Consider the following 115,361-nt stretch of genomic DNA (forward strand, 5'->3'; position numbering starts at 1 on the left):
ATTTTCATTATTTCTGATAGAGTTGGGTGATGGATTGTGTATTAATTCTGTATTTCCGTTTAGCAGCTGCAGAGAGGAGCTACTTTACAAAAGCACAGGCAGTGCTGACAGCTTTGAACATGTTCAACCTCAACGTGTTAAAAAAAATTAAAAGTCTTCTAAATTTGACACACCACAATGATGAGTATTGGGCACAACACTGCCTAATTAGAAAAATGACAATGAGACTTTAAGTTCACCCCCAAAACAATCACCCAGCTCTATTTTACTACCAGGAAACAGAAAAAATTGACTTTTAGAGGTTCCACTGAATGTGTAATGTAATGTGTGACACTTTGGACCACAACATGCATGAAACAACGTACTTTCAGGGCCAGTCAATCAAAATGTCAAAGTCACATTCAAAGTACAAGTGTGTCCAAAATATCAATTATCTGACGCAGTACACAAATAATCCATGGAGTTAACGTTAGAGAATGGAAGAGGAGGACGGACATTTTGTTTGATGAGAATCCAGCCTGGCCTGGTCCTGGAAGCGAAACGACCTCTTAAAAAGGTCCCGATAGGATTTATCAAGACACACCAGCACAGACCACGACTATGACACTCGCCAATTTGACAGAATTTGCTTTAAAAGGATGTGGTGTGTGTGTGTGTGTGTGGTCACAACACTGAAAAAAATACAGTAAAAAGCACATTGCGATGAAGCTGTGTGGGGAATAAGTGCATGTGGCTATAGCGTTGGTTACGTGATATAAGTCACATGATCTAATAAATACACAACTTTTGTTCGTGTGTCTCTCTCACAAACACATACATACGCATCAAAGACTTAAAGGCACATTGCTAATGCAGTAGGACCTACACATGAGCTCTTATCGTCCATGTTGACACGCAACAAAACATAATATAACCCTTCGGGACCAACAGTACAACATTTGGTATTTCAGCACACGCATCCAATTATCTAAGGAAAAGAGTGTGTGTGTGAGATTATATATATATATATATTATATATATATTATACACACACAAACACACACATTGTGTTTTTTGTAGAAAAGCAAAAATTCTCCAAATTTGGCCATGTTGTTTTCCTTTCCAGAATGGCAGAGAAAACGTTCCAAAATTTTGGTTATGAAGTTTTGTTTTTTGTTTTTTTTTAATGCAAGCATTTTTGTTCCCCATTTGGCAGGGACCCATACACATGATGGTGATGTTGTTGTCCACTGAAAAGCAACGATCTCCAAAGGTTTTTCTGTGATTCATGAAAAACGATTACTAACAAAACGTTTTTGTGATTTAAAAAAGTATTTTTGCTATGAAACAAAAAAAAGTAGATGACTTTTCGCCAATTATTCATACTGATAATAGCAAAATGACAAGTGAAATATTGTAATTTCTTGACAAATTGAAAATAGTCAATAAAATTTTGTCACGATACAAGTTTTTCATTGGACGACAACACGCACACATACTACATGCATCGCCACAAATTTCCTTTCACAAACAAAATGCAATCAAACAAATTCATGATTAAAATAGTTTGTGGAAGGGGCTACAAATTTAAATTACCAACTTTGTAAATACGGTACCTAATTTTCACTGGACAGCAAACACTCATTTTTTTCTGAGCAGACTCACACACATTTCAATTTTGTTGTTGTCCACTGTAAAGCAATGCATCACCAAAAGTTTTACAAGTATCGTTATAAAAAAAAAAAGAAATTGGCAAAAAAGTCCAAGAAAAAAGTGTGTATAATTTTTGGGCACAAACAGGAAGTGTCATGCTTTTCATTGGACAGCAACACATAAGACTTCCAGCAGAGGGCGAAGCATCATGTACAAATGTTAGAAAAAGAAAAAAGCAGTCAGGGGGATTTATAAAAATGTTCTGGGACAGGGGAAACGTTCTGGGCTCAAGTGGGAGTTTTTGACCCCCGCCCATCCACTGACGACAGTACAGTTCTGTAAAGCAAGCACTCCTCCTGCGGCTTTTCTTTCAAGTACGAAGACAAGGGAGAAAGTGTGGGGTCCAACATGGACCAATACTTGAGGAGGAGGAAGGAGGGCAGGGGGGCACAGCTTGGATTAGCAGCAGCTGGGCCAATGAGAGCGTGTGTGTGTGTGTGTGTGTGTGGCCCCTTGCACAGCATTTCCGCAAAATTGCTGCATGACAAAAAAAAAAGCGTTTCCGTGATGAAAATTTAAAAATTTCAGCCTTCCTCTTGGAAGAGAGAGAAAAAAAAGATCAGAATATGGTGGGAAAAATCCCCAAAAGTAAAACCGCTACTTTTGAGTCTTTTCAGAAAATGTTATTTTTATCCAAAGCTTTTTCAAGCCCACAGAAATCAGCAGGCTGTGATGGGTAGTGTGAAAGGGGCTTGCGTGTGTGTGCGCGCGCACGAATGTCTATGTCGGGCTACCAGCCAATCAGGTTGGCCTTGGCCTTCTCTGTCAGCTTGCGTACGCGTCCCTTGGAAGAGGTTCCGAAGGTGATGGAGGAGTCCTCAAAGAGCAGTTGCCTCTGCTCCTCCTCCGAGTCATCCTCGACATACCAGGCTGAGCGTCGCCCCTGGTTACGGGTGCGCATCGAGCCCACCGCCTCATCCTCCTCCTCATCTTCCTCCTCCTGGTGATCCGCAGCCCCATCCCTCCGAGTGCCTCTTTGCGTCCGTGGCATGGACATAACGTCCTCGTGCGCTCTGCGGCTGCTCCTCCTCAGCGGCAAAGGCTCAGGTGTCTCCGAGGTGGTAGGAGGAGGCGGAGAAAGCGGAGGAGGAGTAGGGAGAGGTGGGGGCGGTGTCATCTCCTCAGTTCTGAGGGACCGTGGCCGGCCCCTCTTTCTCGGCGTGCCAGAGTCTGACGTGGCCGCTGTTGACGCGCCGCCCTCGTCGCCAGTGGATTGGTCAAGCTCATCATCAGGGGTGGGGCTGGCATGGTCGTCTTTGCTCCTCCTGCCTCGTTTCTTGCCCGGGGGTCGACCGCGCCTCCTGGAGGGGCTGGTCGGAGTCGCCGGGTCTGCTGGCGGGTCCGCTCGGGATTTGCGACCCCTCCTTCCCACTCCAGCCGTCATGTGACCGCCGTGGCCATTCAGGAGGGCTGTGCTCTGGGAGGGGAGGCTTTCAGGAGACCCTGGGAGGGCAAGTGACACAAAGAAAATCTAAATGTTTGGAGATGCTTTTCATTTGACAGCTGTCATAAAAAGACATTTTTTTTTTTTAAATACAAAGAAAATGGAATCACAAAGTTGAAATGTGATTTTTTTCCCCCCACTTATTTGGCTAAAATAAATATTTAAAAATGGAAGGAAAAAAAACTGATAATTTTGCTTGAAACAGGCTTTTGGGATATAACCAATTCCAAATGTAGATTTGGGGGGGGGGGGGGTGTGTGTGAAGATTCTCTCAAAAACATTACCTGATTCACGTCTTACAGGTGTCCTTGGTTTCCGCCGAGTGCTTCCGGTCACGCCACCTTCTCCAGCCGAAGACGGTGTCGTCCTCTCAGCTGCTGCAGGCGGCGTGGAAGCAGAGACATAATTGTGCGTTCTCAGCGAGCGGGTCGACTCTAGAATGGAGAAAGAGTATTAGCAACACACAAGTAAAGGTCATACATTTTTAAACGTTGTCTTTGTATATTGTTTTTTTCCCCCTCCAAAATCACTTTCAGAAAATGTATTAATTTACAAAAAGATTTATTTAATAATAGGTGTCTGATTTTGTGTACAAAAAAAATCATTAGGGAAAAAAAAAATCCGTTATTGTGCTTTCAACCACCTACATAAGACGTCATATGGTTAGACAGTATTTGCATGTAAAATTTTATCAATAAACACTTAAACAAAAACAAATGGTGTCGTGTGATCTGACCTGTGGCGCTGGAAATGTTCGTAGACGCTGAGGGGGGCGGCGAGTGTGCAATGTGTCTTGCGGCGCTGCGCGTGCGTCCCGCTGCTGGCGTGTCCATCTTCCCGTTAAGCAGCGGCGGCGTGTACTTTGGGGGGAGGTTCTGTCTCAAGGAGGGGGGCCGTGAGGGAGGTGGCGAAGGCTCACGCCTGCTGGTCACTCGGGACGAGACGCGCCTCTTCCTCTCTGGGCTACAAACAGAGGGTGGGTTATAAGACTTGTTTATTAAACTTCAGAATGACCAGATTTTGGAGTCATACCTGGAAGCCGCGCTGCTGGGAGGAGACTCGCTGCGGCGACGTCTCTTCACGTTGTGCCGCGTGGGTCGCTGGTCGGGGGTTGAATGTTGGGCATGGCGCTCGGCAGTCCGTCGGGTCAGCTTGTCCGTCAGGCCGTGGATGGCCTGGTAATCAGCAAGGATGGAGCTCATGTGCTCCTCGAAGAGTGCAGACAGCCTCAGACTCATGCTGTAGATCTGAACACACACAAAATTTCAGTTACTGAATGCTGTAGTTTGGAAAGAATTTGGTCCATGAAAAGAATACTGCCCCCCAAAAAAATATTTCGACTGACTTTTGCACAAATATGCACAAATCTAGGTGTGTGTGTGTGTGTTTGTATGCATGTGCATGCGTGCGCTTCTCTCACCCTGGACTTCTTACTGGGCGTGTACGCTTTGGAGTTGCTGAAGATGAGGCGCACATCCTTGCAGAGCTGGATGGGCGTCTGGTACTTGTCTGTAGTCAGCATGTTGAGGACAGTGCCAAAGTCCATTGGCGAGTCGACAATCTGGAGGTAATCCTGGCGCAGTAAAAGTGAATTAATGATGACTGAATAACCATACACACGATAGTTTAGACACTTGAGTAAGAATTTAACAGCTTTGGCCCGCATGAAAGAAAAAATACCCCCAACCCCAAAAAGACACTGGCTGTCGTGCGCATGCTTCACCTACAGAGGGTGCTAGAATACCTAATGCAAGACTACAAAATCTCTGGCCACAATCAAATCAAGTCATCAAGTCATCATCCCTGATCTAGCCATCATTTGATACACAAACTGACCTGCATGGCACGCCATCGCAAAATAAGGATAACTTCAAAATATCATGATATTGTATGTTAATCTGCAATTGCCAGTCCGCCTCATAGTTCATCAAGCAAAGCACGTTGTTCGTACCGGATACTCCTGCAGGTCTACGGGTTCTCGGAAGGGCTCGGAGTCCTCGCACTGGAAGATGAGGTCCAGTAGCTCCTTGCAGCGCCCTCGCCACGCTTGAGGGTCGTACGAAGGTGGTCGCGTGCGCAGTCGCTGCCGTGTTAGACGCCGCTCCTGCGAAGGACACAGTCATCATAAACAATGAGGGGGAAAAAAAAAACTAGCCCTTTCAGACATGATGGAGATCAGCGGTTTTGAAAGTTTTCAATGATGAAGTACCGCCTCAAGCAATACACACACACAAGCTCAACAAGAATTGTAGCTGAATGAATAAAAACATGTTTTAAAATAGTATTTTGATATACTTAAAAATGAAATCTACCCAAGCTGCTTCTTCTAATATCTTTGACTGTATTTCACATTGTACATGCATTTTATTTGACCTTCTGGTTTTGCGTGGAGGTTCCTGGCATACTGGTGTCCTCGTCTTCCTCATCCTCCTCCTTCAAGCAGAACACGCACATTAATCTTCGTCGACCAAATGTGTACTTCGCTCCCGTTTTGAGAAACGCACCTCGTCTTCAGAGTCCGAGAAGGTGGCCTTCTTCAGGGTTTTGTAGAGTGGCATTAGGTCTGTCACACTTTGGTCCCTGAGAATGGAAAACCAAATATTCATTCAGTTTTAAATGCATTTCATGCCACTTCGCTTGGGCATTATGAAATAAGAGAATTAAATACAAAATAACCATGAAATAATCAAATGTTCCTTTATATAGATATATCTATATAAAATGCCATTGATTCATTCAAACGCTTGGGGACACCTTACTCACTTGATGAACTGCAGCATGAGGTCGGAGACAAACTTGGCCGTGGTGACGATGAAGGAGCCCGGCTCGTTAAACGTCTGCGCGTTGTGCTCCACGTAACGAACTTCCCACATCAAAGACGACAGACGCCTGAAGCCAAAGTGCGAGCACACGCTGCAATCCACTGCGCTTCATCCTATCACACGCGCAAAGTCGCATTCCGATACCTGTAAAAGCGGTTGACCAGCCTTTGGCGTATGGTGCTGAGGTCTGTGACATAAGCCACCACCGTGCAGTAGGTGGGGTAGGCTTGAAGGTCCACCGGGAAAGCAAAAGGCGCCGCTATGTCTGAAAACAAACAAAATGGTTCGTGTTCAACTACCGTAACACAATCTTGTGCATGTGACACACCTCCAGGCTCGATTTACACTGCGTGAGTCATGTGACAACACCCAAAACACAAGGAATCGGGAGTCTTCAGATCAGAATAGGGCCTTCTGGAAGCGGTGTTTTACATGACACAGCTGCAATGAGGCAAGGCGGGACGATAATCAACGACGATGATGGGAGGATATCCTACCCAGGGTGCAGAGCTGGTCGATGGCGCTGATGATCCGCTCGCACTCGTCGGCGCGAGTGCGGCAGCCCCATTCGCCGTCCAACGGCACGTACAGGAGATCGCGATGCTCCTCCTCCGTGAGCGGAACACTTGTGCCCAATTCATCCGGGAAGGACGCTGAGGAAAAAAAAGAGACTTCGGAAAAGTGCGACTTACAAGATGCTTGCTGTGTTGTTACAAGGACTCACCCTCATCAGGAATGAGCTCCATATCCCAGGGACTCATCTTCTCCGTGTCGCCATTATCCCAGCTGGAACCAAAGATGAAGTGTTAGCAATAAGTTTTTACAATGATTAGTTTAAAAAATAGATTTTTCCAGAATATATCCCATTCCATTGCCCCGTTTTCGGTCAGTTGCTGTTTATCATACATCTGAGAATATAATGTCCTTTGAGCTCTGTTTAGTGTTTGTGTTTACCAGACATTGTAGCACAGAAACAGGCTGTCCGGGTACTGCAGCTGGAACGGCTCGTGACTCTCGATGGTGCCGAACCACCAGGCGTCGTCGATCACAGAGCGAAACCTATCACCTGCGCACAGGAGATCACGGCTGAAATGCCGCCGCTTCACGCTAACACACGCCGCTTCGTTGACACCTTACCAATACTCCACTGCCTCTTTCTGGCATTGTCAAACTGCTGCCGGAGCACCAGGAAGTCGATGACGTCCGGCATGTCGTGGTACCTGTGACCAAAAAGTAGCACATCATATGATTACGATTTTTTTAATTAATGGAGGAATTTGAAGTGCAGCTCGAGATCTTTACTTCATTGAGAAGGATCCTCCAGTCAGTTTGCCGGTGTCCGGGTCTAGGAAGGCCAACTTGAGGCAGCATAATGTGGGCAAGCCCACCTCATACTTAATCCCCACAATCTTCATCAGTTCCTGCTCCTGACCGCACAAGAACAGACAGCAAAGACCTTGTTTAAATTATCTGATGAGTAAAATCAATAATTGAGGTGACCTAAAAAGTAACCCCCTCCCCCTCATTTCAAAATAATACACAATCTGCGCGATTTGTAGCCCGCGAGTTAAATGTTATCAATGCATGATAAAATTAACTGTCAAATATATTTCTTTTATTGAGCAAAGTGTCGTGAACATTGATTGCATGTTTCAGAAACAATCTCTTGAACACAGCAATTGTTGCTTGCAAGGAATCGAAAATAACCCTGTGAGATACGCTGGTACTGTATATAAACATTATTATTATTATTTCAATCTATTCTTACCCGTAGCTCCATCTTGTGCCAAGGTTGCTTCTTAGGGTTGATGCTGTAAATCTTTTTTTGTTTGGCCATCTCCACGTATGCCTCGTGGCCCTGACGGAAGTAGTACAACTGCAGGCACAAACGCAAACATTACCCAACATGACAAAAGAAGCCGTCGAACAAATACCTCACCTTTCATAAACATTACTTGGGGATCATCGAAAGTTCACGTACCTCGTCTCCCATCTGTGGAATATAAGGACATCTTCTGGGAAGCAGGTCCGTGATCCAGGAAGAGGGAAGCCACTCCTCCAAAGTTAGCCCTTGCTCCTGAAGCTCTGCCCTCTGTCAGACAACATCATTTGTTTTCAAACAAATCAGACCCCCCCCCCCCTCCTTGATGCGGAGCATGTTTTCCTTTTAAGATGACCAACCTTCCTTTTCTCTTTTGGCGTCTTTTTCTTTGGTAGCGCGCCATCTTTGTCGGCTTTGTCCTTCTTGCGTTCTTTCTTGGGGTCACGCTTCTTGTCGCTGTCCTCTTCAGAGCTGCTGCTCTTCTTCTTCACCTTCACGCTTTTCTTGGGCGGCTCCAAGTTGATCCCCGCGTCAGCCGTCCAATCCGAGTAGTCGCTGGAGTAGTCGCTGTGCGGACAAGACAACAATGTCAGGATGCAGGCTGGCGTCTTCATGTGCATGTATGACAGTGCCCGCAGAGAGTCGCAATGATAAATGTCGCAAGCCTTGAAGTAGGGTTCACCCTGAGCATTCCGTTTGTACACAGACCCGCTGAGCAATGTAGCTGGGGTACGAGGAGAAATGCAGAAAATACCAGAATGGGACGAAAACATGTCATTTTAAGGCCACATCACCGAGCCATACCTCGAACTGCTGTGATCATCCGGCCATGGTTCTTTTTGCTCCTCTTCCTTCTCCTCCTCTGACGAGTGCCCATTGATCTGCCGCACCTCTGTCTCGCCCTGATAACCCAGACATATTTAGAGAGTTGACACAATCTGGATTTGCTCCGTTTGTTCGTCTTAATACGTTGCAGAGTTTTGGGATCTGGATTCTGCGTCGAAAAATAGTCAAAACAAAGTGACTCGAACTCTGTCACACAATCAGGACATCCTGAATTTAGCTCCGTGTCAGAAACATTAAACAACGAGAAGCTGAGCACGTCCATTGAAAAGTTTGGAAACTATCAAATTAAGTACACCCTGTAAAAGTTGTGGTGCATTTTACTGTTCATTCTGAAATTCCACCCAAAAGCCCCAACTTTACGGTTTCGGTTTGCAACAGATTTAAAACTCTAAAATTCTCATATGCGAACGACAAAAGTTGAACTAGGATGTTTTAAGATTGCTCCCCTTTTGTTGAAGGCGAAAAGGGTGCGTTTATTTGAGGGAGGCGGTTATTTGTCTTGGGTGGATGAAGCACTGGGTGACTAATTGGTACACGACCTCTACTTAAGGAAATCTGCTATGTTGCATAGATGTGCTCTACCTCGGAGTTGCTGTCGTCATCGTCAGCCACCTCGGCACTCTGGCGGCTCGTCTCCTCCACGGCTGCCCGGGTCTGGTAACCATGGTTACCCTGACTGCGCCTCCCCTCGTCAGACACGCTCTCTGAAGTTGGATGAACCTGCAAACCAGGAATTAGCAAAAGTGATGCCATCATGATTTGTAGACTTAAAAGTCTTACTCTGCTCTCCTTGGGCAGGGAGTGGATGGTGCGTCTCCGGCGTTCCGACTGGTAAATGTTGATCTCCTCCTCCCCTTTAGCCTCTCGCCAGTTCACCTGTTTCCTGCATTACCAAAACAGACAGACTGTAAGCACACAAAGGTATCCACGGTACAACAACAACGCGCACAGTAAAACCCGCTGAAGCTAAATAAAGTATGTTGCCGTTGCCGTGTTGCGCTGTTTGTTACCTGACGGAAGCGTCCTCCAGCTCAGGCACCAGCACCCGGCGGCTCCAGGCCACCAAGTCTCCCTCGGTGGCCATCTGGCTACGCGGGGCGTTGCTGTGCATCTGCCGCACACCCTCGATCTGCCCGCTGCGACGGAGGCCCACGTTGGGTGGCGAATGCACCTCTGTCGGAGAACTCACAGACCCTGAAGGATTTAAAAACAACCATGAATTTCTATATCTGATGGTTGTAAATGCGGTGTGTCAAGTTAATGTTTTGGAGCAATATTATAATTGGTATGCAGATCCCCGAGTCCCTGGACTGAATGCTTCTGATTTTCTATGAAAAAATGAATAATACAGCAAATGGATGAAGACTTAGCACTACAAAGCACGAATACCTCTGCTGACTCGGGAGCTTGCGGTAAGAGCAGCAGCGGCGCCAGGACCGGTAGCAGCAGGTGTCTCATTGGAGCCCCGCCTCTGGTCCTGTTCCTGTTGTAATCTCTGGATCATGGTATCCAGAGGACTGGAGCCATCCACCGCCTGCTCGCTGACCACTTGGTTTAAGCCTGGTAAATAAACCAAAAAAAAGAAACAAGAATGAATACACGGAATCTAACAGTGGAGTTTGTTTCATTCGCCCTGTACATTTTAATGATCTCTTAATTATGTGCAGTCAGTAAGTTGCTTCAAGTGACCTGTTAACTGACATTCAAGTGCGGTTGTTCCTCTAAATGCATCTCGTTAAGCACATTAAAAGGGGGATAATGTTCTTGTCTTGGCGAATGACTCCATCATATCTTTCAGTCTAACTGGACAGGCGTAGTCATTGACAACCGTGACAAACATACGACCAGATCACATCTGAAAATTTGACATATTAGCCCTGAAATATGAAAATGGTCAGCGGGCTGGATTAAAAAACAAAGTGGGCCATGCTTTGTCCAGCCCCCGCAGTAGACCTTTGACATTGTTGTTATGACAACAAACCAACACAAAAAGCGCGTCAACGACATTGCACTCGTACCCGAGGAGGTGACACCCATCTGCGGGATTAGCTGCTCGTCCCGGCAGCCCTCCCGGCCGGGGACCAGCCGCTGGTATCGGGGCGGATGGGGGTTGCCGTCCACGTCCACCAGGAAGGGGGGTGGCATGAGGTGAGGCGCCTGCTGGGTCTGCTCGTCCAGCACGTAGTTGTTGGCGTCGCGGATTAGCGGCCGGTAGTCGGTGTGGAAGAACATCTGGTCGGCGATCTTCGATATGGCAGATCAATGGAGTCAGGTGATGACGTCGTCATATGTGTGTGTATGCGTGACCTCACCATATCATACTTCCCGCTGGAGCCGAAGCCAAAGATCAGCAGGTGACCATGGGAGTCGGTGGCGGCAAAATGTTGCCCATCCGGACTACACTTGCAGTCAAACAACGCCCCGTGCCCTTGACCTTCGATCTAGGACCAAGGAGGTGACAAAAATACGACCATAGGTGACTTTGGGCAAGAGGGAGACTGGTTACAGTGGCGTCTGGATTTACGGGTGACCAGACGAACAAGTCTTTTGAGGTACGAACTGTTATTTGGGGGGGGGGGGGGGGGGGGGGGTTGCCTCGACTTTGAGAGTAAATATTCACGAGACAGGAGCACTCTGGTAGCAGTGAACTAATGTGTGGAGGTTTTATAACACTCAGCAACTAATATTTGAACTCACGCAGGCAGGTAATAAGGGCACTCATTATCCCTGCAAGGAATGACCAATAACGCGGCTTTCAAAGCAACGGCACCATCGTCAATTGTTGAAAACAAGTTAGAAACATTTTTTCTTGTGTTTTGGAGGAAGCTGGAAAATATTAATCATATTGCCATTCATATGCAAAGTGTTTTGAGTTACAAGCTTGGTCATGTAAATGAAATAAACTCATCTGGAGACACCGCTGTACATCTTAAATTCGTTTACTCTTACTTGAGTAGATTTTTTGACACTTTCTTTCAATATTTTACTGATCTTTGCATCAATTTCCGCCCAAAATGTGGAGGAGAATAGTTGCTGCAGCGACTCTTTGTTGTGTATCCATTTATTCATGCAGTCCAGACGCCTGACTCAAAGTGAAACATCTGCATCACATGTGTGGAGGACAAAACAAAAAGAAATGCAGATCTTTTTCCAGCGCCAGCTCACCATGTTGAAGTAGGATCGGATCTTGACGCCTCTGGCCAGGTCCCACACGATACAATTGCCGTCGTGCCCCGCCGAGAATAGGATTCGGGGATCGAAGGGGTGCGGCTCCAGTACAAACACCTCGTCCTCGTGACCCTGTACAAATGAACTGCCTGGATTGAGCTTAAACATTTCAACGACGCACCGCGTCCATAAAGGCGTTGTTCGCCCTGGAGCATTTTTTATGTATGTCAGGTACAATTTGACAACACTTTATGTAAATGAACAGAGTTGACTGTGTACAGAGAATTGTTAGGGCCCGGGTACTCCGGTTTCCTCCTACATTACAAAAAACATGCATGGCAGGTTAATGGAACACTCTATATGGTCTCTAGGTGTGAGTGTGAGTATGGATGGTTGTTCATCTAAGTGTGCCCTGCCATCGGCGGGCAACCAATTCAGGGTGTACTACCGCCTACTGCCCAAAGACGGCTGGGATGGGATCCAGCACGCCCCGTGGCCCTTGAGAGGTTAAGCGGATTAGAAAATGGATAGCTGTGTGTTAATGTACTTAAAATAGACATACATACCATCAGGACGTGAACCAGGTTCCCAGTGATGGAATTCCAGACCTTCAGAGTCAGGTTGTTGGCTGCTGTTATCACCGTGCTGTCGTGGCAATCCCACGCCACCATGGTGACCTTTAGCTTGGTCACCTTGTCTTCTAGTGGTGGTGGGTTGTACTTCCTACAAGAAAGGTCCCAGTAGAGATATTGAAAATCAATTATTCATCAGGCAAAGCTCAGAGGAAATTTGCTTGAAAGCAAAAAATTAATAATGGCTCATCTACGGAGTTTCGGCTGAATGATGCTTTGAGGGGCAAAAAAAAACAGGGGGCTGACAGAGTACTACATATACCCTGGTAATTTAGTCTGCATGTCCAGCAGGATGCTCCTCCAGCCTTGAGGCTGCAGCTGCCAGATGCGCGCCGTGCCGTCCCTGCTGCCACTCACAAACCTAAAAAAAACAAAACAAAACACAAGAATAATCACAGACACACACACACAATAATTCAGCAGCCAAACTAACACAAAAAGAGCTCCTCACGTTTAATGTTTATACAATTCATCTTCAGTATAACTCACTTGCTACACAAGGAGACACACAAACTTACCGATCGCTGCAGTGTGAGAACTGGATGCTGTCAACTTTGTCCTAGTTGACAAAAAAAACACAACGCATAATGAGTACTTCTTTCATTCATTCATCTTCCGAGCCGCTTGATCCTCACTAGGGTCGCGGGGGGTGCTGGAGCCTACCCCAGCTGTCTCCGGGCAGTAGGCGGGGGACACCCTGAATCGGTTGTCAGCCAATCGCAGGGCACACAGAAACGAACAACCATTCGCACTCACACTCACACCTAGGGACAATTTAGAGTGTTCAATCAGCCTGCCACGCATGTTTTTGGAATGTGGGAGGAAACCGGAGCACCCGGAGAAAACCCACGCAGGCCCGGGGGGAACATGCAAACTCCACACAGGGAGGCCAGAGCTGGAATCGAACCCGGTTCCTCTGCACTGTGAAGCCGACGTGCTAACCACTGGACTACCGGGCCGCCTGAGTACTTCTTATATTTATAAATTTACATCGACGGGAACCGATATACTTGCAAAACTTGAAACGTTCAATGATTTGGACTGACCGTATGCGACTCCAGTTCCGAGATCTTCTCCGGTTGTCCTGAGCCAAAGTAATACACTCTGATGATGTGATCCGTGCTTCCCGTAGCCAGAAACATTCCACCTGTGTGAAAAGAAATCCCTTTTCTGTTTGAGTTGATATTTTGAACTCACCTCATGGTGTAAAATGTTGAGACGGTGTCATCTGTAAACAATATTTTTGGATTAAACAGCTGTATTCACCTGCGCTGAAGGAGGAGCACATCATCTGGACACCCGGTCTGGAACGCTCAGTGAACTTACTTGGCCTCTGACTGGATGCAAGGAAAAAGATGATGTCAGTACCAGCAATGACAAAGGAGGGAAAAGTGCCATGCTTGGATTTTTTTTTTTTTTTTGCTTTGTCTAGGACTCTGTGTACTTTTCTTTGTTTTAAGAGTTTAATAAAGGATTGTACTCTGTGAGAAGTGCAACATAAACACAATTTACTTTCTTTATACATATACCTGTGTAAAGTCAAATTAATATATATTCACTAAAAATAAGAAAAGAAAAAGGTGGGAAGACGTTTGATTTTTTTTTACATTTCTTTTCTCGCGTTTTTAAACTTTACAAGGGGTCAATTTAACCTGCAACATAAGAGTGTTTTAATAAAAGCTGGTCCAGGAACAGATGAATTCATTTTAATCATAATGTCAAATGGCGCCCAAGTTTGGAGATTCCGCTGTAGTGTCCAGTCCATATGTTCATAATAAAGTTATTTCCGTACAATAAAGAAAATCTAAGTGCGCTCATTACAGTGGCAGCTGTGTCTCACCCGAACTTGAGTGTGCGTGCGTCCCACTGCCAGAAACAGATGGTGCCGTCAGCACCCGTGGAGGACAGGTAGCGCTTGGAGCCGCAACACAGAGGAGAAAACTGCAAACGCAAGCGGTTTATAATAAGTTGAAATAATAACTTCCAGCATAACCGTAAACTCGCGTTTATCTAGGGGAATAAGTTCAAGACCCACTCACAATAGGCGAAAGTCTGCGACAGAGACAAAAGTCCACTCGCATACTAGCAACATATGTGAAACGTCATAGACGGGCTAACAAAAATTAGCATAGCTATTCCTGTTATGGACGCTGTATTCTCATACAGTAGAAGGAGACTTTTCACCTGAAGAGAAGTGATAGAGGCGGCGTGGCCCTCCAGCACAGCTAGCGGGGCGCACGTCTGCAAGCACCACACGCGGATGGCCTTGTCGCAGGAGCCGGCGGCGATCATGGTGTTCTCGTAGCTCACCGCCATGTCGGAGATCTCGGCAGCGTGCCCACGCAACGTTGCCAGGAGACACCCGTTGTCCGTGCTCCATATCTTCACCAAGCAGTCATCGGAACCCTGAAGTTGGAGAAAGGAGTCCGCGCATCAGAATGACTTTAATGTAGGGCTGGTTTATATGACGTGCATTTCAAAGAAGTCACAATTATCCAGAGGAAGAAATTCCATTCAAAATACAAGGGTGGCAAAAGGTCATCAAGCGAGTATCTATTATTTTGTCACCCCCCCCCCCAAAAAAAAAACAATAGCAGCAGAGAAACAAAAAGAACCACAACACCACCAGGGTGCCAAATATTGGAGCAGTAAAGATCTGTTTATTTAGTGCCCTCAACAGCTTTTGAAACTGCAATCACAAAATTGGAGGTGGCAAAAAGTGGTACAAAACAGATGCGCTACTATGGTACTATTTAAATGGAAGGTAGATTATCACTATTTGTTTTAATATTACGATCTTGATTTGAATTCGATTAACTGCTTAGACGAGTGAGGATCTTTTGGAATTGCCCAAATGATGTCACCTATCTCAAAAATGTTCACTTGCACCTCAAGGCACCACTGCATTAAGCTTATCATTAGAGAGAAACAACAGCTTACAGCTGCCTTAATCGAACGCTCAACAAGGAAAAAATAATCAGCATGTCCGTCACAAGGTAAATATGATTATGAAAAGAGACTGCAAACTAGGGAGGGGCGGGGGTGAAGGAGACGGAGGATGAATGTTAATTCTGGCATTTATCCAGCAAGTGCCTCAGAGGAAACACTCTCACTCTCCAGTTGTGAGGAGGAAAAGCGGGAAAAAAAAAGAAAGGGGGAGGGGGGGGCGTTGAGAAACGGAACAAAGGAGGGGCCGCAACGGGAGAAGAAAAAGACGGCGAAGAGAGCCCAGGAAATGTACAAACGCAGAGACATAACGGAGGAGTCAATGTAGTACCCATGCATGCACCCCTGACCACCCCCCCCCCCCTTCCTCCTCCGCAGCCATTTTTAGACATTTTATGGCATGAAAGCTGCAAATGGAAGCAGATAGCATTAAATAAAGCTCAAATAAAGTAAGACAATCAGAAGACAACAATGCTGAAATACGAAAACCACAAGGGGTGGGGAGTTCACAATGACATTGACACACGTGCACACACACACACACACACACACACACACACACAAAAGTTGCATCTTTTGATGATGGACTCAACCTACCAGAAGAGAGACACCTGTCATTTTTTAAAGTACTAATGTCCTAAAAAAAATAAATGCTAAACAATTTTAACAATGGGACCGTAAATACTCAAGGCTACATAAGCTCACACTTACGGTGAATATGCGTCGTCCAGTCCTGTCGAAGGTAACGCAGTAGACTGAGGAAAGGTGTCCCAAAATTCTCTTATGCATCTTCATGTGCTGATACACTGCGGTGGGCACCAGCTGGCGCAGGCGGTAAGAACCGTTCAGGCGCCGGCCGTGGCTGGTCTCCACTGACACGAGTAAAAAGATGCACAATGTGAGAATGCAGAAACTAAACAAAAAAAGTCCCGCCCATAGCAGCTTCCAAAGCCTGCTTCAGAAAATTGTTTACACTCAAAACATGGTGGCAAACATATGGGTGCTAGTTTACTCAAGAGGCACAGTTTAGTCCGTTTAGTCAGAATTTATGTGTATTTACAGTTTCAAATAATACGCATCCATCTGTTTTTACAATCTAAGCTGGCGGCCATTTTGCCACTTGCTGTCGACTGAAACTGACCTCACAGTGCCAAAGGCCTCAGGCAACGACCGTCGCGGCTCACCTGTTTAATTATTTATTTTTTTTTAGGTTTGCTCATGTGACGTTCGCACTGTGATGTCATTTTTAGTCGACAGCAAGTGGCAAAACAGCCCTACCAATATGTATAAACCCGGCCATTTTTGCTTTGTAATTCATATTCCACAAAAGTAATATTAATCAAAATGCCAGGTTTAGACTACTAAACGTTCTTGTTTTGAATGGAACAAAATCACAAGTGTTATTTACCGATGTTAGCTGGGCTCCCATAGATGATAGGAGGCTCTGGTGGTCGTCCGCAGTGGAGCGCCGCCAGCGCCGAACCCTTCCACACCACATGCTTACAACCTGGGCGACACAAAAACAGATCAGACCTCATGTGCCCTTGCGTATAGAAATGCATTTCCACACACATCCTTACGCTAAATATCAAATCAACACTCAAACAAGCTCTCCATAAGTGTGCTTCGTCCAAGATATGTGCGTCGGCTCACTTTTGCTGGTCCGAAGGAGATTTTGTCGGCCGGCCCCCAGCAGGCTAGTGAGACCCGGCACACTGGCTGGGACATCGCGCTCCAGTAGAGGACACACCCTGGAGCACACGTGCAGCAGGTGCTCGGGACTGATGTGGCGGTACAGCTTCACCTATATGGTCATACAGATACACCGTCAGATGGGCAAGTTCATCAAAACACTTGGCAACATTCATCAATAAGCTGCATTTGCACATAAAAATGATTTAAAAAACATTTCTGAAGATGGAGATATGGGATGGAGCAATAAATAAAAGGTAACATGATAGCCAAAGGAGAAGAAATTAAGGTTCAAGCTTCTTGATTAACATTGTATCTAAAACAAACTATTCAGTGCCTGTGAGATTTTTAAAAAATTCCATCAAGTAGGAAAATGAAACATAGTTTCAAGGAATTTCAGGGATGTGTGGGAACCTGACAATTCTTCAAAAGGGAAGAAATAAGGAACACAAGATCATATTACATGGAACAAAGTCACTCTGTATCAAAAACAATAATTAATCAAATGTGTAACTTGTATTGCATCCAAAGCTATAATTAGCCATAAATCAAAAGGGGGCACTTGTGTGTAATGAATAAATGAACTAATGTGAATTACATTTACATTACTTCAAAAAATTTATTTTTCCTAAACCTTACAGAGTATTTGCACTGCTTTTGCAATAGAGTGGCATCGTATGTGTTTCGCAAGGATTCGGTACATTTTATTTTGAAATTCACAGATTTGGGTTGTATTACAGGGATTGTCAATGACCACTCATGACATGTTCACACATTCAAATACTGACATTCAACACACGGACACACAGACACACACACTATCCATTCTCTTATCAGTGCATGAGCAGCCTGAGAAACACACACACACACACACACACAATTAATGGCCACCCATAATTACATCCAACATTACTGCTGGTACAAGAAACGTGATTAGCATACCACAATCCACACGCGCAGATATTAACAATGTGCTCTGCACATAATGGCTCCCTGTACATAACTGCAAAAGAAGCAGTCTTCATAACTGTCATTATCCGCATGGCACATGAAAGCACAAGCACCGAAAAACCAAACATTCTCAAGATGGCTCGCCATTCACTGAAAAAAATTGACATCAACACGTGCAGCTGTACAACCCCTTCTCATGTAATAATGCAAAAATATCGGCCTTTGATTTAATTTAATGCATCTTAAATCATTACCCCTAATTAATAATGCTAATTAATTCCTATCTCGATCCTTGCAGTGTAAAACGCACAACACACTTGGGAAGCACAGCAACAACAAAATAGTATTAAGCAAGTTAATAACAAAGGTGACATCACGGAAATATTTTTTTTCTTAAAAATTAATAGCATTTGCAAGATTTAAGAGAAGCATTAGAGGCAGTCTTTGATTGACAAGCGGTGGGAGGGGCATGCAGAGAGAGCGAAAGTGAGGGAAGGGGAGAGAAGGAGAGAGCGGGAGAGACTACGTGTACTCACTCTGAAATATATTTTGTGATTCCATAAACATGAGAATTTCACGTCCTCTAATCCCCATTTATAAATGTATAACATCCACGTAAGTGAGCGGAATGCAAATATTCAAGTCAGAAAAATCACCCCAAATGCATATTAATGGTTTACAATATCCGATTAAATCAGATAATCCGATTAATAGCAAACTATGTACATTGCTGTTGGCAACCATAAGGGGTTTGGAGTATTCTCTCCACTTCATAAAACGCCATAAAGGCTTACTTATGCGCTTTTTAATTAGCATAATATGAGCATTAATTAAGTGCAATATTTGAACACATGCAGATGGATGACACTAATTTATCTGTGAGGATTTGGGGACCTGAGGGTTGCGGTCCGAGTACTGCTGTGTGAACAAATTAAAAGACGACAACGAGGATACATTCGTCTGCTTTTAAACTACTGCCGAGGTACCCTTGAGCAAGGCACTAATACCACCAGTAGATGACGTCAGCGCGAAAGGTTGCGGTTTCCCTCTGACATCTCTCCTTGCCTGCCTGCATATGTGTGATCCGACTCCAACGTGTGGTGTGCAACAGCGGTCAGAGTCCAATTTACCCCTAGAGGGATTCTAATGAGAATTAATACATTAAAAAAATAAGAGGTCAACATTACCCCTCATCTCCATGTCCAAAGTAAAGCCTCCAGCGGAAAAAAGTGTATCCAACAACACCTCTGTGTGTTTCTTCCTTCCTTCTGAGTGGCAGCTGCTAATCCGTATTCAATGCAAATATGCAATGATTTGTTAAAAAAAAGATTCAAATAATCCAGTTTGGAGCCGAAGAGGAGTTTTGTTTCAGTGTATGGAGCAGGCTAGAACTGAGCGAGAGTGAGAGACTGTGCTCCAGTCCAGTCCAGCCTGCCCGCCCGCTCCCACAACACTCGTGACGTAGCAACAATTCCACGCGCGTTCAAACTGCACTTTCCCCTTTTCCCTTGCTTGGGACACCACTTGGGTGAGGATGCCAGGTCCTGACTGACCTAAAAAGCCTCATCTTACCTTGATTATTGTTATTTAAAAAAAAACTGAAACAAAATACAGGTTTTAAAGTGTTTTGCTGTTCGCATGGGGAAAAATGCGGGAAATTCAATTCGTAAAGTTGCCGTGTTGAAACTTTCTCTCTGCAAAAGAGAGAAGCTCCCTTACCAAATTGTCATACGTCCCGGGGTGTTCCTGCCCGGTCCAGTCCAACCTCCTTGGCAGCAGCTACACACGAAGCAACACACGAAACATCGTTAAGTGTTATCATTAAAAGTGTTGTTTTTAAAACATGTCTAAGAGAAGCAAAAAGAGGCGACATTGCAGCGCCCGCGCATCTCTCCACTCCACATACCTCCTTATCCTCCACCTCCTTGATCAGCGTCTGAAAATGGATTAAAAAAAGACAACATGACGCCTCATGGCCGCCGTGATCGGTTTCAAACGAGTCCCCAAATTCTCAAACACCAACCTCGGCTGCTTCTTGGCACGGTCCGGCTTCGAGAAAGCGGGCGATTAGGAAGTAGAGCTCTGGTGTGGGTCGGAGGGAAGAGAGAAGAAGCACGGGGGAGCTGCGTTACAAGAGGGCTACCGATCGCGGGGAGGGAGAAGGGGGGACATATACGACAACCTCGGCCCGCTCCACGAGCTCCGCTACTCACCAGAAGTCAACTGCGCGATGTGTGGCCTGTCTGAAGCCATGTTTTCGGCGTGCTTCGGCGGGGGCAGCGCCGGAGACGGGCCGCTGGGTGTCGGTGGCTGCCCTGTAGCTGTCACTGTTTATCCACCAGGAAGAGGCTGCCTCCATTCAGGCGCTTGAAAACAGTCCCGGCTCGACTCAGCTCACAGTGCTCCTCCGCGCGGTGACGATTCTAGTGCCCCGCGGTGGGTTTTGTCGCCAAACACCGTCGTAAATACCTGGGACGCAAACCATGAGCAGACATGTGTTTGTATGAGGTGAAAATGTTGATTTTAGTGGTCGAGTTTTAATCTTACGTGGGTGTTTTTATCCAGATCCCCCTCCCCCCTTCAAAGGGGAAAATGCGAGCCCTCGGCGGAGGGATATCAGAGGTGTGTTTCACGCACAGGCTACTGTGGAGGGGAGCTTGTAATGGCAACCTACTTGAGGAAGCGAGAATTTGTTCGTTACTTGAAAGTGGTCGATACCTAACATCGAGACGACGTTTAACTCGTTAATAAGTAACGCTTGAGTATTAATCGAGCTGCGGATGGACACTTAAAATTTTTAGACGTAAAACATGGCTGCCGAATCTGCGCGAGAAGGCTAGCTAATCCCTAAAAGCCAACTTGACGTCGACGTTTGTTTGCTTAAGTGTTCGTTTCGTTTTGGTGTTATTCTAACAAAATGTTTCGCTCACACACCCTCGCCCTCCCCTGAAAGCCTGCTCGGCGCGGAAGAAGTCCATCTCTTTATCGCCGCCTGACACTAAAATGGGGGAAGGGTTGTTGTTGGCGGCAGAGGGGGCAACTACGTAGCCTGATGAAGGAAAATCTCGTGAGTTAGTGGAACAGCAGGGAAACATTGGAGTAACATTATGGTAATCATCACGAATCCACCGGAGGGACACTTAACTCCTGGTTTTCCTAAAGCAGCTTCAATTAATTAAGTGACTCAATACACAAATTAACAGTTGCCAGTATGTCTCATAGCTACCATTCAGTGTACATAATCACAGTAAGAATCACCGACGGCCTTGCTCAAGGGCACGTCAGCGCCCCCCTCATCATGTTCCATGCGTTGTAGGTCTTGACCCTGGAAGATCCCCAAACTAAGGCCAAGAACATTTGACAGGAAAATGAAAAGCCATCAAAATGCAAAGTTTGGTTGGAAACTTAAACCTGAGTACAAGGCAGAAAGAATTTTGAAAATCAACTCAGATGTTTAAAACGACACGACTTCAATATTTCTCAACGTTCTACTTGATTCTTTCAATTTGTCTCCTAATCAGGGAACCCCCTTCTCCGATTAGATGACAAGTTTCAGTTTAAATACATGCAGGTTCAAGAGTCAGATTTATTTGTGTGAGAAGAAACAGGGGAGCACCCACCTGAATTCATTTTCAGTGTTTGACAAATGAACACGTCTGAAAATACCAACCTGCAAATAAAGTGAAGCACCTTTATGGAAATGCCGAGACTTTGCATTTGGCAGTTACAGTGAAAATGATGACTCAGTCATCCCGGCAACCTCGAGCACAGAGGTCACCAACCTTTTTGAAGCTTAGCTTGACTTCCTGGGTACTGATTAATGCAAAGGGCTAGGGGTTCAATACACACTTATGAAATAACAAATTTGCCCAAATTGCCTTACTGTTATATTAATAATGAATTCATTGATGCAGAGACACTGATCATGTTAATTCTCAGTAGTTAGGAAATGGCTGAATATCAATATGTAACACCTCTACAAATCTCTGCCAATGTTTTTTTTTAACTGATACCATTTTTAAAATCTTCCCTGATATGAATAACTTGGTCCTTAGGTCTGTTTTAGAAATTAAATGTATGTGAATATTATGAAACTTATGCTGTGTTGTAAACAGCGGTGACCCTCGGAGCCACAGGGAGGCAGTCTCTCCTTTTGCTCACTGTCATGTATTGCCAAAGACAGCTATTGATGAATCCATGATCACCAGTTCACGACACAGTGCTCAAGTTTCACAGAAATCCACAAAGAAAGAATCATGCCGATTCCTGCGATTCAAAGAGTCTTCCATCGCTTAGCAGCTGACTAACAAAGAGTGCAAAATTCGCCAGAAATAATCCATCAGCATGGAATGATTCTTGATATCTTGTGCTTCTGAGACTTTGGCCATTATGAATGCTCTCTGGTTCACTCATACTTTGCGTTGCTGCTCCACCTGTTTTTTTCCCCTCGTAAGACTCACAGACCTCAATCAATCGTGGTCTCAACCACAGTTGACTTCACCTCTCTCTCGTTAGAAAGCCTACGAGCGGCCTACCTATCGTGCACGGGTATGAGTTCCATAGGCTCTGCGATTGCTGACCTTTCACTTGCTGATGCAGCACATTTTTGTATTTGTCTGTGCAAAGTGGCATCACACAAAAATATGTACAACTACACGTACACATGCAGGTGTGCAGGGCCCCGGTGCTCGAAAATGCCCTCAAAAAGCCACTCCAGAATGCACACAACGGCACACTGGCGTCTCCCAGTACATTTACAATCAAAATGTTTCAGTGGAAGATATTGAATTCAATGAATAGAGAATCCATTAGATCAAATCAATAATTAACTGTTTGCCGGTGTGAAGTTCTAAGGAACAAGTGTTACATAAGTTTTAAGTTTCTTGGGAAGTGAGACAAATTGCAGCTCCCTTTCTGGTGTACTCTGTCAGTGTTTTGAGGCGCTGGCACCAATTAATAACCTTTCTTTTCATGTCAATAATGAACCTTGATTTGAGATCCAAATGATTGGGGTTGCGAGCACATTCAACATAAATCAAGGCACCACATCACATATGTTCAGTTTACAGTTCAGTTTGCATTACAAATCGCATTTGTTTTTGTAATGTGATCAAGCAAATAAAAAGTTTGGATTTAACAAAAAAATTCAAATTGGGTAAATGTGCTGCATTGTGCACGTAGCCTAACAAATGGAGTCTTGCAGAAGAAAAACCAAGTGGTCAACTTTTTTCGTTCTTTTTTTTAATTTGAAAATACTCTCCCAACAGAATGAAGCCAATTGAGCACCGCACTACTGCTTATTGCTTTGTCACTCTGCTGCAGGACCAGGGAATTAGGGAGAGGGTGGTGTGGGGTTGGGGGTTGACTATAGGAGAGAGAAAAAGGTTGGGAAGTCAAACACAACAGACCCAGCATCGCGTCCAGCCTAGCACACACATATAAAAAGGAGCAATGGGCCATTCTGTAAAGGAAGAGCTGTAAAAATGCTGCAGGTGTTCTCAAAGGTGACCGCCACTTTCTCTAAAAAATACTCTTACCACTACTGAAATATGATTAAAGAAGGAGAGATCAGGATAAAGAACATAAGCAGCCGTCCAATCATAATTTTTTAAAAAAAGAGTTGTAAAGGTAGTGTTGGAAGTTAAGTAATGTGGACATAAAATGTGGATTTCAGGAAACGCTGGTTGTTTATCTCTAGCATTTATCACAAGTCTACAAAAATTCAGCGTGTTACAAAAAAATGTGTCTATAGGAAAAAAAGGGGAAAGAAATGGCGCCTGTTGTTTTCACGCTTTCTCCTCGGGGCCTTCTTCAACAGCCTCAGTTGCCTGCAGGGAAGAAAAACGGCAAGAATGAAGATTTGTTTTTTTTAATGTTAAAAATGTATTGTAACACAGTGGTCCCCAACCTTTCCTCCACCGCGGATCGGTTCAAATAAGTCCAGACCGGCAACCATTCATCGACCGAGAGAGGGGCGGCGGGGTTCAATGTTACAACAATCAACACCAATCTACTATTACACCCCCACCCACCAATATTGAATGACCTTTTTAGCCTTAGAAATGTGGGTAGCCACCAAGTATAACGCTCTCAAAAGCACTTACATTTGTCGGCGAATCGGTTTTCAAGGCTTCATCGACTTGCCACCACGTATTGTGAAGAGCGGGCTTGGTGGGTGGGAATCACCTGTCGCAATCAATCCATATTTCAAGTAGGTGTCCTGGGATTGGCTGTGAAATGCACCTTTCATTTTCTTCTTGGGCATCGGCTATTGTGTTGAATCCTCAACTGGGCCTTCCCCTCCCCCATTGTAAATAATCTTTCCGATATTGTTCATTTTTCTCCCCCCCTCCCTCCATCTCCTTCTGCAAGCTTTTGGGTTTAATATTATTGTTATATGACTGTGACAAATCAGGATCTTGATGAAAATCCAATCCGTTTTCCAAATAAAATATTTTCAGCCCCTGATAATAAATAAACCGGAAGGAATGTCAGTTTATTTTCTTTCACCTGTGTCGGGGACCACTGCTGCAACACACTGCAAATCACACAAACAATCACAAGATAGGAAATTCACACGGCAGTCCAACCTCTTCAGTCGTAGCATTTCGAATTTGACTACATCTATATAGGATGTAAGAAACTATTGCCACTCTGAAATCACTCTGCCTCCACCTCCCCTATTGTATACTCCGAAACAACTTCATGGTCCGCCAGCCCCCAGCAGCGCCATTGCGCCTGCAGCAGTCCATACACAATGAATGGGTTCTATGTTGTACTAAGTGCAGGGTGAAAAGGCTTTTTATTCTAAAGATGAAGCTATGAGTTAGTAGGGCACGTGCAAAGTTGGGTTAGCGTGACACTCTGGCATACCCTTCACTCTGACTGTCTCGGTCTGCCCTCGCACTGACACGGTAGAGGGAGCTGAGTTTCTGATGGATGACACACTAACAGATGGACGACACACAAGGATCTGCGTGTGCATGCATATGGTATGTATGATGTGTTGAAACACAAACACACAGTCAGTAATTCCTCCGTTTTTTTTTTTTTTTTTTTTTGTGTTATTTTTGGCTTATTTCAAACCTCGTTAGCCTTGGCGTCTCCGTTCTGGGCAGGGCCATCTTCCTTCTTGCCTTTGGCGGTGCCCTTCCGTGTCTTCGCCCCCTTTTCATCTGCTGCCTTCTGCTGAAGAAGTCATTCAAAGATACAATATTAGTTATCCATTCATTGATCAGTAATATGGGTCAAATGTTAAGGGAAGAGTTGGCTTCAGAGAAGCCTGTTAAGATTGGATATGTCATAATTTGTTTTAAGAAAAGTCTGCGTGTTTTATTTACCTTGATGACGACCTTCTTGGCTTTGGACTCAGGCTTTGGCAGAGGAGGCTTCTGTAAGACCAACAGAAGGTGGTTAGACTGAATCTGCCTGTTGGAGCTTTCTTGATATGGAGAGCCACCCGTCTGTCTTGTAATGCCGCTTTAAATTTGGTAGCAATTGAACAAAACTTGGGAGGACGTGTTCATCTTTAAAGGACAGGAAACCGGCATTTCTTTTCAGGCGTGACTTCCTGATATTCTTTTGTCTAGTCGACTTACTGTACTCGTGATCAACAAGCCTTTTAAAATTAACAATTCATGATGACCACTTAGAAAGAAAGGTCATTTCAATCTTACAGATTTGGTACATATTCACAATTAGTCAAGTTGTGTGGTGTGCTCTCTTAAGTGTGGGAAAAGTAGATTTGAAAGGGCTCCAACAATGAAACAGTTTACATGTACATCACATTGAACACTTACATGTACACCATTCAGAGGTCGACAGTATTCACTGGCGTCGGGCTGAAACCTTGTCGCAATTTGGTAAATATCAAATTTTTTTTCCACAATTCAATGGTATAGGTCAGTCTACATGTGGGTGTTATTTTTATAAATGATTGACCAATCATTCATTTGAAAATGGCTTGCTCTAATGTAAGTGTTTATTTTTGTAAGTACAGGAATTCTGCCAGGTGCCAGGGAATGTATGAACATAGAAAAACAGGCTGTGTGGTGAAGCAGCTATCTGGAAATCATTTATACAAAATAAAACAGTTCCCACAAATTTGGAAGGATACGATGGGCCAAAATTTGGTGAATTAAAATTTTTTTGGTGGTTGTAGTTTTACCAATTATTGATTAATTTCTATTGCACCACACTTGCCAAAAAAAGAAAAAGAAAAACATAGAAAAGACAAAACAAACACGTGCAAAACTTGGGAGACTGAAAAAGAATAGTGGTGAAGACAGTGAGGAGGAGAGAACCAAACTTACCGCTAATAACCTCTCGGACTTCCTGGTGGGCTAAGATGATCATTAAGAGAGTAAGAGACAGTGACAGAAAGAGAGAGAAAGACAAATCAGTTGAACTTCTGCAGTCTGTGTCTTTACCTGATCTGCTCACTTTGAGACTGCCTCTCATGATGAGCGAAAAATCAAACGAAAGCGCATGTGCGCGCGCGCACACACACACATAAACACACACACACACACACACACACACACAAGTTTACCTCTTGTTTGGTGACCTTGGAGCTGTCCTTGCGCTCGAGGTTTTCAGGAGACTGGTGGAGAGAGCACAGTGAGCACATCGGATCAGAACATTACATCTTTTATTCCGATGACACACACACACAGTGAATTAAAACAAATCTGCATCACACCTTGCGAGCACTAAGCAAGGAAAAAGTACAGCAGTAACCTGATGTACAAGGGGCCTAACTTACAACTTTTTCAGGTTATTGGGCAGCGCTTGGTAAAAAAAAATAAAAAAAATTTTTTTTGCTTTGCGTTGTGAGCCCAAATTTTCATTAAAAAAGAGCTTCTCATCCTCTGCAACTAAGTGAAAATTAAGAAGGTGTCAAACACAAGATTAAAACACTTGCAAGGAATGTTAGCATTTTATTGTTCTCCAGTTGAAGACGTTTTGAGGTGGAGAAGTGCTGTGGATGCCCCTGAGGTGGATACCCCCCCCCAACCTCCTCCAACTTGCACGTCACTGCCTCAAACTTTAGCAAAGTAAAACAACATGCATACACAAAGCCCATCACGTTATCAATCAATAGTGCACATTTTCCCTCAGTTGCAAGATGGTATTTACATGGCCAGAAATGAGCTGCCTCGAACATCACCGATTTACTCAGGCGGGCTGCTCTACGCGCATGCGTGACATCGCACACAAAGAGCGACGACGACGATCCACATAGTGTTGGTTTAGGATGGGCCCAAAGACCCCCCCCCCCCCCTCACCCTCATGTACATACACACAATGGTAGCATCCAGGTGGTACACGAGAATGTACAATGATGGCAAAATAGCCCTGAACGTTCTGAGTACATTTGTCTCGTGTTATTTGGAATTTTTCGACACATGACATGACGTGTTCTATTTTGGCCATTTTCCATTTGGCGCGTCCTCGTGACATTGTGCACGGAAAACACGGAAGCGGAGGCTATAAAAAACAACAACAAAATAACGGCGAAAGAAATTCCACACACAACACGTCTTCTAACTCGCAATGCACTTGTTCGGATGCATGGCGCTGTTTATACAGCGAAAATTGCGAAGCGGACGGGACCTCAATAGCAGCAGCGACACTCACCTTCCTTTTCGGCATGTTGCTCGTGAACGGAAAAGCACCAAAGAACGACGCTAAGCTTAAAGGTCAACGCTTGAAAAGTCCACACCGTGGGATAATTACAACTAGCGCGCAAAAGAGGATCGATATATAAAAAGCACCTTGGCTAATATGTTGATTATTATGCACTCCCCTAAAACTCTGTGCCTCGCGACGCCATTGGTCAGCACGCGCCAAATCTTTTCCCTTGCCGACTCCCTATTGGTCGTCACTGTCTCCATGTAAATAAGAGCGTCGAGGATGTTTTGATTGACAGCTGGCACTGACCGCATACGATTGGCTTGGCGGCCTGGATCGGACCCCGCCCACTGCTCCCTCAAGGCGAGCTATGACAGCCATGCCTAGCCGAATCTCGGCGGCTCTGGATCCTGTCGGAGCGTATTGTTCATTGGCCTGAAAAACATCAACAACAACAAAAAGGACCGGGAAGACTGACGCAATGCTAGGCGCGTTCCACGTCCATTGGGTGATGTGGAAGTTAGCAATCCTCATGGCATAATTCCACTAAAAAGCACGACAATCCATCATGCTTTTTAAAAATAAGTGCCGTTGTTTTTCAGTTAAGTTTGTTTGTATCACATCAATTTATGTGGACGACAAAATAAAGATGAAAATAAAAAGCCTATCACATGCAACCCACATTTTTTCATAGTTTACAATGACCATTAGACCGATGCATTCTCTTCGGAAATTTGGGGATATCAGAGGCCTTGATAACGATATTATTTGGTAAGGTGTAATATTCCACATATACATGTGTAGCGCATGTAATGTCTGAGTCAAATTTCATCCTGACAACATCCAGAACCGTTGGACCTAAACGCTCGACCTTTGTGTGCAACGTCACACAAGCAGAAGTGTGTAGGGAGTGCCACAAAATGACAAAGGACCTTTTTTTCCTGCAAACAAAACAAACCGGAAAAAAAATCCTTGTCATGAAGCGTGCGCGTGTTGAAAAGCACACCGTCAGCTGAATGAAACAATGAGGAGCACAAGTGTAATACATCAAGCTTGTGTAGAAATGTGTAGAATTTGCACGTATAGAGAACACTGCATCTCATGTTATTACCAGACAATGTTTGCCTTTTGTTTAAAATATCTTTGTGGAACTTTTTGGAGATGACCCGAGCATTGACGGCAGCCATGATGACAAAAAGATCGTTAAACTCTCTCAATTCAACAGGAATGCTGGCAAAGCTACAACAATCAATATCGAGAGAGATTGGTAAATATATTTCCTCAAATCATGGCTTCCGGTCAAACAGATGCCATGCTCCAGTCACATCAGTAAAGTAGCACACTACTTTCAATACATGCCTGTGTTCATCACTCAACACTCAAATAATTCCAGAGTCAAATTGTACATTTCATAAAACATTGAACCTCACAGGCGATGTTTGAAGAAACATTTGTTTGAACCATTGTTCGTAATGTGCATAAAAACAATCACACAAACTGTTATTACATCAGCGTTATGTGGAGTTGGGATCAATCTTTTTTTTTTTATCATGCATAAAGAGAACTTAACCACAAGAAACGAGTATCTAACTTGAACTATATCTCTCTCTCTCTCTCTCTTTATACACGTACTGTATATGCACACAAACAATTTTTAAAACCATACATAATTTCTGTCATCCTTTCCCTTCACGGTTGTGTGCAACTTAGTGTCGGTCTATGAGATAAAAACTCAACTAAACACGCCATTGAGTGCAATAAGCCTCGACTTGACACACTGAGACAGGCTTTGACTGCCATCAGGTGGACACTCACAGCACTGCGGGCTGAAGTTTTGCCATTGTGCAATTCTTCCTAGGCTAAAATTTACCAAGTATAAAAAAGAGCAACTGCACATTCCCCTCCATACCTTTGAGCAAGTTAAAAAAATGCATTTCTATAAACATTTTCAAAATCTTGTTCTTGCATTTTATGCCCTCTGTATTTTTGTCTTTATTTAGCTTTTAAATGTCTTATTTTGTTTGTCAATGCCACTTAACGTTGTATGAATGGTGTTCGAAATGCACGATATAAATAAAGCTGCCTTGAGTTTTCTGTCCGCATAATGTTTGAACCTTCTGCGCCCTCGCCCCTCCCGTCGCGCAGACCTTATGACGTCATAGACGCGGGGCACTTGTCCGTCACCGCGCACAGAGAGAACGCGCCATTCATTTACATCCATCCATCTGCTTATCCATGCATGCGTGCAGGGAAATCGTGCATTCGATTGAAGCATTGCGTTGTTGTCATGTCACCGTCTGAGCCGCGTTCGAATACAAATACACTCAACAAATACGTGAAGGCTGCCAAATAGGCGGGACTTCCTTTCCGGCCGTCAGCAGAGTTAGGCTGTTTTATCTCAGTGCGCACGCAGTGCAACGAGATCAGATAGCGAGGTAAGCCTTTTGGTGACACTGCTTTTTATGTCATGAACATGATGTGCTTTTTGACGATGTGCAGTTGCTGTTGCACCGTGGAAACGGTGCGAAAGGTCTAAAATGTCTGCAGCAAATTTAACCCGGCGGCGACTAAATCCGTGTCTTTTTTGCTTTGATGCACTCATGTTCGTCACCGAGTTATTGTCCGCTCGCGTCTGCACGCCAGACTCCTCCTCTAAGATCATATCTGCACATTTATTCACGTCTACTGTACCGTATTTTACTAATACCGGCGAACCCCCGTTTATCGCAGAAATGCGTATCAGGCCCGTCAGGTGTAGCGATAACATACATGGCAAATAATTGACATGATCGGTTTACCCATCACAGAGAAAATTAAAAACTGCACATATTACTTGCAGTGTTCTCCAAATAAGTGGCAAAGCATGCTTGCTTAATTTTTTTGTCATTTGAAGTTTATGTAAAGCGAACACATGAAACTAAAGCGAAATAAACACATTGTCTATTTAAACGTCAACATGTTCGATCAAACCACTTAATTTATTTCAGTGGAAGGCTAATAGCTTGAGGCTAACAGCTAACGATGTAAAAAACCTACTGTAGGTCTAATACAAATTTGTATATTATGGGAATTAATAACCTGTAAACATTTATTACACACACGTGGAGCAGCACACAGGCAGAACATTCAAAAATATTCAAACATGAATTCTCTCCTCTGTGGGAAGGACTATTATTGACACTTACAGTAGCCGGCGACCTTCTGCGCTCCTCCTCTTGCTCTTAATTACGCCGCATCTCTTCCACACGACCTGCGTGCTGGTGGGAAAAGCAAATTCCATTAATTAAGTTGAGTATAAATGTTACTAATAGTTATATAGCCGTCATCGAGGCTAAAAACACAAAAAGATGGTGGTCCAGTGTTAACATTTTGGCAGTGTTAGCTGGCATGCAAAAAAAAAAAGTCATTCACTGTTAATAATAACCCTGTCAAAAATAAAACACGGAAACATTCTAAGTTGAAATGTTAAGACGCATCGATACAGAATCAGACAGCTAGTAAAGACTTACCTTGTCTTCTGTGTTCGCAGGTTTCTACACATGATGCTGGGTCTTCTCCTGCGTGGCGGTCTGGGCCTTCTGGTCCTCTTGTGGTCCTTCATACCGCCGTTAGTTTCTCTCCGGGACTTGGCAGAGCGCCCCAAGCTGCTCCTGGTGTCCTTTGACGGCTTCCGCTGGGACTACGTGAACCGCGTTCCCACACCTAACTTCCACATCCTGATGGAGGAAGGCGTGACAGTGGAGCGGGTGGAGAACGTGTACATCACCAAGACCTTGCCCAACCACTACAGCCTGGTGACGGGCCTCTATGCCGAGACGCATGGCATTGTTGCGAACGACATGTTTGACCCGGTCCTCGACCGCTCCTTCTCCATGGACACAGACAGCCTCTACGAGTCCCAATGGTGGGAGCAAGCGGTACCCCTGTGGGTTACCATCCAGAACTCTGGCGGGCGAAGCGCCGCCGCTATGTGGCCCGGTTCCGACGTTAAGATCCATGGAATGTTCCCGACTCGCTACCTCCCATACAATGCCTCAGTCGGTTTTGAGACCCGGGTGGAGCACATAGTCAAATGGTTCTCTGCTCCTGAGCAGGAGGCTGTGGATTTCGGGGTCCTTTACTGGGAGGAACCGGATGACAGTGGACATGATTTTGGGCCCGAGAGTTCCCTAATGGACGCCGTCATCGCCGACGTGGATGAGAAACTCGGCTTCCTGTGCAACGAGCTGAAGAAGGCGGGCCTGTACGAGAGGGTCAACTTGGTGGTGACCAGCGACCACGGCATGACGCAGCTGTTCGCCGATAAGATCATTGAACTGGACCAGTATGTGAGCAGAGACCTGTACACCTGGGTAGACAAGAGTCCCGTGGTGGGAATACTGCCCAAAGAAGGTAACGCATGACACATTTACATTAAAAGTCACATTTCCATCTCATGCTTCTGGTTCTCTGTGATCCTGAAAGGTTCCAGTTATCGTTTGGACATGTAAGCCATTGCCATTCCCGACTAACTCTTGTAAAACTTAGCAGTGGCATTTTTTTTTTGCAGGGAAGCTCGATGAGGTATATGAGAAGTTGGCTGATGCCAACCCCTACATGGCGGTCCACCTTAAGGACGCCATCCCCGAACGTCTTCACTACCACCACAACGTCAGGATCATGCCCATCCTGTTGGAGGCTCGGGAGGGATGGACCATCGTACAGAACAGGAGCACACCGCTCATGCGTACGTCTCTGCACCTCCTACAAATTCTTTTGTTTGCACAGCTTTTCTCCCTTTGTTCTATTATTAGCGCTGCTGGAGGTTTTTTGTTCTTGTTTTTGAAACACTGAACCGAATCCCTCTTGATGTAATTAATGAAGAGCAGTAGGAGGATGTGTGGGCGTAAGCTTACTCTTTGTTTCCAAAAATTGGACATTTTTCATCAGGTTGGTTGTCAAGCAGAATTCCTCTCATCCCTTTGACAGTTTTTGGTACTGCCCAGGCACTAAAAATAGTACACCACAGTACCTGTAAATGGAAACGAGCCGACTTTAAAATAGCACTGCGTGAAACTGTAAAAAAAAAAATACCGCATTGAACGCATTGGTTCTTATGAATTTTGATGTTTTTGAAAACTTGTTTATTTTTCATAACATTGCTCCAGCCAAGTAGAGGGTAATCCAGTATCAAGATCGGTTTTGTGTTTATTTAGTTGCGGTCTCTCCCCAGTGGGAAATCACGGCTACGACAACACTCTGCGCAGCATGCAGCCCATCTTCTTGGCCCGTGGTCCGGCGTTCCGCCAGAACTACGTGAAGCCCACCATGCGCTCCGTGGACCTGTACCCTCTCATGTGCCACATCCTGGCCATCCCACCTTTGCCGAACAACGGCTCCTTCTCGAACGTTCGGGACCTGCTGCACCCAGAGCCAACAGTGTCTCCGCTCAGCTTCCCCACCCCTCCTGGGCTGGTGCGGCCTTCGTATTTCCCCGTGGTGGTGGGTTCCCTCCTGGGCTTGATGCTGGTCGTGGGCTTCCTGATGATGTTTGTGCAGCAGGTGACGCTCAAGCAGCTGCCCTCGCTCAAACATGCCAGCAGGGAGATGTCGCAGCCTTTACTGCAAGAGGACTTGCACCTGTAGTCGGACGCAAGCGGAAACGCTGGACTCGTATCCCCGTCCTGGAGGAGATCCGATTATGAGCAGGTGGGGATTCTGGTCCAGTGTGGATGCTTTTTGGTGGTAGGACTTTAAAACCTTTGAGCGAAGCTTTTAGTGGTTTTTCTTTGATTGTGAACCTGGTTTCAAAGGGCTGGAAAAATGTCTGGTTTCTCTAAAGTTTCCCGTCAATATCCATTGGAACTTAAACTGGGGACTTTTGGAGATAATCTATTCTTAATTGGAAACTTTCCATGAGGCTAATGAAATGCAATTATATCATCACAAATTGACATCAGCAAAAAAGTAGAAGCTGAATAGATTCAAAAATACATTTCCCCCAACTATATTTGAATTTCCAACCAACCCTTCAATTTGGTAGATTACTGGTTCGCCGGCTGTTATCTCAGTTGCAATCAGAGTCAGCCCTATTTTTTTTCGGTATAAATAGCACCAAACAGGTGGATGAAGTCGACTTAAAAATGTTCTGCCTTGTGAGGTACTTTTAAAGGGTAATATATACTTATGCAATCCTGTGACAGGGTTGTCAGTTTCCCTGCCCTTTTGCATCGAAAGCAGATTTTTACATCAGCAGATGTGACCTTTGGCATTATCTAATTACCCATTTGCATGATGTAGCGCTGCTGTGTGAAAACACACAGTCGCTTCATTGGCCTGCTTTTGCACGGATAAATCGGAGGTCTTCTGTTACAGTTCTGATGAGGCTATTTTGTGGGATCATTGTGTGATATCGACAAGTATTTTGAAGCTGAAAAAAGTTTCTGCTTTTATGCAAAAGGGACCAAAAAAACCTGAGGTATTGCAGCTCTTATTTCCATGTTCAACGCCCTTCTGGGCAATATGGAAAATACCGCCATAATTAATGAGGCTGGGATTCTGAAACAAAGCAAAGACTATGAGACAATCTCTCATCAAAATGGCGTGAGGGATGGCAACGTGCCCTGGAAATACGTTACCCTCCTACGGAAAGCTGTTTTTGCATTTAATTTCCTTGATATCTATTTTAAGGTCCATACACTAGTAGAGGGACTTACTAGTAGCACCCCCCCTCCCCCTACTCCTGCCTTCCATGAATGTATGACATTTCTGCACACTGGAGAACAGATATTAGGACAAGTACATGTTACTACTGAGGCTAAATGACACTTGTCACCTTAACCTGGATGTCAAGGATATTGAATAACTGCGGAAACGGCTATCCGTATCCTCCTGTGTTTGAATGTCACCTGGCAACCACTCAGACTTGCCAATCATCCAATTCCGAATCGCTTTCGTGTCCTAGAGCCTTTGCGTGTGGTCTGTTCTTTTGGATGTATTTCTATGTTGGTGCAATGTATAGTGCAGTTTTGCCATTGTGAGTATTTTCCTCTCTTTGGAGGTTTTATTTTTTTCCACCTCGTTGCTTTGGGCCAGAACTGTTCCTGCGATTTGCACTACATGACCGATAGGGGGCAGTAGTCAGGTTATGTATACTTTCCGATTCATGTTGTTGTGAAAAAAATAAGTAAATAAAAAGTTAGGTGCCTCTAGCCAAAAGCTTTTAAGTCAGTGTGGACACAAAGGTGTTAGCAAATTATTTAGTATTTCTGTGTCTATGGCTTTCAGATTAACAAGGTACCGAAGTCCCCCCAAAATGACACTGTGATGTATTGTTTTTCAATTTCTATGATACATTTTGAAAACGAAAGAGGAAAAAATGTCTCGCTGACAGATGAATGAAACGTGCAGACACGCACAAATTTGAATGATTTGCTCAAAGAACGATGGCTTGAGTTGCATTTGTAAAATGTAACAAATTGTGTCAAGACATGTACCGTATTTGCTATGTTGACGGAATTAAAACATCTTCTGAGTTAAAAGGACTTTCAAGCAAGTTGTCTTTTCCATGTTGATGACAAAGAATGAGATTTCTTCATTAAATTTATTCAAACGCATTAAAGGAAAATGCAAGGAAAAAATTTATGAAACAATGAAAGGATAAATTGTTTAATAATGCATTTTTACAAATGAAGGTACAGTATAAAAATACAAGGCAAATGTAAACAAAATAAAATACAATTTAGAACACTAAAATACAATGTTAAAAATACAATGAAAAATCAGAATGACAAAAGTTGATTCTGGTTTCACTTAGCACACGCAGGTACAGCATACTTAACATTAAGGACTGCGAGTGTTTAACAAGATACAAGATGTGAATTTAGAGTTTAGCGAGTAAAACTTGGAGTCATTTAGTTTGTGTGAGGAGTCGGAAGTGAAGCCTGCAGGCTTTGGTGGGGGGAGCACACTTTGTAAATGATCAGTGAGCTGCCAGGTTCAAAGGTCCTGCATAGGGAGTCGTCACTGGAATTTGCTCGATGAGGCATCGGCTGAGATTCAGTCTTCCAGGAGCCAGCCGCCGCCAGCGTCGCTTCTCTTTTCTCCACTCCTCAAAAGCACAGAACATCCATCAACCAGCATGGAAGTGACCGTGGATGATGTCATGGTGCACGTCTTGGACAAGGACGAGCACACCTCTCCCGACTACATGGACACCAGGGATGGAGACAAACGCAGCCGCTCGTCGTCGTCGTCGTCGTCCTCTTCCTCTCATGATGAAGAGGAGAAAGCCCAAGTGAAAGTGGAGGAGAAGACAAAAGAGGTGACGGAGATGAAGACTGTCGTCCAGGAGACCAAAGCAGAGATGGTGAGCGATGGATCCCGACGCTCTTCATCCTCCTCATCTTCGCCGGAGGAGGACAACGCTGAGGACGGGATGATGATGGCCTACAAGCACCACGAGTCCAACTCCAAGTTGGCCACGGAGGAACAGGCGGTGGACTACAGCATCAAAACGCTGGAAAACCTCACCCTGGACCAGAGCGCCCTCGCTCCAGTCGAGCCCGCGCATCCTGAGATCTCGCTCTTTGTCAAGGTAGGACAATGTCTGCAGCTCCCAAGTTTACAAGTTGAGGTTGCGTGTCCTTCCATTTCTTGATTCGCCAAATAGTCCAACTTGGACAGTCATCTTCATTCAGCTTCTAAATTGGTAAACTTCGATTCCTGAGTCAGCCAGTATCAGAGTTGCCTTTAAAAGTCGACATTTTTAAAACTTGGCACGCTGTCCAAAAGCTATTCAGGTCGCAAAATATTCATTTTTTCAGCTTGTATTTTGCAAACGGCATCTGTTTCGTGATGACATGAGCTAAGTCCTTTGCAGTGATGCTTCTGGGTGTGTCCTCACATTTCCAACACTGTGGAATGTGTTCCTTTTGTCTTATCTATAGCTGACACTTTAGATAAACGTCGGGCAGAGATCACCAAGGCAAAGCACCACGCCCAATTTTTACATATTTCTCCATACTTCCATAAAAGCAAGCATGTTAATATATGGAAAAAAACAGTATCATATGTAAAACAAACAAAACAGTTTCAAGGTTAAAGTGTTGTCATTTTATTGAGCTTGTTAAACTCATTAAAATTTAAGAAAAACATTGGCATTGCTCCAGAGTTACTTAAAAAAAATCTCTCTCTCTCTCTCTCTCTCTCAAATAGAAAAAAAAATTAAGTGCAATAATTATTTTACATTTCCATTATTTATTTAGTTCAAATGACTTTCTTTATCGGTCAGAAGAAGTCAAAGTGTTGGAGTTGTGTTACTGTTTGACAGGCCAGTGAATGATTAGCCTGAAAAGTCACTGATTTCAACCATCATCTTTAAAGACATCGTTTAATTGCTAAACCTTTGGAAATTATGAATATTTCCTCACTATTTTATTTGATCGCTTTTGGGAAGGTTAGGGGGACAAGAAATACCAGGACAAAACATATTTGAATTACCTTCCACAAAAAAGCTCACACCCACCAAAACCCTCTCTCATTCAAAACTCACACCCACCAAAACATTCAGACATATCAAAAAACTTTTCCGACACCCAAACTCACACAAAAACTCACAAAAACACCAAGGGGGAAAAAAGCCTCTCACACTTTTATAATCACATATTCATGTAAAATGATGCTAGTTTACTGATTATGTAATTTTGATACAAATTGATATTCATTTATTTATTTTTAAACAATTGTCAAACCTTGTATTTTCCCATGGTTTCATGCTCACTTTCTCCACCTGCTGCAATCTTTATTAAAAATGCAGCTCAGGCTCTGCCCATTTCCGACTCCCGCAACCCTCCCACCCCGTCGTCTCTCTGCAACAGAGCCCGACACCTGTTTGCACTCGGTGTCATTGAACGCTTTGCTGCATGCATTCCAGCTGCTTTACGAGACAAATCTGACCTCAGTCTGCATCCCCAAACACATCAGCTGACTTTAGGACCACTTTAGGACCACGTTGTTGCATAACTGGACTTTGACATTGGGGACTATGAGAGGAGTTTGAAGGTAGCATGTAGTGGTGTGATACATTCCGGTGTTTGGTATTGAAGAGGAAGAATGACAGATCCTGATAGGGAGCCTCAGATTGAACTTTTTGTCAAGGTAAGACTTAACCAAAACAAAAAAAAGTTGATTTTTGTGTGTCTAAAATACGTTTGTGTGTGTGTGTGGACGAGTAACACAATAACAGAGGTAACGTTACCAGGGGTGCTCAGTGATGTGCAGCTTCTCCTTCCGTTGTCCTCACCGGTGTTTGTTGTGCTGCTCGGCGCCCCCAGGGACTCGACGGGTGGGTGTGCGCGCACCTGCGGCAGGTGGCATAAAATTAGGAAACAAAAATAAAACATCCTCACGGGAATGCTGGTTAATTAAAAAAATACTAATTTTACAAGTCTACATTATGTCAAATATAAACTTTTCCATTGCAGATGTGGCCAAGTCGGACGGGCCTGATGACAAAACACATCCCAGTTTGGATGCGGGATATAAATTAATAATAAAAATGATGATCATGAAAATAAAGAAAGAAATGAAGAAACTATTCTTTTCATAATCAAATACATTTTTACAAATATGTAACTATGATATGAATGCATGCACATTTCTCACAAAATATTGCTTTTAAACCGTAATTCTGTTGGTTCTGTTTATGACTGCTAAATGCTCCGGTTAGTCTGAACTGGTCTGTCGCGTGCTGTGTATCGACCAGCAGGTCAGCAGCCTTTGAGTGTGTGTGTGTGCATGTGTGTGCGCGCGCGTGTGTGTGTTGCCCATGTTGACTGGCTGTCATTATTGTACATTGTATTTGTTGTGTTGTTTTTGTGTCGTGACAATGACACATGCTGGCGCTGCATTCAAGCAGACTCGGCAACTTTTTAGACAGACATCTGCTGTGTTCTGGTGTTTGCCTCTGTATGTCTGTGTGTGTGGAGACATGCATAATTCAGGTGGTGGGTTAGGTGGAAGCTCTCAAATGTGCGCTGAAACATGAGCTCATTTAAAATCAATAGGCAGCTTGCTGCGTAGGTATTTTTTGTTGAACAACTTTGTTCCCCGCCCGCCATGTCACAGTTCATAGCTTACGCCCCTTCTGCGCCACCATTTTTTAAGCAACCTATTTAATTGCATTTTACTGACACCATGAGAACAAGCATGAGGTAACAGTTTACATAGATGTTTTTTCCTTATTACCGATGGGTCTGGTATGCACCTCCCCCAATAAATGGGGCTTCAATATCATAAAAAATGTATAGAATTCTTTCTCCATAATAATGACGACTAAATGTTCTCAGGCGGGCAGCGATGGCGAGAGTATTGGCAACTGTCCTTTCTCGCAGCGTCTCTTCATGATCTTGTGGCTCAAAGGTGTCGTCTTCAACGTCACCACCGTGGACCTCAAGAGGTTAGCGATTGATGTCGCCGCCGCCAATGCTTCGCTATGTCGCAAATCACTTCTTATCCAATATATATTTGCCATATATCGCAAGGTTGTAGCGCTATTCAAATGCGATTATCAGTTATTCCCTATAATATGACACTGAAGCTTGCATCATTTGATTTGTTAGCATGAGAGAAATTTACTGTTTGTTTGTTGGCCTCCCTTAGGAAGCCGGCAGACCTTAACAATCTGGCGCCCGGCACCCACCCGCCATTCCTCACCTACAATGGAGATGTCAAGACGGACATCAACAAGATCGAGGAGTTCCTCGAGGCAATGCTGGCGCCACCCAAGTAAGCCACAGACATCATATACATTTCAGGTCAAAAGTAGTTGTACGGTTTTAGGGATTCCAGTTTATCAGAGGTTTTATGTGACTGCTAACAGTGGCGATGAATACCTTCTTTCAATTATCCTTGTTTCCTTCCAATCTTTGTTTATATGCCTTACTTTTGAAAAGTGCAGACTGACTTTTGGCCTGCCCTGTATACAATTATAATACTACTTCTTGTTCTTCTGCTTGTCACTGAGGTATCCCAAACTGGCAGCCAAGCATAGAGAGTCCAACACGGCGGGCAACGACATCTTCGCGAAGTTCTCAGCATTCATTAAGAACACCAAAATCGACGCCAACGATGGTGATGCAGCTTTGCAATTTTTTTTAATGTGCGAAATATGTTTAAAAAATATTTTTCAAAGGAATTTGTAATAATGCCTTTCATACAAATGCAGGAGTGAACAATTAATTACTTTTTCTGGGGGGGACAGTGCATATTTAAATAATTGAAGGTAGTTGTTTAATTTTAAAGAGGTTCTTTTTCATTCAAGTGTTAACAATTCTCTTCATTGTATATGTGAAAAAAAATCATACAAAAACATCAAATTGGGTGAAATGATAATATTCCTCACTAGAGGGCAGCAGACTCCACTGTTTGCTCTTTATTCAATACTTTGCTGCCACCTAGTGGACATCATCCGCACTCTGATCCATTGTTTTGCATGTTTCAGCCCTGGAGAAAGGTCTGACGCGGGCTATGCAGAAGCTGGACGAATACCTGAATAGTCCGCTGCCTGACGAGATCGACGCCAACAGTATGGAGGAAGAAAAGGTGTCCAGGAGAAGTTTTCTGGACGGAAACGAGCTGACGCTGGCCGATTGCAACCTCCTGCCCAAACTGCACATCGTCAAGGTAGAAGACCTGGGAGAGACCAAGACAGAGGAAAAATTAACCATAGTTTGACATATAGACTCGCACTCAACACTGACGGGACACTGCGGGCAACACGTGACCACTCCATACAGGAAATTCAAACATAGTTTCCGAGCCCCTTAAATAAAGCCCTTTAAGAGGTCAAGTGACTCCAAATTTTTGTTTTATTAAATGACATATTTTCCAGTATTTATGAATGGACAATGTCGGCCGGTATTTATGCAGTCTGTATTGCCTTCATTTAAAAAAAATCAGGGCTGATTTTGGTCATGTCACAAATCTCTACTGAACATGTTCTATTTTGATGTAGAGGTGGTTTGATTTTTTTATATCATGCAACTTAAGATTCTGTATTTTGGACAGGTGTGATATTGGTTTGGCTGTCGGGTGCGCATCTGATGTTGCTCACCGTGGTCCAAATTAGAGGGAACATTGGAGACAAGTTGGGTGAAATTGAAAACTTGTCCATTTGTGTCTTTCAGGTGGTGGCCAAGAAGTACCGTAACTACGACATCCCCTCGGACATGACGGGAATCTGGCGCTACTTGAAGAACGCCGCCGCCCGTGACGAGTTCAACAACACGTGCGCCGCAGAGTCCGAAATCGAGATGGCCTACAAGGACGTGGCCAAGAGGCTGGTCAAGTAGCTTCTTAGCTCCCAAAACCTTCCTTTTTATTCTTAGCCCTCCAGAGATTTATTAGTTATTATTAGTTTAAGGATGCTCAAACGCACTCTGATGTGACGGATGGTCCCGATCCTGCTGTCTGTATTTATTCCTCATGACACAAAGCCCCCTTTCACATGTGCTGCAAAGCTTTGACTCACAGGCGCGTCGAGGCGGTTAGATTTATTTATCCCCACGCCCGTGGACGTCTCGCCTGACGCCGATGTTTATTATTGAGCTCCCGCTGCGCCTCGTCTTCCCTCGGGATGGCGCGCCTACGAGCCATCAATGTCAATGTTCCTCTTGGTCGTCATTAAAGTCCACTTGTTTTGCCTCCTCGCGCTTTCTCTTCATTCCGACACGAAATCTTGAAATACACTGACAAATACGTTCCAGACTTATCCGTGGCCTGTGAAATAGACAGGCTTCATGTCAACATTTTGGGGCCTTCCATTTCTGTAATGATAAAGGCTGGCAGTGTTCTGGACATGATGCCATTTGTCAGCCTGACACGTCTTTACCACATGTCAGTTTTGAATCGACAACACTGTTCCAAGTGCTCACCATTTTATAAAGGCAAGAAACACGAAAGAATTCAAGAGTGACCTTGGAAAATGGCTGCCCTTTCTCCCCTTTTTGCTGTAAAAGCCATCAAGAACCTTCAAGGTCAAAGTGTTGTTAAATATTTGTTTGTCCAATTCATTAGTCGTTTAGTTTTTGCATGTAAAGCAATAGTTATTTTCTACAAAATGTATCGTTTAATATTTTTAGATGCCTGAAACGGATCAATTGGATTTACATAATTTCACATGGGATATATTGCCTTGGATTTCAGGCGATTCTGTTCCAGTCAAATTTTCTGAAATGGATTAACTAGATTTCATTGCAATTAAAGTGCTGAAGTTGAAAAAAAAAATCACCTTAACACAATTACAGCGTCATTAAAAAAGGAAGCAAGGTGGGAGACAAATGACCAAAGTTCTATTTACAACTCAAGCTTAAAAGGTTGACGATCTTCTGGGCCTCGAACAAGCTTCTAGCCCGTGCTGTGGTTTGGAACATTTAATGTGAAGGTCCAGCATTTTAATGCTGACTTTGCAAATAAAATCCCATCCTTTGGCATCCCGACTGATGGCTACAAATGAAGGAGGCTTTCATGCCAGAGCTCGAATGCCTTCCCGTCTCCGAAAAGCCGAGGAGCGCCGCCACGCGAGCCGTCTCCAGTTTTCTCTCACTTGAAGAAGCGCTCACCCAATTCTGCGCGGTGGTTCCGCGCTGCTAACTTGATGCCAGAGAAAACAAACGCGAGCAGGCCGCTTTTGCCTGGCGTTTCCACAGCGTAAAGAGTATCACGCGAGACTCGGTGCTTGCTAATTCGCTGTGTGGGATGAAACAAATACTCACAATACTTCAAGTAAGTAGATTTTTCAGGTGTCAGTACTTTACTTGAGTATTTATTTTTGGGACTTTTTATTTGCCCTTCGTACATTTGAAAACAAGGAGGTACTTGCTCGTCGTTAGTTTGTCAAAATAGGCCTTTTTACCATCTTTGTTAAAAAAAAAAAGGCACAGCAGTGGAGGTCTTGATTATTTTAGATTTTTTGGCCAGGAGAAAAAAGGCACAGCAGCAGAAAGGATCGTGAACCAAGGAACTTTGACAATGATCAGCCAAAAGATTCAGAGAAGCAAGATATCCCCTTCCTTGGCCTTGTTTAAGAGAAGAATTTGTTGTCAAAAATGATTAGTGATTCAAGTGTTGCGTCTTCTGCCAAAAGAAATAAAGAAAGAAAAGGGCTGCTGGCATTAATATTCTCCCTTTAATCTAATTTTTTTCCCACCAGTCATTGTTGACCACTTTCAGTCACTTATAAAAAAAAACCCCGCACACAATTCGCCCTAAAGGAAAACCTCAGTTATGGGGAACTTGTTCCCGACCCACGTGCATTTTTACCCCTCCTAGATGCTTTCAACTTGATAAACCACACTCCACACTTTCAAAAATCATTCCCCAGTGCCTGTTCTCACTCTGTACGGAGAAATACGACACCAAATAGAATCCGATACTGTACATTTAAACCAAAATATGTCATTTAGCCTCGCGAAAGTTTGCTTAACGTTACCCAATAACGCAAAACCAATTGGCAGAATCATGGAAATTAGCATGGGTAACTCTAAACATATATTGAGCAACAATGGGGTGTTGTATGTGTGTGTACACAAATAGCGCGTACAACAATACTCACAGGCATACATTTTTGACTACAAGTGAAGCTTTGTTGATGACCTCTGCCTCCTCTTCTTACTGCAGCACCTTTTCCAGTCGCGCTGAGTGCTGCTTGGCATGTTGTGGATCACTCTGGTGGTACACTGGAAGCATGCAAGTCTAAATTTGGACTTGCTATTTATTCTGTAAAAAAAAAGAAGAAAAAAACATCAACAATGAAGAATTACATGAATTTTCAAATGGTAGGGTTTGACTCTCCACGTTTGTTTGTTTCTTTTATGTTGAGTCACATTGAAGTGCAGTGCATCTCCATGTGTGGGCAGCAACAATCACACTTATCAGTCCATTATTCACTAACGCACAAAGGGTAGTTTGAGGATGGGGGGGCGACTTAGGGTGCTCCCTTTGTGTCCCCTGGCTGCGTGTGTGCGAGGCCTGTTCCGCATGAAGTCCTGGCACGCAGCTTCAGTCCGCCTCGTGTTGCGTACCCGCCTGGGCCTGACAGTTGGGATGATGTCTAATTCCAAACAGTGACGTGAACGCGGGGGCGCCGACAAAGGGGTCCTTTGTTCGCACACTTGGTCGCTGTCCATGGTCCTGACACTTTGAAATTTGACGCCATCGCTTTCACGATTGACTGCCTGATCAGATCTGGCAGATGTTATTACATGTGTGAAGTTGATTCAATAAGCACGCTTTTCTTTGTTTTCCCAGACCCCAAAAAAGCAGTTTGAGAGGGTGGGGAGGGGGGGGGGGGGCGCACGCTATAATATTGTACTATAAAAAAAACACAAAAATAATTAACACCAGGAAGCACTATATTACAATTATGGAGACACAAACCAAAAAACTATAACTTCTACTGTAAGTGACACAATAAACTGACAGTTTTCATATAGAGAATAAAGAATATACTTGTTTGCCCGAATAACGTTATTTGATCTGTCTATATGTGTTATTCCATCGTGTTCAAATAGCTATTGCTGTTAAAAATTGCGGCGATCGATCTAACCGTTAGCATCAGTCAATTGTCGAGTTTATCATCGCCGAGTTTATTTCCTCCTCCCACATTGCTTGACTGATTCAAAGCTTTAATTTCTGGCTTCTGCAAGGATTTGGGCGACTGCCTGGATGAACTATTCCTGACAGCTGATCATTTCTCGCATTGGGTCAGCAAAGAGAGGTCGGGTTGATCGGTTGGGTTCGGGTTCGGTGGCCAGATTAGTATTGGGGTGGGGCTGCGAGGTTGAAGGCGGTGGGGGGTCTGCACGCCGGGCGGGGCCGGGAATCGGGGACCGACTGAGATCTGGCATTCATTTAGCTAGCAGAGGCAAAAATGTGTTGGAGCGGCGCTAACTTAATAAGCACAACCTAGCCTGCCTTTTGGCTCCAGGGAAGGCGCCATGGGTGGGCAGCCCACCTCAACCAGGCCAGGCTCTCCAACGGCCACTAAGGGGCGCCAAAGTACACACTTGCTTTTGACGGAGTGGGGCCAATTTAAGATGCCTCAGACATGGTTTTTCCTGGCTCAAATTGAGACAGAGGTGGTACCATCCTGACCATGTGCCACAACATCTAGGAATGAGGAAGCTCGTTAGCTCCAGAGCTAACTGGTGTTGAGTGCATTGCATCATGGCATGAGGCGCCCACTGCGATATATTCCTGCCACTGAAGGTTTCAAGGATATATTTTTGTGGCTCAAGTGTATAGAGATGTGTAGTCACAAGAAATATTTGTGTTTGTTCATTGACATTTGAGAGGGGTGCGGTTGCAGCGACCGGAGCTTTAGAGAGAAGACAGAATGGCTGGATTTTGAAGCTTCATCATAAACTCAGATCTTTTTTTTTTTTTTTAATCATTCAAATTTGGCAGGGTTGTGAGAAACACTCTTCTCTGTGGCGTGTCAAGTTTACAGGACAGATTTATTTTTACGATGCAGGCACTTGTGGACTGAAAACAGCACAAGACTTTCAGTAAGCTCCGTGTGTACCTCTCACGAGTGAACTGATGCAAATGTCTTTGGGCGTCTGGCTTGTTTTAACTTAATCAATGTAATTGCACAACGCCGGGAATGTCAAACTGTAACCAGCGGGATTTTTTCCCCTTCCACAATAATTTAAATTCAGGGAAATCCCAAGAATGTTCTTGACATCAGAAAACACATGGATGGTGAAGTTTCAACCCCTCATAACCCCCCAAGACCCCCCCCCCCCCCCGCTTTTCTTCTTTTTTTCCGACTCATGTGAACAGTCAGATTGGCTCTATTATGTCTGGGAATAATGTAAAACAGCTTCCCAGCGTGTCCGTGTCTCTGCTCCCGTCTCTGGAACGCCACTTTGACGGCGGCTGGAGTCTGGATGAGCGACGCCTAACTAAGCCACTGCACGCCCCCCCCCCCCCCTCTCCCCGTCCCAAAAATTTGCCGCCATCGCCATCTTCCAAAGACAACTCGCGCTCAAAGCAACGATTCCATGGTGACACCACGCGGAAAAGGCGGAGTAACGACAGTACTTTGACAGACAGATGAAATAGTGAAAATATTTTATATTATATTAATGGTGGAAAATACACAGATACGACCGGATCACAAAATGCTAATTAATTTGTGGCCCGAATTAGGGATAGCATGAATATAAATAACGAACTAAAAGTTGGTGGATACGAATTAGTTGCTAATTTGTGCTCTCAACACACCAACTGATAGCCACAAAAAGACTAACTTCAGCAGTAGTCAGCCACGAACACTCCTAAAACACCAAAAAGTTTGACTTTAAAGTTTAAAATGATGGCTTGCCTTCATCTGGAAGCTCCGTATCATGTTTCCAAGATTCCAAGTCATTCCATCTACAGGTGTAGAAAATCCTCTACACCTGAGGCAATCAACAGCATCCTAAAGCTAAAGTTAACTAGCTGAGGAGATGCTCTCTTTGGTGTAATATTTTTTGACTAGCGTGACGGCGGTTTGATAGACAGAAGAGATGGGTTTCATTCAAACCGGAGTGCTAAACACGTAGCTTAAAGCTAGTTAACTGGCCAACGAACCACTAATGATCAAAGGAACCCACTTCCGGGTTCATCGTTTGACGGACCCGCTCCCCACCACACGACGCATGCGCACTCTCTACATAGCTCTCTTAAAGGGACACGACACAACAACCTTGAAATGATGAGGTTTTTGAGCTATTTCAGCTTTTCAGGCTGAAACAGCAGATATGTGATTGTGTGTAATGTTTGATTCCCTCTGCATGCCAACCTTTAATAATAAAGCACTCCCAAATGACTTATTATAATAGAGCTCAACAGATCTGATGGCGACTGTGCAAAATTGATGTCTGCATCTCATTTTGTGCCAATTGTATGTGACACGAAAGTTTATCGTAGCGCGAGTAGTGTAAAACACTGTCCATGATTGATGAATAGAAAAAAAAATCCTTCTTAAAATGCTGTGACTAATTTAAAAAAAAAAGCGAGTTAACTTCTCATTTCTCATAATTTAGTAGGAAGTCAGAAAAAAACTGAAGCCGACTAATTTCTTAATTTTAAAAAAAGTTTAAAAAATAACCTTTAAAAACTGCATTTTAAATATATTTAAAAATAATTAAATAGTAAATTTAGAATACAAAAAGGTTCTTTGTGAAAAGAAATGTGCTGGAAGTGAGGTCCCACTGGCCAAAATCAAAACATTAAAAAAGTTGTCACCCTAAAAATCGTGTTTGCTACTAATTCATTGGAGATTCACAGGACACATACATTCACAGGCGACTTTGGAAGATCAAGTGTGTGTCGTAAGTAAGATAATTGCCGACTGATCAGCCAATCAGGCAACAGGATGACATCACATGACTTTTGTATCCATCAATAAGTGCTTTTACTGATTCAAGATGGCATCAACATGACAAAGAAAAACAAGATTATTTAAGGAAACAACATGAGTGTCAAACACTCTGACCAACTTTCTCAAAGCCGTCACGTATCAAACAACAACAACAACAACAAATCTTCTGGTCCTGAGCTCTTTTATTGGAACTATGCTGATTGTCTGAATCTTGGCTGTCGGCGTAGCACTTGCTTCTTTGGGTACCGCCGTAGTTTCTCCATTTCTTAAATTACCAGCTTTTTGTTGTTGCCGTTTTGAAAAATGTAGTCATAAAGACGCAGCAAAAGTATTGGGATGAGTCAAGTTTCAAAAATACAATATTACATAAGTTATGGCTTCATAAGTTAAACAGGAAGCGGAACGCCCTGTAATATACACGTTTAAATAAGTCTCGCTGCTCAGTGCGTCTCTGTATTGTCGTATAGAAAAAACAAAGAAAATTCATGCCTAATGCGGAAAATAAAAAGCCTTGAAGAACCAATCAGAAGGAAGGACACGTAAAGGAAAAGGAAAACAATTACACTACCACATTGACATCGGAATCTTGCAAGACAACAATTGCATGTTTTAGGAAAAGTTTAAATATTTCAAGACATTTTTGAAAATGTAATTCAAGGGGGTGTGAATTGTATTTTTGAGAGAAAAAATATATTGTTGAGAAACGTTGTGCTTTTTAGAAATACTCATATTTGAGATTTTTTTTCATAATTTTAGAAGGTAAATGTAGAAAAGTTGTACTTTTAAAAAGATGTTCACTTGTTAAAAAAGTGTATATTTAAGAAAAAAGTTGCACATTTTCAAGAAGAAATGTTTCATCTTAGAGAAGACATTTTTCAGGAAAAACTGTTATAAAATTGAGGGAAAAAAGTCACAGATGTGCGAAAAAGAAAACATTCGTATATTTCAATCGAATATATCAAAATACACAATGCAAAAAAAATGGCATACTTCAAGTCAAAAAGTCATAGTTGAGATTTTTCCCCCCGCTGATGCAATGTCCTATTTTCAAGAAAAGTTTTATTATTTCAAGGTAAAAAGTTGCTGCTGACTTTTCTTCTCGCATTTATTTATTTGTTCATTTTTAAATGTCATTTATATCCGACTTCAATATGGTAGTGTAATTCAGATTATTTTGCTCTTTGGAGTTTGTGCCTGTTCCACGTTGGTCTGAAAAAGATTTTGAAAAAAAGTCTATTCGGAAGGATGTGCTGCTTATTGCCACTCCGAGCGCTTTGGTCCAAACATTCCAGGAAGACAAGTTTGCACAAGTCGAGACGAGCTGCTTTCAACAAAATAAAAATCCCTTTTTCAGTCAGGCATTCAGTAGGGCCTCCACACGGCCTCATCCATGCGTCCCCCCGTGTTGAGGACGGTGGGGGAGTTGCTGTGGCTCCCATCTCCCGCGTCCACGCCGCCGTCCGCCTGGCTGGGAAGGTTGGGGTTGACCAGCGAGGTCCCCGTGGAGGCGCTGGTGCAGGGCGGGGGGGCCACTCGCGAGGGTGAGCGCTCGCCGCCCCCGCCCGACACCATGGAGATCTGGTAGGACCCGGACGAGGCGCCGTAGTACAGGTAAGGGGTGCTGCTGGTCTGGAAGGGTCCGCTCTGGTTCTGTGTGGAGCCCGGGTAGGGCGGAGGAAGGTAGGTGTGGTAGTGGGGGCCCCCCAGCGACATGGCTGAGGTGACGGGCGGCGTGTAGGTGAAGGTGGCCGGGTAGTGCATGCGAGGACTGCTGAAACGACTCTCAGCCAAGGATGACAATCCCGGGAACTGGCGCTCAAACTGGCCCGGGAAGGGGCTCAGGTCCGAAGAACCTGAAGGAAAGACGACAACAACAACAAATGTTAGCGCCTTGAGACGAGGGGCAACCAGTTAAGTGTTTTTAATTGACGAAAATAGCTATTTTGGATAAAAATTGGGTCCCAATTACTTGGCGGGTATTGGCTATTTAAAAATCCGCCAAAATGGGCTTATTTTTGGTAATTAAAAAAAAAAACAACAAATAAACAAATCTTTTTTTTTTAAACATAAGAAAAAAAATAATGTTTAAAATCCATCCAAAATTAGTCGAATCAAGAGCTGGAGTCAGGTTCTCAAGGAGTGGGGATCTCATTTCTTCTTAACAAACAAGGCTTAACTTCTTATTGCACTTACAAGACTGTTAAAAGCGTTTAAATACTGCAAAGACTGCAGAAAATTCAGACCCCCCCTTTTTTTTCCTCTTACAATGATTTCCTTTGGGTGGAATAAAAATGTGACTAAAAATGCCTGTATTGTTTTATTCATCATCTGTCTCGCCGGCCGACGCTGACAAAGCGTTTGCATGTTTACGCATATTTACGTGTGTGAGTGTCTGTGTGTGTGCTGTATCTACACCCAGAAAAGTGTGTGTGTGTGTGTGTGTGTGTGTGTCTGTGTGTGTGTGTGTGTGTGTGTGTGTGTGTGTGTGTGTGTGTGTGTGTGTTGAATGTGGAGCAGCACATGTGGAAACACTTTATGCAAGAAACAGTTTCCATGAGATCCATAATGAGGCGGACCCCGGCTCTGATGTGGCTCCGACGTTCGCCTCCCGTCGGCTCCAGCGAGTGTGTGTGTAAGTGTGTGTGCTACATCCCCCAAAATAAAAACTACCCCCCCCCCTCCACCCTCCCTAAACCACTAACTGGCTGTGGTGAGCACGACGCTGGGTGTAGAGTTTATGGAGAATGGGAGGTCTACTCCGTACCCCCATGCCATACTTAGCCCTCCCCATACCTTCTTCCACAGCCCCCATTTGTCCCCCTCAGTGGTTTAGTTCAGCTACAGCAATTCATATCATAAATCACGAGGCGTCTTCCCTGTCCCCACGTCTGCTGCGAAAAAGATGGCGAAGAGGATGAGAACGAGGGGGTGGAGGCCTCGCAGAGAGAAACGGAGGGGCTCGGCGTGTTGACGTGCAAGTTAGCGTCACGTAGCATATGATGCTAATTAAAAGACTCCTCCGCCCCCATGATTTCCTCTTATTATTTTTGAAGGAATATGAGATTGTGTAACATGTTCAGGTCACATTCGTTTCTCGATTGCAGCTCTGATGTAGTATATTTACAGTATGAGATTTAACGTATGGACGCCTCTCATACATTACATATAATTAGATGATATGTAATATATCAAGACTGAAATGTGTTATTCATGTTCCAGGTTCCATATAGCTAACGCAACATATTTGCACCACATTTCATATCTTCTAATCTCTACCTTTAAAGCATTTATTTGAAGCACATGACACGAATGTTGTCAGCTGTGTGTCTGTAGCACATTTGTGCGGTCAGGTCGTAGTATTTCAAGGTGTCCACATGTCAATTGGGGTGTGTGTGAGGTCATGAATGAGTGTGTGGTTGTGAGAGTTGGTTGTGTGAGTGTAACAGGTTTTTTTTTTTGGTTTGTTTTTTGCTGAGTGTGAGGGTTTTTTTGTGGTGTGGGTGAGAGTTGCTTTGGCGTCTATAAGTTATGTTGTGATGAGTGTTTTTTTTTTAAATGTAGTATTTTTTTTCATTTGTGTGTTTGTTTTGAGGAGTGTGGGAGGGGAGGGGTAAGTGTGACAAGATTTTGTTGGGTGTGAGAGGTTTTGGGTGTGTATGACTGTGTGTTTTTTTTTTTTGTGACTGCAAGAGGTTAATGTTCTTTTGAGTCTACATGGCGCCTCATATGAACGGGAACAAAGCGTGCAAAATGAAAGCCGAGCAGGGGAAACTCCAAAGTCATCTAGGCCGACAAGGCAAGTTGACTGCATCTGAATGATGGCATTGAGTCAACAGGTGTTCAGACAGTAAACTTGTCTGGCGGCATGCTTCAAAAGGAGCGCTTCACTTTTATTTATTTTTGGGTGTATAAAATGTAAGCCGGAGACACACAAGCCAACTCATGCAATTTGGCACGATGCCTCGTGAGGGAGTGCAGAAGAGTAGCAAATCGCCGAGAATGACACTTTGATGGTGTTTTTATTTTTTTCCAGCTAGGCCTTTTGGGATCAAAGGATGATGGTCGCGCTGTTAACATCACTTTGAACACCTTTGCTAACTTCTGCTAGCTGGTCTATATTGTGTTCGCAAAAAAAATGGCGCAGTTTAATTTGCTTGAACATGCGGGCTTTTAAATACTGGCGGTTCATTGAACAACCTGGCAAGCGTCTGGGCACGTCGCTGATGGAGGGCAGGCCCGTCCCTCTGCTGGAGGAGAGCGGGGTGGTGGAGTGCACCGAGGGGGACGCCATGGGACTCAGGTACGACGGGTACGTCTGCTCGTACGACCACGGCGGCGACGACTGCGACTGACGCGGGTCTGATGGAGTGGAGAGGAGGAAACAGTCAGTGACGCGTGAACGTCTGACGGACTCGGTCTGAGTCCTTCAGAGTGTTTACTTTGCCGGAAAACAACTTCCTGTCTGTCGCAGTGGCGTGTCACTAAGCAGCAAAAGCAGGGGTGGGAAAACGTAGGCACTCGAGGGCCACATTTGATGTTATAAAGCGAACGCATGGGCCAAGTCATTAACATGTGCCTGTAAACGATGTACATTTTCAGAATAAAATAAACCACTCTCAGGTTTTGTTTTTGAATTATTATTTTGGGTTGAATGATTTCGAGAGATAGTTGTAATTGCCATCCCACCCCCTCCCCGATATCACGATTGCGATTTAGTGTGCGATTATTTTCTCAATTCCTACTAATTTAATCATGATTGCTTGAGCTTAATGCGATTTGAAAATTGCGTTCTACTGCAGTGCTACGTCGGCTTGAATTCTATTATTTCTTGAGCCCTATTTTTAAAAATTATATTCTACATGATGAATTGAATGAAAAAGTGATGGGAAAAAATGTATTTTTCCAAGTATTACCAGTGATCTGCGTCTGTCCCTGCGCCGTGAACGAGTTGGGCGCCGTGTTAAGCGCCGGTCGCTGGGCCTGGGCGGGCACCGCCACGCGGACCCTCATCCTCTCCAGCTCGCTCAGGCGATCCGAAAACAGGCCCGACTTTGGAGGGTCCTCCAGCTTCTGCCGATGCCCTGGGGACGCAGCGCAGTGCTTTGGTTACATTTTGAAAATATGCCATGTTCCAAAGACTTGGATGTCGAGACTTAATATGAGCTAATAGTGAAGGTAATGCAAGTTTCACACTGTATCTGAAACCATACTTTGTGACACTAACCCTAGTTTAAAACCCTACTTTGAAACTCTAACACGACTCTAAAATCCTACTTTGAAACTCTAATCCTCATTTAAAAGCGTATTTTGAAACGTTAACCCTAGTTTATACCTTAACCGAAGTTTGAAACCCAAACTGCCGTTTAAAACCATACTTTGAAACCCTAACCAGAGTTTATTTATTTTTTTTTTTACAGGAAGTGAACAGCAGTCCAAATGTCAGATAAACGTGAACTAGTCTTTAAGCTTGACAGAGAAACTTATTCCCCCCCCGCTCCCGAAATTCCCAGAAGAGTCAGTTTCAGTTGCGAGTGAATCTGAATCCTCCGACTGCGAGAGGAAGCCGTACGCTCATTAAGATGAGGCCTGTTCGTCAGGTAAACAGAGTTTCTCACGCCACGCCGCCATTATCCCTACAGGAGTCGCGCGCGCTGCCAAAAATATTCTCGCCGCGCTGTCTTCCTGCATTCCTCTGGCAAAATTTTGACACCCCTTTGTCACACTTGCACTCCTCAGAGGTGTGGCTTACTGTACCTAGCACACGCATTCGTTTCCATAATGGTCCATGTGCTCACTCGTCTGGCGTTTATTTCTAGACTCAGGTGTGGACACACTGGCAAGTACATTGATTTTGTGGTCGTTTGATGCTGCGCAGCTTTCAGACAGCGGCGGAATTCCCGCCGCGCTTTGGCACAACTCCATCTGGCTCGCTAACAATCGGCAGGATCACTCACAATCAAGATAAACCTGCTTACGGAGGGGACGACACCTAACCAGGTCGAGTTTGTTGGAAGGCAACATGGAGTTAAAAAAAAAAAAAACCTTCACAAAGGTTGCACCGGCTTGTTCTTACTCCTTGTGTTCTCGGACGTTGCTCAAACACCACCGTGGCAAAGCTCGGCTAAGCTAGGCTAGTTTACAGTGTAATCACCCTTTATCATGGGGTCAGGTCTGCTATAAGGTTCTTTTAAAAACATATTTCCTCAAATAGGAGCCTGCTTGAATAGGTACTCAGAATAATTGCTGTAAAAAATTAATAAAATAAATAACCAATTCTGTATTTTTCAAGCAAATCCATGTCGCTCGCCGTGTTTATGAAAGTTGCACAGATAATTAAGGCCTTTCATTTGGGAAGAAAAGTCCCAGACGTTAATTCAAACATCCCCGACCACGTCCCATCACCCCCCATCACATGTCTCACATTGTAGCCGCAGGGCTTGTTGTCTTCCCCACAAAGAGTTCCCCTGAATGATAAGAAGTTGCCTTTTAATAACAAAATCATTGCCATGTGACTGACTAACAAGAAATGGATTTATTCTGTTTGGACTTTTAAATCCCCCCCACACCAAGCGATATCCTTGACTCTTACGGTTTTTCATGTAGCGTGTCTATAACCGCTGGGTTCAGGATTGAGTGTCAGTACTGAACCACCTCTACTTGTCGGGTGGACTTGCACCTCCTTGAGCACAACTACATGCTTATCATGGCTTCTGCGGGGCTTAATTATTCCTTTTTCACTGCCAGAGACAAGCTCTTATATCAGCTGTTTTATCGGAACTTTATTCAGGCAGCTGAGCAATGAGCCCGGGGTGTTTCAAAAGAACCAGGAAAAAAAAAGGGGGGGGGGGGGCTGGACGATTTCACCCAACGGTGGGGAAAGTCCCCGACATTCCCATCATCACCATCAGCAGCAACAACGATGGCAAAAGTAGCCACACTGTACATGGCTACGAGTAAAGGTAGGGTTGTTTGCCGTGTCTTTCATGCTATTTAACAATGAAATAATAAATAGTATTTAAAATCTACTTATGCACAGGAAATAAGTGCCTGTACTTGCAGATTAGCGATAGCACCGTCCCTGCCACTTCCTTCCCCGGCCCAGCCCGCGGCCGGAAGTTAGGACAGATTCGCACCAGATGTGTGACCACTCGGCGGCCGCGTGCCAACGCTCGCACACAAGTCGTCGAAAGAAATTAGATCCAAAAGGAGTTATTATTCTAACTGAAGCTCTGTGGCGCGCCGCTCTAATCTGATCAAAAGAAAAGCAGGCAAGGACAATAAAGACGCTGCGTGATTAAAATTAATGGAGGTGGTTTTCCTTTCACGGACAAGGTGACCATTCGTGTCTGGGATATGTGGTGACAGCCAGGCGAGTTACGCTCCGCTGCCGGCGCTAGCTTAGCTTTGCTCAGTCTTGACAGTTGGGAAATCAACATGACTTTATCCAGAATTGAGCAAAATGTCAAACAGACTTGTGGGTTTCCTCTAAATTTATGCTAAGCTAGGCTAACATTATGTCACCCTGTCACTTCCGTTTAAAGCTCTTGTCTTAGCTTATCTCAGACTTGAGAGTTGGAAAAACAAGGCCCGAAAAACTTTGTCCAGACGCAAGGAAAATAAATTGAGAAACTTAATAAAACAGAAGACTGCAAAAGCTCTTAGTATAGCTTAGATACGTACTTCATTTAATCCGAGTTGGATAAAAAAATGCATTTGTGTGGAATCAAGCACAATACATTTTAAATAGAGACTTGTGGATTTTACCTTTATTTATGCTAAGACAAGCTAACATCGTCTCAACATCACTTAATAGTGAGTTATGATTTATTTCAAGTCCAAAATACCTCCTCTTCACACATGACTACAGTCTGCTGAATTAAAACTGTGAGAAAGAAAAACACTGGAGTGATCTCTTTCACTGGAATTCTTTTATGCATGTAGACAGCTGGGCTAGTTTTGCACTCTGCTTGAAGGCATTTGAGAACACAAAATGCCAAAGATAGCTGATCTTAGCATTTAGGAGCTACAAAAACAAGCCTAGCTTTGTCCATAATCAAGCAAAATAATGTCAAGTGGTAAGACTTGTGGGTTTGCACTTGATTTATGGGGTCTAACGTCACCTTACGGAAACATAAAACTCCAAATGCTATCTTAGCTTAGCATTGCTGAGCCTTTACAGTTGGAAAAACAGGCCCGGCTTTGTCAGGAATCAAGCAAAATAAATTTGAAGTGAGACTCAAGATGTGCTGGTTGAAACACGCCTCGCTGGTGTGATAAATGGATTAAAGAAGAAGCAAAGTCACTGTGGCACTAAACAAGGCAGTAAATCGTGGCGCTACCGTTTGACAGATTGAAATTATGTCAAATTATTAAATATGCATATCATGGGCAAGAAAAAAAAATCCCCAAATTTTTCTTCATAACCTTTCAGTCACTTTCAAGATTGTGCTTGATTGTCCCATGATGCAAAGCCATTTTTGGTCATAATATTTTTGCCTCTGTTTTTGTCACCACAATTCAGTTAGTTTAGTGGAACTTTTAATTCTTGGTACTATCATTCCTTTAGCTGACTGTGGCCATCAATCCTTTTTCTTTTTTCCTCACAGTTACACCACCATTTCAGTTCTATGGTTATCATCACATTTCACCATTGCCTTTTGCTGTATTGTTTTTGAGTCAGTTTGAGTAAGCATGTTTTGTGGCGCACTAAAGTCTCACTACACGTCTACGTGGATGCCAATCATCCATGAATCCAGTTCTATTTTAAATTCTGAGGCCTCACATCCACCGTTTTTATTTTTTTGACGTCATGAATAATTCCAGTGGATGACTTCCAGAGGAAAAAAGTGTGGAGTTCGGCTGGGCTGAAGGCAGGGTGACAGCCAGGCGCCCGTCCGCCGTGGGGGTCTGGTATCAGGGGGAGACGGATTGGAAGAAATGAGGGCAGATGATAAAACCAGAGATGGAGAGAGGAGAAAGGGGGAAAAAAGAGGAGGTGGGGCGGGAGAGGAAGAGGAAAAAAACGAGTGAAAAGGAGCCATGCTGACTGCAGTGGAACGCTGCCAGGCGTCTGTGTGGTCCGGCCAGGGAAGGGAAAACGCGCGCTCGCATGCACACACACACACACACACACACACACACACACACACGTACATTATACACTTATGTATATAGACGTCCAGGACAGCTCCGCCAGGCGATACTATGATTTCATGCAAAAACACATTAGAGATGATTCAGAACGGGAGAACAGCTTTCTATTTCTTTTCCTCACTTTTTCAGACGCCCGCTGAATGATTTTATGTTTAGTGTGACACATGCACAATCAGGCGCCCGCAGACACTCACATGCACTCACTCACTCATTCACACACATGCTCAGTCATCACTCACTCACTCATTCACTCACATGCACGCACTTGGCACATCTTGAAAAAACTTCACACAACTGACTGGCTGTCTCGAAAAAGCGTTTTACTTTCTTCCTTCTCAGTCTAAAATAATTATAATAATTACTAATTTTAGATGAAGCTAAAATTTTCCATGGATTGGCATTCATTCATCTCATGGTATCCAAGACAAAAACTTTACAATAGAAATTCAAAATGTGTCCCAAGATTGTCTAGTGTACAGTGTCAGTAGATTGTTGTTTACCAGATAAAATGTCAACAAAATCAGCTAAGACAATGATATTAATTAATAATAATGGTGATCGATCCGATTATTGAGCTCATGATGAGAGCCGTCCATAATGTTTTGACCCATTGCTCCGCATCAAAATATCGGTATCGTAAAATCTGCTTGTTAAACTCTTGTCTACTGTTTATATTATTGATGATATAAACAATCACTACCGATCTTTGGGAATGTCTATCAACAGCCAATTGGATTTAGCGTCCCGCAGGGCTCTGTTTTAAATTATCTGCTCTTTATGTTATGTTATGTTTTTTTTAATTATGTTTATTTTGATCAATATGTGCAGCATAAATGACATTCAAGTACAATGCAGCTAGCAACAATTACTAAACATTTGGCTTTGGCAAAAAAGTGAATTGCCACATGAAGATTTTGAGTCATGAATATTGTGAAACCCTGTTTTCCCCCCTCGCATATCAAATACTTGACAAAATGATGTGTTTTCTACTTTTCTAGGCCTTACCATTATCTGATCCAGGTTTTACTCTTTTGAAAATTAATTTAGAGGGGATTTTCTTTCTATCGAATCAAATACCGATCAGGGAAATAATTATGTAATAATTGTGTGAATTTTGGGGAGCACTACTCAAGAAAACACGGCTTTTTTTGGGTCATAAAATTGTCAACGAGTCATTACGACACGTTATAGAGACGAGTGGATTTTAATGCCTGGCTGTGTGTGCGTACTGTGTGTGTGTGTGTCTATGTGTGAGGTTAGTTCGTAACCACTAATATGGTCTGCAGGAACCGCTGCCTCCTCACCAGAGTTGTTAACACTCTGACCCCCACAAAACACAAGGCACACGCACGCTTAGCCACAAAGCTAACTTTGTGTGACACCACAATGTTTTGTGTCACCTCTCGTGTGAGTCTACCATCAATTTGATTGACTAACTGAATATCTGCCAAGAGGAAGTGTGTGCTTTTTGCTACTGTTGTGTTTCTGAGACACAAACACACACGAGCACACCTGGGCCTGAGCGTGACCACTCCCTGCCACCTATTAGCTGCAAATGACATTTAATGAGGCCCATTAGTTGCACTGTGCCAGCACTCTGCTAATGACACCATTAACATACAATCACACAGTCCGACATGTGTCCTGAGCCACTCACACACACACACGAGGGACGACAGGACTTCAGGCGTTAAGAGTGCTTTTGTGATGAAAGTCTGCCGACTCGTCGCGAATGACATCATCGATACTGTTTCGGTGTCGAACTGTAAATTTAAAAAAATCATCAAAAGGGAATCCTTTGCAGGAATGTACATTATTTCAAAATATCTGTATGGACATTTTATTGCCTGTTAAGGCCTTGTGTTTAGATTAATGGATTCAAAGCCTTTTAAGCCTTTTTAAGACTCCACTGGGACTCTGCAACCTGAACTAAACTCAACCCTTACGGTCTCGTTGAAATACTGATTGGGTGCCTTATTTTAATACCTTTCATCACTTTTATATACTACAAAGCTTTGTTAACATGAATTAGTTGCTGATGTGTCTCATCTGCTGGCCACCAAAGAACGACCAAAAAAAAAGTCATGTGACACGCAGCAGCAGATGCACAGGAAATGCTTTTGATCAAACAGCGAGCGAGCGAGCGAGCGTGCGTGTGACCGTGTGTGAGTGACTGTGTTCTTGGCAGAGCGAGCACCGTTCCTAGCGGCAGAAACGACGTCGCTTGCTAAAGCGAGCGTCTGCCGGCTCCGCTGTGTCCCGGTGCCACATGTGAGCCTTGTTTGTCACATCACTAATAATTTTTTTCGTCATTTTTCATGAGTTCCTCAAGGAGGAGGCAAACAGCTGCGTGCCAGACCAGCTGGCACTGACGGCTCAACGATAGTAAAGTGTCCCCCTCCCCAACCCCAACTTCCTGCTCAGTTCTTTTTATACAGCCTATTAAAAGGAGCTGATGCTAGCACTCTTGCTACCCGGTGTAGCTTCTCGGGAATATCCCACCTCATTGTCTTGGTGCTTAGTGTGGGGAAAACGCCTCTTTATCATGGTTCATTCATTGTTTAGCTCATGGTGAAGTCAACTTGAAGATACTTTTTTTTTTCATCCCTGATGTTGTGGCACGTGTATTGCATGTACTCACTCCTGGGTTCTCGTGGTCCGTCCACTGTAACCTTGATGGCTCGGTGGTAAGTGGCGACTTGCGGCGGGTTGGTGAACACAGTGATGGTCAGCGTGAAGCTTTTGCCTGCGGTGACATCAAACTGACGTCATCATCATGATTCCCAAAGTTGACACGCCATGCACTTAAGGGACAACGCGCCACATTCAACACAAACAGGGGGTGGGGAGGCTTTGGCGAGGTGTCATGGTGGACAACGGCGGCTTGTGTGAGAGGCTCTCGACTCCAAGAGACATGACGGCGTTATGTGTGCTCTTTCCGAGAAAGAGTGGGCTCTTTTAATTGGCACTTCCTCTCCCTAAACAGTGAACACCCTCTATGTCGCAGTTTAGCATTTCACTTTTAACTGCGGTTGCGGCGTTGCGCAACAATGGAGGCGCTACATCAACAGCCGTGAACAGGAAAGACCTGAAGCAACTACCAAATAAGAAACAAAATTGCGTGGCGGCCGCCTCCAAAGCCAATTGGTATCGCTCGACCGAATGTTAAATATCACGACGTGCTGCACGTCTCGTGTGTGTTCACCCTATGCAGGAGGGAGTGATTTCACTTTGCTTCGAGCAGAAAACGAGGAGGAGCGCTCGTCCTCCATCCTAAAAAAGTTTACACATCGCCAGTCAGTCTGGTGGACGACGGTGGTTGCGTTGACAGCTAAATGCTATCGTGGTTGACACTCGAACAGCTGTCAACAATTAAATCCAGCCGGTTAAGAAAGCTGGCGGTGTTGTATGCCCCTCGGTCCCATCCCACAACATATGTCGGTCCCGTGAGTGACATCATGCATTCAAAAGCAATAATTCCATATTAGTTTTTGCTTGATGATACATCTCCAAAGTGCAACTGAAGGAGCCATTTTCAACAATTTGCTCCACTTTATGGATGGAACATTTCAATTAAAGTATGTTTCCTGTTAAAGAAAGTGACTCAGTTGAATTTACAGAATACATGCACGTCACGGGGCATGATTAGGGTGGTGCCACCTCTTTCTCAATTTGAGCCAGGAAAAACCATGACATCTTTGCTAATTTTCCTGTCAGTGGCATTTTGCATGTTAAGTTAACATTTAGCTAGCAGTCTTTTGTTAAGCATGATAGTTTGATTGAACAATTTAGTGTCCAAGCACACAATGTTTAACTCTCTTGTTTTATATTCCAGTATTTCAGTAAACTTTCTCCCGAAATGACAAATGAACAAGTTGAAGCGAGCATGCTTGGCTTCTTTTTTGGAGTGTGCGAGGGGGTTCACTTTAATCCCAACTTTGTGCGTGGTAGTTTGTGCGTCAGCACCAGGAATGCTGTGAATCACAGGCATCGGGTCAGCAGCGCTATGAAGACTTGAAAAGGTATGCGTCATGTAACCATGGCGACAAGCAGCGCCGGGTATGGGACAGGAAACGGAGGCGGGCCGAGGGGGTTAAATGTGGCGACTCATCGAGGCAGCTGTCCACGCGTGGGCGTCTGCCGTGCCGACTGTAAACGTGAGTCCACATGCAACAGGTGTGCGCTGCGTTGGAATGGTGAAGTGGGCAAAGCCACTTTTCGGCATAGACGGGCTAGCGTAAATTAGCATAGATGTTTCGGAAATGGTCAAGCTTCAACAAACTGCTACTTTTTCAACGCAAAATCTGCGATATAACCGGAGCACCAACATTACAGCAGTTAACTTATTTTTACACTTGCACGACTGTTAAATTGAGCGCAGAATGAATTCACTCAACAGCAACCAACCCTATTTTTTATGGCCAGTGTGGGCACTAATACAAAATCGAAACTCGAGGAATCAAAACAGTATTGTGGAACCTGCCTTTTGAGCTTCCACTACCACGATCAACGGTATCCGCTTACACTACGCTACCTGCACTATCAATCGTGGCTGTCACGGCCCCGATGTGCCATCGACATCCTGCCTCGTCACCGGCGGCCGGGTATTCATTTCAGACACCTCGTAGTCTGATCTCTCGCCCTCGGGCTCCTATGTCACTTCCTATCGACAGATTCTGTGACAAGGGTTTCTGCGGCAACGGGCCAAACACTTTAATAACTTGGCCGCCTCTTGAAATCTCACCTCTTGATATTTTGAGAGAAAATTTATGACAGGTCCTTTGGTGGGGGGAGTGAATCGTGTTTATGAGCATGCTCGTTACCACCAACAAGGAAGTTGCATTTTCTTGGTTTTGTTTGTGGTTTGTTTGTTACATAACAACCAATGAAAACATTTATTATGTCGCGTCTGGAAGAAGTATGTCCATTCAAAAACAAGTCGACAAACTCCAATGACATTTGAAGCTGGGCAGGCAGTTCAATTAAAAGTTTATCGTTTTGCTGTTGTGAAAATTGGCTTCCTTGCATTTCACAACAAAGAAAGAAGAACCCAAACTGAAAGATAAAAGCAGAAACAACTTGCACGCTTTACTGCGCCAACTAACATGGTTGCCATCAATGTCAGTGATTTATATTATCAAGATTTTCCAACTTTAATCGCCATTTTAGCCCCAAAAATACATGTTTTCTTTTTTTACAGTGTTGGCAAATGTCTTTTAAGCACATGCGTGCAATTGAGACTTGAAACACTTTCACATCGACTCTAAATGACTACAAGCTGCTTAAATGCTATCATTTCTCACAGAGGATAAAGAATATATGCCGGGCTGTGTTTTATATTGTCTGTCTACATGTCTCGATTCAACATTTACAGTGTATTATTATTATTATTATTATTATTAACTACTTCCTGTTTCTTCTTCTTTGTGTATTCTGAAAAAAAAATTGGATACATACAGAAGGGGCGTACATCGATTCCAATTAGGATTGTGTGCAAGCAGTGGCTTTGAGTCAGACATGCACTGGGAATGGGAGAGATCGTTATGTGGTTGCCACGTAAGCGAAGGAGACCACTAATCCTCACCACCTAAGAGCGTGTGTGTGTTCACATTGTAAGTGTGTGTGTGTGTGTGTGAGTGTGCACGTGTCTTCACCTCGTCCACTTCGGCCGACGAAGCGCAGGTCGTTGAAACGCGCCACCTGGTTCTTCATCACGCCCGAGGCGTTGCGCAGTTCGGCCGAGTAGTTCTCGTCGTTGCCTGCCATCACTGTCACCACCGTGCCGTCCGTTATGTCCCCAAGCGCCACCACCTGAGGGTGAAGGCACAAGCTGACTCAAATTTATAAATATAAAAATATAGCAAGAACAAGAGGCAGAGAAGGCCCCCCAACTTAAGTCCAATCATAGAAAAAGAAGATTGTCTGTTTTACAGTAAACTTGAAGTGGGAGTGACAAAGCTCAAAGAAAGCATGTGTTGCCTCTTATCGGGAAAACTTTGTTAGCAAGAAATTAAGAACAAGCGCTCTCTTTTACTAAATCAAAATATATTCTGTTGTGGGGGTTTTTTGTTTTCTATAAAGCATGTGGTGGAAGTGAAGTTTTTATGTAGTCTCTTACTATGATAATTCTTCTTTTTTATGTATTTATTTATTTTAATTTATTTTACGAACGTAAGAATGAGGTCATCTTTTTAAGTCCTCCTTCCCCTTTCACTTCATCTGTAAGGCTGAAACGCAGGCTTTCAGCATCCTGACAGTCAATGTAGCCCCAGTTAAACAATAAAAAAAATTAAATCCATTAACTTTTCATTTTTGTACATTTTTTTCCCATGCAATCAATTAAGCAAATAAAATATCAGTGGAACCGGCGTAAAAACATTTCACCCTATGAATTTACCTTGAGTGCAGACCTCCACCAAAGCAACGCTAATCCCCCGCAAGCCTCTCTGGAATATTTGCTGACAAATGAATTCAACTGAATTATTAAAACTGAAACATGGCTTTTAATCTTTTGATCCACATCCGCAACAAACGCCACGTGCTTGAAGGACACAAAATATGGCAACTTGCCAACTCCGTGTCAAAAGTAATTACAGAGCCCATCTCAGAACGCACATCAAAACGCCTTCAAAGTTCTTTTAATTTCATAACAGCAAGAAAAAGCCTCACTCAGATTCTCGTTAAGATTCCTGGAAGGCGATAACAACAACAACAACAAAAGGATTCGGCAGCTTCTTTTACTACCCAGACAGCAAGAGGTGCTTGTTCCAAAAAAAAAAGAGAAAAAGAAAAAAAATAAAACGAAAGAAGAAAGTAAGAAAAAAAAGAATTATGAAAAACTGTGTTTGTTTTCCAGCCAAGCAACACATTTCAACACACTGAGAGCGTTTGATCCATCTGCCATATATCCGAAAAGGGTTTTGCATATAAAAAAATCACAGCAGCACAAAGTTTAAAATGTATTTCTAATTAAAAATAACACAGCAGTTATTTTCTTAACGTCCCACCCACGTAAGTAATGCTTGAAATAACATTTTTGGCGTGGTCTACAGCATTGTGCCAAGTTGGCAAGAAGCGTTACTGTTATCATTTATAAATCTGCAGTAATATTACGCGAGTGACATCTTACTGAGACACCCCCCTGCCCCCAAAAAATACTACTGTATTAAAGTAACAAAACAAGTATGTGTCCTTGGGTGGTTTGAAATGTGTTCAATCAGGTACAATGATTATCCACAATATCCAATTCAAATGATGTTAACTTCATCTTACCTTGAAAGCGACCGGCAGAGTCTTGTTACATCGCCAGTGCGACGGCAGTACGGAACACAAAAAGTTGGGGCTGTCGGTGCGCACCAACTCGGCCGGATGGTCGGCAATGATCTCGGCCATGCTGCGGTTCTCGTGGGCGCGCAGTCTGGGCACCACCGCCGCCGCCGCCGCGTCCGCCTGCCCACCGGGGCCACCTCCTCCTCCTCCTCCGCCTCCTCCGCCGCCACCGCCGCCGCCACCACCTCCTCCTCCGCCGGCACCCGGTGAGCTCACGTCCGTCATCTTGCCCGCGAGCGGCTGCAGGCTGCTGGACGGCGGGCTGAACCTCCGGCTGGCGCTCGGGTCTACGGGGATGCGCATCACAAACAACGGGGTGGGTTTAAATGAAGCAATTCAATCGCCTCCGAAGGGAAATCAAAAAGAAAAGTTGAGGGGGGAAAAAAGGCCGCGATCCTTCCTCGGTAGCACCGCGAGTAGGAAAACCTCCTTTCAGGCGGACAGGAGGAGGAAAACCACGCGTGGGGAGTGTGAGAAAAAGGAGGAGGAGGAGGGTGGTGGCGGTGGTGGTGATCGTGGTGGTGAGGGTGGTGGTCTCTGTGGCTTCTTAAAAAGTCGGTGCGCCACCACGCATGTGCGGCTATAAATAACTTCAAATGGAAGTCCACGCGTGGGGGGCTTAAAAAATATGTCGGGGCAGCTTTCCAGGTGCGTCACAAACCAACTTGAATGAATTGCCGGGTGTGATTCATGGAGTAAAACAACTTAAAATGAAATTCTTCATTCCAAATATTGCAAAACAAGAAAAAATGTTGCATATAATTTGAAAAGTAATTTGTTCTTTAAACTGCGCGAGTTTTTTTCTTTGCCGTGTGCGGCTTTTCTTTCCTCCAAGTGATTCTGGTACATGCAAGCGTTGCGTTCACGGAGAGCGTCCTCTGAGCACTTTCACAACGTGACGACAGTGCGCGTGTTGCGTTCAGGGAGTGCAGCCGAACGTGTGTTTTGCTTTGACTGAGCGATTCGAGCCTGTTGCGTTCACCGAGTGTGTGTGTGTGTGTGTGTGTGTAAGAGTCTCCAGTGTACACGAGTGTGTGTTGTTCACAGAGGAACTCAAATGTGCGTGTTGCGTTCAAGGACTATCTGATCGCGTGTGGCGCGTTTAAAGCGCGTAACTGGTCTATTAAAGATATCCAAGAATTTAAAAACTCCTGGGCATATCTTTATTCATTCCGTATACAAAACGCATTAAAAAAAGTCTCACTTACGAGAAAGGATTTAAGCAGGGATTTACTCATTTTAAAAAGTAACATTTATGGAGGTATCTTCGTAGGAGGTCATTTTAACAGGTGGGAAAAATATTTAATCCCCCCCCCCAAAAAAAAAATCCCTAAAAACGTAGTTGCTCTTGTAATAAAAACACTAAAAGAAAAAAAAAACAACAAATAAAAGCATCAATTTTCTAATCCGTTTTTCCTCACAAGGGTCGCGGGTGTGCTGGAGCCTCTTCTAGCTCTTTAATTTAGGCAGTAGGCGAGGCAAACCCTGGACTGGTTGCCAGCCAATCACAGGGCACACAGACAAACAACCATTCACCCTCACAATCACACCTCGGGACAATTTAGAGTGCCCAAATCAACCTGTCATGCATGCTTTTGGAACGTGGGAAGAAACCGGAGTACCCAGAGAAAACCCACACAGGCACGGGAAGAAGATACAAACTCCACACAGGAAAGCCCGAATCAAACCCTGCACTGTGAGGCCAACGTGCTCACCATTTGACCGTGCCACCCACAATAAATTTAAGCTCCATGGTTCTGAACAAAAAATAAATAAATCCAAAAATATGTAGATTAATATTATTCTTGTACGCAAGTACTTTTTATTATGATAGCCATAAAAACTATGTTTAAAAAACACTTTAAAAAAGCGCAGTCAGTGCTCAAATGTAATCTATATATTACACAGTGTAATACATTGTGTGTGGGTGTGTGTCTACTGTAGAGGGCATCATTGACCCTCTGTGAGGCTCTTATTCATTCTCCCCAATTTGCCCAACCCCCTGATTAGGCATCAGTCTCCAGTCAGTCTCCTGGCCGCCACATCACACACCCAAACGAATGTGTGTGCCTGTGTCTGTGTGCGTTATGCCACTGCTGCTTTTCCACTGCACTCAAGAAACTTTTATTGCATGCTAGCGCTTTGATTCCTTTCAAAATGAGAGCTGCACATCAGGCATCGTCAAGGTGGAATAAGATTTGAAAGCCTTTCATTGCTCGTTATTTAAAACACCTACAACTCCGAACTCCGTTTTCCATGCGGGCACGTAACCCACCGCCAATAATCAGAGACATATAAAACTATTTTTGCAAAATAATTTCACTGCTCCCATACCTATTAAGACAGACTTTGAAAAGTATTCATCTCTCATTGTGACATAAAACATTTTCAGGGAAACAAAAACAAGGCTAGACGGCATAATACTCCAAATAAGAGGCACAGCGTGCTTGCTTCAAGCTCTCATCCTTATAGCTGGCGAAATGCAATTTCTCAATGCCGCTCCGAGCACTCGCCTTTCTCGTGCCAAATAGTTGTTTGGTAGCAGCAAAGAAGTGAGCCCCTCTGCACGGTTTTATAATCCCTGGGAATATTGGAATTCCGCCACCGAGCTTTCAGTGAGGTCTGCGTACTGTTGTGATATCACTCCTCTCCCATAAACGTTTCTGTCCTGATTCCAACTTGGAGTAGATTCAAACCACAACCACGGCCATACGCCTAAGTCAGTAGCATCGACAGCTAACTGGGATTTAGAGATAACAGTATGCAATTATAATACTGTATTGACGTACATGCTTGATAGCAATCCCATAATTATGAAGTTAGCATTTTAAGGTACCACTGTATTGTGGTACAAATGCTAAAAACATGACTGAAAAACAGAAGCCTGGACAGTTTTTTTTTTGTTTGTTTGTTTTTTAAATTCCGGCGTCATCAGTGGTGCATTTTTCAAAACCCTTAATTACAGCTTCTTGGAGAAGCCCGCCCACCAGGCTTTCGGCTAGCAGGGAGATGTTTACACGTTGGAGAAGATGCCTGCCAGGCCGCATGGTCCGTGATGCGACCTAAGCGGGATAAAAAAAGCGAAGGCCGTTGCCGGAGCAAGGCTGGCATCGGAGATGGCTTGACCTGCTCGAGGACAACAAATGATGAGGGCAGGTAATCTGACCCTGGGTGACCTCATAGCGGTGCGCTTCACAGCTAAGGCCATAATTAATGTTTGTCACGTAATCCGTGACATCAGACAAAGGGGCCCCAGAATTCCACTCAATCTCTTCAGAGAGTACTGCGAACACCCCGTTTGCAGATGAAAAGCTGATCTATCGAGAACATGAAGATTTTAATTTTTTTAAATCTATTTATTTTTAAAAATTGGTTTACGTAGGGTTGTGCATCTGCCCAGTAAAAAGTGAGTCAATACTCAATGCATAGGGTGTAATTCGATTCAAGGATGGTACATTTGAAAGAGCAACGAGTCGATTCGGTTCTACTCAGGGTAGACTCTGATTTGACATGCCAAAATAAAATTAAAAAAAAAAAGATCTTGAGGTATCTTGTTGTCAGGGAACTATGTTAAAGTGATTTGAGCAGATGAGTTAAAAGACAAGCTGTGCTTTGCTGCCATCTTGTGGCCTAGATAAACAATTACAAACCTTTTTGGGGGCTATTAATATCACCATCAAAGGAAACTCCGGTAGCTTAATGCTAACATATAACATCATCATCATCATCATCTTCCGAGCCGCTTGATCCTCACTAGGGTCGCGGGGGGTGCTGGAGCCTATCCCAGCTGTCTTCGGGCAGTAGGCGGGGGACACCCTGAATCGGTTGCCAGCCAATCGCAAGGCACACAGAAACGAACAACCATTCGCACTCACACATACATCGTGAATTATAAATCTTCAACCAAATGGCAGTTTCACATCCATGGAACAGCAACAATTACAAACTAGACATGTTGTCTCTCCGCTCTGTGGCACTATTACCGTTATTATTTTTGAACAGGGGTAAAAGGACGGAGACGGCAATGCCGAGTGGGCGGCTTCTCGCTGGTTGCAGCGAGGAAACGAAAGGACGCAAAAGGTGGCGAGGGAGGTTGTCGAGGAGGCGATGGGCGTATGAGGACAATTTCCTTTGGGCTCCTACCGCTCTGACTGTCTGCCGCCTAGCGCCTTCACGGAGGTCCCTAATTGACATCACTTGTCTGCAAAAAAAAAAAAAAAGGCACTCGTGAGGAACTTCTGTGGGCCGGCAGAGAAAATAAAGCGTCGAGACCCGAGACGGTTAATACGCTCCCAAGGACACATGTGAGGGGGCGACACGTTTCCGCCGACACGTACAACAAAGTGGGAACCAACCAAGGTCACAAAATATCTTGGTTACAGTACTTGTGTAGACTTTCAGTATTTTTACTTCACCTGCGCTTTTATTTTTCCACCAACCCTAACGAGTATATACAGTAGGTTCCATCCACATTTACAACTGACCCATGTTTTTGTTTTAAAAGCACTCAAATGTGGCCCTCGTGATCAAAACTCGTGGGCTGCAGCAGACCTCTAACAAAAGCATGCTGAAACATGGGACAGGCCAGTTTTGATCTTGTGGTCTGTTCACAATGGGAACAGCCACTAATACGTTTTGAGTGTTTCTGTTCGGGTCGGGTTTATTGATGGGGTGCCATTGTCTGGGTTGGCGGCCAAAAACATGCCAGGAAAAGAAAAGAAAAAAGACGGGATTTCAAGTTTTCCGCTTTTACATGCAACCAAATATCTTAACAGGCTTGAGGCGTTTTGGCTCGTGCGGCTCTCTATGCAGCCTTTGTGTCACTCGCGATACTATTATTAGCCCTTCACTTCAGTTCAGCCACGCCAGCCATCAAACTCTGCCCGGAGCCGCCGCACTGCTGGGCCAGAGTGTCTCCAAGGTTGTCTGCTTTTCCCTTCCATCACTCAATCAGAACCGATCGTGCTACGGCGAAGGCCCATTTATTGCGGGGCGTACGTTCAAGACCCATTAGATTTGTGAATGATTGCAAAAGAGAGATTGAAAGTCACTATATAAACACCATTTTTGGGGGAGGCTATCATATAACATCATTTTTGAGGAAATGAAAAGACCATGTTGCAGGCACAGTTCTTCAAATAAGAGGCACAGCATGTTTGCTTCAAGCTGCCGTTCGCTTCTCAAGAGCATGAATCGGCGATCTTATTGGCGCAGGACATCGATCGAGCCACGCCACCAACAGCGAGTAATTGAACCACCCCCACCCCCACAACCATCCCCCAAAAAATTGGCTACAATTGCCTATAGATGGCCACAAGATGGCTGTAAAGCACTACTTTTGTCTCAATCTCCTGAAGTCATTCAAGATGCCAAAAGATGCTGCATGCTGTAGTTGAATTGGTTTGTCTCAAGCATAAAAACTGAATATGCAGCACAATTTTGTACTAGACATGAATCCAGAAGGAACGATTGCTAAAAAATCTACGATGTCGCAGAGCGGGTGTGGGGCGCACGAACCATTTAGCATGATGTAGTGGGGGTTCAACGTGCCACATTAATCAAACGTTGAGCCCGCCTTCCTCCTCCTCGAGGGGAAATGCGCCGTATCGAGCAGCGCAACGGGAACCCTGGTAAGAAGCGTTGTTCTTGGACGGCGAGCTTCCAAAGGTGCTAAAGACAATACAGACGCTCGTTCCGGGACAACATTCTGCTTGACCACACCCCCTCCCACCACACACCCTTCGCTCCTCTGTGCATTTCGACCGGCTCCGCTTCCGCTTCACGCGCGAGTATCCAAATATTTGGAGTACATCAGCAAAGACACGCTGTTCTCATGTTATCCGAACCAATGTTTCATTGGGCGAGGTAAAACTAACAGCGGATTTATCGGCCGGCGTTTCTCCTCTGTCCATTCCGGCGCCATTCTGTCACCGGCGGGGATGATTGATGCGACGGCGGGTGATTAATGAGACCCGGGGCGAGGGGGATATGGCGACCGTGGGGGACGACAAGCGGCGCTGGCCGGCTAGCTAACGGTTAGCGCATCCGCTTCCAGGTCGAGAGAACCTAGCGAAGGCCAGAATAGAAAGAATCAATACATTCATCATAATTATTATTATTCGTGGTAGGTAAGGTTTTTATTCAAGGGTTCTCGAGTGACTTTGAGAAGGAGGCCGTAAAAGCGGGAATACATTCCCATTGAGGTCTTCTTTTTTTCGATAAAGACGGACTGGGACGTGCTACTGCAAATAGGATCCTTGAGGGTTGATGCAACAAGAGCTTCAACGCTACATTAAAAATAAATTTTGCGAATCTGAATTTTTCACCAAAAAAGATTTGAGAGTTTTCGAAGCGGGATGAGAAATGGCTCGAGCCATTGCAGAATATTTTAATGTTTGTCTTCATTTGAACGGCAATCACTTAAAAAAAAAAATCACTGGCAGAGGGAGAAGGCCTGTCAAGAAGCATCACAATCCAAATCAGATAAACAGGAAATAATAGGAAGAGATTTTTGAGGCTTTGGATCTTCCGATGACATTCCGGCCGAGCGCCATTCCGCAATGCTGAACTCTTGCAACCCAGACCGGCAGACTCCCGATGGTTTTCACGCTACCGCTCGACTATATGAAGAATTTCGGTCTGGACCAAGTGTGAAAATGGCCCCCAAAGCCACGTTTTCCACCAAGCGGTCCAGTTCGGTTTGCCAAGGTTCATTTGGGTAAATCCTGAACCCGATCCTGGATTACATTTGCACTGAAGGGCGGCGAATAGCATCTTTAGCGTCATCTCCTTATACATCGTTCTCACAACAGTGAAGCAAGATTGAGGAGTAACAAAGAAGTTAAACATGACACGGGGCCGTGCCGCATGAAATTCTGGGAAAACGTCTTGGAGTGAGCGAGTTAATTACATCAGGCGGCGAAAAAGTAGCGCTACGGCGCTTGGTGTCTTTTCTCATAACATTCCCGTCGGCTGTGCTCCGACGCCAGCGAGTCCCAGCGGGAACATTATCGTCAAACTTTGTGCCTCTCAAACATTTCACGCTGTTGTATGATGGCAGCGGCTTCGGCGGGATGCGGTCGCGAACTGACACTAAAATTGCGCGCGTGAAATACGACCGACTTTAAATCTCCCCGAGTTGGATTTCTTTATAGCCTCGTAGATCACGCGTAAAATCTCGGGAGAATGGGGATAAAAAATAAAAAAAAGGGTTCCCCGGTATGGTCGTTACTCACGGACAGACAATTAAAGCATCCATTTTGTCTTTTGAACAATGCCAGTCAAATGCTTGACTTGCTGCCAAAGAGACTTTCAGGCGACAAGCAAACAAAAGAAAAGGAGCAGTCAGCGTACAGTCAATGCCGAATAAAGATTGAAATGTTGACATTTTTCCTTTTTGTGAAGTGTTTTATTGGACCTCTTCTTTTCTTTTATTTTTTTAAAACACTTTCTTTGCAGATTTTGCTCTTAACTTATTCTTTTAGACCCTTTTTTATGTATCTTCTACATGTACAGGAGATTCATTTTACCATTCCAAAAAAATTCAAATATTTTTCACAATGCAATTCTCACTTATTCTGTCACGTTTTTTTTTACATATTTAACATTTTGTGACTTTTTTTTGGTTTGCTTTTAAAATAATTTCAGATTTTTCATTAATTGCTGCTTGACATTTGCATAGTTTCTTTAAAACAACATTTTCTTATGTAATTCTGTGACTTTTTTTTATTTTTTGGGATTGATGAATTAATTTCAACATTTACTTTATTTTTTAACATGCATTAAAATTTTTCTAATTGTTTTATTGTATCCATCCATCTATTTTCTAATCCACTAATCCTCATGAGGGTTGCAGTTTTTTTTATTGTATTTAATATACATGTTTTTGTTTATTATTCATATGGATTTTTTTTTTACTTTTCACTCCCAAATATAAATAAAATAAAATATCTTTTTTCATTTTTTTCCCCAATTGACATTCAAACATCCTTTTACTGCATTAGCACCGTTATTGATACTTTTATTATTAAAACATGACGTAATGCATACATTTCTGATGAACCGCAACCACGGACGAGCGTACATTTGTCTATTCGACAGAGATCTTCTGACGGCTATTTTGTAGTGGAAATGTGGTCAGAAGGAAGAAGGTATCCATCATTCTGTAAGCCAGAGGATGTTCTTTTCTCCCCAAAAACAATCACAGAAAATTACAGCTTATCGCTGCCAGAAGCTGTCTTTAAAAAAAAAAAAATGAAACCCACAGTCAGCTCTTTCCTCTCGCTATGCACCCACTGAAAACAACATTAGGTACCCGATACATGGCACGGGAAAAAAAAAAAAACATTTGACTTATTTTTCGAATAATACGTTTTTCATTAAAAATCCGGTCACTGCTTGACTTTGATGTTTTATTTTATTTTTGGGAGGGATGCTTTGGAGTTGGGTTTTTTTTCATAATAAAGAAAATTGATGACCTCTCCCTCTGTAGGTGGGAGGTGGGAAATGGTGAATATGAATTTAAGACCTCATGAACCTGAAGCATTATTCTAATGGTTGTTATTATTATCAAGGCCAAATCTTTCAAAATGAAGACCTCTCCTTTCGTACAGGGACCATAAGGAGTGGTTATTTATCTTAGTGTTGTATTCAAATGTTCAGGAATATTTTTGATGTATAGCAGACACGATTTTAAATGCCACTTCAATAACATTGAAGACCTGCCCCCCCGCTTCTGTAAATTTTAAAGTGATATATGCGGGTCATTATTTTGAGTACCGTATGAAATTCAGCATTTTGGAGAGCGAGCAAATTTAACGAGGCAAAATGAATCTTTTCAAATGCCACGTTCATAAAATTCAAAACCTCTCATTCGGTGAACATGACCGATGAGGGAGGAACGCCTGTGTTGCATTTTAAGATTTTTTTTTCCAACATAAGATTTTTTTTTCAACATCCACATCAGCCCTGCCTGTTTTTTTTTTCTGATGGAAAAAGGTCAGAAATAAGCAAGAATCTCTATTTGCATCAGATGTGTCAGCAAAAAAAAATAAATAAATTGCTTTTCTTTTTTGTTTGTAACGAGACAGAAAGCGCCGCAGACAACAAATGTGACAGAAAAGCAGGACGGGGGCGGAGGAGGCACCTCGTTTAACTTTGAATCGGTGGAGTCGCTCGACGTGGCATCTTCAAATTCCATCAAAAGCGTCTGTCACTCTGATCAACTATTCCCGCCTCCTCCACCTTTTGCACGTTCAGCATCAAGAGTGGAGAGGGGAGGGGGGGGGGGGGGAGACAGACCTACTTCCTGTCAGGAACGGCGCAACAGTTTGAGGGAGCGAATAAAAAAGACCAGACAGACAAAGCCGACTTCAGACGACTGTAGCGACGGCGAACAGCGACGATGTCAGAAAAAGCGAAAGGCGGAAATGCGGCAAAGCGGCAAGAAAGTATGTCTGATGTTTGTCGAGTTGCCCCGCGAGCAGTAAAAAAAAAAAACCCCGCCAAAAACTTCAACAACATTTTACTCACGCAAACTTTGACAACATTTGACAGCATTTAAACACCGGACGGATTGATTCAAACGCACGATGTAATCGTGCCTGCTGGTTTTTTAGAAATGTGCTGATATTGTGGATTTGTTAAATACGAAAAGAATTTTGCAGCGAACGCAGAAGATACAGTTTTCAAACGTAACCGTTGGTTTCCGTCTTCTTATGCTAGTAAAATTGAGCTCCAACTTCCGATGAAACAGGGCGCCGAGGATGATGACGCAATTAAAAAACATAAAATGTCCTCATAAATGCCAACAATCTACCCCCCCCCCCTCTCATGATCCGCGGTTGACAAAAATTTTTGGAACACTTCTCGCTAAGACCGCAGGACCAAATGCGCTAATCAGCGCGCTAACGATCTTCTCGATGTGAACATTGAAAAGCGATTTGGGATACTTGGAAGAATGTCACAGCATCCAAATATTGAAACGGTCCAACCTCCTGCAGGGTGTGAACATGATTTGTAATTTGTGAAATGTTTGAAAATGTTTCACCGCCAGCTGTCATCGTGTGCAAATTTATGAGATTTTTTTTTTTAAAGATGATCCAAAAAACATGTTGCTGATGTAGTTTTGTGTAAACACGTTTTTTTAAAAATTATCATCAAATGGAACGATTAGGCTCATAAAAGGTTAAAGAGCATTTTAGCTTCATCCTGAAATCTTATCGGAGAGCCGAGTAGCCATCACGTTTTGGATTTTCTTTCTCTTCCGGGAGGGAAGTCGATAACAATCGGAGTGCGTTTGCAAAAACCGCCACGCCGCCCACCAGTCAATATGAGCCGCATGTTCTGTTCTCACTACAAAGGCTTCACTTCCACCTGCGCGCACAATCGCGCACTCCCTTTTGGCTCCACAATGTGGTCCACATTCGAGTTAATTACGCACGTGAGCGTGTGCCACAGGTGGTACGCCGCCCGGCTTCGTTTGTCTTCAGCCTCCCACCCCCCAACCCCACACGATGGCGTGGGTTGAGGAGGAGGAGGAGGGTGGAGGGAGGAACAGGGGCAGCGGGGCCAAACGCTCGCCCCCACGTTGCCAGATGGGAGGTGTTTAAAAAAAAAAAAAAAAAAAAAAAAACAAGAAGTCTGCATGTGGTCGTTCTCACTTACGCAACAAAAAACCGTCACGCGGAAATTGGAAATAATCCATATCGGGCACCACAAGTTGCAGTCATGCACTTGTATTCGTTGCGCGGGCCTCGTTTTAAGTGTAAAAATAAGATAAGTGGGTTTTAGGACAAATGCATGCACATTTTTAAGTGGCGCCGCAGATGAGGCTCACGTTTTGAGATCCCTTCTCGTGTCAAAAAAAAGTCAAAGACAATACGCGCCATAAAACGGAATTTTTGATGGTTAAGCGATAAGACTTTGGACAATGCTGACATCTTGCTTGAATTGCTTGAATTGCTTTAATTGCCGTCGCTATTTCGAACAATAAAACCGTGCACATGGTGACTCTGCAGTTTTACTGCCGCGTACCAAACAAAGCCATTCTTAACGGCCAAACAGGTGTAAAAACTTGTCAGCTGCTATTCAGCGATTGAAGTAAATACATCATTTTTAATTTTTAAAATTAAATTAAAAAAAAAATTAAAATAAATTTTCAACCTCAGCCCCAACACTGCAAACACGATAAAACTTTGCGTGTTGCGAACGTCCTCTCGTCGGAGTGCGCCAACAACTCCAACTGGCATTCCGAACCATGTAAAAAACGTTATATTCTTACGTTAAAAAAAACAACAACAAAACGCTTCTTCGTAACAACAAACGCGATAAAACAATCATGGTGGCCGTAAGAACAATGTATATGCTTGACTCTGGAGTTTAACTGCAGGCGGAAGGGCAAAGTGGCCACACAGCCCTAAAAAGGAAAAGGAGTGGGCGTCGCCATACGGGGGTGCGTTTGATCCGTTAGCGTGCGTTGCGGGCCGGGTGGGTAATTTGAGCAAAATGTGTTATTAAAGACACCCGATGCCCTCGGCTGCACGTCCGCAATTGTTCGCATACACACACACACACACACACACCTTTCTCTTCTTTTCTTCCTCTTCTGAGTTATCCCCACAACCCCTCCCCATCCCACCGAGTGGCATCTGCTCAACACTAGCCGGCCCTCATGGTATGCAGATGCAAAGGCGCAGAGATGGGGGCGGTTTAAAAAAGAAAAAGAAAAAAAAGAAAAGGGGAGCGTGGAGGTGGGGGGTGGGGTGGATTGCTTCCAGGTGGCAGTTTGAGTGAGAGCATTAATCAAGCGCACAGATCTTCCTGTCATAGACACATTAAGCGCACATGCATGTTTACTACTACGACACCTGCGCAACGACTGCCGGCCTTGGCAAGCATGTGTTTTCGTACAGCGAGCCCCCCCCCCCACCCTCCATATGCACCGGAATGGGTCTGCAGAAAAGTGGTATCCAACATTCCCATTTGATCATTTCTACTGTTGATCAATTTTGCAAAACGCGACTGAGGTCATTACTTTGGTGAACCAGCCAAGGCTTTTGACAAGCTCGCGTACAACTTGTCGTCTTGGCGCGAGTCGTCAGAACTGGCCGGGAAACACATACTTCCTCTTTTTCGCAACAGGACAAGTTCAAATGCAGAATAAACCCCCAAAATACTTTGACATCACGTTCTGAACAAGTTGCTCCGCTGGTCACCAGAAGTGCAAGTTCAGTTTGTACCGAAGACAATCCAAGACGAAAGCCATCCCGAGTCATGACTTTTATTTGAACGAGGCACGGGCAAACCCCCGCGTTAGCGACGACTCGGCATATTCGTGAGCGGATTTCAAAGACTCCAATCCATGTTTTCGGCTCCGACGCCTCCTGCGTTTCCTCAGCGAAAGAGTGGAAATTACCTCCGAACACGGTTAACATCCCACCTATGTCGCTCCTTTCATGACCCGCCGCTAAGTAAGTTTACATCGGAGGGGATGCCGCATTCCTGCCAGACTAAACCAACACGGTGGAAGGCTGACCTCTTCCCTCCCTCGCGGCGTGAAACAGGTAAGGCCTTGTGCGTCACCGCTCTCGTTCACATCATTACGGCTCGAAAACAAACATCCACGAGGCCGCGCGCGCTTTTATACGCCTTCGTCGAAAGGGGCGGAGGGGGCGCGTAGGGAGTCTTGGAACTTGTGTAAAAGTGTAAGACGGTTTTTCAAACAATTCACTGTTGGGACTCTTGATGCTTCACAGCTTGGTTCTACTTCTATAAATGATTTTGGACCACTTACGTCTTCTTTTTTAAATTTTTTTTTTTTTGCATAAGTGCGTGTCACTTGCAACCGACGTTTACTGTCAAACGTGTCAAAACGACACTGAGGGGCAAGCAACTCGAAATTCGGACTCGCCTGGGTGATCGAAAAAGAAAAATAGATCAAACACAACTCACTTAAAAATCAGTCACCCAAAAATGGCCCAAGTCAACTACGAAATGTTTCGTCATGTTTCGAACACCCGGATGGTCTCTCCACTCCCCAAAAGTGCAAATCCAATGTAAAGTGGTTACTCACAATCCAGCGGGCACCATTTGCAATAACTAAACTGAAGGGAGGGCGGGAGGGCCCCCCCCACCCCCCCCGATTGACACACCTGATGCTAAATGAGGCAAGTCCAGATGATAGGAAAGCAGCGGATGCGTCTTTGATTTATGAACTTGATTAGAAATGAGGTGAGGAATGATCACGACTTTGTTGGCTGTGTTGACATTTTGATACAACAGTAAGCAATAAAGCTGAATTATTCTTATTTTATTTATTTTTTGCTGCTCAGAGGTACAGTTGTGATCTGTATCATGGCTCCTTGTATCTCTCCAACAAACCCCCAAAATTTGAATGAAAAAGGTCGCAAAGTAAAATGAGGCTCTTTTCTCATTGACAACGAGGCGCTCTAAAACCCTGGTCCACATGTCGGCTTGTCAAGTCAGACTTTCCCCCGTTCTTTTTGCCCTCTTGGCGCTTTTCCCTTTCACACATGCATGCACTTAAGGCTGGACAACGAAACATCCGAAGGGAAGGTGCGTTTTTGGGGTGCACGCATTGCTAGTTAGCTAGCTGCGTGTCGCCGGATAAGGAACAACATCATTTGAGGCATGCCCTGGCAATCAGGAAAACAGTTTCACGCTATATCGCCTCAATTAAATACTACATAGTTCTCCGTCTTTGTAAGTTCCCTGTTAAAAAAAAAACAACGTTTATTTAGCAACTCATCTCCGAATCTTTGGTCTTGAATGACCACTTGCATTTCGTGACAAGATCTGGAAACACGGCTGTGGAGTCGGAGTGCTTTGAGCGAAAAAGCTTCTTTAAAAGACTTCCTTGTCTCTTCACATCAAAAGCAGCTGACACAGAACCATCTAAGACCTAAACTGCGGCTCTTACAGGAATCACGCGTTTATATTCAAGCATGAAAACGACACCAGGCCGCTAATTACCGCACCTTGACAATCACCAATTAAAACGACAACACACAAAGCCGTTATTTGTCCCCGCCGCCGAAAACAGTATCACGCAGACATGCCCCCGATTAGCCCGCGGGAATTACACGGGGATCATAATGTGCGTGGCTAAGAGGCGCTAATAGCTCGTGGGACTGGCAAACACACGTGAGCTATTTTGGGGACTTAAATAACACGTTGGCGGGGCCCAAGAGGGCCTCCATTGAGGACGAGTCAGAGCACAGTAGCTGCCACTGAAGCTCTGCTGCGTTCCAAATTACCGCTCAATGAACGCGTCTCTGCTGGCGCTTTAAGATGTGACAGGTTTGCGCTTCGCGTGAAGCGTCGCTGGAGCGCTTTGTCAATATCAGATGCATCTTCAGGTCCGTGAAGTCTTTGCCCCCCCCTCACTACCAAGACCATTTGTAACACGAGCACTCAGAGGAAAAACTCTGAACAGAGACGTCAATTTTTATGACTCAAGTTAAATGTTTTTCTTTTCGTTCAAGTTGTGTGCTTGCCTTACGAATAAGGACAAAGATTGTAAACTAGTACATGGCCCTTAAGCTGGATATCAAATGCTATCCTTGATCTAACCTTTGGAAAATCATTTGAGCCTTTATTTGATTTCACCGATATCCATCCGCGTAAAATGAAAATAAATGTCAAACCATGGAGACGCGTGTTCACAACTAAAAATGGCCAAGTACATAAAATGAGCCGTGGGCGTGTCTGCCGAATTCACCAAAGCCACGCCTTGTTGAATTTCTCAACTGTCAATCAAATAACAGTTGTACGACCTGGAAAAACTTTGTTCAGCATCATGCTTGAACGACAAAAATAGATCGGCTGAAAGCCTCTGGTGCCTTCACTATACTGTATACCACCCGGTCAGCGAGGGGCTTTTCCACGCTGTGACAACGAGGCGCTCTAAGGTGGCCACGCCAGCACCAAGCTCGTGTCATGTTGACTTTAAAAAAAATAAATAAATAAAATTATTTAATTTAAAAATGTAAAAAAATTATACCTCACTCTCCTGCCTTTCTCTCCATTACAAACACATACCCAAAGCGAACAACAAAGCGCTCTAACAGCAGCCACACCAGCAGACTAACCGAAGGCTGGATTTGCAGGTTACAAATACGCCATTTCGCAGCTAACCTGTATGTAGGCCATCAAGTTCTTATGAGCCCAAGTGCGTCGGTGGGCCACATTTTAGCTAAGGCCAGGGAAAAAAATAAAATAAAAATGAGACATCAAAAAGGATTTTCATACATGAGTTCTACGGCGACATTTCGGCAACAGACGCCATCTCATTTGAGTTTTCCACCTTTATGTATTTGCAAAGCTTTTCTTTTTTGATCCTGTTGACCGAGCGGCGTCCACGCGATGATCACTGCCCCGCGACTTTTAATGATCTATTTGCAATTACGTTTTTAACAGGGCCTGTATGTGCTCACCAGACAGGAGCTGGCGCTCGAGTGGCTGCCACACGAGTCGAAGACTTTTCTGTCGCCTCCGCCAAGCCAAAAAATGTATTTTGGGCAATTAAATACAAACGCAACGCCAAGACAAATCTTCATGGTGATGGGAATATTTCGCTAGCGTCGTCTTTCTAGCGGGAATGCGGCGGCAGTCCAAATTAAAAGTGTCCGTGACGGCAGCAATGTGGCGCTAGGGCAAACAAAACAAAGATTCTTGCAACTTGCGTTCTGGGCAAAAAAAAGAAAAAGAAAAAAAGAAGAAGAAACTGACGCCACCACACACACACACAGACATGCATACACACACACACGTACAAAACTCCCCCCCCCCCCCCAAAAAACTAGTCCACCAGGAACAAGTTGAGAAAACATCGCGGACGTCTCGAATCTCACACACGGGATTTAAGTTGACTGATGATGGAAAAGATGATTAATCCTTAGTGCTCTCAAAATACACATAGCAATTTACATGTCCAACGTGAGCAAAATCCGGGCTTCTCAAACTGGGGTTCGCGAGCCATTCCTTGAGGCCCGCAAAATTATTCATCATATGGAAATATGGCCACTTGCCGGACAATAAAACCAACATACTTAAAGCACTTAACTCCTCCCTGCCGAACTGTGGACCAATGAAAAGTTGCGAAAATATGACTACTTCCCCTCGTTAAATTTTGGTGTGAATATTTTATTAATAATAACTATATTATAATACAATAATAATAATGGTAAGCTGCAACCTGATAACCAAATAAACTGTCCACTGTGGCAACCGCCGTCGCTGAAAGGGTGAATATTGAAGCCATGCTGAAAAAAATAGAACTTCACTCTCCGCCGAAAGTAGCCTCGTCATTGTTTTTCGTGACATTACGATTTTTTTCGAAAACTTTTCAAATCCACCCGGCATGTACGGGTTACGCAGTAGTAACTGGTATTCGGATTGTTGATTCGGATTATTATTTGATCTTTTTGGTTTTGGAACACCTATCCCAGTCTCCCCCCCCCCCGTGATACATAATACTTGTTTTGATTTTGAAATTACAAACACAGTCCGATACTCCGGTGGTCCCGGGGACATTTTGCGGCGCCGCTGACAGATTTACGAGCCAGATGATCGTAAAACGGCGCCGGAGGTGACATCAATCAACGGGACGCCGTGAGAATCGATAGACGATGGCCTGAATCGCACTCCTCGCCGCCTCCACCCCCCACACCCCCCCCCCTTTCGCACCTGAGCATCATCCTGCTTTCAATTTCCTGCCGCATTCGCTCCCCCACCCCCCCTCCCCACGCGGGTGAGAGGTTAACGCGGTAATAGGCGGCGGTGATTGGTGGAAGACGCTGGAGCGCATTAAGAAGCCGACGCTGCTTCTGTGGAGAGGCCCCCGCAAGCAGATGTGAGACTTCTGACAAAACATCTTGGAGATATTTGATTTGGACTCGACCGCTCGGGATACGGAGCGGGCTCGAGAGACGCCGGCTCGTAAATGTTTGTTTAAAATTTGAGCGCTCGTGTACTATTTATTTGCCCGATTGAGCCGGTCGTCCCGAGACAGCGGGCGCAATGCTAACAGGCCACAACAACAACAACAACACAAGAGAACTGAAAATTCTGAAGATACCGTTCAGCTATCTTTCCAAATTCACTTTGAAATGAGACGACGAGCCAACTATTTTCATAACAATGCTTTTGCACGCGATACACGACGCCGTCATGATGCCAAAAAGGCCCGAACGACGACAAAATTGTTGTTTGCAGTACGTCCCAACCTTGTAACCTCGTGCCGGGTTTTGAGGTGACTTTCCGTGCCGTTTACAACATCTTTGCTTGATGCGAGGCTTCTCTCGCGTCTCCACCCAAAAATGCAAAAAGCACATCACAGAAAAAATAAAATACATTAAATTAAAAATCCACCAATACGTTAGAGTGCACACAGGTCTGAAAATCATTCGGCTACTGTTTAAAGCTCGCACTGATTCTTTCCAAATTGAAGCCCGGGACTTTCCATGAATTTCCACTATGTTGAAGTTTCACGTTGAGCTCGTCGTCATCACGCGGAAAGACCACAACAAGAAAAAAAAAAGGGAGCATGAATTACAGAGACGACTAAAAATCACGATGGGACGCGAAGAGAGCGATCTTTTGAACTGAAGCTCGTCGTCTTCTGATGTATTTCCACAACACTTTATGTTATATAACAAACCACCGCGATGCAAAAAGACCGGCACAACAACAACAAAAACATTAAGCACATGAGCGCTATTTCTTACACATAAAATTAACACCTTTGGGTTTCTTATGTGTATCTTATACCTTAAGTACCTTGTACTTTATTTACAACATGAACTAACTTTTGTCTTTGTCTTTAAATCATTCTATTTTTCACAGCAGTATTGCAATCTCCACGGCACAGTTTTAAGGTTTAGCTTTGCATCTGCGAGAATGATCACAAAAAGTTCCCATGTGAGTCAATTATTATTTTATTTATTTTATTTTTTTAAACACAAAGGTTTGTGTTTGATTAAAGATGCAGATTAGAGCCAAAAAAATAAATTAATTAAAAATAAAGTTTCCTTCGCAATGCATGTTGCCAAAATGTGGCTCCCAAAACTCCAGCTATGTCTTGGGGGGGGGAAAAAAAAAGTTAAAAGAAAAAAAAAATGTAAAAAGTGACATTCTTTCACGGTAGAAACTTCTAACGCAGGTCGACCGTTCAATCTGTCCACCTCAGATAATATAATCACTTTGTCCGCATCGGGTGTTGCATAATGTTCGAATGCGTTTTTTTTTTTTTTCATTTACTGCTGTGGTTGCAGTTGCCACAATGAGGCACCTGAAATTTCAACTTTGCTGCCCCGAAATTCAGATCATCCTTAAAATTGAGAAGCTTTGCTTGGGGATTGTACAGGGATAAAAGCGAATGCTTGTCATTGGGCTCATTTGCATATCTCACAGTGATTTTTTGTTTTTTGGGGGGCAAAGTGTAAAAAAAAAAAGTCCTTCGGCTGTGTTCAATTTGATATACAAGAGTAAACAAAACAAACCAGAAAAAAAGGTGTTAAAATAGGAATATGGTATTTTTTTTCTCATGCCAAAATGTGGTTCCTGAAACTCCGGCTTTTGTCGCCGAAAAAGGATCCCTGCTCTGCGATGAAATGAAGACTCCCAAGAGGAAGATCAAAAAGGCGGGCTGACCGCATTTAGAGCAAATTAAATGCAGCTAAATCAGAAGGTGGCAATTCTTTTACGCTTTTGCGGTTACATGACTCGCCAAAATTAAAAAAACAAGCGATAAACTCACTGCAGACGTCACGGTGGCTCAAATTTGGTACCTGAAATTTGTCGCTTCCCCTCCACCCCACATCTGAAGCTTGAAATTTTTTTTTGGGGGGGGGGGGGGGGAAATGATGTGTGCAAACGAAAGACAGGTTGAATGCGGTTGAGCGAGGTTCCTGTCGATGATCATCCAGGATGCTTGACTCCCTCGCATCCACAACACCTGACCTGACCCCCCCCCCCCCCCCCCCCCCCCCCCGGCCAAGCGCGTAAGGAATCAAAGCGCTACTCACCCCAGAAGAAGTTCTGCTGGCATGGTGTGACGGTGCTGAAGAGGCTGTTGGACGCCATGCCGGGACCGGCTCTCGCTCCTCGGCGGTTTCTGTGAACCTTGACACGTCCTAAACCGTGTCACCGGTGGTGGGGGGGGAGGAGGAGGAGGTGGGTGAAAAAATACATTTGGGAAGCCGCGAGACATTGCGTTTACGTATCAACTATTCCGATGACCACAAGCATGAAGCCGGCGATGTTTTTTTTTTTTTTATGGAGGAGGGAAATGAAAAAAAATATATAGATCAGATGTTGCGGCGTACTTACTCCTTTAGCGCCCGTCCTTGTGACTGGTGCTGCTGGCCCGCGACCATTAACCATTGACGTTCCGGCCACGCCGAGCCCCGAGCCGCGCGTCTGTGGTTCTGTGGTTGTTTTGGAGGAGCACCTCGCGCAAAAACCCCAAAACGGCACCAGCGGCTTTAAAAACTGCTTTTCCTGCCCTCCACACGCCGTCACTGGAGAGCCTCGCTCACGTGCCCCCGCGACGTCACCGCGGTGGTGGGCCGGACCCTCATTGTGGTTTCCCTCTCTCCGCCCTTCACTCCTTCTTCCTCCTCCTCCTCCTCAGCTGCGCTTGCAGGCTCCGGTCTCCAGCGCAAGCATCTCCCCCATGTGTCAGGAGGCTCCACTCCCGCTTTCTCCCCCTCCAAAGCTGCTCTCTGACATCCGAGGAGACTGCATACAGAAGCAGTGAGAGTTGGCGTAGAAAAAAAAAAACTTGTTTGCAGAGGGGCGTGTGCGACGTGAGGAGCGGCTTCCCATCCGAGGGGTTGAAGCCGCCGCTCTGTTGCGTCGGTGACCGCAAAGGTTCCGCCATGTGCGTTTTGAGCCGGAAGGCGCGCAAGGGAATGCGTGGAATGAAGATGAGAAAGTCGCTTCGTCACCGACTTGGCGGTGACTCCGCAGAAGAAGCCAAAGGAGGGGGGGGGGGATTTAATCCCAGCGGCAATATAAACAGTAACTTGGCATAAAAATCAAAAAAAAGTTTTGAAATGATGTACAAAAAGTACACTAACTACAATGTTAGCTTGGGCTGTGCTATATGCCCCCCCCTCACATCAATATCCATCCATCCGTCCATTTTCCGAGCCGCTGCAAGATATTACATTCATTCATTCATTCATCTTCCGAGCCGCTTGATCCTCACTAGGGTCGCGGGGGGTGCTGGAGCCTATCCCAGCTGTCTTCGGGCAGTAGGCGGGGGACACCCTGAATCGGTTGCCAGCCAATCGCAGGGCACACAGAAACGAACAACCATTCGCACTCACACTCACACCTAGGGACAATTTAGAGTGTTCAATCAGCCTGCCACGCATGTTTTTGGAATGTGGAAAGAAACCGGAGCACCCGGAGAAAACCCACGCAGGCCCTGGGAGAACATGCAAACTCCACACAGGGAGGCCGGAGCTGGAATCGAAACCGGTACCTCTGCACTGTGAAGCCGACGTGCTAACCACTGGGCTACCGGGCCGCCAAGATATTACATAAGACGCCAATTCTCTTGTTCCATGCATAAAAAACTCACATTGCAGACATGATGCCATGGCAAACCCCAAATGATTTCGGCGAAAATGAATTCGCCTCGCTGCCCCAATACTTTTGGCGAGCGAATGTACACACCGATCCTATTTTACACCGATCCGCTGCAGGTATCGGGTTTTATGATGAGGTTTGCTCCATTGTCAGGTATTTAAATCCCCTGCTTAAATCAATAAAGTCCGTATTTATGAGCTATGAAATCTTATATGGTTATTTGTGTAATTGATGTCGGAGGGGCCCAATTAGTCATGATTAAACACGTTTTAATAGCCTCCGCGTGTGTGTTTTAGGACAATAAAGAATAATGACGTTAAATCTGAGACGCCCCGGCGGTTCCTCACGTCCTCGCCACTTACCGTTATTCTGCGCAGTGAAGAATTTACTTTGGCGCTGGGCACTCGGTAAATATTTGCCGTCTAAAACAAGAACATGCCTCCCGGGTCACAGCGCCGGCTCGGGATTGGCCGTCGCCATGCGGCTGTTGGCGGCAGGCAAACACGCCCCGGGCATCGGCGAGACGCGCGCCGGCTATTTCCACTCTGAGATTTAATGCGTGGTGTCAGCCGTGGCGTTTACCTTTCCCGCTAAAAATATCTCCGCTGTATTTTCTGGATATTTGGAAACGTTAGCCTTTCGAATAACAACTTTTAGCGCCGCGCGCCAACGGGATCGGATGCCCCGCTGTCAGAAGCGTTAAAGGCGCGAGACGAACGAGCGGCGGCATATTACCGGCAATCTGACGGCGGTGTAATTTGGACATCACGACTCAGCCTAAAAGACCGAATGAAAAATAAATCAAAAAAAGCCGACCGGTGTGGCAGGAAACATCCTGAGTGGCACACGCGAAGCTGTTCGTATTGAGCTGGTTTCATTTCAGATGCAGCGGTGCCTTGAGATTGAGTTTTAATTTGTTCCCTGACCACGCTTGAAATTTCAATTGATTTAATGTACACAAGGCCAAATAGCACTACCTAACATTGAAATTTAGCAAAACATACACAAAAGACATACATTAAACACAAAAAATAATTCAGCAAACAACGTCTCCTTCTGGTGTGCCCATCTTGGGCACCTGGGGGGCAAAATAAGTCAGACGAATATAACGTTCACCGAGTTGTCTCAACTCCTCTCAGCTCCTCAGTACGGCACTTATATAAAATGCTACGCTGAGGATGCAGAATATGACTGAGTACTGTGATATTGTCTGCAACATAGAGGCTATTTAGCGTTAGCGTCAAGCTATGTGTTTTTGTTTTAAAAGGTGGAATTTTCTTTGTATAGTTTCGTCCGACAGTAAACTTCAACAAACAATAAACAGCTCGAAGCGAGCATGCTTGACCTCTTATTTGGAGAATCCCCATTTCTTAAAAGCCGGAGAGTGAGAACAGGCACTCAGGAATTCTTTAAACTGATAATTTTCATATGATTGTGCTTTAATAAGTTTGAATGCGTTTAAAAGGTGTGCCCAAACTATAAAGCACATGATAGATGGTTTCATTGACATATACCGTACAGTATATTTGAAAAAATATCTATATTTATATACTTTGCCACAGCCTTGTTTGGATTTGGGGCTCACTGACCTCCATTCTGCCAGATCTGATCCGAGGCGGGGTATGCATGCAATAATCAGGCTTCTGCTTTTGTTTTTTGGGCTGCCGAGGCAAAAAAACATGAAGACGAACGTCCTTGATTGGAGGGGATTTGGAACAATTACTTCGTAAGAGGAGCCGAGCGAGTCACGCAAGAGCGCATTTGCGACGACGTCTGCAGTCCATGCGAGACCCGCTGTTTTCGCGGATTTAACGTCTCGAAAGCGCACTGTTGCTGGATGTAAACAGGGCATGCTATTGAAGGGGATGGGCGGGGGGGGCGGGAGGAGGGGGGGGGGGTGCGTCATGGGAGTCGTGCTGTGTCGAGACAATTCCCGACAGCTGTGTTCACGTGAAAGGCTGGAATACGATACGGAATATAATATTTAATTCATAAGATTTTCTCCTCCGGTGGCCGAATACGCCAAAGACTCCAGTTGAAGATGAAGAGCTTGGACGCGCCGTGAGCTCTGGTCAGGGTTCTGAAAGGCCCGCCCTGCCCCTCTGCCACTCAGGACCACACATGCGCGCACCTTCAATGTTATCTCAAGCCCTCACAGAAACATAATAGAGGTTTCACGTGTAGCTGAAAATTACACGCGCTCGCTACGGTTTCCTTCCTTCCTTCAGCTTGGAAAGAGGTTGTTTTCATTTTTGGGGAAAAAGTGTGAGTGGATAATGACACCCAACGTGGGAGCGAGGGCTGGGCGATACGACCTCAAAACAAAATCGGCCATCTTTTTCACAAAGATCTCATGTCCTGATTTCATCGATGTTTCCCTTTGATACATTTCTCAACTGTTCTGCTTTTAGTTATACCTTTTTAAAAAAATATATATTATTTTTTTACATATAGTGATGCCTTGTGATTTTTTTTTAAACTTCACGAATTTAAAGCACATGCAGGAATGATTCTCCACCTTGGAACTATGACAACTGGACTCACGATTATTAATAACCTGGTCCGGTGGCATTTCGTCAAGCTGATTTTATTGGAAGCAAATAAGGTATGGAAAAGTTCATTAGAAAAAAAAAAAATCAAGCAGATGAAGAAATGTAATTTGCAAGGACCAAAGTAAATTTTTTGCAGGGTTCGGATATGCCATGGGAAATTTTGACATTTTTGTGTTTTTTTTCTCAGTGGTCTTTTTTTTTGTGGTGTCTGGAGAACTGTTTTTGGAGTCACAAGGAAAATAAAGAAGAGGGAAATGTTTCGTATCGAATGGCGCAAGCGCAACCTAAACACGCATATGAAATTAAAGTTTTTATGAAGAAGAAAAAAAAAAAGAGGGCGGGGGTCAGATCATCAGATCATTGGCAAAGACGGCCGACCGCTGAATTCTTGTTCGACCCTTCATCGCTCATTTTAATCACGCTGCAGCATAAACACTCAGTGGCAGTTCAAAGGCACATGCTGACACACAAGCGGTGCATTCTGCGTGTTTGCTGACAAGTTGCTTTAAGCGGATTGATATAGAGCGTATATCCGTCTACAACCGGGACTCGGTGAGAATAACCGGTACACAGAATGGATAGACACTGTCAAAGACTTTGCCTATGTCCACAAACGGGCTATTTCTCTTGTTTACAAATCTTTTTAGTGCACACTTCTCCTTCGCTAAATAATCCATCCACCTCATAGCAGTAGCATATTGAGATACTGATTAGACAGCATGATAATTGCACAGACGTGCCTCTGGCTGCACATAATAAAAAGCTACTTGCTTATCACCTCGTGTAGCCCAACACATCTACATCCTGGAATTTATTAGGTGTGTAAAGTTGCTGGATATTGACAAAAACTGGTCGGCGCCATCTTCGAAACCGTTCCAGAAGCATTCCAAACATACACACTGAGTAACAGGATGACACGAGAGACTATATATGTCGTATTGTTGGATCTGCAGCATCTGATAGGGTTGACCACAGTATTCTGTTGGCTCATTTGCAGCACCAGGTGGACATTAGCGGAAGTGATTTAGAGTGGTTCGGATCCTATTTGCGAGAAAATACTTTTTTTTGTGTCAGCCTTGGTTGCGTTTGAGCACCGCCCTACCCCACTATGGTACGGTGTTCCACAGGGCTCAATTTTGGGGCTCCTGCAGTTTTCATTGCATTTTCTGGCCCTGGGTTCCATCTTAAGAAAGCAAGTTCTTTCCTTTTCACTGCTATGCGGATGTCATGTCAGTTCTATTCCCACTGAGCAAAAAGGACACATTCTCAACCGAAGCTCATACCAGGGATCACATAACTCCAATTCTGCCCAAACCGCCATAAAAGCCATGAAAAATTTCTGTCATATCGTGCAGGATATCTGCAAAAGACAAACACGTGCAAGGTGCGAATGATGCATCGCGATCCACCGTGAGAAAACTGTCCTCTGTATCCTCTGGTAACTCTGTTATTGTGCGGTGAAGCGCTTCACAGATGGGTTGGTCCAGTTTAAGCATCCCTTAAGTGCAAAGTCAGCACACATAATAACACGTCCTCGTCGCGATGATGCAAGGCCAGCGCAAGTCACATGACGACCAGCGTCATAAACAGAAATGTGTCACCGGGAAAGTGTGAGGACAACGCAGAAGGACCGTGACTCATTCAGCGTAGGGCACGCACAGGCAACCGCCGTGATCTTACACATAAGCGACCCATTATGTTGCCGTCTGTTTATTTGCCACAGAGAATAAAGCAGGCCTGATGGCAGCAAGCGTCTCCCGTTGGAGAAGCGAGCCAGTACGAGGGTGGCCCGTGTGGCAGCGACAATGGCGCAAACAAAAGCCTCCGCTGTCTTCTTTTTGTGACGGATAATTGTCCGCCTCACATGATTTCACAATGCCGTGACTCGATGCCCGGCCCTTCTAAAGCTGAATTTAGGACATTGTGGACAAGAGGCTGCTTTTCTTCTTCAATGTGGTTGAAAAAAAATGGGGGGAAGATACAAGCAGTGATGGATGACAAAAGGCAGAGAGTGAAAAAAGGATAGCTTGCCAATGAGCAAATTATGGCCTACGTTGTCCTTTGATTATCATTTAAAAATAAAAAATAAAAAGCTTGCCTTCCATCTTCAATGTTTGGTTGAAAATGTGATCCAAAAGTTACACCAACCCTCTACAAAATGTTCATTTTCAAATTCCTGGAACGAAAATGGAATAAAAATGACATGAGGCATCGCTCTCGTATTCCCGTTCCATTATCCAGTCCCACGGTGGAATACGACGAAGCACAGTAGCGACGGCCTATAAATGTAATTAAGTGGTGTTAATTTAATTATAAGCGACAAAATGCGTCTCCGGTGATATCCTAATCGAATTACCAGCCATAAAGATCCCAAGCCCATCAATCAAAATGCTTTATGACTTTCCGCTATCCACGAACGCTAATTGACGAGCGCCGATCCATTCAGACCGGTCCTAAATGTGGAAAGTGTGAGTCACCGCAGAGAAATAAAACAAGGATGTTTGCTGCTTGTGGTGGCAACGCATTCAAAACAAAAAAAATCATTCATCCATCAAAACTTTGGGTTGCCAGATGCATTCAAAGCACCCTTCTTTTTTTTACGTCAAGAGGGGCTGGCCACACGGGAAAAAGGCAACCAAAAAAAAAAAAAAAATACGTGACACACAGACACAATCCTGCCTGACGAGACAACTTCCCGAAGATGGAAAACTGCCGTGATGGTTTTTTAAAATTTATTTATTTTATGTCACCAGGGATGGAGAATCCGAGCCATTTCAACAGGATGAGGTGACCAAGATGAGCATGCCAAATCTGTCGCACATTTTCGCCAAACAAAAACAACCGCGTTTGTTACGGTTCGTGTTAGGATGGGTTCGGGGTGACGGCATTTATAACGCTACCACGCGGGGAAAATTGCCTAGTTGACTTTTTCACCCACATTTGGCGCGGTTGCCATTTAAAAACAACACAGACGAAAGAAAAAGGATGACTGTGGTGGCTAAAAAGCTAACGTAGATCAACTAATGTTCATTTTCCAAACTTGACCAATCTCTATCTTAGGGGTCAATTTTGTATTTTTGTTCTGACCCTAAAATGTATTCACGAAAAATCAGCATTTTAAAAATTTATCTTTCTGGTTCGGTTTATTGTCACGTTTTCTTTTTTTTTTTTTAACTTTTAGTTGCCAAGAAAAGATGGCACGACGCGATGCTTCGCATACCCCGGATGCCGCGCCATTATCGTACAGCTCGCGGTTTTACTGGATGCGCGTTTCGTGAACTGCGAGCGCTCTCCACACATTCCAGCCCGGATGAAATGTCGGAATGTGAGGCACGATGCTAATTTGAAGACGGAATAAATCTATAAATCTGACTGTGTTTCTCTGCCCCGCGGACACGCAGCCACGATAATTACGGGTTGACTTTACAGACGTTCAGACGTCTCTCATCAGCGAAGCTAATAGCATAAGCAGCAGGCGGCTACGTGCTTACTCACCGTCTCGCGGTTACGGGGTGAGCGGAGGTAAGCTACAACGCTGATATCATTAGAAGTGGCCGCGGCTCCAATTTCAAGTTGTTAAGACAGAGACTGGCCGTGTGGTTAAAAGTCATTAACTGTTTATCTGTTTAGGAGTCTCGGCCTCGGGATGGATCCATTATTCATGAGCCACCAAATCAGACGGGATTTAAGATGCGTGTGTTGGGCCAGCACTTTTTTTTTTGCTTCCAAAATAGTCAAGTCAAGTCAACAGTATTTATAGAGCACTTTCGAACAGCCATCGCTGCATACACAATAAACAGTAAGACGAATCGGTACAGACTATAACCTGTGGCGAAGAGCGAAAAACCGTGTGCAAATTGACGCCTCCCCTTAGAAACTAGTCGAGAAACTGACTGATTAACGGACGAAGATATGAAAACAGGGAAAGGCAACTGGCGGTCTGAAAGAAACGTTTTTATTTTCTTTCTTTTTTTTTTTTTTTACGAATCAATCAATTAAGAATCTTTCTATGCAGGACAAAGACAACATTTTGGTTTCATCTTGGTTTCCTGTTCAGCAGTTTTTGTGCCATCTTTGAATGCGAGCCCTCTGCACTGGGAGGGGAAAACAAATTTACCGTATAATATAAAAAAAAAAATCACATAGATTAGAGCAGGTATTTTACAGGTATGTATGTATTTTGTCCAGATTTTAAGATGCAATTTATGTCCTAAACCTGTTTAGGAAATGCACCGCTGATGAAAAAATAATTGTCCTATTACCTTCCCTTCAAATAAAACAAAATAAGTATTAAGTGTAGTACCAAGCGTTTCCTTTATCATGCCATTGAAGCCAATGACAAAACTACTAAATAGAAGCAAAACATCCGTCCATTTTCTTCTATTTCTCCAGGGTCAAGTCACAGGAACAGCAGCTTCCAACAGCGGTCCACAACAAAAACAAACGTCTGCAACTTGTTGAGACAATTTTGCAATGTTTACACTCGCTCTGTTACATAATGCTCGACGCCTCAATGTCCAAATGGGAGCAATAAAAGATGGCTTTCATTAGTGGCCGGCGCACCGTATTGGGTCGTGCTTTTCAAAACATGCTAGCGCGTTGCGCACAAGCAACGTGCGCAAACACACACACACACACAGTGCAGTGTGAGAGCGGGAAGCCGATGCTAGATTGCCGAAAGGGAGAGTGGCTCTTTTCCAGGCTAGGCCACTTTGGGAGTCACTCCACACACGCACACACACACACACACACATACACACAATCTCACACACAGGCGGCCGGCCGGCTTTCCAGTTGTCAGTGTGACGGGGTTACCTCTGGGGCCCGGGCTGCATAAACACACCCATGACCCAAGACAAACTTTCACAATTCCGCCAGGTGTGCAAACAGCGGGCTGCGAAAAAATACCTTAAAAAAAAAAAAAAGGTCTGACCGTGCAAAAACAATACAAGTGCCTCTGATGAACGCGCGCGAACGCAAACTGACAGTGTGAGAGGCAGCGGGAGCGATGTGGAGAGGAAGGAAGCCGGATCGGCGAGGTCCCGCACGTACGGAGGGGGCGGGCTTTGAAAAGGTACTCCGCAGGGCACTTCACCGGGACAGCACACGTTCTCAAAAGCCGAAGGGGTCTGCGATGGCCCCGGCAGTAAAGCGCACACTCGAGTTGACTTGAGAGCCCCCCCGCGGTGACCTTTTCAAATTGTGCCGGTCCGTCGGTTTAGGTTGGCTGCGATATAGCCTTTCAGAGCAAGCCAAAGACGACCTGTGAACACCCAGTACCTGATTTACTAAGATCCCACAAAACAGGCGTTAGACACAGATTGCACACTGCTGCTGTTGGGCACGTGCCCATCACGAAAACAGTTGTTCTGGACCAACCAGGCTTTCTGCGTTTGCTTCAAGATGCAAAATCAGCCACCGCAATTTCATCAGTCTCATTGCATTTTTTGTTGTTGTTGTTTTTTGATGGCTGGCACCATCATCTCATCTCAATCTTTCAAAAACCCGAGGGGTGTCTAAGCAAGTCCCTTTGCTCTCGGTGGCAGTGATGAATCACCGTAACATTGTACAGCGCCGTTCTGGGCACCTCGATCAGATACGGTCGCGCATCTCGCTTTGCCACGTCTCTATCCAAAACTGAACAGTTTGTGAATGTCAGCGTGAAGATGACCAGATTAAAACCATTGCACGCACAATCAAGTTTTTGTACGCACAAGCCTTCCGTGAATCAGGCGCCAAGTGAGCCTGAAAAACTCTTGGATGGTGCTGACGGACATGGACAACCCTGGCGGCTGTGCGCCTGTTCCTGATTAGTCAGACGTGCCGATGAGTCTCTGCTTTCATGGCCCTCGCGTCTCTTTCATCGGCCAGCAAAGTCATCGCACGAGCTGCTGAAGTGATAGCACGTTATTCTTAACGGGGCCTCCCCCCGCACCCCCACACACACACCTTGGCAGCACACCAGCATTCGAGGAGGCGGGCATCAATCGTTGCGCATCTCGGGATTAGCGATAGTTTACATCGCAGCTGTTGTGACGGTAAACTGCATTGAGAAATGAAGGCGTTTGGCAGAAAGTCGTGAGTCATGATTGCCAAGCGCCAGCGATCTGTGATCATCCGTCTTTTTCTTTTCCCTCCGGCCGAGAGGAAACATCTTGTGGATTTCCCCAGGAGCTGTTTGCCTTTTGTCAAATTGTTGCTATTAGCGCCACGCTGTAAAGTCAAACCTGTCAGAGCGTCTGACAGTAATTAATGGCGACTTTACAGACTGGGGGGGGTGTGGGGGGGGGGGTAGCTTCTCTGAGAAAGTCAGAGGTGGGACTTTGGTTGAAAGCGGCATTTCTGGCGGCCCGCTATTCTGCCGATGGAGATTTAGCATAGCTTATTAAAATATGAAACAGCAGGAGTGGAAAGCGTGATACGGAGAATGAAGATGAGGAGAGAGCTAGAGAGAGGCTGCCTACTCCCCCGAAAAAGAACAAAACAAAAAAAGTTGGAACTTTGCTCGCCAATCTGGTGGTTGTATGATTCCATTAGCTGCTAAATGCTACCTTTGTTGACAGTTGAACAGCTGTAAACTAGTCAGTATCCTCACTCACCGTCCCCCGAGCACGCTCCTTTTTAAGATCGATCGCTGCCCGTTTTGAAAGCTGGCCCGGTTATAGACTTCTCAGTCTCACAGACCGCAATGATATTGTCCCGTATTGTTTTTATTTAACCGCGCTGTGACAGTATTTTTAACTTAGACGTGCCGCCACTTCATGTGACGTCGTAAGTATATTCTCGATGTTGATTGGCTGTTTACGACGCCATAAAAAAATGAGCGAGGAAGCAAAACGCTCAGCTCACATTGCTTCTGACCACAGCATTATCGTCCTTGATTTCACATTTTTTACGGCCTCTAGGTGTTTTTCATTCAAATACTTGCAGTCGTTTGGACTTTAAGACCTTGGCGGCTTAAATTAGTATTGCTTAAGTTGCAACAAAGTAGCAAAATTCTTCAGCTTAGCACACACTTGCAAAAACTCTCTTGTTGTATGTTCCAGTCGCACACCAAATACGACGTACATTCGTTATTCTGTCTCGGACGGAGGAGTAAACGTACTTGGCGTTGCAAATGTGACGCTCGCCTTGTCAAAGCGGACATTCTGTTGTGCTTTTATTTTCAGTCGGCAAATGAGCGGAGACCGAGGTAACCATCATTTGCTTCCTGGCGTAACTTAAGAAGAGCCCTCTGGAAACATCTGCAGTCTCTAAAAAGGACAACGCTTACTCCAGGACCATTTCATCAAAGGTGGAGACACACAAGAAAAATAAACCAAGGCAAATATTATTTCTGGCTCTGTGATGCTTTGACGTTAACGGTGATGTATGACCTGCGACGTATATGCTTTAATAAATGCCTCTCAAAATGCGGCAGAGGATCCCAGGAAGAAAACCGATTTTTTTTAAATATTCGATGTTTCTGCGCACTGGTTTTGATGAATGAAAATGAATGTTTTGGGAAACAGTCATAACTCTACTCGAAACTGTATTTATGGATTTAAAATTTCAGTCAGCTCCCCACAGGGTCCTTTGCAAATCCTCCAAGCGTTTGAAATGTTCCTTTATGGGCGCTAATTGCTCTCCGGAAGCTTCCGCCATCCTCTTTTAACACTTTCATGTCCTTGTCGTGAATGGCGGCATCTGATCGTCTCCGCAACGTCGCGTCGGCTGGCCTTGATCTCTGGCGAGAAGACCACCAAACTTGCGCAAGTTTTTTAGGCGCCCCCAGCCCCCGCTCTCTTGCTCCCTCGCCGCCGCGTCCATTAAATCATCTCGCCCCGCTTCCATCTCAATATAGCCGTGTATTTTTGAACTAAGACAAATATTTGACTTATGCATACTGTAGGTGCAGGGCGGCTGGGCTGTGGCCAAAAACACCATTATCAAAACGCCCGTGAAAGGGGAACATTCATTGGGGGGGGGGGGGGGGGGGGGGGGGCGCACATGCGGCATTTATTTGGTAGCTTCTGATAAGCTACAACTAAACTCAAAAACAACAGCTGCAAATCGTAAGTACAGTGTGTAATTTCATTATTTGCCCTTTTCTGTATCGCATAACTACTGTAAACTATTTGCTGAAATATGCGCCAATCCGCATATTTTTTTCCCCCAGTCTTTCTGCCACTTAAAGGGAAACGCAACCCGAGAGGTCAAAACTTTTATTCTATTTTAAACGTGCCTATCTTCTTTACCAGAGTTCAGATTTTTTTTTGGGGCGGGGGGCGGGTACCGTAGCCTGACAGAGTCCTGGTCTTTGATCCAAATAGTGATACTTAAAAGCCACAGAGGTCACTCGGCCTCATAGCTTGTTTGTAATTCCTCTTTTTTTTTCTAGGTTTTGGCGCATGATCAAGATGACGGAGAAAATAAAATGTCGTGCATGGTAATACCTTTTTTTTTCTTTTTCGCCAAGCTAGCTAAATGCCACGCAAGAACCATCAAATATTATACGGCGCACATTTCCGGCTCACATGACCCAACCACCGTTGCCTTGGTCTCTCTTTCATTGATATATTTCACCACATGTAATAAAATCCCAATCTTGTAACGTTCAGCGTCCTGTATGGCTCATATAAAAAAAATTTTTTAAAATTCGGTGGATCGTTTGTGTTTCTACAGGACCTGGACGAGGTGTCAAAGGTTTGCTGCACATCGGCTGGCACGGCTCATACAGCATTTTGATGTTTTTGTACCTCTCCGCCTCGCCCCGCTTTTGTTCGTCTCTTCCTGTTTTGTGTTCTCCCGCAAGAAAATTAATGCGGCAGACATATGGTCACCATCCGCGTGTGGATTTCGGCGTAATGGAGGAGGGACACTGTTGGCGAATTACCATCTTTTGATCTGACGCGAAAACCCTCGCATGGGTTTATTTCTCCGCATCCTCGGCGAAATGCGGAGCGACCTCAATTCTGGAAGTCATTTTGGTTCTCGGGGGTCGGGGGGCGGGGGGGGGGGGGCGGGGGGGTTAAGCCTCGGCGTAAACCCATTGTCTTTGCGGACGCTAGGGAAAGGAGCGCAGGCTTCTGTGCTGGCAGCTTCTTCGCCACTTGGGCTTGTTAACACTGCCGGCCCAAAATCCAATTTTCAATCTCCCTGCCTTGAAACCGTCTTGATTTCATGAAGTCTTGAAGAGCAACGATCCCGATCTAAGCGCTTGACAAAATGACAGCGCAGATGTCGGCGCTTCGACTTCAGAGTTGATTGATACTTGACACTTCAGAGACTCCTTGTGGTTGCCTGATGACTTTCCTCGCTGGTACCAAATGAAGAACAGAACTCGGCAAAACAAAGTCGTGCTTGTGCATGACAGTGCACCATCTTAGGCCACAAAAATATTCCTCCGCATCATGGGGCTGCTATGGGCATTAAAGGAGAGAAACCTGTGTGTGTGTGTGTGTGTGTGTGTGCGTGTGTACAACAACCTCCTCATACTTCAAATTCAACAAATGACTACTTTCAGTTCTTTACAACCTATAAAATGTCACAAAACACTGCTGTGTATCATAATTTGGAGCAGTGCATTTTCACCAAAACTATTTTGGGAGATTTTTGAAACTAAAAAAACTGAGTATGATTAGAAGGCTAATTCGCCAACAGATTATGACTTGAAAATTGTGCTCAGGGCTGTTTGCTGTACATATTTTCAGGTATAGGCTCTAAATGGTCATTAAAAATAAAAATAATAATAATAATAATTTTAAAAGAGGCACTTTGACCTGCAAGCGTAACGCCACCCTTTTTGCACGGACTGCTTCGAACACTCCGTCAATGCTCCCCGCCGAGGAAACGTCTGGCCTGTTGGGTGACGTCCCAAAATGGCCTCCGGGTTTCCAACTTCCACCCCCCCTCCCCCTCCCCCACATTTCAAATATTACTCAGCGGCAATTAGGGCGCCACTCGACAAGGCGACGACCTACGCACATCCACAGCGCCGGGGCGTCTGCAGATTGACTAATGTTGCGCTTTAGTAAGCAGGCGCAATTACAGCCTGTGAACTTGGCGGCACTGGCGACCGTGGCGCACGTACGGCAGCCCCCCCCCCCCCCCTGGCTCGGGATTGTCACCGGGGCCGTCTGGAGACACCTCGGCGGTAATTAGAGTAAGACCCCGCGAAGAATATCCATCAGGTTGCCGCTCCAGTGACTTGCGAAGCCCCCCCCCCCCCCTCCCCATCACCCTTCCTCGAAGCGACATACTCGCCAGTGTACGTCGCACACCTCAACGCCGCCTACACACACGTGGAAGCAGTCAGCGGACAGCCAGCTCGGCCCGGTCTTAAAGTCAAGACGCGGAGGGGCTTTGAATGGATGATCTGTTTACGGAGCAGAAGAAAGGCAGACTATCGGGTTGCCAGATCTGGAACGCATTGATGTCAACGACGCCGGTTTGTCAGATGAAACTGCCAAACGTTTTGATACGCAGCAGATGACTCGCAGGAGCGATACAAGCTCTTTGACAACTGACAAGGAGAAGGCAGATCCGGGAGGGGGATCCTTTTCGAGTCCAGATTCAAAGAGTATTGTCATATGAACAACGGGGAATTTCCCGATGCGCGATGAGATTCTTACTTTGTCGGCCCGCGACGATGCCCAAATCATGTAAGACGTGAAAAAGATAAAAAGATAAATTGTTTGCACGGATATGTTCCAGAACCACCCAGGATAGATGATCACCAATCAGCTCACGCGACATTCTTCGAGATCGTATCTTGCATTAATGTGGTCTCGCCTCCACCAGGGAGACTTTTATTGAGTGAGAGAATTGACAGTTTATTGGTGTTTTTTTTTTAAGCTGGAGGATGCAAGTCAATTGCTCTTATTCTTAAATGTCGGCGGGCAAAACCTGCCCAATTCAAACTGCACTAATATATGAACTACCAGAGGGTTCTGTCACTACACAAATGGGAAATAACCTGGCCTATTTAAAGATCAAATGTGAGGTCATTACAGAAAATCCCAAGTGAGAATATTTGATGTCATCAATCAAGTATTTAAAATGCTTTCAATACATTTTAAATTTTAATTACATCGATTTTGTTTACCTGTCCACACAGCTTAACTCAAGAGTCCTGAGGAAAAAAAATATGGGATGGTCATCTAAGTTATGAACTCAACAAAAGCATCCAGCAGAGCAATTGCAATTTAATTTTCCCCATCCTGCCATCTCCATACAACTTGGGGACATTCCTGCTTTTTACAACACAAGGGGCGGCAGCAACGTTTCCCAAGAAATGGGCGGCAGCTGCCTGCTGACTATTTGCCCTCTTTTTTTTTTTCAATCAAACAGAAGTAACATTTTATTTTTAAAGGGTGTTTGTGTGCGCGCAACGACAATTGCAGACCGTATCCTGTTTTTGAAGGCCCGGGTGGTGCCTTTATGGCACGTCGGGCAGGTTTCGTCATATATTAAGGCAGAGGGACACTTAAATGCTACCTGATGTTAGCGCCACTGGGATTTTTTTTCTTCTCCTTCTCTCTTGAGGCGTGCCTCAGAGAGAGTGCACAACAATTTTTCCATTTACTGCGGTCGCAAGATAGCGCTCTGCCGCTGTTATATTGGTTTGGAATGTACCGTTCTATTTCGGAGCGAGACCGCTCGGTGGGTTGTGGGCCACGATGGTCACTGGCCCACTCGCGAGGGAGGCTGACGATTGGCTCGGGAGCGATGCCTCGAACGCCGGGAGGGACATTTTTGAGGCCAATGTGTCAACATTTCGACAAGGCGGAGAAAGAACTATGAGCAACAAGCGGAATCCACCGCTGTGTTTTCCTTCAAAAATTCGAGCGAACGCATTTTTATGTTGGGAATGCCCAAGTTTAAATTTGAAAACGATTAGGCGGTCAAACAATGCTAAACGCTAACCATGAGTTCTTAAAATTCCTTTCAAACGACAGCTCTGATTTCCAAGATTTTTGGGGGAATTATTTTTTTTGTCGGGGGGGGGGCATATTATCCTCCATAGCTTGTGTTCAAAGAGTCCTTGTTCTGCGTCGTTCATCGCTAGTAATTGCAGAGCCCGACGCCGTCGTTGAAATTGCGCCGCAAAATTGTCAGAAGCGTCACTCTAAAGAGCGCAGCAAAAATAAGCAGCGTTTCGCCGCGTAAATGTAACAACGCCGCGGCGGCACCGCGTTTATTTTCCCAGACGGCCTCGGCCAGGGGAATCTCAGAATTAACTGACAGACTTGAAAATATTTACGGAAAGGCCGACGTAGCAAAGTGAACATGAGGGTGAAGGTGGCGGCATCGGAAAGCCTCCCTCGTCGACGATAGTCGGCCTTCTTGAATGCTCAACAGCTGTCCGCCGACATCAAATACAGACTCCCCGGTTCCTGAAAAATTCTTCCTCGCCGCTGAATTTTCGCCACGAATAACGCGACAATGATCTGCATCGCACAAGTTTGCGTTGATAAAAATTCCATAAGGGAATACCAACACGATCATTTTCACTGATACTAGTCACCGATACTATTCCACCATAAGGCTTGGAAGCATGAGAGCGGTGGGATCGAATCATCGAAGCAGGCACGAATTCAGAAACTCATTTCAATGACAAAAGATTTCAGACAAGTGGATTTTGTTTGCGGATTTGAGCAATTTTTTTACGACATTTTTTCCACCAGCAAAGCAGCCTATCATACAGTGTCCTGAACCCTAAAAAAAAGCCCTTTTTCTGAAATAAAGACACTTCGTAGGCAGATTTGTGCAAATTTCGGGTTCAATGTCAGTTTTTAATTCTCATCTATTTTTCATAAAGCCCGCCACACAGACAACAAGCTGAAAACGACTTCTTTGGTACTGATTACTGACAAATTCTACAAGTTAGATTAGCACCGCAATAGTCCAAAGAGATGACGCGGACGCGGTTGCAACAAAGTTAGAACGTCAACTACGGCTGATTTATTGGAAGTGGAAGGGTTTAATATGAGACACATGGTTTCAATAGATAGCGATTTGGAAGCCATGTAAAAAGTGACTTACACAGGAGCCAGTCAAGGGAAGGAAAATGATAAAAGACAGACACAGCGGCAGGCCGGACGGTCCAGCTGATGACGCTCTCATAAAATTTTACGGATCACGACACCGAAGATTAGTAATATGTTGACGATTTTGATGGACAGTATTTCTGCTTCACTTTTTCTCAGATGAGTTAATGATACACCCACTGTTGTGCGTAACTTAAGTTTGTCCCTTGCAGAACACGGTAGTCCCCCCGCCCCCACACCGAATGTGCAACTGTCGTTTGCAGGTTGATGATTATCATCCGATGCTAATCTTCTTTAGCTCGACTATCCTGTTTCACATTATATGTTAGCATTAAGCTAACGGACTTTTGTCGTTTCATTCTTTTAAGTGCCAATAAGGGATGACTTGATTATTGATGCTAATTTTCTGTAGCTCGAACAGTACCAAATCCCTCTGTCAGTATTTTTACCACTTTTCGCGATGGCGTATTAAGGAGTTTCCTTTGCTCTGCTCTCTTTTACTGGCCTGTTCCAAGAGATCAAAAGGAGGGTTAAGTAGGCAGAGTGGGAGGCCCGACGCACCGTTTCCTCTTGAGTGTGGACGACCGTGTAGGCCAAGCATTGGGCGAGACTATGGCGGGAACTTTTTCCTCTCATTTTTTTTTTTTGCACCGCCAAGTGTCCGACTGATCAGCGGCCAGTCGGCTCGCTTTTAAAGACAGTTGTCTCTGTCGCTTCCTGAGCCGGACCAAAACCTTTTGTGACTAAACAAATGACCCAACTGAGGCAAATTACAGATTTTTTTTCCCCCTCCTCTCCTCATTTGCCCGTATAAGTTGCTTTTTGGGGGTATGACATATGCCTTCGTGTTAGGAACAGCAACTGAATGTGGAAGTTGTAAAATTGCACTCCCAGACTTGTCTTGGATGGTTGAGGCATTTATGCTTTTTTTTTTTTCCCGGGCGATAATATTAAGGATGACGTGTCAAACGAGCAGCAGGCAGCCTTTGAGCTGGACTCTTACATCTGCTCTTACATCTGCTCTTATATCTATATTCATTCCAGGTCCTGCTAACACATAGAGGATGGAACACAGTGCAGAAATTTCATTGCTCAGCTAAACATATACTGTAATATTCAGGGAGGTGCAAAAAAAAAAAAATCATCCCACCAATCGACACACTCCGCCCTGCAGGTATCCTAACACGGCTGTAAACTTTGACTTGATCATGCGTGTTGTTCCGCCTTGTGAAAACGTTTTGGAAAATGTGTGTGTGTGTGTGTGTGTGAGCTTCCACACATGCAGGGACCGTTTCATGTCGGTTTTCTCCTAAGCTTTCTTTGTAATTGCCATGCATCCGCTACCTCTTGTGTTGCAGTCTTTAGGCAACTTCAAATGCAACTAAAATGTCTTGATTCTTTTTTTTTTCAAAGATGGGGGGGAGTAGTAAGCAGGAGACTTTCTTTCATTTCTTATTTCCTCTCTCTCTCTCTCTCTCTCTGTGGTCTTTCATCCTTGTCGTGTGGTCTTTACTGCGACCGCATCGCTAAGCCGCGTATATTGCAGCCATCTAAATGGCGTGACGCGCAATTCAACATGTGATGTCACTTAGTGGAATTAACAGTCTATTTATTTCCAGTGTTGGGAAGCAACAAAGTACACATAGTCTGTTACAGTACTCAAGCAAAGAGTTTTGTTTTGTTTTTTACACACACACACACACACATACCTGTACTTATATTGTGAATATTTTTGCCACCTGAGCTTATTCCTGAAGAGCCAAACATGCAAAAAAGAAGGAAAAAAAGCAACATTCTCTGGAACTCTGTTAAAAACGAATGACCATATTTGGGTTACTGAAATTCCAAAACGGCACATGTGGGTTGTGTGCGACAATAAAGGCAAGTTGTGCGGCGCATCGTATAAGTATGTGTGAGTATCATGAAGCCTTAAGCGTTGTACACATTGGAAGCATTTAACCACCGTTTTCACAAGAGTAGAAAAAGAATAAATACCTTGTGCATCGGAAGCACTTTTTTTGTTTTTTGTCATTTGGCTTGACATTCCAAGCCTTGTAAAAATAGCCAAAAAGACAAAAACACAGGCACAGCCCGGAATAAAAACAAGCGTGCACACATTTACAGGAAGAGTGACAAAGCAGAAGGGGGGGAAAAAAAAGGAAAACAAGTGGGCAAAAGCACTTGGAGGGTGAGGGGGAATAAAACAGCCTCCATTATTATCAAGGGTGGAGATTTGCCACAAGCGCATGACTCATCCGATAGTCACTTTATTCCAACCATCCCAACGTATTTAGATCAATAATAAACAGTGGGCAGCGCCCGCAGAAATAAACAGGACGAAACAATTTACGGTCTACCAATAAAGGCTGATAAAATTTCCGACGTTTTTTTTTCTCACCATTTTAAATTGTCTGCTTTAGATATATAATATATATATATATATATATATATATTAGTATATATACTGTATAAATAGCAGTGCTAGCAATACTAAGTTAGCATTAGCATTTTAGAAAGCCAACGTTAGCCAATTCTGCTACCGTGGCAGTATCATTTATTCGTAATGGAGTCTTGCAATAACTGTATATGGAGGTGGTTATTCCACCACAGGTTCAGCAACGCTCCTGAGGGCTTGAGGGTGTCCCCATGAGTAAGCCCACAAGTACATGGCAAATGATTGACACCTCGTCAGTGACGCGCCTTCCATCCCTTTTTTTTTTTTTTTTTTTTTAAATGATCGGGTGCAGTGGTTTCCCGAAAATCCCATTAGACGTTCAAGTGGGGGCTTCAAAAGGTTCTTACCATGTACTATTTCCAGTCTGTCAGTGACTGAAACGTCTATCAAGCATAATAAAAAATGACCCATTATTTTTGAGACTAGAAGGAAACAAAGTAATTCATCGTGAATGTGAGTCCCACTGAGGCAGCTTTTCACCCAGCCTGCTTAGGAAGGCCGTGTTGCTTGTACAGTTAATTAAAAAAAAAAAAGTTTTATGATGGCCACAGAGAAGCACAATGTGTTTTACAGGAAGTGTGTTGGCGCGTGTGAAAAAGCAGTGATAAAGAGGCGGGGGGCGGGGGGGAGGGGGTGATACCTGAGCGGGTGGGGTTAGAGGTCATGAACCCGACACGTGTAGCTACTTGACCCTGAAAGTGAAGAAGAGAGGGTGGGTCACAGAAAGCAGCGCTTTATTGTTGTGGTTTATGAGCTGCTCGAGCCAGAGCTGTTAGAAGCTCCTAAATCACATGCGGAGCTCACTTTTCCCAGCTGACATCTTAACCCGCCAACACCTCATCAATAATCATTTAAGAAAAGAAAAAGAAAATCAACAACAACAGTAAGTGTCTTCAAAAGCAATGAAAGCTATTAGCTTGGACTGAACGCGAAATAAATATCGTCATTTTGTCATGGCAGACTATTTATGCTGATTACAAGGGCTGTAACTTTTTTTTTTGAACATCAATGGTTTGTCTCAGTGAGGCGAACAAGTACAACCGTAACATTGAAATTCTCGAGGACACCTCAAAGGGGTTGAATTCAAAGTAGCTCCTGCACAATACTGGTAGCCGTGACCTCCGCCAGCCAGACGTCTTTGTTAAGCATACTTCTACTTTGTGGCCCATATGATATTAAGCTTTTAATAACCGAATAATGTAGCGGTCCTCAAACGGAAGGGTGTTCCCCATTGTTGAATCGTCAACACGGCAGAGAGTGTCAAAGGAGAGAGCCCTGTTATGAAGATGATGATGATGATGATGATGATAACCTCAAATGAATCCTACGCTCTCCAGCACAGTTTATTAGTTCAGGCCAGGGGCCACTTGTAGCCTCGCCGAGTGGACGCTAATTGTACGCGCGCTCCTTAAGGGCCGACCGCAGCAATAATAGACGGAATTACGCCATAAATTCCCTCCAGATGTGCACTCACGCCGGGGGCCTCCCCCCGGCCCCCTCACCCCTCCTACCCCATCCTCTCCAATTTGACGCTTCGCACACCCGCCATCTGCGCACACAGTTCAACGCCGCACACACATTGTGGCTTTCATGAAGTGTTTGCATTGTCAGATTGTTTCCATACCGGGGTGTTAGCATGCTGTGTTTCCTCACCGCTGCTGCAATTACAAGCGGTATTAGCTGATGAGTGTTTTGTTAACCTCCTAATAAGATGTCCTCCCGCCTACGCTGAGCTCACAGAGACGCCATTCAATAATAAGCAAGCCCCCTTTCAAGAAGAGCAAGAAGTACCTAGACGTCGGACAAGCGTTGACAGCATTTGAAGATCCGCTTTCACTCAGTGACCCCGTGAAATTGACACAGTCGCATTTACAGGGAAAAAAAATGTTCTACTTCAAACAGACGCTACTTCAACACCCACGGAGGAGCCACGAAGACGGTACAAACGGAGCGCGCGGTCATCGTCACAGGTCTTATATTCTTAGCCGCTCTGTGAGAAGGTAGAGTTTTGGGGGGGTTTAGTTGGGGAGCTTCTCTGCCTCTTCTTGTCAGCGCGGGGGTGATGTGCGTGACCCTGAACAAAAGGCAGAGGCAGCCAGAATGGGGCGGGGGGTATAAGCCTCTATTTCTGGAGGACGAGGAAGAGCGAAGAGGAAAAGCGTGGTCAGACTTAATTATTATGTATGCTGCAGCAGAAACGTCAGCCGGGGACTTTTTCTGCTGCTTGCTCACAAAATGTTTCTGACGCCCAGTTGCTGCGTACTTCAACTTTGTTTCGTGCCAATGTTTAGGTCAAGCGGAGCTTGAGAAACTTGTACAGGCGTAACTAGCTATACTTGTCTAAACGGAGTCTAGCGGTTAGCAATTAACGCGTCAGTCGTTTGTTTTACTTTGTCGTTTTGGACGTAAACCAATTTACGCCTTACCGATTACATTTTTTTGGGGCGAACATCAGTTCAATTTCGTCTTGTAACTCCATTTACTTGTGCGCCTATGAATTGAAAAGCCGGCGACCCGTCTACCTTTAGCGTTCTCGACGATGTGTTAGCATTTAGCTTAGCCGGACTTTGATCAAGTTTTGCGGTTTCCTGAAATACACGCTGGGATTTTTGTCGAGTTTTACTGTAAACTTTAACTGGGGAGTAGCTATAAACACTCTCACACCTTTGTTGCCGTTGTGAAAGCGTTGTATAAATAAAGATGAGACAAGTTGAAATTGGCCGCCGCTGTCCAGTGGTCGAATGAATGCCTGAAGCTCACTCATATGGATTTTTATTTATTTTTGCTCACAAGACGGACCAAAATAATTACTGGGCTAGTAATTCAAACTACCAAGACTCAGAAGTTGGGGTCCACTGTATCGGCATCCATGCAATTACAGTAACTTTTTCCACCACCATGTGGTATTACAAAGGAAGAATCACCAGTAAAGGGTTGACAAGCTGAAGTTTCACACCTCTTGTTGTGGTGGTGTCACGCGGCGATATTGAGTTTGCCAGGTGAGAAGCTGGCCTGACTAATCAGTAGCGGCAGAGTAATTTGCCCGCAGACATGTTCCAGAGCCTGACTTCACCGGCATTTTTCTCAACCTGCTGCTGCTGCTGCCCCAGGTGGCTCAGACACTTGAATGACCCCCTTTACCTGATCCCAACAACGAGGGAAAAGAGGGGGGTAAAAAAAACAAAACAAAAAAAAAAAAAAGACATAAAACAGGACGAGCAAAGTAGACTGTGTCGGGTCCAGGTGCGTATGTTTGGTTAAATTCTGGTTGCCTTTTCATCACCCTGCGTGTTTTATCAAACCCCTGAGTCTTGTTTGTTCTGTTCTTGCTGTTCGACGGTGAGTGTGTGTGGGGGGGGGGGGGGGGGGGGGCATTGCAGCGGTAAATTATCCTGAGCAGCAGTTGATGTGGAGAAGCTTTGCACAGTTCGGGAGTGACTGCTTAGGTTAAATCAACAAAAGCACCCCAAAGATTTTTTTTTTTAAACCTGGAGAACCCAAGAACGCTTTTCTTCTTGAAATTCATCATTCTTGAAAATGATGAATTTTACATGAAATGACTGCTGTATGTTCACTGAACACCCAAATATATGTTTGTTTTTTTCAAATATTTATGCTTTAATCCTAATTTAGGATTAGGGCTAAATTTGAGCCTTTGGGATTTAAGGGGAGCATTTCAGTAGCAGAATTTATAGGGGCCAAATTTGACCCCTGTGGGTAGCCTCCGCTTGGTATTGTGCGCTGCGACAGGTATGCCACCGCAAACGACTGATGTACTTTCACCGACAGTCAAAGGTCAAATCTGAGAACACGCGCAGAATTAACCGAACCGGATTTGCTGCAGCTCGACATACACTCACTGTCATCTAAAAATGGTTTCATTCATATGCGGCAGTGTGGCGGACCCAAACGCGAACCAGGCTGGAGTTAGGTCGGAACCGTACGGAGATTCGCATTCAAATCAGTTTGGAATGTTTGTCTAACGAAGGGGTTAACATGAAGTGGAGTTGGATCAAAACGGACAAACGCACTCTTTGTAAGAAGAAGCTGCCAGTTCTTGCCCACCTCCCCTGCCGCACGTCTTTGAGCCGTACAAGGCTACGTTTTTTTTTTAAAACACGACGGCGGGATCTAATTCAATCATCCGCCGCACTCATCATCCTCTCCAAGCTACACACGACTGGGATATTCACCGCCCGGGCTGCCGAGGGGAGCAAATTAATTCACAGCCATGGCGACCGGCGTAGAACACGATGACATTTCAAGGAAGGAATTACTTTTAGCCGCACGGCATGAAAAAGATTCAAATCGGATACATCTGGGTTTCGAACGAGGCTTTGAGACTGTTCGCCCTGACGAGATTAATTATAGATTAAGATTAATAACTCAATTAATTATACACATACCTGGCAACGCTAGCCTTGTTTTTATTTACTATGTGGGAATGGTGTTAAATTTGGCACCCCCTGTGGCCTCCTGGGTGGTCGCGGCAAGTGCCAAAGATGGACGCAAAGTGGAGAGTAGGATCGGTTCCAGTGTCTCCTCATTACAGGGTGACCGTTCATCCAGCGAGACTGCGGTAGCCCAATGTCCAGACGCCACCGGAGCAAACTCACCTTTGGCCCGTTCGCGTCTCACTCGGCCACGCAACCAGACGGCTTTAAAGCCGCAGTGACATCACATCAGCAAACGGCGCCTCGCATTAGTCGGGTTTTGTATCAACATTTCTTCTTCTTCAAAAAAAAAGTCACCCTAAGTCGACTTGTTCTATTTGCACAGTTGTCTCCCAGAACAGTTCCTGTATTTGTTCGCACATGTGAGCGCTCATTCTTCGTCTTCGCAGCATCGCAAGGCCTCAGAGTGCTAGGCCGGCCCTCATCTGGCAGCCATTACCTGCACACATGCTCCCGTCTGAAGGTTGATCCCCGGGGTTAAACAAATCCAGGCGACGAAGCGCAGTCCGCAAGGAATCGCCCCTGTCGTATAAGAACCGAGGTACGGGATGGCGTTGCAGCCAATCCACCGACCCATTTGTTTTGGGGACATACCATCATCGTTTTTTTTTTCATTTTTTGGCATTAATAATACAGTGACGCCCGGCTATCTCGAGGTTTTTGGTCATTGTTTTCTCTTGGTTTATAGAGTATACAGGCAAGCCCGAATTTAGAGTTGCGCATCTTCGCGGGAGTACCACGTTGTGCCGTCTTTTCCTTTTTGGGCAGCACCGAGGTCCTACTAAAACACATATAGCGCGATTAGCAGCAAGAAGAAGCAGAGAAGGTCTCCAACTAACATTGTAGCCCCACCCCGCCCAACAGTAACACCAACAATGGTTGTTGCCACAGAAAATATCCCTGCGACACTTTTGATACACTCCGTTTGTACCGTACGTGTTGCTAATCCGTGTTTGTCAAAGCAGCGGCTGTAGCATCTATGCTAACTTTCCTATCGTATGCTAGCTTAAGTTAGTGGACTAAGTTGGTGGACTTAAAGTTTAATCAGACAGAATTTGATGGTTTGGTTTGACAGTCAGATATTTAAATAGACACAATTTGATTCCCTTTTGTGAGAACAGGCGCGAAGGACTACTAAAAAAACTACTAAAAAAGTGATTGTTAGAAAGTTTCAATGTGATTAAGGCATGTGGACAAGCTGAAGCGGATTTTCAGCTTTTCTTTTCCCTTCCTTCCTTTTCCCATCGAGGGAGTCATCTCGCTGGAAATTTCTCATTCAGCGACGTTCCAAATTTAACAGTACCAGGCGCGTTGTCTCCGAGCCGAATGTGGAATTTGGTTATTACGTGCGGCATTACACTTCCAAGCGGCATTCGGGGGGCATGAGGTGAGGCATGAAGGCCTCTCAGCGGGGACGGCGCGGAACCGGCAAACGGTGGTGAGCTCACGGGGTCGGATTGATTTCTGATCCGGAGCAAACAGGCCAGGATTCTGCTTATGTTTATTAGATTTCCTGTTTCTTACATCATCATACGTCAATTGAATCTGACAGGGTAATTATCATTTCATCCCAAATTGATCGCAATCCATAACGGGAGGCTACACACACAGACACAAGAGTCGGTCGGGGGGAGTTTGGGAGCACTTGGCGATGGTTCAGTCATCTGTAAGACGTATCGAGAGAAGCGAAGGAAGGGGAGACGCTTGGAGATTGCGTTGCGGGTGTTCCCTTGATGTCCCCCTGACAGGATCCAGATTGGGAGTTGCATGGCGTCGGCGCGTTGTACTTTTTTTTTTATTTTTATTTTTTTCTTCCGTCTGGCTCCATCGGGTTTTTCCTGGCCTGCAACGGGCCCCGGGTTCCGAGACGCGGCGGCGGCCCGTGCTTGTGGAGCCAGCCTGCCCGTTTGAGTGAGAATAACAAACGCTTGAAAAATAAAAGAAAAAGAGAGGAGCAGCAGCGACGGCGTCGGCGGCAGCACAATCCTGCTATTGTTCGTGCGAGCGCAACCACGGCCTCTCGACGTTTTACTGGCGGCTATAAAAGAGAGAGCAAGTCGGCTGCCAGACTGACAGATATGCTCGAACAAAAAGTGCTGGACGGTTCCGTATCGTCAATTTCAACTTGTGTTACTTGGCACCGGCTGGGTCATTCATCGCGTTGAATGTACTGTAGCGAGTTCAAGGTTGCTTGTGATGGCATGGCGCGCCGCACGGTCAACGAGCTGGCAGGCGGATGTGCGCCGGACGCGGGATTTTGAATCCCCGGGCCCCCCCACGTATGCAAAGGCAACGCTACATGAGGCGTTCACGGACAAAACAATATTTAGACTTGTCAGCGAGAAATAAAGTTGCCAGTTATATTCGGGAGACGGCCTAAATATACTCTGAAAGGTCTTATTTATGATGTGAAGTGTAGAGTCGAGCAGCAGGGGGGGCGGGTTGTAATGCACCTCGGCATAGACGTGAGATTAAAACCGGTGGGTTCAGAAGTGATGAATAAAATGGAGTGGGGTGGGGGGATTGTCAATTAATGACCAGGGAATCATTAGACTCGTTCCTTTGCATTTATACATGTTTTTTTCGCTGCGGCTTTGTTCAGATGCGGAAGGGGGGGGGGGGGGGAAATAGTGATTTCGATGTTGCAAAAGGCCAAAGCAGTTGCGTCGTTTCCGAATTTCGTGAACCACCTCTGGTTGGATGTTAGAATTGGAGGCACGGGGGGAAAAAAAATGAGGAGTACGTTTTTCCTGAACTTCTCTCTGCATACTGTCTCATTTGTCTTCATTTCTTACAACCCGTCAGGATATTAGAAATTTAGACGACACTCTACTTCTGTTGCTTTTCTCTTCATTTCGAGCAGTTTGCGGCACACGCACGCGCACACCTCCTTGCTTAATCAGTTGCGTTTTAAGTGTTCGCCCGCTCGCTTTTCCTGCGCGGCGAAAGAAAAACGTCTGGTCGTGGGTGGCTTCGCTGGGTCACTGAGCCCACAGAGTGGAGCATTTCATACGAAAGGGCCCACTTAATTCTGAGCCATACATGGCATTAGCTGATTTACATGCGGACAGCTATCATTCTGTGCGCGGCGCTGACAGTGATAAATGAGGTGTTTTACCTAATAGGTAATAAAAACAAATTACAGGCCTTAAGAGAAAGGATGTCCTTCATTTGGTTCTGTTTTCTGTCTCTGCGAGCGAAAGCGCCAGATTGTTTCCATACGATGGCGCGGCCTCATTTGTTAAAACTGCAGACGTGCATTCAGAGCGTCGCGTTTGCCGGCCGGCCGTCGCGCGCCAAAGTGGGGTGGATTTATTTCAAAGACGAATGATAGGAACAAGTGAAATGCATTCACGGTTAGTATGGCTTCGGCATCATCGCATGTTAAGAAATTATGCTTGAAGAAAAATGGAAAAGTGACTTATTTTCCGCATGGTTGTATTTAGCGAGCTTTAGCACAAGCGGATTTAAAATATGAAGCAAAGAGATCATATTAAAAAATAAAAAATAGTCCACTGTGAACATAACTACAAAGCACACACAAATAATATGTCTCCCTACCACCCAGCTCTTTTTTAAGTAAATAAAATCTTTATTTGCAGCTCTCGACTTGACAACAGCAAAAAAAATCGCCATAGCAACTGCTCCCATCAGGCCAAGAAAAACATCTCTCACAATTATTAGGCCATTCATTCCGGCAGGCACTTAAATGGCGGGACTTTTTCAACCAAGAAATGGCCCCGAAATGCAATTCGTGAAAGCATAAAAAGGTTCCGCTAAAGTTCATTTGGGGATTCGCATCCCGACACAGAAGGTAAAATGATAAATGACAGTGCAGCATGACGACTGGTGGCCTATATCTTTTTTTTTTGGTTTGTTTTAAGAAACTATGAACCAAAAGGGGTACTTAGTGTGTGAGGGCTTGTTATTCTTAACCGGTTGGGACCCTCATGGTCCCACGGTGCAGGTCGTAGGGTTAGCACGCCACACGCTGAGGTTTCTTCAGCCAGGCGTGAAAAGTCTTCCCCTTCTGGAGCAAGCCTGACAGAAGACAAGCCCGCCTCTATTCGCCCTTGCAGCTACATCCACGAGGATGAGGCGGCCGCATCCATCCATGCAGTTCTTTTTTTTTTTTCTCCTTACCCCATCACATAAAAGAGCCAAACTTCCTGCCTGAACTCATGCAGGTGCGAATACATTAGCACGCTCAAGCTGTGTCTAAATTCACAAGGCCGGGTCCTCTCAGGGCCAAATTCATCCGCCACATGATGTAGTTTACGGCACGACTCGTCCGCACGCGTCAAATCTGGCCTTCGTTTCCATGGCGACGTGCAAAGGCCGCACACTTTTTTTGCTCTCCTTTTCTTCTACGTCACTCTTTTACGATGTTGACTTGTTCATGAACGCTAATAACGCGGCGGTACGTTCAGTTAAGTCCCTCCTCGACCTTATTCTGGCTGCTAATTGGTAGTGGTTTTTTTTTGCAGAGGATAAAGAATATATGCATGTGAGTATTATAAAATCAGGCGTTTATATGTTTCGTTCCATTGATTAAGTGGTAATAACGACGCAGCTGTGACTGCTAACCATTAGCCTGTCAATGGTCTTTTCCATAGCACGTTAGCATTAAGCTAGCATACTTCGAAAGCCACTCCTTGTGGAAATTCAAAATTTCGGCCAAATTTGGAAGAAACGTTTAGGAGACACATTTCAAACCAGTGTAATGCGAATGATCAATTTATTTGATATGCGAGTGAAGCGAGTTCAATACCGTACCAAAAACTTTGAGCATCTCAAAATGGACAGAGTTCCAGAGTTAAGTTCACCCTATTTACATGATTCTAAAACTTCCCATGTGTGTCATAAATTGAGCCATAAAAATCATGTTTGAGGTGTCAATCATGATTTTTTTTTCTGCTTCGCCAAAATGAGTGGATAGTTGTCATGGTGTGGGACGGGGGTCATTTGAAGTGTCTAATCGGCAGAAACGGCATCAAGGGTTTAGAGCGCGGTCTTGGAACAGGCCTCAGACACGAGGTGACAATCAACCGCCGAAACTTGGGAAAAGTCTTGGATGGGGAAGGAAAAAAAAAAGAAGTCAGGCTGAGGAACGCGTGTAAGGGGGGAAGAATTTGGAACACGGCATGTGCGCTGAGTGACGGGAGAACGGCTTCAAGCAGTGTTTAGAAACACCAGTCGGCCAGTCTATTGCTTCGGAGCCGGGGTGTCTGCTAGGGCGAAGCGCCCCCCCCCCCCCCTCTCTATTCCACCAACCTCCCGCCCACCCAAACACTGTAAGCAGGATGGTACATGCAACCTCACTACGCAGCCTCGCTCTCTGGAAACACATGGAATTCTAAACAGCATCAACTTTTCTTGACTTGATTATATTGAGCCTTTCCAAGCTCTGACATTAAAAAGAAAAGAGAGACGGCGCAGGGGGAAAAAAAATAGGGGGGTGGGGGGGAACCTTAGAAGCTAATTGCTGCGGGTCTGGCGCGCACATTGGGCATTGTGTTGATTCGAGACGCTGCAGTAATGCCGGAGCCTGAGAGAGAGAGCGGGAGGGTGAAGGGGGGGGGGGCTACGGGTAGGGGAGAGGAGGGTGGGTGACATCTCCCGTGCGTTTGCGGTGGGCTCACAGCTCCACACGGGCTGCATGCGAAGCCGCTAATTAAAAGCAAGCGATCCGTAACTGTCTGGCTCACCAGGCCGTACTCATCCATGTGGCCCCCATTGGCTGGTCTAGCCCACCATCGACCCACTGCAGACTGTTGGCGTCTGCTTGGGAGTTATTTCAAGACCAAAACAAAAAAACAAAAAAAATTATCATTCCCTGAGGCTACACTGGCAGTATTACAGCACATTTATTAGATTACATTAAATTTTTCTAATGTTTCAATGTTCTGTTCTGGGTTTTCCAAACCTTCTTTGTTTTTTTTTTTAATCTTAGCATGACCTAAATATTCAACATTTTGCTACGGTTAAGTCATATTGATACAATATTAACGTGACGATAAATCTGACGTAAAACACGAGCCGTACAGGTTTACGATGGGGAATTTTTTTTTGCAGATTCCAGTTGAAGTTTTGGGTGAATTTGACACTCACAACCAAAATTATGAAACTTATTACAAATCAAAATGTCCAACAAAGGCATTTGATTTTGTTTGAAAGAAAGCTAGCTAATGGGGCCATGGACATTAGCATCGATGCTATGGTAGTTATAACTTTATAACTAAGTTATAGCTAGTCATGATGTCGCATCACTGCCCCTCAAAGGTCAGTCCGGGTACTACACCCAGTCACGTCCTATCACACGACACTTATCCGTCTTTATTTTCAGACATCTTAGTTTAGTACAACCTCAAGTGCAACGTACAGTAAGAACAATAAGCTCAAAAACGGGACATTTTCCTGACGTGATCTGAGAATCGTCAGTCCAAGGGTCATCGAAAGATCATCCACCGCGCCGTAATAACATGACTTTCACTCGGAGCTTTCTGCCCCCCCCCCCCCCCCCCCAGCCTCTTGTCGAGTCAACGCCAGGCCAAAAAGGATGGGCAATTTTGTACATTCATGCGGGTTTTCCGAGACCCCTCATCAAACTCCCAAACAAATACTCTCATGATGTAATGCGCTGGAGAAACGTGGGCAAACAACACCGCTCGGCGAGCGCTGCGCCAGGGGCAATTACCAACAGTTTACGGCCGGGGCAAAGGCTTTAAATATTTACCGACCTTAGGAAAACAGTCAGGGGATTATTCTGCGTTGTCAAAGACGCATATACTTTCCATATTTTCCATAAAGTCCTGCTCTGGGGATCAGAGATTCAAATCTCTTTGTAGAGAGATTCAACATGGACTCGGGGTCTTCCCGTCGGAAGATGCGATTAGTGCCGCGAGATAAAGAACCCAGACATGTGAAGCGTCTTTCAAATAAATAAAATGCGGCTGTTGCTGTTGGATTGCCGGCCCTGTTTCAATTAAAGCGGAGGCGGCGGTGGTCTGTGTCTCTCGCGAAAGGCTTCGTGCTTCCACGGGTACGTTTTAATTGCTGAGAGGGGGGGGGGGGAAAACGCACTTTTTTTCATCATCTTGACCTCCCACGACGCTTCACTCAAAAAAATATATATATTTTTTTTCCCCCCTGACTTCCCATACCTTCCATGCGATTGTTTCTCCAACAATGAAATCAGGATGGTTGGCATCGCCGCATTGGTGCCGCCACGGCCCAGCCAATTTCCATCGCAGCGGAATGATTTGTGATCTGTCGTTGACAACACCATCGCCTTTAATGCAGTGGGTAATATTATCTTGAGAGCTTGCTCAAAATCAAAAACACCTCAGTCGGAAAACTAAACAAAAAAAAAAAAGAAAACCCTTTGACCCCCCCCCCCCCCCCCCCCGATATTCGTCATTCAATTAAGTGGCTGGCGTGCGTTTGGTCTTACGTAAGCAATTGCATTACGCCTCTAAGATTTCAAACCCGGAATTCATCCAGCGTGTCGGCTATAAAAGCACAAAGCGCTGACACCCAGATGAACATTTTGTGTCAGCATAAACTCTGCGAAAAAGCGCGCACGCTCGCTTTCGAAGGCGTCTTATCCTAAGGCATCGCCATCAATCGTTCCCAGTTGGAGTTCCTAATTTCCTTCTCACTTGTGCGCTGCGCCGCGTGAAAGCTTTAAAGTCGCATCCTTCCCGGATGAGATCATACCTTGAGCTATTTTCCAGAATACCTTATTGTCTCCGTCTTGTTATTTGCGCTCAACAGCGCTCATAAACAACGCGGGCCTGCGACAATAGCGAGCGCTTCCGCCTTTTAGCTTTCCCGCTCTGGCAGATGGTTCCAGTTTACGCGTTGCCACCCGCCGCTAATATGAAAGCCGCTTTGAATCGATCTCGCGTCTCAAAAAGGAGGACGACAGCACCCCAGACAGGCAGTTTGCAAACCGGAGAAAGGATTTTTCTCGGCCGTATTTATTTGAAAGAAGCGGAGGGAAGGAGCGTGACTAAAACCATCGTGGACCCCTCCGCGGCACTTTGAGAACCGTCAAAGTCCAGTCGCTCGGCACTCCGTGACTGGCGCTGATGGAGCAACGCCGATTGTGGACTACGAGCTAATGGACAGGAGCAACAGGAGCTAATGACTTTAATGGATCTTTTTACAGCAAAATCATGGACGCTAACATCTGCCAGATGTTCCGAGAGCCCACTGCAAAGTACAAGGAGAAGGCGAAGCACGCTAGCAAAAAAGCTGCTAAAAGCTAAATGGAACGACGTAATAGAAGAAAAACACCGCAGCGCAAATACATCTACTCGATTACGGCTACACACACCCAAAACGCATTATTTGATCATGTTACAACGGGGCACGGTGACTCGGCGTTTAGATTTTTAGGCTGGATTTACATTGCAGGTGCCAGTGTCCAATTATGACCTCATGTCTAGGTCCATTTTTTTTTGGACACCATTTCCATGTAAAGTTCAAGGACATGTATCCAATATGATGAGCACGTAAAACAACTTGCATGCCGGATGGCCAAGTTGTTCGCCATCTGGGAGGTAGGGAGGGGGGGGGGGGGGGGGGTGACCCTGAACCGGTTGCCACTCAATCGCAGGGCACACAGAGCCAAACAAATTTGGCGCTTAGAATCACACCAAGGGATGATTTCGATTGCTCCGTTACTCTGCCATTGCATGTTTTCGG

At 44.7% G+C, this 115,361-nt stretch overlaps 5 protein-coding genes and 1 long non-coding RNA gene across 13 annotated transcripts; 2 read left to right on the plus strand and 4 right to left on the minus strand.

The window, feature by feature from the left end:
* Positions 1 to 293: 293 nt before the first annotated feature.
* Positions 294 to 23,120, minus strand: phip (pleckstrin homology domain interacting protein). Its single transcript, XM_052053459.1, has 41 exons — positions 20,563 to 23,120; positions 20,229 to 20,484; positions 20,039 to 20,097; positions 19,922 to 19,951; positions 19,735 to 19,794; positions 17,026 to 17,176; positions 16,781 to 16,879; positions 16,084 to 16,244; positions 14,611 to 14,832; positions 14,267 to 14,367; positions 13,693 to 13,763; positions 13,473 to 13,573; positions 12,945 to 12,985; positions 12,689 to 12,787; positions 12,361 to 12,517; positions 11,792 to 11,926; positions 10,939 to 11,067; positions 10,645 to 10,870; positions 10,016 to 10,186; positions 9,637 to 9,820; positions 9,407 to 9,509; positions 9,209 to 9,346; positions 8,585 to 8,682; positions 8,140 to 8,347; positions 7,940 to 8,050; positions 7,727 to 7,834; positions 7,261 to 7,385; positions 7,096 to 7,178; positions 6,913 to 7,024; positions 6,683 to 6,744; positions 6,456 to 6,611; positions 6,103 to 6,223; positions 5,900 to 6,025; positions 5,641 to 5,716; positions 5,510 to 5,569; positions 5,088 to 5,240; positions 4,557 to 4,709; positions 4,169 to 4,383; positions 3,873 to 4,099; positions 3,421 to 3,570; positions 294 to 3,135 (listed from the first exon to the last, which is right to left on the minus strand). Exons 2-41 carry the CDS (start codon positions 20,266 to 20,268, stop codon positions 2,423 to 2,425), a joined length of 5,535 nt encoding a protein of 1,844 aa, XP_051909419.1. The 5' UTR covers positions 20,269 to 20,484; positions 20,563 to 23,120; the 3' UTR covers positions 294 to 2,422.
* Positions 23,121 to 23,247: 127 nt separating this feature from the next.
* On the minus strand, positions 23,248 to 27,888 carry hmgn3 (high mobility group nucleosomal binding domain 3). Of its 6 annotated transcripts, none has more exons than XM_052053467.1 (7): positions 27,655 to 27,883; positions 26,567 to 26,617; positions 26,328 to 26,357; positions 25,356 to 25,406; positions 25,102 to 25,200; positions 24,889 to 24,988; positions 23,248 to 23,843 (listed from the first exon to the last, which is right to left on the minus strand). In XM_052053467.1, exons 1-7 carry the CDS (start codon positions 27,667 to 27,669, stop codon positions 23,836 to 23,838), a joined length of 354 nt encoding a protein of 117 aa, XP_051909427.1. In that variant the 5' UTR covers positions 27,670 to 27,883; the 3' UTR covers positions 23,248 to 23,835. The 6 variants fall into 6 exon arrangements, with proteins under 6 accessions (XP_051909427.1, XP_051909426.1, XP_051909429.1 ...); XM_052053466.1 differs by having other exon boundaries at positions 25,102 to 25,203; positions 27,655 to 27,876; XM_052053469.1 differs by lacking the exon at positions 26,328 to 26,357 and having other exon boundaries at positions 27,655 to 27,888.
* A 2,059-nt stretch (positions 27,889 to 29,947) lies between these two features.
* enpp5 (ectonucleotide pyrophosphatase/phosphodiesterase 5) lies at positions 29,948 to 35,178 on the plus strand. 2 transcript variants are annotated; one of them, XM_052053463.1, is made up of 4 exons: positions 29,948 to 30,089; positions 31,186 to 32,040; positions 32,198 to 32,374; positions 32,861 to 35,178. In XM_052053463.1, the coding sequence occupies exons 2-4, from the start codon at positions 31,188 to 31,190 to the stop codon at positions 33,271 to 33,273; spliced, it is 1,443 nt and encodes a 480-aa protein (XP_051909423.1). In that variant the 5' UTR covers positions 29,948 to 30,089; positions 31,186 to 31,187; the 3' UTR covers positions 33,274 to 35,178. The 2 variants fall into 2 exon arrangements, with proteins under 2 accessions (XP_051909423.1, XP_051909422.1); XM_052053462.1 differs by lacking the exon at positions 29,948 to 30,089 and having other exon boundaries at positions 31,159 to 32,040.
* Positions 35,179 to 35,767: 589 nt separating this feature from the next.
* On the plus strand, positions 35,768 to 41,336 carry clic5b (chloride intracellular channel 5b). Of its 2 annotated transcripts, none has more exons than XM_052053464.1 (6): positions 35,768 to 36,223; positions 38,976 to 39,085; positions 39,289 to 39,414; positions 39,653 to 39,759; positions 40,130 to 40,311; positions 40,815 to 41,336. In XM_052053464.1, exons 1-6 carry the CDS (start codon positions 35,768 to 35,770, stop codon positions 40,977 to 40,979), a joined length of 1,146 nt encoding a protein of 381 aa, XP_051909424.1. In that variant the 3' UTR covers positions 40,980 to 41,336. The 2 variants fall into 2 exon arrangements, with proteins under 2 accessions (XP_051909424.1, XP_051909425.1); XM_052053465.1 differs by lacking the exon at positions 35,768 to 36,223 and adding an exon at positions 37,627 to 37,785.
* On the minus strand, positions 40,124 to 43,400 carry LOC127592587 (uncharacterized). Its single transcript, XR_007960154.1, has 2 exons — positions 43,241 to 43,400; positions 40,124 to 40,320 (listed from the first exon to the last, which is right to left on the minus strand). It is a non-coding gene; the product is annotated as an uncharacterized LOC127592587 (long non-coding RNA).
* A 3,665-nt stretch (positions 43,401 to 47,065) lies between these two features.
* Positions 47,066 to 83,420, minus strand: runx2b (RUNX family transcription factor 2b). The gene is made up of 8 exons (XM_052053461.1): positions 82,889 to 83,420; positions 82,585 to 82,692; positions 63,482 to 63,825; positions 61,864 to 62,020; positions 58,851 to 58,955; positions 51,970 to 52,137; positions 51,254 to 51,415; positions 47,066 to 48,909 (listed from the first exon to the last, which is right to left on the minus strand). Exons 2-8 carry the CDS (start codon positions 82,640 to 82,642, stop codon positions 48,419 to 48,421), a joined length of 1,485 nt encoding a protein of 494 aa, XP_051909421.1. The 5' UTR covers positions 82,643 to 82,692; positions 82,889 to 83,420; the 3' UTR covers positions 47,066 to 48,418.
* Positions 83,421 to 115,361: the final 31,941 nt, after the last annotated feature.

Source organism: Hippocampus zosterae, chromosome 19 (assembly GCF_025434085.1).
Source record: "Hippocampus zosterae strain Florida chromosome 19, ASM2543408v3, whole genome shotgun sequence".
In the NCBI taxonomy this organism is placed as follows: domain Eukaryota; kingdom Metazoa; phylum Chordata; class Actinopteri; order Syngnathiformes; family Syngnathidae; genus Hippocampus; species Hippocampus zosterae.

What these genes read in the sequence shown, in the direction of transcription:
- phip (XM_052053459.1), bottom strand. Translation starts at nt 20,268, where the DNA reads ATGGCTTCAGACAGGCCACACATCGCGCAGTTGACTTCTG. An exon ending in CCCTGCCCAAGGAGAGCAGA is followed by an intron (nt 9,347 to 9,406) that starts GTAAGACTTTTA and finishes CCTGGTTTGCAG; the next exon opens with GTTCATCCAACTTCAGAGAG. An exon ending in TCTCGGACTCTGAAGACGAG is followed by an intron (nt 5,570 to 5,640) that starts GTGCGTTTCTCA and finishes TTCTGCTTGAAG; the next exon opens with GAGGAGGATGAGGAAGACGA.
- enpp5 (XM_052053463.1), top strand. Translation starts at nt 31,188, where the DNA reads ATGATGCTGGGTCTTCTCCTGCGTGGCGGTCTGGGCCTTCTGGTCCTC. An exon ending in GGGAATACTGCCCAAAGAAG is followed by an intron (nt 32,041 to 32,197) that starts GTAACGCATGAC and finishes TTTTTTTTGCAG; the next exon opens with GGAAGCTCGATGAGGTATAT. An exon ending in CAGGAGCACACCGCTCATGC is followed by an intron (nt 32,375 to 32,860) that starts GTACGTCTCTGC and finishes GTCTCTCCCCAG; the next exon opens with TGGGAAATCACGGCTACGAC.
- hmgn3 (XM_052053466.1), bottom strand. An exon ending in CCAAGGTCACCAAACAAGAG is followed by an intron (nt 26,358 to 26,566) that starts GTAAACTTGTGT and finishes TGATCATCTTAG; the next exon opens with CCCACCAGGAAGTCCGAGAG. An exon ending in CCAAGAAGGTCGTCATCAAG is followed by an intron (nt 25,204 to 25,355) that starts GTAAATAAAACA and finishes TGACTTCTTCAG; the next exon opens with CAGAAGGCAGCAGATGAAAA.
- runx2b (XM_052053461.1), bottom strand. Translation starts at nt 82,642, where the DNA reads ATGGCGTCCAACAGCCTCTTCAGCACCGTCACACCATGCCAGCAGAAC. An exon ending in CTCTGCCGGTCGCTTTCAAG is followed by an intron (nt 62,021 to 63,481) that starts GTAAGATGAAGT and finishes CTTCACCCTCAG; the next exon opens with GTGGTGGCGCTTGGGGACAT. An exon ending in GGGACAGACGCAGATCACTG is followed by an intron (nt 51,416 to 51,969) that starts GTAATACTTGGA and finishes CCACTCCATCAG; the next exon opens with ACCCGCGTCAGTCGCAGTCG.
- clic5b (XM_052053464.1), top strand. Translation starts at nt 35,768, where the DNA reads ATGGAAGTGACCGTGGATGATGTCATGGTGCACGTCTTGGACAAGGAC. An exon ending in ACCACCGTGGACCTCAAGAG is followed by an intron (nt 39,086 to 39,288) that starts GTTAGCGATTGA and finishes GGCCTCCCTTAG; the next exon opens with GAAGCCGGCAGACCTTAACA. An exon ending in GCAATGCTGGCGCCACCCAA is followed by an intron (nt 39,415 to 39,652) that starts GTAAGCCACAGA and finishes CTTGTCACTGAG; the next exon opens with GTATCCCAAACTGGCAGCCA.